Below are 144179 nucleotides of genomic sequence, written 5' to 3'. Positions count from 1 at the left end.
CCTTACCCACTCCATATCCAAAGGCATCATTCTGGCCACAAGGAGTCATCCTTTGCACATGTTGGTAGCAATACCCTGTGCACACAGCTCATGTGAATTACCAATACACCATGTCATATGTACAGACAATAGACAGTACCACACACATACCATACAGCACAGTCATCCAACAGTATAGCAATGTACTGGCAGATATGTCCAGACCACTGGTGTTTGCAGACCTGACCGTCCTGTGTTTCAGTGTGTGAGCATGCCCAGTATAACTGTTACGCATGTTGTCGACTGACATTACCGTCATACCTTCATGTGTTTGAGCATGCCAAATATGGTCAACTGGATCGCATGTGTCATATGTCCAGATAGTCAGTACTGTGGTGCCGACCCCTGCGTTGTACACTGACAGGTGGCATGCTGTGTCTGCAGGGTAGCTAACAGTCATGTGGCATTGACTGTTGCTACATTTCTGCACAGCGTGCGGGGACATCCAACTGTATCCACAGTCCTACACAGCACCGGGGGTGGCGCACATGACTCTCACATGTGTACGTTGGCAGGGGGGCACAGCTGACAGTTGTACACATTTGCCTCTACTGTACTGGTATGCCAGGTACTCCATTTCAGTGTGTGGACCTACCTAAATTGCTGGTTGGAGGCATACCAGTGTACGTCAGATCCTAGCTTTAATTACCAGCATAGTGGTGTCGGACGTCCTAGCCTTCACAACCTAGATCCAACTGCCTGGCCTGCTGTAGTCTCTGTGTGTGTCTGTGGGGGTTGGGGTCATCATTGGTCATATCCAGAGGCCATTGTATAGCATTTGTCTGTATTGTCTACACCTGTCCAGCTGTATGAGACTTGTGTGGGCTATATGGACACACATGATATTCAGCCCATAACCTGCAGTGTGTTAGGACACCCTGTGTACTACTGGCTACTATTGTGACCCCAGTATGTGCTACAGATGTCGTGGTGCCACTGTGGACGTGTACTGTCTGCTGCCCTAACAGTCGGCCACCAGATTCCCTTGTATGCTCACATCCATACCATAGCGATGGGTAAATACACATTCTAATACAACTACCAATTGGTAGGTCGATTGACTTACCTTGGGGGTGTTCCAGACCTGAGGATGGTAATGGAGGGCTGCCTATGTTGAATGCACACAGTGCACTTCCTATACATGGCTGAGCACAGGTAGTGTCATATTTGGCATCCATTGTATTGTCTATATGAGTCAGAGAGGGTGAAATCCCTGGGTACCTACTGTGTCAGTGCATATGCCATGTGTTGCCTCTTTGCCAAGGGCAGGTCATACTGTGCATGGCCTTTTCACCTACTGGGCCTAGCTCAGGTAGTTCCTCCTCCAAGTCACACTGTGCCTGCACTGGCCTTGGCATTGGTGGGGGGCTGTGTGGCCCTGCCTCATGCTTTTCCTGCTGCAACTGTTACTGCAGGATCAGATTGTGTAGCATAGCACATATAACAATTTGGGTGCATGTAGCTGGTGAATAATGCAGGGCTCCACCGGATGTGTCCAGACACCAGAACAGTGACCTGAGCATCCCAAACACATGCTCAGTTGTATGTCTTGCCTGTGAATCTGCCTCATTATGGTGTGGTTGTTCAGGTGTGTGTGCATTGTTGATGGCTGTCATCAGCCACGACTCCAGTGGTTACCCAGCATCCCCCACTAGGAGACTGTAGGGGATGTCCATATTGGCAAAGGTGTGGTACAGCTGCGTCAGATGCCATATATCAAAATCATCATAGCTTCCAGGGCAGACAGCACACACATTCAGTTTAATGCCCTGGCCATCGCATATGGCCTAGCTGTTGGAGGGTATGCCCCTGCAGTTAATGTAGGCCCTACCCCACTCACCAGGTGGTGCTTTGATGCGTACATGCATGCAGGCTATAGCACCCAGTACCCCAGGGTAGTCAGCCATGTGGTGGAAGAGACACATATTGCTGGTCAACAAATCACGTGCGTTGAGGACATGTATGTGCTCACTGGCATGTGGTGACATGGCGTCTGTGAACTGGTGCAATACACTGGATGTAGTTGCCTGTGAGATCCCCATGATATCCCCAGTTGTGCTTTGGGAGGAACCTGTGGCTAGTATACCTAGGCCAACACATACTGTGGTATCCACTGTGATGGGTTTCCCTCGGCCTGTTCGATGTGTCAGGTGTGGCTGGCACAGCTCAACAAGCTGCTGTAGGAGGGCTCTGTCCACCCCATAGTGCTCCACTATCTCCAGCTCATGTAGACCCTGGTAAGTTACCCTGGGTCTGTAAAGTCTTATGTCACCTCACTAAGGGTTGTTCAGCAGCATAAACATCCTCACCACCCTCAGTCTCCTGCACATGTTGGTCTATGTTGCCTGCTGCAGCCCTTCTCATTTGTTTGGACTGTGTTGAGAAATGTACCCGCATGTATACACCAGTGGTGTAGAGTGTGGAAGAAACCTGTGTGTATGGTGCTTGCTCACATTACCATAGTATTCTGGGGCGGGCTGGCCATGTAATCTGCTGATTGTGCTGATTATCACCTGTTTGTGCAGCCTGTTCACCTTGACTACTCCACTACTGCTGTTGTCCCTCCCAATTTCACCAGGCAGATATAGACACACCCCTAGCTTAGGCGTGCTAAGGCAGGAGCAATCCCGAGGCACAGGTCTCCAATGTACGTACAGTATGCCTGACCCCCCTCCCATGTTTTCACCTATATTCGAGCCCTGCACCCGGCTATCTACACATATGCACTCCTGTGATCTGCATCACACCCTGGGGATAAAAGGTATTCACTATTGTCAACCTCATTTGCATAGTATAGTCTTGTAATGCATAGTTATATGACCCATACTGACCCTCCAAATTAATAACCACTGCTTATTGTCGCTCAGATCCATACACAACTGGTTAAAGGTGCCTTACTATTACCATATTCGATGTCCCTTGGTCTTCCCAGCAACAAAATAACCGGTGTCTACACGACTAGAACCCAGGACCCTGCACACCACAGACGATGTGCTTTACCAGTACGCCATTGCAGATATACGTACATCCAAGGTGAGCACGTACAGATCATCCAGCACAAACATTCAATAGTGCTAATGTCCACATACATATATGTATATATCTATGTCTATTTATCTATCTATCTATCTATATATATATATATATATATATATATATATATATATATGTATATATATATATATATATATATATATATATATATATATATATATATATACAGACATCCATACTATACACACACATACGTAGATATTGCATTTATATCACAACAGCAGACCACATGACACCAAAGCATTAGACAAGAATGAAGAGGAAACCACATGTGCCACCTGCATTATGTAGTGGTGTTACTATCAAGGCAAGTGTGTTTCATTGCATCACACGGGTCAGACTGTATCAAGGGTAAGAGCAGGGCTGCTGACATTTACTCACCAGACCTATTGGCGAATGTATGTGTTGACATCACAGTGTCTTGGTCGATTATGAGATTTGTGGACACTATATAGGAAAGCAACAAAACACTCAACACATCCTGAAGCTAGCCACCCACAGATACCAACACATAGTGTATGACTGCCAAACAGACACACCTGTCATGCCTTGGAATCGAGCACCTACCTGTCTATTCTATCACACTACAGCATTATGCAGTTACAGAATATGCTATCGAGATTATTAGATCACAGCACTTCCAGAAGTATACTTCTAGGTGGGTGACATCATCAGCAAAGGCTAAGTTGCCAATAGGGATTGTATGGAGAGTGAGTTGTCTAAAAGCATTACTCTGTCCCCAGGCAGCTGGAAGCACACACACACACACACACACACACACACACACACACACACACACACACACACACACACACACACACACACACACACACACTGCAGGACTGGGAATAGAGCATAGACCTGACTACCTTTTCACATTACAGCATTACGCAGTTACAGAACATGCTACCAAGTTTACTGGATCACAGTACTCCCAGAGGCATACTTCTATGTGGGTGACATCATCAGTAAAGGCAAAGACGCCGATAGGGATTGTATGGAGTGTGATCAGTCTAAAAGCATATTACTGTCCCAAGACAGACGGAGATGAACACACGGCAGTGGTGTGAGCAGGACAGCTGGCTATCTACGGAGCACTATTACAACACTACATAGATATGAGATGCGCCGCAGAGAGTACACCTTTCTAGACAGTCAATATGACCTTCTAGGAATGCAGACATCGACATGTATGCTGGCAGTTACAGTGTACATACCTGAGAACCAGTGTGTTAAATGTAGGAATCCATCCTGAAGTGGGGTATGGCCATCTGTTGCTTGGATAACCACTATCGCTATACAGGATAACAATGGTCATGCCCATACACAGAGGCACACAACCAACACAAGGTGTCACTGGGCATGCTCACACACTTAGTAGCACACGTCAGTCTGGAATGCACTATGTGTCAATCTACACAATGGCGTACAGGGCATGCTCACACACTTAGTAGCGAAGGGCTGTCTTGTATGCACACAGATTCTAAACATGGAAGGGCACAGTGTGTCGATAGTCATCATTGTTAGCATGAACGCTGTACGACATATGTCTGACACTGGTCTTCTACACAACATCTGCTGCTGTCCATCACCTTAGCTTTACCAGTCTAAACCTGGCACACTAATACCACCCGTGGTGTTGTCCTGGCAGGAGTGGGTACTTTGCACATGTAGTACCATACATAGATGAAAAACCTGAGACCAGGTAAACACCCTGACACCTACAGGACAACTGCATTGTATGTGTATGCTAAATAGTGCTAGATGTGTAGCGTTCTTAATCATCACTGCCAATCTAGATCCAACAATGGTGAATACTGACATCTGTGCAGTGAGGAACACCCGGAATAAGGCTCAGATGTGCACAATAGCACTACCACTGTATACCTCAGATACAGACATGTGGGCCATAAGACCATTACGGACCGCTCCAGGTGTTAGTGTCCCCACGTATATGAAGGCCAATCATATGTACTGACCAGTACACTCTCAAAAGCCATCACAGATGTGTCAGGTGCAGATCACAGTGGTAAATGCTGCACTGTAGTATGTAGCCTTCACACATCACCATGTCCTTGCACCAGCAACACACATCCATACATTAGTACAACACCATGTTACTCATGACCAGTGGACTGTACCTAGCTCTACAGCAACTGTGCAGACTACCCATGTACTGACAGGGTTACATCATTTGTTATGCAGTGCACTGATATCACTATTCATAACCAGGTCGGTTGTACACATAACAGGGGCCCTGGGTCTTATACAGCTGTAACAGATAACTGTTGCTGTACACCAGGCAACACACCCATGTTTGGATGTGACATACATGTAACCGCCATGGAAATATACATGCCCCACACACACACACACAACACATATGTACATAGCATAGCTAATGCTGTCCTTCGTGCAGACACGTGGCTACAGCGATTACACGCATGCACATGGAAGGTAGGTCCGTGGCTGTTGAATGCTAACAGTACATAAGGTAGCAATGTTGACTGAGTTAACATTCCCTCTGTACTGGTTACCCATGACAACTATCATATCATACAACAGTCCATGTGTCATGTATGTCATCACACATGTTCACCAAATGCAATGCATACAAACATGGCTACATGACTGGAAAGTAGGACCTATACACATGTACATGTAGTGGTGTGCATTCAGCTACCATGCATGAGCAGTAGCTGATGTTTGCAGTTCATCTGTGTCTTACTACAACATGCAGTTGCAATGCAGCCCCATCACTGACACCTGTATATGGTGAAATACTGACAGTACGGTAAGATGTACATCAGGTATGGATGGATGTGTGTACATAAAGTGGTGGGCCACCTTTGTGGATGGATATTTGCTGAAGAGAGCTCACAGGTGTATCACAAGCCATCCTACCATAACATGCGCAAACTGTAATCTATGTTTCTGGTAATTGAAGGTGAAGATATACAACCTACACAGCAGTCAGGGTGTCACTGACTGTAAATCACTTGACACCTGCAACACTTAAGTCCTCCTGTGTGTATATAGCAGCACAATTGCCGAAGGTAGCGTTGGTACACAATGTAATGTGGGCAATACCGCTGCATGTCTGTCAGACGTATCATAAGACAGCAGGTGTTTGATTCACAGTACTGCCATGTGTGTTTGCTTGTGTGACCATATATGCCATGTATGGTGGGGAATACATCCCAATTGTTACACACCCCTGTACACTGTTGTATAGATCTGTACATACTGCAGTGTAGAAAGCAAGACATACGCAGGGGTGGTGTGTGTATCACACACATGTTAGCTATCTGTATGTGCATGACATTTGTGGACTTCAGTGTGTGTATGTGTATGTATGTATGTATGGCTGTCTGCTGCATCGAGTAAGGATGTATGCTACCATTGAGAACAGATAGGGCCCTAACCCCTCAAGGTGATGTAATCTACTACCCTGTTGATGCCGTCAGTCTTAGGCATTATTGACTACCTGTAGATGTTCATTCTCTGTGTCGCATCATGTGGGTGCACAGTACTGTAATGGTGATTACCACATAGGCAGGGGTCCTCACCTCAACACTATCAAGTGTGTGTTATAGTGTCATTGACTCTGTGAGTGTGGGCATGTTACTGTGTGTGTCTGTGTATGTCTGTGTGTGTTCACAGCCTGTAATGTGACAGTGTTTTACTGCTACACAGTGAGTCCTCATGCTATCAACTGGCCCCTACCCTTGACATCAGCTAGACCACTGTGCAAACCCCCCGCAACATGTAGCTCTACCTGTGATGTCACCCGGTATGGATGTTACATCTCTAGCCAATGTAGCCTAGTACACAGCTCACATGCTCCTGGATCAGTAGATGTGTAGAGATCTATGGAATGTCAGCCTTTCTAACAGTGAGGTTGAGGCTACGTATAGCATGCTGGTATTGCCTTCCATGCCTGTGAGTGCTCCACATTTAAACATGTGAAAATGCAAACACTGGTACTTAATGGCACATGTAATTAGACCTTAAGGAGGGAAGCAGGGCATCATTACCAACATGCTGTTACTGTTGTTACCAAGACACATACTGTGAACATAAAACAATGAATTCTAATCCTGTACTACATGGTATGTCTGCTGCTTGCCAACAGTACACAACAATTGTAATATACACCTCTCTCACTATTCTGTTCACCCTGAGCATCAGACCATATGAGCATGTCCCTCATACAGCTCCAGATTGTACAGACCAGGATGTACAGCTCACTGTGTCTGGCCACGTGACCTGTGCCTGCCAGGGGTTGCACGGGCACTACCAGACAGAGGTACAGATTGGGTACTGCCCGATGACACATGTCCACTGGAATCATGTCCCCACTGGGACCATGCAGGGCCATGTCCACGTCGCCTGCTGTGTCCTGGTGTGGACAGTGCAGCACCAGCTACACTGCTGCTGCTACCGATACTATGGGAGCGGGCATGTGAGGTAACCCATTCACGTAGACCTGCACCAGGTGGTGTAGCTGGCCTATGTCCATGTGGCCTACGCCTCACTCCTACCAGATATTCCAGCACAGACAGCTCACGTTCACGGATTGCCATGCCACGATCAAGGATTCCAACCATGTCACCCAATCGCCTGTCCAAAATGTCAGCAATCTGATTATTTGCCAATGCCTGGATGTTTTTGTTTAAAGAACGGATAGCAGCCCTATGAAGCCTCTGCCCTTCTCTCTTCTGCCATTCAGCATGTGCCTGTGCCGCCATTACAGTCTGAAACATGTGTCTGGTGACACCAGCTGCTGCGTTCTGTCATGCAGGTGCATGTCGGCCAGATGTCCTCTGACAAGCAGCACTGGCCACGTGCCTGTGTGGCACATCTGCAGTCATTTCACTGACACCATGGTGTGAAGACACACCTTCCGTAGCCACCACACATTCCTGTTCCAAGCTAACACACGGTAACTGTCCTTCCTCTATGGCCACTGGTGATGGGGTATGTATTGGCATGAGAACTGTGTGGAGGGAAGAGGAGGATATAGGTGGGATGGCAACCAAAGGCACAGATTCAGCCCCTGACAACCCTGCCTGTACCTCAAGCATATGTTCATCACTGCTAGTGTCTGTGGGGACACTAACATATGATGGACCACAGGAGGGCAACGCACCTACATTACCTGTGAAGGCAAACAAAGACTCTACATTATAATAGAGACAGACACACACACACACACGCACACACACGCACACACACGCACACACACACACACATACAGACACACACAGACAACCATGCACACACACAGACACACACAGACAACCATGCATATGATATGAGAGAAGGCACGCAGCATGCATGTGATACAGCAGACGGCATGTAGCTCAGACATTAATAGTGTTAGATTACATCCCTGGGTTGCACACAACAGCAAGCATGTGTCATAGCAGAAGCCATGCAGTTCACACAATCATGGTAGTAAGCATGCATCCCTGTGATACACCATGTGGACCAGCACAGGTTAACAGTACACATGGCTGATGTGAGGCATATGTCCTTGACATTAACATGTAGTATGACATGTAATCTGCTGATGTGTGCAGTGACATTCATACATGTTTGACACAATGGTGTCCTGACACATGTACAGTGGTGTAATGGTGTCACATTGCAGTGTAGTCTGTATGCCTTACAGATAGATTGCACTTTTAGCAGATGTGTATGACCATTGAGGGTGGTATGAGGTGTCTATATTGCTATACAGTGTGAACTACAGACACAGTACCATTGCATGGAATCATGAGGCGTCTCTATTGCTATACAGTGTGGAATACACATACAGTGCATAGCCATGACTGCGTGCATACACAATATATACATACTGTGGATTATGACCCACGTCACTGAGGTGTATACACACTAAACCATGCTGTGTCATGTGTGACAGGTCACCGGAAGACATACCAATGACACCCCTACACAACTGCTAACATTTCTTAGCTGCCTGGCAACCATGTCCACACATGGCAGACTGGTCAATACACCATGTCCCACATGACATGTATGTACTACACACATGGGGTGCATGGCTGACAGTGATGTCCAACAGCAGCAAGGAAAATGTACGGTATCTCTGGCCTGATGTGGTGTCTGTCTATGTATGTGGAAGCTGTACAGGTGACTACTTTCATACTGTGACACAGTCATGATGTGCAACACATCGTATGTGGTTGAATTAAGTGACACCTCCACAAGCTGTGCACAGGCTGTTAGGATGTCCAGTGTTCCACATCTACTATATAACCATTCAACAAAGGCTATAGTTGGACCATGTGTAGACAATGTGCAACAGGGTGTACACACATACACATCACATCTACTGTGTGTTACTACATGTCTCTGGCCATCCTCCATGGCCATGTGTGAACATGTGTTGGCCAGATGTGTGTGATGGCCGTCTATGGCACATGTCTGTGTTGTCCCATATGACATACACTCATAGATGTCAGATACTCCAGTGCTCACAGGGTTATACAGACAAAGGGTTGTATATTTGGTATGTGGGGTATGTTTTATAGGATAGTGTGACAATGTTGCAGCTGGACCACTACATGTTTGGGACATTTCAGATGGCACATCACAATGTCTGCACTCATTGCAGGGGCACATTCCACAGTGGTGAATCATGTGGGCTGTCCATATACCAGCTCACTGTGTAGTACTGTTTGCGTACCCCACATGTGCTGTTCTGATGTATAGTACATATTCCTACATTGAACAACACCTCCACCATTGTATGCACAGCTGTCCACACATCTAGCAATGACAGTTACTGTGGTTTCATGTTGGTGTTTCATTTGGTTTGTATATATTGCACATGGGTAGCCAGTGTGATTGATGAAAGCTGCAACCTGTATATCGTGACTGGACCATACATTATGTGTACATGTGTTAACTGGCCACATGGTGAATAGATCTGTGCATTCACATGCCTGATACTGATAACTGTCTCACCTGCAATGGACTGCTGTCTCTGTGGCATGCCAGAGGTACCTGTATAGGGGTGACACAGCAGTTTGATCATTATCCATGACTGTATGACAGCTACAGGGTGCACTTTGCATGTTAACACATTCGCCAGTACAATAGTATATACTATGGAGTATGCACATGTGTGCATACACATGGTTGCATACTATAGTATGCGGCATGTGTGTAAACATACCTTGCATATGATGTTACATTACATAGTGTACAGTGACACATGCGACTAAATGGGATATAATATTTATATGTGCATTAGTGACTTACCAGGCAACCAGGGTCTGTGGTTGGGAGACACCCACCTCCACGATGGCAGCTAGAGTTTGTGGATGCTGTTCTGATGGGGTCCCCAGGCTGGCCTGTAGCTCCTCGGTAGGTGTGAGTGGGGGCTGGGTTGGTGGCCCACCACCTGTTCTACCTTGTTCCCTGGCGATTGCATTGGCACGCTGTTTCGCATGTGGGATCAGGTCCGTGCAGTGTCTGCGCACCTGCTGGTAGGTGCGGTTATGGCCACCCACATCATTAACCCTCCTGCAAAGTTCCTGCCACAGGTCATCACGCTGCTGGACATGCTGTGGCACATGGCTGAACAGTACCTCATAGTTATCCTGGAGGTATGGTATGAGGGCATCATCCTCCAAGCGGCTATATGCCGGCAGTCGTGATCAAGGCATTATCTGTAAGACATAATGATGGAGACGGGTCACAGCATCTCAGAGATGCACAGAGATACAGATGCACATTCATGTGTATTACATTTAGTACTTATGAACAGTTGTCTTTGCAAATCATCATGACACTGACATGACTGACATCTTTGTTTCACACACATGTAACACCTGATAGGGATTAGATATTATCACCATATACGTGTGTCACCTCATTACATTGCTCATACTCATTGTGAATGTTGTCTTGATGTGGGCATGTCTGTTTGCCTGTACTGGAGTTCTTACCTATCAGCACATGCCTGGATGTGTGCACACTAATGCTGTTGACCTTGATGCTGTGTATATGTCACATATCATCACATACACTGCCTTCACGGACATGGGCAGTGACAATGCAGACATGCGCACAGAAACCTTTACATGCATGTGTTTTGCCATATACATCTACACGGCACTGTACAGCAGTTCAACATTCTGTCATGTATCGCCTGTGTTGCACATGTGATACACATGGCACAATGGTTAGCCGGATGGTATTCGCAGGGATGGTTATCAACTATAGCATGTACGGCCAAGATCATGTAGTAGTGTGTATGCCCTGGGCCATGTATGGGCATAGGATGTACGGTTTTCTAGCTGTATCCGACAGCCATGTTCCTGCCGGCAGGTGAATCAGTGCCACATTACTGATCCAGACAGTTACTGATACATCTACCACGTGGTCATTGCACCATGTATGACAAAGATGGCATGTGCAGCTTTGCTGGACAGGGTTGCATGGTATGGCAGGAGTATGTCACATGTATGGCACAGGGATCTGTCCAGCATGTGGTGACCCTTGTACTAGGAAGGTGGCTGTCCATGACGTATGTCTTTCAGATCAGGATATGTATGTGTAGCATGTCCAACATCACAGTGTTGCTCATGTCTTTATGCAGGGTAGGCAGCATGCTGCATAGTGGAGATGAGGATTGTGAAGGCTGATGTCGCCCATCCAAGCATGGCCAATACTCCTTAAAGGTGATATGTGATCCGATATTGGTCACTTGAGTGCTGAGTATGGCTGTCCAATGATCTCCATGCTCATGGATGGCACCCTGTCATGACTTGGGTTGCCTCTTATGACTACCTAATAGGCCTGGTGATGTCACTAGCTAAGGGAGGCAAACTGCACAGCACCATCCCTTACACACAGTATCCATAATGTTGACCGCTGCCTAGGTGGTAGTTAATGGATACAGGGTTATTAACATAGCAGTGACAATGCAATAAGCAGCTGTCAGATTGTGCACATATGTCACGCACCTCACCCACAAAGCCCATGCTGTATGTTGTCCACAACACTGAATCAGCTATTGCTCCTAGGTCATGGCCATTCACATACACACATATGCAGATGCCTCCCATTTGTCTGTGTGGTATGGGTTACAATGACGGGGGAGTACAAAACATTAACCCTGTTTTACTGTAGCTGCCACTGGTGTGATATGCACATGTCACTCAGACACCTTTTGTAGTGTTGCTTCTGTGAACAGGCCACTGGTAGAACACTCCTTTGACATACGAAGGTACATATAGTATACTGAGTGGAGATGGAACACAGTATGGGTGATGATGTCCTATGACCTGTCACAAGTATGCTATGCAATGTGAATTCATCGGTACTGTCATCTACATCTGTACTGCTAACAACATCTACGTTGATTAAGGCTCATAGACTTTCAGACCATACTCAGCAGGGTAATAGTGCTGTGCCTCCCATTATGAGTGGCGTCTCCACTTTGTGGTTTGTGATAACTGTTAGTGTGATCCATTCAGTATTTTCACAGACTGCCATGAACCTATGTTTTACATAGAAGTGTATGTGTAGAGCAAACTGTTTTGCCATATGTGTATTATATGACCAGGGATTTGTACAGGTCACATGCAGCCTGAGTGCACCTTGTACCATCATAGTTATGGTTATAGGGGCTCTGTAGTGTTCATGGATATGTGATTGTGTACCCGTTGGGGGGCAGTGAGTTTATATTATCCAACACCCTTTCTGTATTGCGTATTCATGTTCAGCACTTGTTCAGAACATGTACGCACTTCATGAGCTACTAATTACTATATCACTCAATCCTACTCATTTCCTATAGGTAAACACTGTTTATCCTTACATTTCCAGCATGCTTGCAGTACAACAGCTGTTGTACACACTTACCTCACATATCTTGTGAGAAATGGTTGAATATACAGGCATGTCCAAATGTCAATTACCAGTGTTATTGCCTGTCTATATGATGAATGTGGGCAACATGAGGCAATATAGCAATCGTCTCATGTACACAGTCAATGCTCACCTCCTAACATATGACACTACAGCCTGTGGGAGATGCACATATGTAGCCATGCTGGATGTAATGCTCTCTCACTCTTAACCTGATGATCATGTGGGGATGTTAAACATTTGCAGCACACCCCACTCATCACATAGTCTCACTAGATCTCCACCACCACAGGCCACACATAGTAAGAGTACAACATTTGCGGAGCCACTCCATACTACTCTGTGTAGGCAACAGAGGCAGCACCCATCACCAAACACAACACCAATTACTTATAGCCCACAGACTCATGTGTGCCCATCAACTACAGCCAATAGGGTGTTATAACATACCCAACACACTAGTCATAGGTGACTCTGTAGGCGGTCACACTGATGTCCCACTCAGCAGGCCACACAAGGCGATAGTCACTCTCATCTGGCTGTTGGGTAACAGGATCCACAACATAACCTATGCACTCAGGTCACTCCTCAACAGGTACCATATGACTGTCATTCTCCACATTAGTGTGAATGCCCTGAGATGCAACTTCCTGGACTACATGTACAGGGACATGCAATAGCTCTCCGATCTTGTAGCCCAGGCAGGTATCGCCCAAGCCCTGAGAAGCATTCTGCATTAGTCCAGACTGATGACACAGTACAACAACAGAATTATTCACTTCAACAGTTGTCTATGCTTCTGGTGTCATTCCAAGGGTATACAGTATCTATCTGCATTGAATGACATGATCAACAAACCACAATGCTTTGGCACAGATGGCCTGCACCTGTCAGCCCTGGGATTATAGGTTCATAGGTTCATAGGTTCATACTAGGCTATCTGCCCTAGGGCATTTATAAGCCTAGCCAGAGTGTGTTTGGCTTTCGCCACCCATTTTAAATTAATTTTGCTATGCCTTTTTTTGAGGTTAGTATACTGTGCCTCTGTCTAACAGTGACACAGAAGTGATAGCAGGGATAAACCTATGATCTCCCATCCACTCATCAAGATTCCTCTTGAAGAGAGTCAATGTGGGACTCTGCCTAACCTGGACTGGGATTTTATTCCAGAGTGAAGGGAGCCTCTGGGTTATGAATCTGCCCCTCCAGCATGTCCTATTTATTTCAGTGCTGAGGTTCAAGTCTCTTGAGCGCGTAGCTCGATGGGATTTGGATTTTCTGAGGTGCAGCATGTCCATTAATTTCGGGTTGGACATGGCTTTATACGTCAGGCACAGATTGCCTCTTAGCAGGCGGTATGCCACTGAGTAGAGCTGGAGTTTCTTTAACCGGGCAGCATATGGCATCTGTTTGAGCCCTTTGATCCTCTTGGTGAGGTACTTTTGGGGTCTTTCCAGTTGCTGCAGGTGTCTGGTAAGGTACATCCCAAAGGGCATTGTACTCAATTATGGGCCTGATGAGGGATGAGTAAAGAGGCGATGACCTCCCTGATCTAGATGTGAATCCCTTCATGATTAGGTGGGCTATATAAAATGTTTTTCTAACCACTTTGGCCACGTGGTTGTCAAATGAGAGATTGCTATCAACTTGGGTCCCCAGGTCCCTAATGGCTTCTTCTGTACCTAATGGATTACCACCTATGTGGTAATTTGTGGGCACTTTGTTTTTGCCAAAGGGATGACTATACACTTTTGGCGTTTAGCTTGAGGCCATGGCTCTGGCACCAGTTGTCTGTTTCTATGAGGCCCTTTTGGAGGATGCTTGTGTCGGCTGGAGAGTGGATTATGGCGCCCAGTTTGCAGTCATCTGCGAACTTGGTCAGCCACAGTCCTTCCGTGTTGGCCTATACTGCCGAGAAATATATACCGAACAAGAGAGGTCCCAGGACTGAGTCTTGTGGGACGCCACTTGTAACTGGTTTGGAGTCTGACATGGCTCCAGCAATTCTAACCATGTGGGTTCTGTCCTTGAGCCAGTTTGCAACCCATCTTGTGACATAGGGGTTTATATTTAAGCTGGTGAGCTTATCTATAATGCCCGAGTGGGGTATTGTATCGAAGGCTTTTGCAAGGTCCAGGTAGGCTGTGTGGACCACCTTCCCCTCGTTAATAGCCTTGGTGACTGTTTCAAAGAAATTGGCCAGGTTTAAGAGGCAGGATCTGCCCTTAACAAAGCCAAACTGGGTAGGATCCAGTGTCTGTAGGCCCCCAATATCTTTATTTATGAGGTCCATGATGATCCTTTCCATAGCTTTGCAGACCAAGCTAGTCAGGCCTATGGGGCGATAGTTTCCAGGATCCGTTGAGGCACCACCTTTGTGGAGAGGGACCACTGTTGCTGTACGCCACTCTTTGGGTACATATCCTGTAGTAAGGCTAAGATTGAACAGTAGTTTTATGTTTGGGTTTAGCTCTTCTTGGAGTTCATGTAGGACGCAGCCCGGGACACCATCCGGTCCCATTGATGCTGTGTTTTTTGCTTTGGCGAGGGCGGATCTTACCTGAGCATCTGAGATGTCAGGGGGGCAGCACTCTGTTGGGATAGATATTTGCCCTTTTGGTGGGGAGAGGGGGGAGAAGTTTGCACTGAACCTGTCAGCTAGGATGTTGGCAATGTCTGTGGGCTCGGTGTATTTTTTGTCATTTTGGACTAATTCTGAGCATATCTGGGAATTCCCACCCAGGTTCCTAACATAAATAAAGAAAGCCTTGTGATTATCCTTAGTGTCTTGTGCAATTTTTCTCTTGATGCTGGCCTTAGACGATTTTATGAGTGCCCGTAGTTTTTTGCTAATACTGATCAGAGATGCCTTCCCTTTTTGGGATTTTGCTCTATCATGTAGTAGCTTCCTCCTTCTATTGTATAGTTTGTTTATGGCTGGGGTCCACCAGACAGGACGTCTGCCTTTGGAGGATTGGGTCTTGGTTTTATTTGGGATTGCATGATCCATGCATTCCTGAAGGTGTTCATAGAATGCGTTTATAAAGGATTCTGCAGTCTGGGCCGTATTTTCCACAGGCCCGGGGGCTTTGAAGGATTTCGCCTCAGTTTTGAGGCGTGTGAAATTTGCTTTAGAGAAGTTTTCACTGTGGTTTTCTGGGCAGGGGGTGGGGTCGGGATGTGAATATCCAGTGAGATTAGTTTATGGTCTGATCTTACCAGTGAGGGATACACTTCTGGTCTGGAGCATATTGTCCCCATGTTGGTGATGATCAGGTCCAGTATGTTTTCCCCTCTTGTGGGAATGGTAACAAGTTGTTCCATAGCATTTGAGTTTATAAATTCTAGGAACCTTTGGGCTAGGGTGTTGGAGCTAGAGTAATGCTCCCAGTCTATGTTTGGGTAGTTGAAGTCGCCCAGTATGATGGTGTTTGGAGAGACCTTCATATTTTCCAGTATTCTCAGGAAGGCCAAGTGGAGTTCCTGTGTTTGGGAGGGTGGTCTGTAGCAGGCTATAAATTGGAAGGCAGATTTACCCACAGTTAGTTGCACATGGATAGTCTCTGATGCTTCGTGCTGTGCCACCAACCTGAAGGTGTGGGTATCTTTGACGAATATTGATACTCCCTTCCTTTGTGGTTCGGTCCAAGTTTTGGGGCAAAAGCATGGTATGAGGTATAACCTGGTAGTGCTGGGGTGCTCTCGAGCCTTGAACCAGGTTTCTGTTACTGCACAGATATCGATGTTCTCCATGCTAAGGAGAGTTTCGAGTGCATGCATCTTGAGGTTTAGACTTCTGGCGTTGAGTAGCATTACTCTTAGTTTCTTATCCCTTGTGATACCTATGGAGGTGGGTTTGTCTTTTGAGCCTTGCCTAAAAAGGCACTATGAGGGTAGCAAGAGCCTTTGCCAATATCCGAAAGCCCAAGGGTGACAGGTGCAAGCCGTCCCTAGCGAAGCATCGTGGCTTGTCGAGCATGTCATCCCAGGCTGACAGGCATTGGATCCCCTTTGAATGACACCAACACTTAAGCCAATTGTTGAAATTGATCATCTTGTCTTCATATTGTGGCATCATTCTTGGTGAGGGTAAGATGCTACTCAAGGTCAGGGTCATATTGGCCTGGGCTACATGCTCAGAGAGCTCCTCTATGTCTCTTTTCATGTAGTCTAGGGAGGTATGTCTCAGGTCATTCACACCAGCATGGACAATGACTGAGTCATATTTGTACTTGCCTTGGAGTGACCTGAGTGCTTGTGTTATGTGGTGGATCCTAGTGCCCGACAGGCAGCTCACGTGACCTTCTCCTTGTTCAGCCTGGTGAGCGGGATGTCAGTGTGCCTGACGATAGAGTCACCTATTACAAGTGTATCAGGTGTGTTGTTTAGCCTTAAGGGCTGTGACTGTTCGGCACACTGGCTTTGTGAGCTATGTGTTGCACGTGTTTTGTTTTGGGGTAGCGGTTGCTTGGGTGTCTGCTTTGGAGGTCTCTGCTGCTTAGGCAGATTTTTATTTAGAGCCTCCGAGTATGTTTTTGTGTGTTTATGTGTTTGGTTTGTTGTCGTGGTAGGTCTATGTGAGACTGGAATTGTAGTGAGTGTGGTTTCCTTCTCCTCCTGACTGGTTACGCCAGTACTGAGTTGAGAGAGCTTAGCCTCCAGTTTGGCTATATGGTTGCATCTCTCACATGTGTTGGAATTTGTTGGGAGGAGGAGAGGGTTGTCTGTGTACATGAGGCAGTTGTAACATTGCCTCAAGATTCCCAGATTCACCAGCTGGACCGGAGAGGAGATTGACAACTGAACGTTGGACATGCTAGAATAGTATTGGGAATTCCTTTATAAGTGAAAAAAGGGCCAATGGGGAACAAGGTACTCAAGGGGAGTTTGTGAGGGTGTAGTGCTTTTAATTTTTTAGAGCTGACTTATATAAATGCTTTAGTGAGCAAGTGCCAGGTAACTTAAATGCAATGTGTTACAGGTAACTTAAATGCAAAAATGACAAACAGTAACTTTCTTTCAAGTGAAACAAGGAAATAAGTACAGTAAGCAATGCAGATATCACTAGGGATCCACAGAAGTGCTAAAGGCAGCGTTTTAGGTGGAATTAGCGTTTCAGGGAAATAAACAAACAACAAGCATACAAATAAAGCTAGATTCAGCAGGCCTGGATCTAGTCTATGTTACAGCAAACAAGGTGTACCAATTTCAGTAAGAAACAGTTAGAATATGCAGGCACTATAAGCCTCTAACCAGAAATTCCCTGCTCTGAAGGGCAGAGTCCAGCCTCTCCTCCCACAAGAGTGCAGACCGCAATCCTTCTTAACGTAAAATAACTGGCCTGAAGCCCAAGTGCTTAAACGAGAACTAATACACTTTTAGAATAACAGACACTGAGCTCTCAATCAGCAGTTCCCAACTTAGAAGGATGTAAGCTACCTGTCCTGCCACCACAGTGCAGGCCACAAACCTTCCTAATGTAAAACAACTGATCTGAAGCCCAAGTGCTTAATCGGGATAACATCTAAGGCTGTTGCTGCTCCTATACTGCTTGTTTTAGACACATTTCAAATAACATATTCACCACCAGAACAGGTACAGGCAAGGAAAACCTGAGGGTAATGTTACTCAGTGCTTGACATCTTCATCTCAAATGCACTCAGCCGACGCACTCCTTATAATGGACCACTTTGATATCTCTGCAGTGACTGTGACCTACTTCTAGGCTCCGGAGAGCACCCCTGCACTGACAGGCTATTACGCAGACCACACCTTTCTGTCATGTAACCAGAACCGGAACATCCATGACGTAGGTGTGTCCATATTTCACAGGGATGTGCACACCTCCATGCTGGTTGCTTAGCACAATGCATCAGAGGCAATCCATGTGGAACTAACTGTGGCCAGAACTGCTATACAAATTGTAGCTTGCTACGGATTCCACACCATACCCCACGGTTAACGGCCCTCATTTCTTCGTGTACTGGAAAGTAGGGTTCAAACAGGAACTACTGATCTGAGACTGACACTACCCCACACCTAACTGTGATACCTACTCCTGTACCCACACATTAGGCCAACACTTTCGTGGATTCATAAACTCCAATCGGCTGGATCAACCTATACACACCACCACCAAGGCCAACAATATCCTAGACCTGGACATTACCAACATGTGTGACTGGTGTTCTACACCTGGGGTTATCCCCTCGTTGGTCAGTTCCGAACGTATGCTAATCACTCTTGTTATCCACATCCCAGCACTACACCCTTCATGGAAAACACAGTACAATATTTCTACAAAGCCAACTTCATGCTTCCTACGATAAAAGTAGTAAACGCCATGACACCCGTGCAGATGGACAATATAGTTACAAATGCAGAAACATTCACAACTGCACTTCATTAGCACTTACACGACTGCATAGATCATGCTATCCCAAACAGAGCCATGTCGGTACCCACCAGATAATGGACGCCACTCTGGGGGTCCACTGCCATGGACATAATGCATGACAGAAAGAGACTGTTGCAAAGTAGGGTACACTCCCATGGGTGGGGTAGCTCCCTGGTCAGCCTCAGTAGGAATCTGGCATCCCTTATCACATTCTCCAAAGCTAGCTACGTAAACATTACTGCAACACATTCCAAGGACTACCACTAAGCGTTATGGAGGTATGTCACTACTCTCGATGGCAATACCCACATCTGCTCTGACATACAACGGTTAAGCAGAAACATTACAGAACCGACTGATATTGGCAACATCCTGGCAGCTAACTTTACACCCATCTCACACCCTAAAGGGACCAAATCTATACAGGATCACTGCAGAGTGCCTGCAGTAACAACTATGCAGTTCAAACCTGCTCTCTCTAAAGCCTGGAACAAAAACTCCATGTGACTGTCCAACATCCCAGGCTGTGACTTACACAAACCTCAGAATGACATGGCTTCCCATGTGGGCACCAGATTTACTAATAGCCTTGTATCAGGCATTGTGGACCCTGAATGGCGCACAGCAACAGTTATCAAACTCCACAAAGATGGCGCCACAATGGACCAGAGGAACTATTGCCCTATACGCCTGACTAGACTGTTCTGCAACGCTATGGAGAGCATCATCATGGAAGTCATTCACAGAGACATTGTTGGCCTCCAAACCTTTGATACCACCCAGGTTGGATTTATTAGGGCCACACCATGGCTCATACACCTGGTGGAGTCCTTTGAGACAGTTACCAAGGTAGTAGATGACAGTAAGGAGGTCCACACAGCCTACCTTGTCCTCTCATTGGCTTTCAACACCGTTCACCATTCTGGTATTGTCAATATACACACCCACCTGCAGAGCGACCCATACATCTTGAGATGTTATGCAAAGTGGCTCACGGACAGGACACATGAAGTGAGGGTAGCATACCGCAGTTCCTACTGTACATCAGTTACAACTGGCATACCCCAGTCCTCGGTCATAGGGCCCCTCATGTTCGTTATATGCTTCCCTGAGGTACAGTCTAGCACAGAAAGACTTTCCCTGAATAGGTTTCCAGACGACTGCAAACTAGGGGCCATGATTGATTCACCAGCTAATACAAACACCCTCCATAAGGTTATCACTGTGACAGATACCTGGTGTTGGTAACATGGTCTCAAGCAGCATGCCACAAGGTGCATAGACATCCCCTTCGGATTACAGCAATCACCCAGTGACTATCACATAGGTGGTAGTCCCCTACATACATAATACATTATAAGGGATCTTAGTACACACGTAGATAGCACTCACTCCTTTGATAACCTTATTGCCAAGGGGGTGTGGATATCCTTCTACATGGCCACCCTGATCTGTAATGGGTTTGTAGCTGGAACAAAGGCTGCCATTGTACCTGTATACTCCTGACTTATGAAACATGTTCAAGGGTACAGCACCCCATTTGGGGTGTACCTTATGTAACAGCAACGGCTTTAAATACCACAACATTAACACACCAACAGTATTACTCACCTCCAAAGGATGACGTATGCAGCACAACTACAGAAACCCCAACTGTAGTCATTTGCATACTGCATACTCAGAGGTGACCTCTGCTGAACATACAAGGCCCATGTCCACAACAATATTGATGGATATGCTCCACATAAGCAACATAAGCAAAAGCCACTGAGAGCAACATGCTCTGGGATATGTACACAAACGCAATGATGAGTAGCATGTGCTGGAGGGATACATTCCTGAAACAGACACTCACCATGCTTTGGAACATGATTCCTATGTGCATCAGGCAGGGACCCTCACTAGCACTCTTCATGAAATACCTCGATGGGTGGATGGGGAACAGACATGTATGCCAGGGATCACTGCAGTGGCTGTACTGTATACAGGTGCAGGAAACAAATGGCTGTGCTGTTCACAGGCACAGGACACTAACCTAGGGAGGTGCTGCCAGTGAAAACACTGTATATGGGCTTACAAATGGACTTGGCCAGACAGCATAGTTCCTAACTATGAACCCACGAAGCTATTACATGTCCTTTGTGCATGGATAATTGAGTAGCTCTTCCATTTCAATTAGCTATCATGCTGTTACACTGTCTGGTGACTACAATACATATGTATCTTGTTATTGTGTCTTGTACATTCCAATAGACATACCTTATGTTTACATAATATAACAGTAATGCTATGTAAAATATTTGACATATCTACCTACAATACTGTACTTTTCACATTTTTATAGGTTCATAGGTTCATAGGTTCATACTAGGCTATCTGCCCGAGGGCATTTACAAGCCTAGCCCATCGTTTTGTGGCTTACGCCACCCCTTTAGTATGGGGAACTATACCCATTATTTTGCTGTGCCTCTGTCGAGCAGTGACACTGAGGTAATCCCTGGGGTATATCTGCGATCTCCCATCCATTGATCAAGATTTCTCTTGAACAAGGCCAGCGAGGTGCTCTGCCTCACATGTACTGGGATTCTGTTCCACAGCATAGGGAGTCTTTGGGTGATGAATCTATCCCTCCAGCACGTCCTATTAATAGCCGTGTCGAGGTTTAAGTCTCCCGCCCTTGTGGCTCTGATGGATCTAGATTTTTTGAGGTGAAGCATATTCATCATATCTGGGTTTGACATGGCCTTGTATGTTAGGCAAAGGTCACCTCTGAGCAAGCGTGCGACTGAATAGAGCTGGAGTTCTTTCAGTCGGGCAGCATAGGATAGATTTTGAGACCCTTTATCCTTTTGGTGAGGAACTTTGTGGCCTCTCCAGCTGCTGCAAGTGTCGGGTCAGATACATTCCAAATGGGGCATTGTACTCAATCATTGGTCTGATGAGTGATGAGTAAAGGGAGACTATAACCTCCCTTGATCTAGATGAGAATCCCTTCATGATAAGGTGGGCAATGTAGAAGGTCTTCCTAACTACTTTAGCTACATGGGTGTCGAATGACAGACTACTATCAACCTGGGTCCCCAGGTCCCTGATAACTTCTTCTGTGCTCAGTGGATTGCCTCCTATTTGGTAGCTAGGGGTAACCTTGTTTTTCCCGAAGGGTATGACTATGCATTTTTTGGCATTTAACTTTAGGCCGTGGCTCTGGCACCCGTTATCCGTTTCTGTGAGACCCTTCTGAAGGATATCTGTGTCAGATGTGTTTTCTACTATGGCCCAGTTTGCAGTCATCTGCAAACTTTGTCAGCCATAACCCTCCTGTGTTTGCTTGTACTTCAGAAAAGTAGATGCCAAACAAGAGTGGGCCCAGGACTGAGCCCTGTGGGACACCACTTGTGACAGGCTTTGAGTCTGACATGGCGCCAGCAACTCTGACCCTGTGGGTTCTGTCACTCAGCCAGTTTGCAACCCATCTTGTGATGTATGGGTTAACATTTAAGCTGATGAGTTTTTCAATGATACCCGAGTGGGGTATTGTATCGAAGGCCTTAGCCAGATCGAGGTAGGCTGTATGGACTGCCTTTCCCTCATCAATGGCTTTGGTGACTGTTTCGAAAAAGTCAACCAAGTTTAAAAGGCATGATCTGCCTTTGACAAAGCCAAACTGGGTTGGATCCAAAGTCTGCAAATTCCCAATGTCTTTATTTATGGAGAGCATCATCATGGAAGTCATATCCCATAATTCAAAGCATAATTGCACAGCAGGACCACCTTAGGCATGTTATTCTCGTTATACGCCCATACATATGCCTACTGTTACAGTATATCAACATATACTATCCCCTGTTATGGCACGTACTTGTTGGACAAACCCTACCACCGACGGCGGCTGGAGTGGAATTGTTATGTTTAAAGCCCTTATGTAGCATCCCTTGTGGTGTATGAGGTGTTTACCTTGTGGCCCATAGCAGTACACACAATTTCTACAAGCGTTACTATGCTCAATAAGACATCACTACATAATACCTTTTCCCACTGTATGCACTGCGTACACTTTCATTAATACAGAACAGGCACTACATACACTAACATACAGAGTGTTTTACATACCTTCTTAGTGGTCCGAGTGTTACTCCTTTCCTCTTTAAACAGTTCTATGGTATGAGCATACAGTTTGAATGTATGGCAAGCCATCGTTTTATACGTGGATACCTGTAACATGTGGTATCCTGCCACCAATTGGTGTTCCGGAGTAAATTATTATATGCACATCAGCTGTGCAGCTACTCCATTGGCCAATTACATGGCAACAGTGGGGTATAATTGAATACTCCACTTGGACCTTGTCCTTTTGCCTACCTTTGAGGGAAATGGTCTGGATGTGTTTTATTGTGATGAATTGCAACTGCTATATGGAGAGACACAGATATTTTGAATTCATGACCCCCGTGGATTGTGTGTGATGGCTAGAGTATATAGTTCTACATGTGAGTGTAGCTGTTATCTCAACTGTCTGATACGAGACTGTTGCAAACAAAACCTGTAACATCGGTGTATGTTCCATTGTACAACAGCAACAATTTCACATGGCACCATTACAAGTGTGTCTCTCACAAGGTATGTTAACACTTATGCAGATGTCATTCAGTGAGTGGATGTTTGTGATGTTATTATAGTCTGTATTGCAATTGTTTCAGGTGTGGGGGAGATGTAGGTGGGTGTACATAGCAGATAAGGGTTTGTGGGGACTGCATTTATACATATTCCATATGTGTGTGGGGGCCCCTTCCCTAATTGAAGACCTATCATTTAGTAGACTAATACTATGGTTATTGCAGGCTTATTCATTAAGCCATTGTTAATTGGTTCCTATATAGCATGCAGGTGATGTTGATCCTTCAATCCCTCCGAAATACATCAATATGTAATGAAATGTTGCTACATGAAAGCTGTCTCGTGTATTTCTGTCACAGATATTTGCACTCATTGCAGTTGTGTTGGTCACTCAACCTCTTTGGCTTGGGTTGCCACCTTTTCAAATGGCCATAGTAGGACATTTGCAGGACACACATCGGGGTTTAGAGGCCGACACATACCCACTGTCAGTACAAAGGATAGAACTTACTTTTGTCCTAAATAAAACCTTATTCTTGTAGCACTTTAGTTGCTTATTATGTTTCTTGTACAATTTACGTATTTTAGATACAGAAATAACTATTTAATGCAACTATTACATAATATATGGGACATCATTATGTCCTACAATCTCGGTACATTTGCCCTTTTTAATATTTGTTGTCAGGACACAACTGCCAAAGAAGGACTGTCCCTCTCAAAGTGGGACAGGTGGTAACCGTATGCCTAAGGCCGGCTATGACCACAACTACTGTAATAATCTACCTCTGAGTTAGCATGAACAGACACATGATGCAAGCACACACACACATTACAGTCCCATGGAAACACACACCGCACGCTCAACACGCACTTACACACACTACAGCAATTGGAACCACACTTAAACTCAGTGCCTACCTGGACCGCAGCACCAGCAGAAATAACTTAATGTCCTTTAACATTGTGATAATATTACTCGCAGTTATAGTGTTCTTCTGGTACTGTGGTCTTTCGGTCTTTAAGCCTTCTGATTATGCGTGTTGGTATGAAAAGCATTCGGTAGTTGGCAGTATCCTATTTATTTGTACCTCCATGGTTGTGTACAAGTCGTTAACCTGTCTATATATTCGCAGATATATGTATATCTGTATATATCGACATACATTTCTCTATCACCCTTTCTAGCCCTATTATATATATATATATATATATATATATATATATATATATATATATATATATATATATAGACAGGGAGAGAGAGAGAGATAGAGAGTGTACACACCTTTCGTTGGGTACATGGCGGTGTATACTGTTTGCTGAACTCTGCCCTTTTGTGTTTTAACCTGTCACAATACACACCTGCCATTGGTACATCTTGGGTAGCTTAGTGGTAGGTGATTGTGTACATGGCTGCGTGTTCTACTCCTGCCAGTGGTCGTTGTACCTCTCAGAACAGGCACTATTAGTACAAGGATGAATAATGCTGGTTTCACCTGTTCTGGACATCTCTGACTGTGATCTGTGCGGAATTCAGCAAAGCTTAGACCTGTTTTGCACATATCCATGTAGTCATGTTTAAACGATGCTTACCTTCACTTGTCGCCGCATAAACCCGCTAACATGTGCTTAAACATGCTCTAATGACCTGCATCCATCATCCATTATTCGTGCCATCGGGATTACGTAACGGACCTTGCAGGACGTGGAACCGGGTACACACACGACACAGTCAGTGGCTTTACCACTTGGTCATCTGGGATTTGTACAAGTGTTATGGTGTTTTGTATGTGGACTGGACTATGGCTGTTCCTCCATACTGCAGTCAAATGTGTAACTCAGTTAGTTTATATATGGATGGTAACAATTATTGGTATGTCCAAGTGATGTTTAGTGGATGTGCTCCAGCATTGGGAATCTATGTCACAGTGAGCCACACACTGTAATGTGCTACACTTTTACACAACTATAACTTGAGAATGCTGGGGTGGCAGATACCTGTCATGGGTACTCCCATGCTTTGGCTCCAGCATTGGGAATCTAAGTCACAGTGAGCCACACACTGTAATGTGCTACACCTTGACACAACCATAACTTGAGAATGCTGGGGTGGCAGATACCTGTCATGGGTACTCCCCATGCTTTGGCACTACATCCCTAATTACATTATATGGAGGCCCTCATTAACACACCGGGGAATCCATGCAGAGTAGGTGGGGAACAGTGGTTACACACATGGATCCCACAATTGGCTCTGCTCCACAGAGGGACAGTTCGTTAATCCATGGGGTGGCGATAGCAGACGCATTTTGCCTAGGCTGATGAATGGCCTCTGACAATCAGGCATGTACCTACCGATGTACCTAGGAACCTATACATACAGTATCAACATATGCTGTTAGCTTCATTTACTGTTCAGTTGTTGACTTTCCTTGTTCCAATAGCTGTTGTGTGTGCAATAGTTGAGGGCTGCCTATGTAGGATTCACACAGTAGGCCACCTATACATTACAATTTGCAGGTGGTCGTGTGTGTGTGCCATCCGTTTTATTGTGTGTGCAGGTGGAGAAGTGTGTCAGTCCATAGAGGCCTACACTGTCAGTGTATGTGCTATACGTTCCCTCTTTGCCAAGGCGTGGGCATATTGGGCATGCCTCCGTCTGCCTACTGGGGTTGGCACAGAGTGTTCTTGGTCTGAATCCCTCTGTGCCTGTGATGGCCTTGGCAGTTGTGGTGGGCTGTGAGGGCCTTCACCATTATGTCCCTGCTGCAGCTATTTCCGCAGGATCATATTATGTAGCATGGCACACACTATGAAGATGTGGGTACACGTGTCTGGAGAGTACTGCAAGGCTCCACCAGATATGTCCAAGCAATGGAACCGTGATTTCAGCATCCCAAACACACGCTCTATGATGATTCTGGTTTGTGCGTGTGCCTCATTATGGCGTTCTTGCATGGGTGTGTGTGCATTTCTGATGGGAGTCATCATCCACAGCTCCAGTGCATAGCCAGCATCCCCCACAAGGTGGCCATATGGGATGTCCCCCCTGACAAATACCTGATACAGCTGTGAGGCATGCCAGATGTGGGAGTCATGGTAGCTTCCAGGGCTGCTAGCACACACATCCATGATAATGCCCTGGGCATTGCACACAACCTGACAGTTGATGGAGTGGCATCCCTTGCGGTTTATGTAGCGCCTACCATGCTCACTGGGTGGTGACTTGATATGTATGTGTGTGCAGTCTATTGCACCCAGTACCTCCGGGTAGTGTGCCACATGTTGGAAGAGATGCATATTGCTGGCCAACTCCTCCCGAGTTCGGGGGAAGTATATATGCTCACTGGCATGTGGTAACATGGCATCCAGGAACTGGTGGAGTACCTTGGATGCTGATGCCTGTGAGATCCCCATGATATCTCCAGTTGGCCTTTGAAAGGTACCTGTGGCTAGTATTCTCAAGCTTACACATACCTTCGTATCCACTGGGATGGGTTCCCCTCTGTTGTTTCTGGATCTCAGGCGTGGCCACCACAGCTCAACTATTTGCTGTATGATGTCCCTGTCCACCCTGTAACGCTGTACTATCTCCAGATCATGTAGCCCCTGGTAGGTTACCCTTGGTCTGAACACTCTTCTCCTCCTCTGGGGCCTGAGGTGGTTGTCAGCATCATCCTCCACAACACCTTCAGTCTCCAACACATGCTGATGAATCACACCTATGGCAGCTCCCAACAAGTACATTGTAAAAGTTCCCTGTCTTTTTACACCGATGGTGCAGTGTTTGGGAATAAACAAGTGTGTGTGAGGTGCCTTCACACTTTATACCATTGTGCTTTGAACACTGATGATGTCATAGGGTGTGTATGTACATTCAGAGCTGCAGGGTATTTTGTGTTTTACCACAGGTACTGCTATTGTGCTGCCTTTGGTGTTGAATTACATTTAGCTGTCGTGGATTACCTCTTGCCCTTGCCTCAACTTTTCTTAACAATTCCCCTCCCATTATCTGGCATGCATCCAGCAGCCTGCTTTCTTGTTTTGTACTTTCCTGAACCAGGATTATCTTGCAAAATGTGTTCTATTGCCGATCTACTGCAGGTTTGCTTTGCTCGGCGGTTACAGTTCTCTTTTCTTTGCAATCCTACAACTCCCCTATCCTGTTCTGCAGGTTGCTGCTAGCAGCCTTGTTAGCTGCCGTCAATGACCCACTGTGAGTTAATAGGTGTTAATTGCTCAGTTGTACTCCAGTTACCCTACTGCGGCATTTCCTTATTGTCTTCCCCTAAACTTCCTTTTTGGGCTGTGGTGTGCAGCGCGTGCGTCCGCTTACCGGGTTTCGGGCACGTTTTCATCCACGTACACATGCGCTTTCGGGCACCATGTGTGCTCTCAGCTAAGCAAAGCTATACCTACATCCATGCCCCTGTCTTGCGACCTTGCTTAGCAATGGGCAGCCTGGATTTGCATTGCTCCAATGTGCTTACAGCTGCAGTGGCACACCCCACTGCTGATGTCATGTATTCCTCCAGACCACTCCTTGGTGCTGTAGTGCTGTGCCGTATGGTACATCCTTAGGCCAGCGGGGCGTTTGCGATTCAGTATTACTTGCCTCATTTGCATGGTATTGACTACTAATTCATAGTTACCACACCGAACACTGTCACAGGCCCTTAGCACAGCTTGGTTGTGGTGTAGCATGCATACCATTGACTATTATGGTGAAATCATGATTTGTGTTACATTGCTATTTTATGACATTTGTGTATATTTTCCTTGTGTTCCCATTTGCGCACACATGCCCTACGGTTGTACTTTGCGTTACTGTGGCCATGACATTAAATGTTATTTTTTATGTGTTGTGCATCTTTTCTTATGCCATTGGCTGTATATTTAGCCATTGGCATATGTTAACTTCGTAATACATGAGTCTGGTCCGCTTTCAAGGCTCCGATGTTCTGTTTGTTAAAATGTAAACCGTTTTTTTTTTTTTTTGGTTTACATTTCTATAGGCTTACGCTATGCCTACGCCACTTCATGAATCGCTATGTACCTTCATTTGCATGCTGCAGTACTGCGCATGGGGTGATTTGCATACCTACGCCGAGAGCTGCGCAGATCTGGCGTATGCTGGTAGTGCACGTGGAATTGGATTGTACCTGAATCGCTTGGCGGCCATATTTGGCATTATACCACCTATGATACACCTGCGCCTGGTGCAAGCTTCATGAATCCCAGGCTATGTGTGCAAAAGGAGAATAAAACTGATCCTTATATATTTTAAGAATTCCGAAGAATTTTCCTAGTTGGGGCTCTGACACAGTTAAAAAATCAGCTATTACATCAGAAATCTGTTTAGATTTATGTAATGCAATAATAGTTCTATCTATATGTTTAAAAGCCCAACAGACATCTGTTAGGGTAGCCATAGCATAAAACTCACTGTTATTAAGGTCATTTAATAAAATACGTTTGTATTTATCTTGTTCCATCAACACTATACCTGAGCCCTTATCAGCTCTCATGATTCCTAGCGATCTGTCTGCTGATAAGAAATTTAAGGCACTTAACTGTTCATTAGTACGGTTGAACCATTTACAAGTACAGTTATGCTTTAAAACATATTGCAAGTCTTTTTCACATAACTTAAGAAAGATATGTAAGGTATTACATAGTGGTGGGTTATATAAGCTCTTCTTGACAGGTAGCTTAGTGTAAGAATATAGTACATTTTCATCTTCATCTTCTACATCAAATACATCTTTGTGAAATAAAAGTTTTAAATTAAGTTTCCTAACATATACACGTAAATCTATTAATAAAGAAGAAATGTCAGCATGGTAGGCAGGAATAAAAGAAAAACCTAGTTTCAGTAAGCTGTTGAAATTATCAGGTAAAAGTCTACCAGATAAATTGAAAACTTCAGAATCTGGTATATATGTTTCTACAGGTAAGGAGTTGCAGTTACCATTAACTAAGTTATTATCAGAAGCACTTAGCATGTGTGAGCTGTTATCAGAAACACTCAGCGTGTGGGAGCTGTTATCAGAAACATTCAGCGTGTGTGAGCTGTTATCAGAAACATTCAGCATGTGTGAGCTGTTATCAGAAACACTCAGTGTGTGTGAGCTGTTATCAGAAACATTCAGCGTGTGGGAGCTATCAGAAACATTCAGCATGTTTGAGCTGTTATCAGAAACATTCGGCGTGTGTGAGCTGTTATCAGAAACATTCAGCGTGTGTGAGCTGTTATCAGAAACACTCAGTGTGTGTGAGCTGTTATCAGAAACATTCAGCGTGTGGAAGCTGTTATCAGAAACATTCAGCGTGTGGGAGCTGTTATCAGAAACACTCAGCATGTGGGAGCTGTTATCAGAAACACTCAGCGTGTGGGAGCTGTTATCAGAAGCATTCAGCGTGTGGGAGCTGTTATCAGAAACATTCAGCGTGTGGGAGCTGTTATCAGAAACATTCAGCGTGTGTGAGCTGTTATCAGAAACATTCAGCGTGTGTGAGCTGTTATCAGAAACACTCAGCGTGTGTGAGCTATCAGAAACACTCAGCATGTGTGAGCTTTTATCAGAAACATTCAGCGTGTGGGAGCTGTTATCAGAAACATTCAGCGTGTGGGAGCTGTTATCAGAAACACTCAGCGTGTGTGAGCTGTTATGAGAAACACTCAGCGTGTGTGAGCTGTTATCAGAAACATTCAGTGTGTGGGAGCTGTTATCAGAAACATTCAGCGTGTGGGAGCTGTTATCAGAAACATTCAGCGTGTGGGAGCTTTTCTTGGTCTTCCACATGGTTGGCCTCTTTCAAATAAATGAGTGTATCTTAGGGAATAAGAACGAGTAGTGGGAGAATTTGTAAGGAAACTTCTTTCCCCATAATTCATTTGCCTTCCTCTGCCTTTGTAGGATGAAAGGCTCCCTCTTCTTCTGGTGATCATGGGGGGGGGGGGGGGGGCATGTTCCGAGTATTTTTGGATAAAAAATTTGAGTCTCTGTCATCTAAGATATTCGTTGTAGTAGGTCCTGGTGTATTTAAGAGCCGTAAAGGATTAGCTAAAACAGATGGGGAAGTAATAGGAACATAGCCAGCAGAATTGTGTATATTAATAGGATGGGAAATGCCTACTTCAGTATTAGAGATCCGAGGGGTGTTAGGATCAGACAACACTGCAGCGGGAAAGCTTTGCATAGCGAGATCAGACTGTGGAGTTGTAGTAGTATACACAACATTTTGGCGGGAAGGCAAAGCAATAACCGTTGGATTGTTTATGTCTTGATGTGCCGCCTGCATTGTCTGATTATCCGATCTCATAGAATCAGTAGTTCTCATAAAATTGTTGGTGGCAGAACTACTGTGGTCTGCAGCATTACCAGTAAACACATTTATATATTCTCCTTCTGGTCTTTCGGAATTAATAGTAGATCTTCCAAAATTTGTAGAAGTAGGACCGCTGTGAGCCGTAGGGTAATTATTGAACAAATTCCTGTAACTATATCTGTATCCTCCATCAGTTCTTAAGGGATATACTCGATTATGCTCGTATTGGAGCATATCTCTCTGTAGTTTCCATTTTTTCCGGTGAACTATGGTAGCTACATGTTGGGTTACTCTAGGATGAATACCATTGAAGACATGTAATAAAAGATGTAAATCTTGATGTCTAATAATCACCGAATGTAGGTTATGGATTTCTTGAGAAATGTCAGACAGTCTCTGTTTATTATGCTCTATAAGAGACCTAATCACTATTAAGCCAGGAGTGTTATACAAAACTCCCAGTTCCTTATATAACTTAGAGTCCCTTGTAAGATTATTAGGAAACTTCATAATTCTAAGACCTAATGGGACTATTTCCTTGCTCAAACAAAATGACAGGTAGAAGTTATCATACTGTAAATTCTTAAAAGCAATGAAAAGTCTTTCAAGCCTAAAAAGCATCTGTTTCAAATTATTTGTTGCAGTAGACTGTCTAGAATACATGAAATCAGGAGATTCATTAATGTTATTTACCTCTGCAAATGGGTTAGGTACATTTTCCGTGCTGATGAAAGATAACAGATCTTCCGAAACATTTACATGTATATGTTGTTGGGTAAGTAACGGTTGCTGTATATTAAGTCTCTGAAATGCTAAAGGACTAGTTTGTTGTCCAGTGACAGGTAAAGTGGTGTTACCATGCATTAAGGGAATTCGTAAAGTGGGTGAATTAGACAGTCTGTTATAAGTATTATTCTGTACATTGTTCTCTAAAGTTACAGCGTTTGATTGCACATTAGATCTGCTGTCAGGAACCAGCAACTCATTATTCAGTTTATTGTTTTGTAAATGTACAGCAGTTGACTGTATATAAGTCTGACCAGTAGGAACCGGCATCTCATTCAAATGAACTGTAGTAGGAATCTGAACCGGCATTTCATTCAAATGAACTGTAGTAGGCATCTGTTGTGCCGACGATTCAGATACTGTATTTGTAGGTTCCTTATGATTAGTGATAATATTTCCATTTAGAAGAAATTGTAGTTGAACCTCTGGATTATATAAGTTTAAAGAAGTCGGAATAAGAATAGTTTCCCGACTAGTAGTAGATGTAACAGTGGTAGTCAAAATGTTGTTAAGTCCTGAAGTAGGCACTCCTTCCAAAGATCGATTGCTCCTTGCATCAGTGTACATTGAAGCAAAAAAGCCAGGTGGGATCGAAAGAGGTGGAAAGTCTGTACTTACTTGACTACTAGAGCCAAGCTGTCCTTGTAAAATATTTGGCATTATGTAGAGATAATGTATATAAACACAGAAAAAACTCTTTAAAATCCAATGAAGAACTGAAACTGTATCCAAAAACTTAGTAAAAATCAGAATTATCCAATAGCAATGTTGAAAAAAAACCACACTGAGAGCCAGTAATTAGAGCTTTCATCCAATTTAATATGTTGGACTTCTTCAGAATAATATACAATTACAATAGAATCCTGTATATATAACCAAAGTAATGGTAAAATGACAAGTCATACTGTAGACCAATTAGGAAATATAACTCATGAATAATGTAATAAGAACCCTGTTGAAGCAAGACATTCCACCAACTGAATCATGTATAATGTAATAAGACCCTGTTCAAATGTAAACAAAGTTTACCACTAGTAAAAGCGTAATTAGTTGTGCCATTTCAAAAACCATTTAATGTTTAAACTTTCATTTAGACCAGGTGGGGCATTAGCATTTAACCTTAGTTGCCATCTTAATTCTTTAACCTCCAATAAAGTATTTATATCCCCAAAAAACATATGAACATAATCAAGCACAATGAATTTAAATCCTGTAGACAAAGGACATATATGACTGTGTTTAGCTAGGGCATTACTAAAATCACATTTCCTTATAACCGCACAATGCTCCTTGATTCTTGTAAACAGCTTGTGTATTGTTTTACCAATATAAAACGCTGAACACAATGCGCAGATAGCTGCATAAACAACATTGTCTGAATTGCAGTCAAAATATTTAGCACACTGTATTTTAAAATTATTATGTTTAAAAGTATATTAGATCTATTTTCAAATAAAGAACGTAAAGATTTAAATTTTTTATGTGTAAAACCAGGACCTAACCCTAATTAATTCTGTATGTATATATATATATATATATATATATATATATATATATATATATATATATATATATATATATATATATATATATATATATGCAGGGCAGTTAAATCTCAGAATATCTCAGAACTATCCCTCTCAACCTGTTAGTGCAAGGAACCTGTACAAAGACTGTGACAGGGTTGGATGGGAAAATTGCTGGGACAAATGAAGATGTGTTACAGTAACAGTGTGTGTTTCAGCATACAATCCCTGAAGGATATGATGATGGGAACTGAAATGTCATGTCATTTATTTACTGACATAAATCCTTGGATCATCACTGTGATTTACCAGGCAAATAGAAATAACTTGTGGAACTGACCAAAAGTATGGTCCAAACATCTGTACATTCTGTGGAAAATCTGGCAGTGGAGAGGTATGCTCAGAACCCCTTAATGCAATGAATGTGGACCAAGCCTGACAAAGTGGGGGGGACAAAGGCCTGAAAATAGGGACATGTCCAAAATACATCAGTAGATAAGCTGAGAACATTCATGTAGTAGCAGAGTATGTCCTAACATATAATAACTGAAATATCAAAATTCCAGGACTCAATTGCTTCTCATTAGTTACTGAACTCAGTCCCCACATCATCCCATTGATGTGTCATGCATACATAACAGTTATAGGGACCAGGCCAAAGATAGTGGCCTCACAAATGGACATCCTATAAATATGTGGACATAACACAACATTAGGGAAACTACACTGAGCTACTGAGCAATGTCCAGACTATAATCAGACTGACATAACACTACCCAGGTCCAGCTCTGGGGCTGTACACATCCATTAGCATGTATAACAGGCAGTACAGGGATGTAATACTAGTGGAACACAGGCACTGGTGTGAAAGTGCATACCCCCAAACAAGTGCACCAGAGTCACAGCAACAAACCAGTAAGCAAACTGAACATGAGAGTATAATACTGTGTGAGCAGCCACATAGCGTTTGCCTGTCACACATTACCAATACATATACTGCCCCAATTCACAGTGTACTGGGAATCCTGAGGTGTTACATGACATGTCATAGTCAGCCCCTACAGGCATACAGACCTGATAGATCACTAACAGCTGTAGGAGCATGCAGAGTCAGACAGGTAAAGGATGTATGGCAGTCACAGCTGCTACATTCCCTACCCAGCCTAAAAACATATACACACAACACTGCTACACAATCTTGGCAGTCTGTTTACAATGGCCAGATAGACATACTGCCATATGTGCAGATTTCCACATAATTACCAGGGTGTGGACCCACAACCTTGGCCACCGCTGCATACCATGGCCAGGAGTCTGCCAGATCATAGTCATGCTAACTGGAGTGCAGTTGATAATTAATGATATACCATACCTCTGCACCTTGTAGTGCAGGATATCTGGACAATGCATGGCATACTTATGGGACAGGGCCTGGAAAGAGAGACATAATATCACACATAATGGTGTTAAAAACTGAAACAGTAGCTGCTGTTACACCTGTTGTCTTAACATCACATCCCTGAAGGAAATGATGTGTAGAACATCAGTGGATGACAACACGTACTGTCTACAATCCTGACATTATCCTACCAACCCAACAAAAACAGATATTGGTCAAGGAACAGACCAAGCGTAATAGGCAAACATTTGGACAGGCTGTGGACAATATGCTAGGTGAGAGCTATGTCAGAGGCATATCACTGTCAGATGTCAAGTCACCCAGTAAATGCATGTCCATACAAACCCTGTCAATGTAGCAACCCCCCATGTGTATAACAACACTAATAACATACAAGCTGTACCAAACTTTGGTGCTTTGTCCCTCATGTTGCTGGGCTGTCTCCACATGTCCTGTCCTGTGAGGTATGTCCACCTACTGTCTGTGAAGCTGTAGCCTCCACACCTCTGTAATGTCCCCTGCACAGGCCAGGTAAATGGGCAAGGCCCACATGATGCCCTGCATGCGGGCAAGGCCCACATGAAGGGCCTCCCATATGTTGAAACTAGCAGCTGTGTCCAGGCCCACAAAACCATACTATGTAAGCACCTACATAGCTTTATAGGCTCAGCAATACTTGACAGGACAACGTCAACCCCCTCAAGGTGTGCTGAATGCTTCTGGCAGACAGCAGCAATACAGAAACCACAAACTTGGTCCCTAGACTGACCATACAGGCTAAATCAGGAGCGCGCACCAACCTGGCATCAAGTCAGCCTTTGTCTGATCAAGCATATAATGTTATAGGTTGAGTACTGTAAGGCTAACTATGACTATGAATTGGAAACATCCACCAAGCCCAATCTCCTAAAAATGGAGAACATTGATATCTGTGCAGTAACTGAGACCAGGTTCAAGGCTCCAGAGAGCACCCCTGCAATACCAGGCTACAATTCTTACCACAGTTTTCGGCCACTGAACCAAGACCGACACACTAAAGGTGGAGGAGTATCTATATTCACCAAGGATATTCACACCACCAGGCTAGTTGTCCAATACAGTGCGTCTGAAATTCCCAGGTGCAACTAACACTAGGTAAGACTGCAATCCAAATTGTAGCTTGCTACAGATCCCCCACCTTGCCCCAAGATTCCCACTACACCTTTCTAAACTTACTGGAAAATGTTAAAATACAACCAAACACCCTAATACTGGGTGATTTCAACTACCCTGCCATTAACTGGGAAAACTACTCATGTACCAACACTTTTGCCCAGTGGTTCTTGGAATTCATAAATTCCAGTGCCCTGGATCAACTAATCCATAGTCCCACCAGGGGCTCCAATATCCTAGACCTGGTCATTACCAACATGGGAAATCGATGCTCCGCACCTATGGTCACCCCCTCATTGGTCAGGTCTGACCATAAGCTAATCACCCTTAACATCCACATCCCACCCCCACCCCCAGTAAGGAAACCTCCATAAAAAACTTCTCCAAAGCCAACTTCATGCTACTCAAGTCAGAAGTGACAAACTTCAGGACACCCATACAGATGGGAACTGAAAGTTCGTCTGCTGAAGCCTACACTAAGGCACTGTATGAGCACATCCACTCATGCATGAATCATGCCATCCAAAATAGAACCAAGATGCTCTCCTCCAAAAAAGAACCCAATCTGGTGGTCCCCTGTCATAAACAAACTTTAAAACAAAAGGAAGAAACTGTTGCAGAAAAGAGGAAAGTCCCAGCTTACCAGCCTCAATAAGAATCTGAGATTCCTCATAAAATCCTCCAAAGCTAGTTATGAAAATAAAATTGCCAAAGATTCCAAAGACAGCCACAAGGCATTCTATAACTATGTCAAGAATCTAAATGGCAATGCTCATATCTGCTCTGAGCTACAAAAGAATGGCATTAAATATACTGATCCCAAGGATATTGCCAGTATCCTGGCAGATCAATTCAGTGCTAACTTCACCCCCTTCTCACCCCCAAATGGCCCATCTCAATACCGGAAGATTGCCAAATTCCAGTAATAATGGCCACACAGGTAGAAAACGCACTCTCCAAAGCTAAGAATACAGCATCCATGGGACCAGATGACATCCTGGGCTGTGTATTACATGAACTACAAAATGAACTGGCACCTCACCTAAGTGTCATGTTTAATCATAGCCTCACCTCAGGCTTCATGCCCACTGACTGGTGCACAGCTACAGTTATCCCACTCCACAAGGGGGGATCCATCTTGGATCCCGGTAACTACCACCCCATCAGTCTGACGAGCCTGGTCTGCAAGGCCATGGAACATATTATCATGGAACTTATAAACAAAGACATTGGCAATCTTCAAACACAGGATCCCACCCAGTTTTGGTTTGTGAAGGGCCAATCCTGTCATCTGAACCTGATTGACTTCTTTGAATCAGTCTCCAGAGCTTTGGATGAGGGTAAGGCAGTCCACACAGCCTGTCTGGACCTCGCCAAGGGCTTTGACACCATCCCCCACTCTGGAATCATAGATAGACTTACTAAGCTGGGCATTAACCCCTATGTCACTCGATGGGTTGCTAACTGGCTTACTGAAAGAACCCACACTGTAAAAGTAGCCAACTCCAAATCCAGCTCCAGACAAGTGACAGTTGGAGTACCTCAGGGTTCAGTCATGGGACTGGTCTTGTTTGGCATCTACTTCTCTGAAGTACAGGCCAACACTAAGGGACTTTGGCTAACAAAGTTCACAGATGACTGCAAATTGGGAGCCATTACTGAACCCCCAAATGATGTGGATACTCTACAAAAGGGCATTACAGAAACAGATGCTTGGTGTCAGAGCCATGGGCTCAAGCGCAATGCCAAGAAATGTATAGTTATCACCTTTTGGAAAAAACATGTACCACATGGGTGGCAGTACACTAAACACTGAAAATGTGATATGAGACTTAGGGACACAGGTGGTCAGTGCTCTCACCTTTGATAACCACATCACCACAACAGTCAGGAAATCCGTCTATGTGGCACACCTCATTACTAAGGTCTTTTCATCCAGAAAAAAGGAGGTCATTGTCTCACTGTACTCATCCCTCATTAGACCCATTATAGAATGCAATGCCCCATTTGGTATGTGCCTGTCAAGACATCTGCAGCAACTGGAAAGGCTGCAGAAATACCTCACTAAAAGAATCACAGGCCTAAAGTGGATGCCCTATGCTGACCGCCTTAAAAAACTCCAGTTATACTCTGTTGCATATCATCTACTCAGACGTGACTTTTGTTTAACATACAAGGCCATGTCAAACCTAGAGCTGTTGGACATGCTGCACTTAAAGAAATCCCAATCCCTCAGAGCCACATGCTCCTAGGATCTAAACCTTGTGATCACAATTAACAAAACATGCTGGAGGGATAGGTTCCTGACCCAGAGATTCCCCAGACTCTGGAACAGACTGCCCATACATGTCAAGCAGAGTGCCTCTTTGGCCCTCTTCAAAAGGAACCTTGACAATTGGATGGGAGAAAGGAAATTCACCCTGGGGAGCACATCAGTCACCCTGCTAGACAGGGGTCCAGGGAAGTAAATAGTGTGGAAAGAAATAGCCAGGGAATTGTTATGGCTAGGCTTGTATAGGCCCTAGGGCTGATAGCCCAGTATCAACCTATGAACCTATGAACAAGGCCATCTTCACATATGTCTGCAATCTCTGAGGCCACAAACCAACCCACCCTGTAATGCTGGCCAATCAGACCACATGCACACACAACATAGCTATAGGCAACCTGATGCAGATGGGTTTAGGGCAAACATCACCCCGTGGCTCAGCAGCACTATAGCTGGATATGCACAGCACCCACACCCCTCCCCTCATTACCATTGAACAGGTACATATTGCCTAATGAAAGGCAACAAATGTAAGTATCCATGGCACCTGATAACATCCCTGTCTGCATCCTACATGAACTCAGGTATGTGCTCACAGCTCCATTACACACCATAGTCATACCAATCCTTGGCACCATCCACACCACATCTGCATGGAAGATGGCCAATGTCATCCCTCAACACAGACATGAATGAGGAGTACAGGAGTAGGAAATTAAGTAGCCCTCACTGGGGGGAATATGACACCTCAGGGCCAGCAGTGCAATGCAAACAGATACAGCACTGATACAGTACAGGGGTATGGTGTGGTTGTGAGTGGTGGCTACTGGTATTCAATGTAGATGTGCAGGCTGTGTATATACAGTTGTCAAATGTATGAGGTCCTGTGATGTGTCTCCCTTGTTATATCTTCCAGATGCAATGTTGCATCAGCAAAGGTCAACTTTCTCAGCAGCTGAGACAAATATAATCATAGAAGCCATAGTACACAACCATGCCATGTTTGTCTGGAGCTAGCAACATATGCAGGAGAGGACTGGCCTGTGGGATGACCTTGTCCACAGGGTAAATGATGTCTGCCCACACACATGTACATACCAGTGGTCCGACATTGTGAAAGTGATCTCTTACGCCATGCTCAGCAAAGGGCTGCTGCAGTGGCCAGTGACCACACAGCCACAGGTGTGGGCCTGGCCTTGCAGCCCCACTGACACCCATCGGGGAGCTCCACGGGTACCTTGGGGCACCAATCCCAGTACAACATCAGAGTACAGACCCCCCGCATACTGGAGGTGGTTGGCATCCAGACAATTGATGAGGAGTGTGCTGGTAAGGCCCCAGTGTAGATTACTAGACTAGTGTAGCAGACATACTTGTAATTGTAGAGTATCTACGTGCATGTGTCAGGTCAAATTGCAGTTGTGGATGGGGTTTTCTAATGCACAAATGTGCACATCTATGGTGAAGGCCAGAAAATTGTGCAATATTGGGGGTTGTACTGTAAATGTGCACACATGCTGCATCCATCCTGTACCAATGTCACATGTGGGTCTGCTGACCATACTCTCCTCACACAACTACCTAGGTCCCTCCGGTCTGCATGTGGGATGGCAGCCTGCAGCTGGTGAGTATGCAATTGTACTATTGTGGTTTTTCAATACCCCAGGCATGTGAAGGCCATTCAGTGCACCATGCACACAACTGTCATTCATAGCCATATTGCTTTATGTGCATGCTCTCTTGTTTTGGGGTTAACTGCATTGCATCACAGTGGTCACCACAGGTGCCTATCTGATGAGAATATATCATCTCTGTAGCATAACTCATGGCCTGTCAGTGCAAGACTTCTTGACAGAGATTAACAAAATGGGTGGACAAATGGCCTAAGGTAGGGACATGTGTGAAACATTACTGTCATATAGTGGATATAAATAGTGTACACACCCTTGTTAAGATGCCAGGAGTTTGTGAGGTATATACAAATTGAGACCACAATATGTCAGTCCTCTTTTCCAAACTGTAATGTGACCTATGATATGAACAATTCCCTGTACAAACAATCAATCTGTTAGCCACCAAATATGGAGATACAAACCTCACAACGTGCTTGATGCACATGAGTGCACACCCTTCAAATGATATGTTTTTGCAGCAGCTTGTGATTTACTGACAGCATACAGTCTGCTTGGGTACACACTAGCCATCAAGTAAAGGCACTCTGACTAACACCAAATAACAGGCTGCTGTTCAAGTGGGATAATCATGACATTTGCTCAGTTGCCTAAACAGCCATGGCTTGCAGACAGCATACAGAGCAGCTAAGGGATCTCATATTTGAAAGCTATCAGTCAAGAGTAGGGTACAACAACATTACAACAGCATCGCAAACATCATGGAACACAGTGGTGACAGTTCTCAAAAGGTGGATTGAATATGGGACAACAGTCCCTCCAAAAATGATGACAACACATGTCAAGACCTGGTCAGGCAGGTTGCCAGGGGACATACAGCAACACTGTGGGAGTTGCAGGAACCTCTTGCTAGTACTGTTGTTCTGTACTACATGTGAGAACACTCTCCCATATTCTGCATATATCTGGCTTATGGGGTAGGGTCAGAAAATGGAAGCATTTCCACGCACCAAAAACATCCAGGGGTGGTTACAAATTGAAGTAGCATATCATGTCTCCCAAAGGCAGATGTGAAAATGTGTTTTGGTGTAATGAGAATAGGGATCTACCTCATAGCCACAATACCAACAGGTATGTGTGGTGCACAAACAACACCTCTCACTACGTGAAGACCAACATACCCATGGTGAATCACACTGGTGGCAGTGGCCTGCTGTGGGGCTGCCATTCCACAGACAAAACAAGGACTTTAGTCACTGTGGTGGGAATTCTGAACATTTTCTAATAACACCCACATCTGCCCAAAATCCATCAGGCATCTGGAAGAATGCTGAGGATGATAAGGTGCATCAGCCTTCAACATAACAAAGAACTGAAGCATACATCCAAAGCTACCAACAAATGGCTCCACCTGAACACACACATGGTTATGGATTGGCCAAGCCAAAGCCTAGACCTACACCAGATAGAAAACTCCAGTGTCACCTGATGAGATCTATGCACATGAGCTGCCCTTGCAATCTGACAGAGTTGGGTGACCTTTGCATGGAAGAGTGGCCAAATAATGCCAAGTCAGTATGTGCCATGCTGATAGACACCTTCACAAGAAGAGGAAATGCTGTAAGTTGCTTACAAGGTGCTTCAACAACTTATCATTTTAAGAGTGTGCACACTTATGCAATCACCATATTGTACATATTGCAGTCAATATAGTTTACACATAATGCGTGCATTTGTTTACGATTGGATTGAACAGGTCATATGTCACATGGAAGGTGGGTGACATACTTGAATGCATTATTGCAGTCTCATCTTATATATTACAAGAACATGGAATTTTAGCAGGGTTGTGTACATGTATCATATCCACTGTAAGCTTACAAGGCTGGTGGTTTAACAGGAATTGTGTGACCATACATTCACTGTTGGTTTGGAGATCTGACAGTTACATGTATGTCATTAATCAGTGATGTCACTCCTCAGATCATCCCACTTATATAATAGAGAAACACAGGGGTTATGAGAAATAGAGCCCACATATGAGCAAGACCTCTATACATTCTATGGGGATATCTACAGTTGTGAGGTATGTGCTGTAGTACTTGCCACTGTGCTACACAGGTGAACAGCAATGATGTGTACATGGGTGCAGTCTGTGCTGAGGAACAGCCATAACATACTAATACTAATCACGTATCCCAGAGCTCTATATTGTCAGTTACATCTAGTAAAACTGGCTGCAATGCATGATGTTGAAGGCCATGTTTCATGCATTTCACCATGTGGGTAATGTGTGGTCTGTGTAATGGATCTGTGCCACCTCACCTGTAAGTGTGTGTGTGTGTGTGTGTGTGTGTGTGTGTGTGTGTGTGTGTGTGTGTGTGTGTGTGTGTGTGTGTGTGTGTGTGTGTGTGTGTGTGTGTGTGTGTGTGTGTGTGTGTGTGTGTTCCAGCCAACATCAAGGTGCAGGTATTGATGTACATATGCTGTCTTCCACTCACAGGTGGTGATGGGGTTTGGGTTCCCCCCTTTTGGAAAATGATGTTAGTATCTCTGCAGACTCTGACAATGATGATAGGAATAGTGAGGTACAGGTGGGGTTGTCAGGGTCTGAATCTGTGCCATTAGTAGGCATCCCACTCTTGTGCACACCATCGCTGCACACATTGACAATGCCCATACATATGCCATCACCAGTGGCCACAGATGGTGGACAGTTGGCAGGTGGTGACATTGAACAGGTTAGTGTGTTGACTCTAGCAGATGAGAGTGTAGACACTGGCCATAGCCAGAGTGCAGGCAAGGTCCCACACAGGCATATGGACAGGGGGGCTTGCAGGAGAAATGCTGCTTGTTGGGCCACTGTTGCAAGTGCCACAGAAAGAGCCACCAGACGCAAGTTCCAGGCTGTCAGGGATGCACAGGCACACAGTGAATGCTACAACACACAAATACTCAGGGTGGTGGATGCAACTCTCCCTGATGTACATGGAGACATACTTGACCTTGGGTCCACATGTCATAATACTGAGGTCATTCTCCAACCGTGGCATGTCTGTGCTACATCATGTGGTGGGAGATGGGCATTGGCCATGTGGATGTAGGTCATCACCAATAACAGCTGAGAGTGTATGGGGCTGTGCACATTCCCACTACCTTAGTGGCAGTGACACCAGCACTACCGATGGGGGGTTGCCATCCACATCACACTGGAGCAGACCATGGCCACATGGTCCTGTCCAGACCTGTCAGGGGCACACATCCAGTGGACAGCCATCACTATCAGGAAGGAGTACTGCTTTGGGCCTGGCAGTGCCAGTGATACCCCTGGCAGGACCAGTTCCCATGTCTGTGTCTGGAGACGGTGACCTGGACACCCTGCCATGCATGGTCCACAGCTGTCCAAAGTACCCCTGTATAGGGCTGCCACATGGCATGACTGTGTGCATACATACACACACATATCTGTATCACAGACAGGTCACCTTCAGCCACACACAGCAGCTCTGCACAGCCCACTTATTGGATACCCCTCCAAAAACACACAAATTATGTCAACTGTATGGCCCAGCTTAGGCCTCTGGCAAGCCCACACAATACCCTGTGCACATGATGATACCTCTGCCACATCCCTGTCACCCATGCCATCAATGCAGAGACATGCTAGTATGGGTCTGATGCACAGGGTGAATGTAGTACAGTGTAGTTATGTAATCCTATGAAAGGTGCTGTCTGCTTGCATTTCCTATGGGTACACATACATGTGTATGTACCTTATTAGCCAGGATGCATTATTGCTGTTAGTACCACTGACTGAATGTAGTCTGACATACTGTATTCTGTGTCCCAGTTGTCTGTGCGTCTGCAGGCTGTGGCCCTGCAGACATTCCCAAAAGGGAACATGTCAGACTGGGAATACACTGACCATGTCATAGGCAAGGTACAGCTTCATATGTACATATTCAGGTGTTTATGCATGCCACAGTGTGTGACGGACACTGTTGCCAGACAGTGTCACCTTGCATGCATACTCATGTCTCAGACAAGTAGCCCTGAGACATGTCAGCTGAGTGTTGTGTACTACCCCAGGCTCATACATACAGAACAGGTTAATGCAGTACTGTCAGCAGGTCCCTCACAAGTGTAGCCATTACATTACCTGCAACAGATTCACCTGCCAACACCTGTTGGCCCAGCCATGTTTTTAACATACACTCAACTTGGTGCAGTTGATGAGCCCATGCATGATACTGTGTATGACAGGTTTGTGGTATGTATACCTGAGTCCACCATGTGGAGCAGTAAAATGGTATATCCCTGGCATACACACAGTAAGGACTGACACATGGGATGTGCACACAGTAACATCAACACAGTTGACGATACAGAGATTAGTAAACCTACATTTCCACCATTATGTATTGTACTACTACATGCACATTACATGCCCCACATATGGGACATAACACATTACCTCTTACAACATGTAATGTTCTGAATGCCAACATAGATGATGAGATGACCCACCACACATAGGATGTGGAGTCGTATTGCTCCTACAGGCCTGGACAGGTGATAGTGTAGCAGATGTTGTATCAGCATGATGTTTCAGGCAGGCATGATGCATGATGCTGACATGTGGGTCACTACCCTCACTGTGGACAATTAGGTAACAATATCACATACGTGGGAATTGTTAAGGGACACAGACTACATATAGTTTGCCTAAATAATAGAATAAAATAAAAGGTTTACGCTTGTTTCCTGCCTTTCCTTTAACTAGTCTAGTCCACATACAGCTTTGCTGTAACCAGGTCAATTTGTAAGCCTCTGAGTGGTGCCAAAAGGTCTGCTCTTCGATTGTTCCCTTACATCTGCTAGTTCTCCTCTGCACTTTTATTAGTTTATTATTCTAGCATGTTACCAGACTTCTTGTAGGAATTATTGTTGCATACAAAAGTGCTACCAGCACTAAATGTTCTACAAGGAAACAGCTCAGTTACTCATTATTAATGCCCACCTCTCCAGGCATGTGTAAAGGTAATTTCCCTGTGCTTTCTCCTATTAACTTGGTGAACTTGGGCATCCTGAGGCAATGTAGCAACTGCCTCTTATACACTGACAACCCCCTCCTCTTACCTTCCAACACTCAGGCTTGCAAGAGATGCACACATACATATATATATATATATATATATATATATATATATATATATATATATATGTGTGTGTGTGTGTGTGTGTGTGTGTGTGTGTGTGTGTGTGTGTGTGTGCAATATATGCATATTGGAAGCCACACACTGTCCAGCCAAGACCGGAATAGCTGGTCAAGTGGAGAAGGTCAGCACATGCACCACACCGCATGGAACATATAGCCCTCCAAAACACACGCCAGCACTTCCTGCACATGACAACACACACCACACACCCACCTTCATGGAGGTTCTTATTACAAATCTACCCAAACAGCAGAGGCCTTCAAGGGAGAAACACAGTTGACCACCACAACACAATGCACATTGTGATGCACATAACTATCCTAAACAGTGTGCCACTCAACCAAAGCCCCTAAGGCAAAACTGCATGCACAACACGCTAGTCATAGCTGACTTGATAGTGAGGCACACTGATGTCCCACTCACTAGGTTGAATAAGGAGAAAGTAACAGTCAGCTGCCTGTCAGGTGCCAGGATCTGCCACATAACGCATGCACTCAAGTCCCTCAACAGCAGGTACTAATATGATGCTGTCATTATACATGTGGGTGTGAATGACCTGAGATATCCCTCCCTGGACTACATGAAGAAAGACATGGAAGTGCTCTCGGATTAAGTAGCCCAGCCGGGTATGACACTAGCCCTGAGCAGCATCTTACCATCACCCAGAATGATACCACAGTACGAGCAGAAAATGATTGATTTCAACAATTGGCTATGTTTCTGCTGTCATTCCAAGGGGGACCAGTGTCTGTCTGCCTGGGATGACATGATTGACAGACCTTGATGCTTTTCCAGAGATGGCCTGCATCTGTCACCCCTGGCCTTCTGGATACTGACCAAGGCTCTTGTCACACCCCCCTATAGTGCCTTGTTTAGGCTGTGTACCAAAACCACATTACCACCATAACAACTACAAACAGCTACAATCTGAGGGTCATGCTGTTCAATGCTAGAAGTGTAACTCTCAAAATGCACTCACTCGAAGCACTCCTTAAAATGGCAAACATCAACATTAGTGCTGTAACAGAGACCTGGTTGAAAGCAGCGGAAAGCACCCCTGCACTACCAGGCTATACCTCATTCTACACCTTTCGGCCCAAGAACTTGGACTGAAGCTCCAAAGGCAGTGGTGTTTTTATACTCATAAAGGATGCACACACCTCCACACTGGTAGCCCAACATAATGCATTAGAGATACTGCAGGTGCAGCTAACATTAAGTAATACAGCAATTCAGGCCATAACCTGCTATAGGTCCCCAATCATGTCCCAAAACTCACACTTCACGTTCCTAAGGACCCAGGAGAATATTAGAGTCCAACCTAACACTCTCATACTGGGTGACAACTGTTCCTCCATTAACTGGGAAAACTACTTATACACCAATACACTTGCCCAATGTTTCATGGAATTCATTAATTACAATGCCCTGGACCAGCTCATTCGTACCCTAGCTACAGGTGGCAACATCCTTGACCTGGTCATTACTAACATGGGCAACTGTTTCTCTACACCAATAGTCAAATCCTCCCTGTGTAGATCCAACCACAAACTAATCACCTTGGGAATCCGCATCCCCCCCCCCAACAAAGGTAACCACCATGACAAACTTCTACAAAGCTAACTTTGGACTCCTTAAAACAGAGGTGGCTAACTTACCGGCACCCATACAAACACATACACATATGCATCTATCCTGCCATACTCAATAGAACCAAGACGCTGTCCTCCAAAATAGGAAGCCAATATGGTGGTCCCCTGCCATTCACAAACTTACCAACAGAGCAAATAAACTGATGCGGAATAAGGTGAAGTCCCAAGACTGGAACAACTCCCTTATTGGCCTGAACAAAAAGTTGAGATCACTCATCAAATCCTCTAAAGCTAGCTATGAATACAGAATTGCAGCAGATAGTAAAGACAAACACAAGGCCTTCTATAGTTATGTAAATAATCTTCACGACAATACCCAGATGTGCTCTGAGCTACTGCACAATGGAACCTCCTATACCGAGCCAGCAGATATTGCCAATATACTGTCTGACAGATTCAGTGCCAATGTTAGCCCTCTCTCCCCCCAAAGGACCAATCACAATACCAGTATATTGACAGACACCCAGTATTACTGCTGCATAGGTTAAAATAGCAGTGTTCAAGGCCAGGAATACATCTTCTATGGGACCTGACAATATCCCTGGCTGTGTTCTACATGAACTACAGAGTGACCTGGCACTACACCTGTGTGCCCTGTTCAGTCACAGCCTCATGTCAGGCTTTGTCCCAAACCAAATGGCACACTGCTACAATCATCCCTCTCCTCAAAGGAGGAGTGACTACAGACCCTTGGAACTATCACCCCATTAGCCTTACAAGCCTGATATGCAAAGCTATGGAATGCATCATCATGAACCTAATAAACAAGGATATAGGGAATCTCCAAACTCTGGATCCTGGTTTTGTCATTATTCTTGCTTGGACAGAAGTGGTGAGCTCATTTCTTCATTGTTTCTGGATCTCACACAGTTTGGCTTTGTGGAGGGTAGATCATGCCTGCTCAACCTGGTCAACTTCTTTGGGTCAGTCACCAGAGCTGTGGATGATGGCAAGGTGGTCATACAGCCTACCTGCTATACAACAAACCAAACACACACACCCTAATTCTCACATACACAACTGTCACACACAGACACACACACACACACACACACACACACACACACACACACACACACACACACACACACACACACACACACACACACACACACAGTTTCCAGTATTGAGATTAGAACCCCTACCTATCTAGTTATTTGTACTATAGTGTTACGCAGCTATCACATGCACTACAGAGCTTATACGGGTGATTGGTGTCCAATAGTACTTCTAAGGTGAATGACAGCAGCAGATCTTGTTAAACAGGGCAATGTGAAGTGTACTGGGTAGGAAGAGTCTCCTAATATGTGGACCTATGGGGGCACACATAAACAGGCAGATGATGTGATATTATAAACTCAGCCTCAGTACTGTTACACAATGGGGCTCACCTTTTATGCAAGCACGTATAACTGTTTACAACTGGTATGCCACTGTCTACAGCAGGAGATCACTGTATGCCATTCATGGATACCTTGAATGGCATTCAGTGATGTCCTGCTTTGTATGCCATCGTCCACAGCAGGACATCACTGTATGCCATTCAAGGTATCCATGTGTGTGACTCACTCTGTCTGTGTCCCCCTGTGTGTCTCTCTGTATCACTGTCTGTCTCTCAGTTCCCTACATCTATGTCTGTGTACTGTGTATGCTTGACATATGTTATCTATTGCCCATATATATGTCTGTGTATGCGACACAACAGATGCATATATATCACGTATGGCCCATCAACAGCTAGCTGAGGGTAATCCTGTCTGATGTGTTTGTGTAGGGATAGTTGAGGTGTACATAGCTGTCTGTATGCACAGACAGATATACTCAATACAGTCATATATTCTGATGTGGGTTCCAACAAGCCCTGTGATTCCCTAAGTGTAGGAGCATGCCCAGTGTGACCTTCTATAGTTAGTGTGGGACTCCATTCCAGAGATAGGTGTACTCCCAGTCCAGGGTTTTGTGTGCTATAGCCATACCTCTCAGGAGTACACAGGTGTTTCGTCAGGGTACTTGTTTTGTTTAGCAGACATTTTCTGACATATCTATAGTCTGAAACTGCAATGTATTGTGTCATTACCTAGTCTCAGACATCCTCAGATCATCATAGTGCTTTACCAGAGGACTACTAGTTATTTGATGCATAGACCAATATTATGAGGGCCGCTATGTAAATTCTTGCCCAACAAGGCCATTTGTGAGGTGTGGCTACAGGGAGTGTAGTAATGGCACACAGGTGTGTAAACAGTCCAGCAACCTAGTGATATACAGCTGGGGATCTCCTGCTTGTGTGGTAGATTTCTAACCTGTGATGTCATATCCTTGTGTGTGCATACCTTTGACCTGTATATTTTCTATGTAAACATTTGTTTTTATGGCAAGTTAGTTACATATGATTGAAGTGTGATGTTACACAGTAATACAGACATTCCTGTTTAGAATACATAACCTTCAGACCATTTCCGCTACTACAAACCCGTCACCCTGCCAACTTTCTCAGTATATGAGGATGATATTTACAACACATGGCTATCATTTTGCCTTTGTTCCCCTTTTATTTCTCCCCTTGTACAGACATCTTGCTGTCAGAGGTTGGGAGTTATGGGTGTGGGTACAAAGTGCATTCAAGTGTGCAGGCATGTCCATTATTTGTAAAAGCATACATAAGAAAAAGGATTATTGAGAATGACCACTGGCAACAGTACCACAAAGCACTTACATTCACAAAAGCCCTGGCACCTCTGCTACACATCCTTCAAGATGTCACTCATATGTTTAGTATATTCCACATAGCACTGTGACTTCCAGGTATGTCAGTCGCAGAGCAGTGGGTATCACTGACATGAATAACAGCTGGCACTGCAGTTATCTGCACATGGCCCTAGCAAAGGCAGCACTGTAGAAGACGACTGCCAGGAGAAAGTGCTGGCCAGATCTAAACAGCATTAACCACACATGCACATAGCTCATTGACCCCTGCATATTGTGGACAGGCAACATGTTTTCATGTGTATTGTTACAGCCCTGCCAATGTGTGTTATGCTGCTATTTCCATGCAAACATATATGTTACTGCATTTGTGTGTGTATATGGAGGGGTGTACATCTGTCAACTGTACACATTTGTAAAGACTGTGCTGATATTTTCTTTACATTTTGGTTCTGTTTACCATACTACCCTGTCTTGGGGACTGGAGGCATATCAGTACAGTGTCCAGGTCAGATTGTACTGGCATACATTTGAGTTTCATTCTTCTTACCCTTCATAGCCTTACTGCAACTGCAGGTTCTGCTATGCTATGACTGTGTGAGTCTGTAAAGTGTTAATTCAACATTGCCGTCATTTGTGTGCCTTTACCAGATATTTCTTTGTGGTTTTCTACAGCTGACTTGCTGTGTGGGTGTGAGAGGTGGTTATGGGACCCCCACCCTGACATCCATGCCTGTGACCTATGACCCCACAGTTATTTGTCCCCTCACATATACTGCAGTGGGATTTGCCACCTTGGGTACTACTGCATAGTGTGTGGAGGCCAGTTCTGGCCTGACATTTCCTGGTGTCCCACATAGCTGTCAGTTGTGTGCTGCTATCCCAGTGGGCCACCACATTCCCTTGCATGCATGCAGCATTACCATAGATATGCTAGCAGAACATACTAGTCCATTCCTTTATTGTTAAGAAGACTGCCTTACCTTGTGCTTGCAGCAGTTGTGAGGATGGTGCTTGCGGCCACCTATGTTGGATGCACACAGTACACTGCCTATACATGGTAAGCTACAGGTAATGTGATGTGTGTGTGTCATCCATTTTACTGTGTGTGCAGGTCAGAGAGAGGTGTCAGTCCCTGGAGTCCCTACAGTGTCAGTGTGTGTGCTATGTGTCGCCAAGGCGTGAGCATACTGGGCATGCCTCTGCCTGCCTATGGGTGCAGGCTCATGGGCCTCCTACTGTGTCCCTCTGTGCCTGTGGGAACCTTGGTAATGGTGGGGGGCTGTGTGGACCTTCCCCATGCTGTTCCTGCTGCAGCTGTTTCCGCAGGATCATATTGTGTAGCATGGCCTATACTATGAACATGTGTGCACATGTGGCTGGAGAGTACTGCAGGACCCCACCATATATGTCATGGCAGCAGAACCGTGACTTGAACATCCAAAACACATGCTCTATAATGATCCTGGTTTGTGCGTGTGCCTCATTATGGTGTTCTTGTGTGGGTGTGTGTGCATTGCTGATGGGTGTCATGATCCACGGCCCGAATGCATAGCCGGCATCCCCCACCAGATGGCCATATGGGATGCCCCCACTGGCAAATGCCTGGTACAGCTGTGACGACTGCCAGATGTGGGACTTGTGATAGCTTCCAGGGCTGCCAGCACACACATTCATGATAATGCCCTGGGCATTGCACACGAACTGGCAGTTGTTGGTGGGGAATTCCTTCTGGTTTATGTAGACCTTACCCTGTTCCGGGTGGTGCTTTGAGGTGGATGTGTGTGCAGTCTCTTTCACCCAGTACCTCTGGGTATTATGCTACATGATGGAAGAGACCATATTTCTGGTCCTTGCCTCATGGGTGTTGGGGATGTACATGTGCTCACTGGCATGTATTAGCATGGCATCCAGGAACTGGTGGAGTACCCTGGATGCAGATGTCTGTGAGACCCCCATGATGTCCCCAGTAGGTGTTTGGAAAGTACCTGTACCTAGAATTGTTAAGGCTACACATACCTTGGTATCCATCAGAATGGGTTCCCCTCTGTTGGTTCTAGCTTTGAGTTGAGGCCGGCACAGCTCAGTAATTTGCTGACGTATGTCTCTGTCCACCCTGTAGCACTCTACTATCTCCAGATAATGTAGCCCCTGGCTGGTTACCCTGGGTTTGCACACTCTTCTCCTCCTCCTCCTTGGTTTGTGGCAGTTGTCAGCATTATCCTCCTCTCTGCTGTCAGCCTCTAGCACATACTGATGGATCACAGCAATGGCAGCCACTAACATTTTTCCAAGTTAAAATTCTCCTGCATGTGTACACCAGTGGTGCAGAGTGTGTGGGAAAACCAGACTATAAGGTGTTTCCATACTTTATACTGTTGTGGTGCTGATGCTGCCTGTATGATTGGCTGACTATGATACATTCCAGCTGCCAGATGTATTACTCATGGCTTTCCTTTGGCCACTGTGAGTCTTAGAGGCATCAGTTGTAATTTGTGCATGATTGCCTTTATTCTGATGTTGCCCTTTTTGTAATTAATTGTTTCTTACATCTCCTCCTATTTTCAGCTATGCAGCCACCTGTATTATTGAGTGCTTTCATTGGCTCATTGTAGGTTGCAGACTCCCATATTGCTGATTTGTAGTGTGTTTCCTTTGTTTTGCTACTTCCTTTGCCTTTTCCTTATATCCTTCCTCTTTCAGCCTGTCTGTCCGTCCCTTGCATGCGAACACATTCCTCAGTTCATGGGCTAAGAGTAAACAGCCTCAGACACAACCCCTCACTTAGCTGTGCATAGCTAAACAGGAACCAGCCAACAGAGCTCCAATGTGCTTACAGCAAACATGACACACCCCCTTTTCATGTTTCTTGCGTATCCTGCCTACATGAATGTGTTAAAGCACCTACACAGTTAGGTGCAGTCTAACACTTAGAAATCTTCCTGAGAAAGTTGTGATTCAGTATAAGTCCCCTCATTAACATACCCCACTGTCTTAAGCCCTAGTGACTGCATTATTCACGAGCCTTCCCCCTTAGCAACCACTGTTCCCTGCCTATGTTTACTTTCTGCATGCCTTTAACTATAATAGTAAAATGCAGAAAGTTGTAATACTGACATTCCCCCCCATTTCTACATATTCTCATCCTCCCACTAGCATACATCTTCCTCTGCCTTCAATGGCTGAGTTTGGCCAACGAAAATTAAAGTTTTTTGATGTTTTTTTTTTTGGACATGGTGTTGCATGGCAATTGTAATATATTTGGCCATTGGCATGCATAACCTGATTAATACATACTTTCTGGAGCGTTGACATGCCTCCATTGGTAATTTGCAGAAATGTATTCGGTTAGTAACCAAATACATTTTTGCAACTTGCACTGTTCCAGCATGGAGTTATGCCACTTTGCTGGATCGCTAATGCAGCTCATTTGCATGGTTTTTACCAGCAAATGAGCTGATTAGCATCCAGCATGGTTTCCTTGCTGGAACAGTGTAGGACTGCTGTGCATGTCAAAACGGCACATACGTGGATCGTGAAACAGACATTTCCCATGCAGGAGTGGCTATACTGTTCCTGCATGGAAATTACTGCTTCCTAAAACTTCCACTGTTATGGTGCCATCTCTGGAACATATATATATATATATATATATATATATATATATATATATATATATATACACCAGGAGTTCACTGGCATAAAAGGAGTTGAGGTTTGAACTGACAATGTCAGCCTGCTGCCTGTCACAATACTCAGCATGGTCCAACACATGAGTGCTAATATCAGTTATTGTATAAAATCTTTCTAGCTCTGTGAAGGGATAAGGACCAACCTCACAAAGTCAGAGAAGTATGTAAATGACTTCCTATTCACAGCTGTATTTACAGCTGGTTAGGTAGTGATGGCACAAATATTGTGGTGTAAAATAGCTCTGTACTACATTCCAATTGGACCTACTGAGAAGAAGAATTCCTGTATTTCTGAGAAAGACAAATAGCTAAATTAAAAAGGATAATTCTGTTGGGCTTGCAACATGAAGGTCATTTTGGCTGGAGGAACTTGTATCATGTTTTAGTCGTTTTAGTCATTGTAGACAAACCTCACAAAATTAGGTATAAACCCCATGTCACCCACTGGATAGCCAGCTGGCTCAAAGATGGGACCCAAGAAGTTAGGATAGGGGAGTCTATCTCCACAAAAAAGACAGTCAGCCAGATTTAATAAAGCCTACTTGGTCTGTTTCTACCATGTGCATGGCATGGCACAATGTGCACACAGAAGAGAGCTAAGGAGAGCTTAGCAATCAAGGTAACTGTGTCATGCAAATTACAGCTTAAGCAGCTGAACTGTATGCTAATCAACCAATCCAAGATGGAGCAGCTATTCAACAAGCTATAAAGCAACTGTGTAGACCCAGTGCTGGTTTTCCCTACAAATTCCAAAACCTGTTGGAATACAGCCACTGAAAGGAGTCTACACAGAAACAATGTTAGGTGCTGCTGTTGCGTTAATTCATGTGTATGTACAACAGGCTGAAGTCTATGCTGCTGCTGCTGCTAGTAAGCCAAGGCCAAAAAGGATAAGAGTTTTCAAACCCTGGGTAATTTATCACAATCTAAATGATGCGGAAATTGTAGGGTGCTACAGGGTGAATAGAGACATACTACAAGAATTCTGCGACCTCTGTCACCCTCAACTCAGAGACAGGGCAAACCGAGGGGAACCCATCCCATTGGAGACAGAGGTATATGTAACACTTCAAATTTTAGTTACAGGTACCTTTTAGAGATGAGCAGGGGACATGCTGGGGGTGTCACAGGCATCAGCATCCAGGATCCTCCAGTGGTGGCTAGTGACTGAAATTAAAGGGGGGCTGCAAGAGACAGCTGAATGAGTGGGGCCAATGGGAATGGGTGTGGCCAAATAGATGGAGCTATGCTCAAAACCACAACAACTGGAACTTTAATTAAAAACGCTGCCCTGGGTGCCAAACCGTCATTCCGAGAGTCCAATCAAAACAAAATGAAGTGTAGAAGAAAAAAAATATTTCAATGCATTGGCTACATGACAACTTACTTAATACCTAGATAGAAACACAAAGGTTGTGAGGCATGAAAAAATAAATTGCTTTTTAAACACATTACTGGAATCCCAGTCAAAATCAAGTATATAAAAAAACAAGCAGCACTCAGCTCAAACCACTTATCCTTGTACTGCAGTTCTAATTATAATTTATATTCAGCTTTATTAAATTACCAAGTAACATGCTGAAAGTAGCAATCTCTGTGATACCCCCACTTGTAAAAATGTTTCTTATCCAAAATAAGACCTGCTGCCTGACAACAACTATCTACTTGTTTCATGGAGAACACATGATCAAAGTAAAAAATGAACAACGAACAAGAAACAAGCTCAAGATAAATTGCTTAAAGGATTACTGCACAAGTTATGGACACAACATGATAGATTGGCATTCTATTTAGTTTACGGTTATGGGTAATGCCTGCTAAGATAACTGCAAGTCTCCAACAAATGTAATGAGCTTCAGAAAATACTGTAATCCTGTCCTTTATTACAAATACTGTCATATGCATTTCAATACCCAAGGCTTATTCGTTATCTAGTTATGTAAATATTCTCTGCATGGCAACAGTGAAAAGGCTTTCAAAGTTGGTAATTCTTTAACAGTATGCTTATTAAAGCTTGCTTGCATCTTAAAATCTCCTACAAGCTTACCTGATGGTCATTAAAGCATTGCTACTTTAATACAGAGCAACAGGGCACTGCAACAGCATGCATTTTCTCAATAATAATAAGCATAAATCAACAGTATAAAAATATGACAGAAAACTAGAACATTCTGCAAAATCAAGGACAGATGAAAAGCCATGGTCATACTTGTGGTCTACCTTGGATGGAGGAATACTCTGCACACTTACGCTGCATAGCTGCTCCTTGCCTTGCTTGGACACATCCAGAGCCACTGCAATGGGGAGTGGAGTGCAACAAGTAGGTCACAGTTTGAAATGTCTCTGGCTGACGGTGATGGCTCTGACACTCATACTTCTCAACCTCAGAGCAAGAAATCTGGACAAAGCCATAGATAGAAGTGGGACACAGGGCCAAAAATAAAGACCTTTTTAAATATTGCTCTTATAAACTTAGAAAGATAATAGAATAGTAGTAGGTCTTGCAGTAGTATGAACTTTTGAAGGGTATGAAATCTGAAACTCAAATGTCTGCCATTACTTTCTAAATTCAATCTTTAATGATTAGCTACTAATTTGCCAGAAAACCACAATTTTATGAAAAACAGACCAAATATGTTATGCAAAAATATAAAATTGCCACACAATACAGCTGTGAACCTGTCAAAGAAGGGACACCTTTTTAAAATTAGCACTGTTAACTTGAGCAGCTGACAAAATAAGAGCATCTAAATGCATTTCTGAAATAAAAGTAATCTAGAACTCTGATCATTACAGTTATTTATAATTGTAAACCTGCCACGTTTTCTTCCAAAATTGCCATTTTGCAGAGGGATTATTAAGGGGAAAGCAACATTTTGAGCCAAAATTGGAGACAGTTGAGAGGTTTGGATATTCCTAATTCTATAAAGCGATGTATTTACACGTATCTCTCAACCTCTTAATGCAGGAAATCTGGATATGGCCAAATATATTGGGGGAACATACAAACAGTACTAAAAAGTCAGTTGATAGAATAACAGGTCTTGCTTTAGCATGCATTTTTCCTGAAAGTTATGATGTCTGAATCTCAATGTCTGTCATTATTTAGTGACTTCATTCCTAAATGATTTGGCAGAAAACCACAAATTTTATGAGGAGCAAACCAAAAATAAGAAGCAAAAATCTATTCATTCTGCAAAATTCTGGACAGTTGAGAGGTATAGTTCAGCCGGGGCTGTCTGAGTTTGCTGCCCTTCTCCCCCTCACAAAATCATGGTTGAATGGAGCGTCCCCCCTGCAGCCATTCCAGTGTCCCATTCCTTGGTTATTTCACCCCATTTGCCATAAACACTGTAATGTGCATACTGCTTTACTTCTGCAATGATATGGATTTCATTTGAAAGTTTTATTTTATATTTTACAGCATAAACCCTAATAGGTATCTGCTAAACAAAGCAATGCAGTCTCGCAATGAAAATAGACTTAGCATTAAAACTTTTCTGCCCTTGAAACTCACATTCATTGAAACACACATTCAAAGAAAATACATTTTGCCAGTGGCAGATCAAGATTAATTTTGGGTTGTTTTCAAATCATAGGCCCCTTGAACACGAAACATACACATGCTCTTTGATACACCTTCCTGACTGTATTCAATTATATTCCTTGTACAATACAGTACAGTTGAACTGCCCAATTCAGAACATTTCCATCATAAAAGTCTACTCAATCTTCAACAGTCCACCAGTATTAGTAAATATGCATGATCTCTGAAGAAATAAAAGCCATCTAAATAATTCCATATTAAAGAAATCTGTTAACTAATGAAAAGGTTACTGCTAGCAAACGACTTTATATGTCATTGTTTCGCCTACAAATAAAGTGCCTGTTGCCCTTGAGGAATAAATTGCTTATGTTGCATTAAAAAAAATTATAATGCTAGTAATATCGCAATAGGGAATGGATGGCAAACTGATAACAGGTCCATAGTTACTAGGTATCTTCGACAAAGAGGACTGCAGCATCCATCCCTTTAAAACGGAGTACAGCATCAGCAATGGATCTACCTACTGTGGTAGCAGAACCCACAGCCTTCTGCATCGAAAGCAAGTGCACTACCTGTTGTGCTATTTACAATGTAAGCAGACTCAGCATAAGCAGCATTAAACCTTTGTTCCCCTGCAACTCTCAGCTCCTTGTAAAATCTACTCGACACTCAGCTGTATCTCTGAACTTTGCAGCACAAGAAATCTTGACAAAGCCAAAATGTATTTGGGGGGGGGGATAAAAGCCCAAAAACCAGGGACACATTTTAAACATTGCTTGTATAATGTTGGAAAGTTGCTAGAATAAAATGCTGTGTTACCACCATACATTTCACTGCCAAGTATAGAACCCAGGTCCCTTTGCTAAACAGCCAGAGCAACATGCCACTATGCCAAATCATCTATTTTTATGAAAGAAAAGAAGACTGAAACTTAAATGGCTACCATTTAGTGAATTCAGTTCTCACCATAGCTGTCAACATCATCTTAGCACAAAACACCTGAACAAAGCCAGTAATGGGGGAATACAGCCCCCAAACATATTCAGTGAGTTCAGTTATCACCATAGCTCTCAACCTTGGCCCCCAAAAAACTGGACAAAGCCAATAATGGGGGAATACAGTCCAAAAATAGGGACAAATATCCACTGAGGACACCAGAGCAAACTCACACAAACACAGAGAAGACATGCAGATGCTACACAGAAGGCACACCAGCCAAGAATCAAACCAGACAACCCATAGCTGTCAGGCAGCACTGCTACCACTACACCGCTGCACTACTGTCTGCTTTAAGTAAAAATAATACAGAAACCACATATTTTATGAGGAACAGAACAAATATGAGGCAAAAATCTGTAAATGTTTTAGAAATGGTGGTGGGTAGGGAATTCAGGCTCTTGTCACTTGGGTCCAAGGTACAGGGTTCAAGCCTTATTCTCTACCCACCACCATGAAGCAACTGGGGCATTACACACACACACACACACACACACACACACACACACACACACACACACACACACACACACCTACTTCTCTTCGGTCCATCCTGCAGCTTCTTGGCACACCTGTTTCCCGATCATGCACCCTACCTGTCTTGGCCATGATCCAATCCTGTACTTGGTCCATCCTGCAGCTTCTCAGCACACCTGTTTCCCGATCATACACCCTACCTGTCTCAGCCACGATCCGATCCTGTACTTGGTCCATCCTGCAGCTTCTTGGTCGTGCACCAAATCCATCCTGCAGCTCCCCAATCTCGGTCCTCCATGCTGGCATGATATGCACCTCCCAGCCTAGCCCACGCACACTCTCCGTGAGATGTGAAGAGGCTGGAGCCACTTCTATTGGTCCAGACTGCGGGCGATGCAGTCTGGTGACTGTCTGGTTTGTGCGGTCATCACTGCACAGATCTCTGGGTTGGAAGGGAGGAGTTTACTCCCTTCACTATCCGGACTGCCTAACTGAGCAGTCTGGAGCTCAGGAATGCCCGAACATGCATGCTAAGTGTTCTGGTCTGCCTAACACAGCAGCCAGGAACATAGCACGCATGCATGCAGTCTGAGATTTTTTTTTTATTATTTTCAAATTTTATTCTATTTTTATTTTTTCTGCTGGGACTGCGGGACTTTGCAGGTGGGAGGGCTGAAGTCCCGAAGTCCTATAGCACGAGCCGTCCCTGAATCCTCCATCAATTCCTGAATGTTATGCTATAACATGTTAGTGACCACATATATTTTCCCGTACTCCTGAGGACAGGGTCAGAAATATGCAGAAGTTCTACCCTGTAGCACACTACACTGAAATACTATGCGCCATGCATTGCACATGTGTAGAAATTAAGGCACCACCCAGAGAACAGGGAAGGCTGTACATTAATAGAAAGGGATTCCACTCTATTAACTGCCAAGTCATGTGTAATGCCAAGGGAATCATCTTGAATGTGTGTGCTAGCAACCCAAGCAGTTACCACAACTCACATATTTGGCACACCTCCCAACTGTATCAGATGTTCACAAGGGGGGATATCCCACAGGATCATTTACTGGGGGGATGCAGTTTATGCACTGGAACCATGGCTGAAGACACCCATCAAATATGCACACATCTGCTGAAGAACGCCATAATGGGGCACACACTCAAACCAGAAATATCATCGAGAATGCATTTGGGCTGCTGAAGTCGTGGTTCCACTGTCTAGATTCATCTACGGGAGCCCTGTAGTACAATCCACAGACATTTATTGAAATATTCACAGTATGTGCCATACTACACAACATCATCCAGTGAAACAGCTTCAGCAGGATCAACAAGGGGAAGGGGCACACATCCCACCACCAATGCCAAGGTCACCGCAGCCACATACAGGTGAGGAGTCAGAGAGGGAAGCAGCAGCTGCTGTGGGTGTGGGAAGACGTAGATGTGCTCAATATTCTCTTGCATTGGCTAAGGGACAATGCATAGCACACTCACTCACCACCTAAGGGCATACATATAGTAACATTGATGCCAGGAAACTCTCACAACCTTTACCTACCCATGTACTTGCTGTGTACTTCTTGCATCAGACAGAGTCAGCCCAGAACTAAAACTATGGCAAGTGCTGGATTTACAAGGTAAGTGATGAACCTGGAGTCTATTGTGTAATAATATGAATGAATGCCAGTTGGTAGTGTAAGCAAGTAAAAGGTGAGAAATTTGTACAGAAGTGAGATTAACATGTGACAGCAGAGACTTATCTGACTTATATGTGTGTGTCCATTATTAAGTAGTAGACCACAGGCATCAAAGATTCACACAGTCATACCTCTCAGTAGTGATGGTCACTGTATGCCCTCAGTTTAGCACCATACATTTGTACTGGAAAATCATTAAAGAGAGATGTTAGATAGTAATGACCACATTCCAGTTTTAGATTCACAACCCTCACAAGATCATAACAATAAAGATGGAAGTATTTTGATGCTAGCAACTGTTTAACCTTCTAAGACCAGTATAACACAAAGGAACAATTACCAATTCAAGATCACAAATGCAGATATACTAAGCAATAAGTCAGTTATGCACCCTGAGCATCAGACTCAAAGAGTATGTATCCCTGAATCCAGAAGAAACAAAACAGGGATGTGAGACAGTTATTACTTGCACAGGGTGTTTTGTGTTGGGGGGGGGGGGGGGCAGGAAGCCTAGGTTGACACAAAAGGTCAGTGAGTGTGTGTAAGTAACAAAGCGAAGCAGGCAGACTTTCACATAAAGCAACTAATGGCCACTGAGACAAAATGAGTTTTAAACCTCACAGCTGAACTATTTAACTGTTTTTTTTGTGTGTGTGTGTGTGTGTGTGTGTGTGTGTGTGTGTGTGTGTGTGTGTGTGTGTGTGTGTGTGTGTGTATGGGTCCTCCAGGTGAAATTGCTATGTGAGTGTCTGCATGAGCACAGCCAAGCTGTGTGCTAGCTCTACATCTTGGTATGTCAGACAGGTGTGAGCTGTGCATGGTAGAGGTGGCAGTTCGTAGTTGTCATACCCAAACACAAGAAATGCCTCTGCCAGGAGCAGCACTGGGACATCCACTTCCATGGTCAGATGCACTGCTGCTACCTGAATGTAACTGATGTCTGCTGAATGAGCTCCCCTCACAAGGATGCAGAGGACCACAACCCCATGGCATGCCACATCTGGGTGTAGACACCTTAACCTCTGACAGAGCAGTAGAAGTACTGTCACTATGGGAATGTGATTGGGCATGGCCATGTTGGCGAACAGCAGATGATGTGGCTAACCTACACCCACAAGGATGCCTTCCCCTCCTAGCAGATGTTCCATCACAGACACCGCACATTCCAATGTGTCATTCATCTGATCCATTGAATCTGCAACACTGTGGAAGCAGTCACACATGTCAGCCTGTGCCACATCTACAACCCTAAGCATTTCTCTGGAGGACCTATGGAAATGAGCCTGTGCCTCTATGATGGCCCTAAGCATATGTTGAGTGGCATGGGAAGAGACACCTGGAACAGGTGGAGGATGGACAGCAGGCCTCCTCTGAGCACCTCTAACAACCCTCCTGCGTGGCACCTCACCCACACTTTGGCTATGGCCAGAGTCAACAGGCACTGAAGCTGCAGTAACCACACTTCCCTGAATGAATGTCTTGCCCTTTACTTGTCCAATATTTGAAGGTTCACTGGAATGGGTAGGCATAAGCCTACTGGCTGAGTCCAATGGAATTTCAGGGGATGGCTATATGTCAGCCTCAGTGTCAGATTCAACCTCTGCACCCCCAACTGTCCCTCTGTTTGGCAACCATCATCATCAGAGTCTGCAAAAACACAGGAACAATTAATACCGACACTAATATAGTCCAATATATACTAACAAAGTAACAGTGGTGCCACTATTACACAGTACAGTGATGCACACAATAGTCCTGACATCAACATCACACACTAAAATATTTCCTTGAATTGTTCATCAGTACTGACATAAAAATGTTTGGTTTACCATGTGCAGATAATGTTATGCTCCATATGCCAAATGGTCCTGGAAGAAGTTAAGTTAAAGGTAAGGACAACATCATCACAATTAACAGTAACACAGGGGGTAATACGTTTTCCCCTTTATATGTCCATTAACTATACTTTCAACAAGAACTTGGATGACAAGTCCAACTTAAGCTCACATGTAATCAATCAGAATATGTTGTTAACTGCATCAATCTTCTACTCCACCCCCAAAAAATTCTTGTGAAACAGAACTAATTTATTTTTTTAAATTGTTTTACTTTGCGTCTTTCGGCTTTTCCTGGTTAGGGGTCACCACAGCGGAACTCCAGTCCGCTAATAATTGGCAGTAGATTTTTTTACGTGCCGAGTTTGCCAGCCCTGATGCACAACCTTCAACGAAGGTACGCCCATTCAAGCATGTCTCCACACAGAAGATGCTCTAGCTAAGAATCAAATGGCACAACGTCTTGCTGTGAAGTGACAACGCACCACCACTGCAGTCTAATACAACAGTATTTAACAACTGAGATACAAAAGCCTACCTGGAAGCTCCTCCTGGGACATGCTTGCTGTCCCTGAAACAGTAACACCAATGTCAAGGACATGCTGTTCTGCACTTTCCTAGGAACTGTCAGAATCCTTGACAATGGACAGGAATCCTTCATTTGCTATTAGTGGTGGCTGTGTAGCAGGCATCCCCGGTACCCATCCAAACATGGGCCACTGCAGCAGCGGCTGTTCTCTGTGCAGATAAGATCATGTCAGTGGCCCTATGGCACACCTGATCATATGTCCTCCTGTGGCCACCTACTGCATTAACATCTGTAACTATCTGCTGCCAAATTTGCATTCTGAATGGCATAGCTCCATGTCATCTTTCAAGAAGGAATGTACTATGTTGCCTAAAAGTTTCCACAATGACCTGATTCTCAGCGTCAGTGAAGGGTGGTTTTCCGGGATTGAAATGCCTGGGTGGTATAGTCCTAGGTGTCCTAAAAGACAGAAGATAATACACATAACTGTCACATAACTACAAATTAACTGTTCCCTGATAAAACAGAAAAGGTAGCATTTCAGCATTGCCCACTGGAGAAACATAAAACAGTCTACAGATCTGAAATATGAACAACAGTCTGGATGCAAAAAAAAGGAGAGTAACAATAGCAACACATCCTTCTTTGTGCCATAACAGAAATGCAACTTTGTTCCCTCACCTCCCCCCCCCCCCCGAAGAACAAGGAAATGACACATTTTGCTAACAAACCATCTTTGAAATGCTAAAAGTGCTATCAAATGAACTGTCCCCGGAATATGTCTACAGAATTAACACACAACATTCCATTTTAAGGTATTGCCAATCATGTCTACCTGTGAAATAACCTAACAAACATGCCCATGCCATCAGTACACTTCTAACTAATGCATACACCTTCAAAACAAAGTCGAGTGCAAGGCTTTTCTAAGAAAGTTAAACAACACCACCAGTTTCCATTAAGGCTGTGTAAGCGCTTTCGTTCCTTTATTTATCCATAAAAAACGGAACTTCTTCAGATGAAAATATACACATCATTTCCTCAATTTTATATCAAACAGCAGTCATGTGACATTTAAAAAAAAACACACACAATCTAAATGTCCATCTAAAAGATACCCTGGGTACCCTCTATCTGCTAATAAGCTCTTCGGGACTCTCAACTCTTCCACAAACTTATTAAACTCACAAGTTAACCTGGAAATCCTAATCATCTGTCCTTTTACCAGATTTCTCTTCTGCCAAATGGGTGCTCACTCTGAAAATGTAAAAAGCTGTTCAAAAAAGTTGGTTTCCTATATATTTTTGACTCAAGGCAACCTTCTAAAGTGTTTTTATACAAGAGTACGTCCAAATAATCAACCTCTTCCTTTCCTATTGAGTACGTAAATTTGAGAAAGTCCATTGTGAAATTTAAATATTCCATAAAGTCCACTACCACAATCTTTGTACCTTCCCAAAGCAATAGGATATCATCCAAGAACCTATAATATCTAAATAGGTACTTATTAAACCTAGAATTTAACACATACCTAGTCTCCCAGTACCAAAGCACTATATTTGCAAACACTGGTGCTACAATAGCACCCATCGCCACACCTTGAGTAAGTTTATAGTTATTTATGTACGAGACTACCAATATTAGTATTACTGGATACCAAAGGGTGATTGGTGTTAAAGGATTGTACAACTGTCAGACAAAGGGGGTTGTTTACGTGGCTTTATGCCAGACATGCAATGCTTATTATATAGGGAAATTTGAGAAAGAGTTAAAACAAAGGGTGTACCAGCATAACTATGCTATTAGGAGGCAGGATGGGACTAATGCACTCTATAGGCATAGTATTATGTGAAGAGATTTTAAAAAGTTTTGTTTTTGTGTGCTGGAAAAGGATAAAAGACAGGAGAGAGGTGGAAATTGATCCAATTTTGTGGAATATAGGGCAATGTTTTGGCAGATGTTGCTTAATGCAAGTAATCCGCTAGGCTTTAATGGCAGGATTTCATTTAGTAGTCTTCTGAATTTAAGGGCAGAAGAGATTAAATAAATTAAATAAAACAAAACAAATTTAAAGGAAACAAAACAAAATATAGATTAAAGAATATAAAATAATATTTATAGGAGGCCAAGTTTTTATAGGAAATTGGTAAAAAACATATAAATAATTCATTAGAACAACTATCTGAGAATGATATTGAATTATCAAAGTGCACGTCCAATTTTTTTGAATGTGGAAGTGTTGAACTGTTGCAATCTAGTTCAAATACTGAACTTAGTGTTAATATGTTGGATGGTGGGGGGGTGTGGTAGTTATTAGTGAATTTAAAGGATTAAAAATGTACAACTGCACTAGTGAAAAGCTGAATATACATCATTGTGAGCTACTATCAAAGTGGTTTACATTTGTTCCCAGAGGACAAAATCATGGGGTGGAAACAATTTTGGATCTGAAATTGTTTGCTAGAACTGTTAACTTAAACTTGCTACTGGAAAAGGGGAGATGAGAACGAAGCCAGTAAAACCCCGATGGTAAAGAGAAGTACCTTTAACCCCCCTTTACTTCCCCCAGTGGGGATTTTTGAGAAATTAACAGAGATGGAAATTAGGAATTTGTTGGATAATCGTACTAGATTAATAGATGACAATTTAACTAAGGAAGAGCACAATGCACTGAGCGAACTGATGAATAACCACCAAGTGAGGATTATGAAACCGGATAATGGAGGAGAGGTTGTGATAATGGGATAACATGATTATACTAGTAGGATGTTAAGTTATCTGAACAACAGTATATTCTTTAGTGGAGCTTCCCTAAATGAAATAAATATTTTCAACAGTAGGCTGGATATGATATTAGAAGAATCGTTCCAGGAGAATAGTTTTAGTGAAGAGGAAATAACGTTTTTGAAGGTAAAGTACCCTAGGGTACCCTCTTTTTTTGGGATTCCTAAAATTCATAAGTCTTTGGAAGAACGTCCCAATATGGCCAATTGTGGCGGGGAGAGGTAGTAAGACTGAACCTTTGGCTAAAATGGTAGATTTTCATCTAAAAAACTTTTTTGAAAATAAGGACCATGTGTTAAGGACTCTTGGCACCTTCTAAAAAGTTTAGCAACTAGTAAGTATAGAGAACAAGTGTTGTTTATTAGTACTGATGTGAAGGACTTATATTTGAGCATTCCACATGAGGAGAGGATGGAAATGTTTCAAAATTCTCTTAGAAAGGGTACCAGATTTTCTGGGGGCACAATATATGTGTTGACTGTGTTGATGGAGTTAATACTAAAGAATAACTTTTGTGTGGTTGAAGCGGGAGTACTATAATCAAACTCAAGGTGTGGCGATGGGTGCTATTGTAACACAAGTGTTTGCAAATAATAGTGTTTTGGTACAGGGAGACTAGGTATGTGTTAAATTCTAGGTTTAAGAAGTACCTATTTAGATATTATAGGTTCTTGGATAATATCCTTTGTTTTGGGAAAGTACGGAGATTGAGGTAGAGGACTTTATGGAATATTTAAATTCCACAATGGACTTCTTTAAATTTACGTACTCAACAGGAAAGGAAGAGGTTGATTATTTGGATGTACACTTGTATGAAAACACTTTAGAAGGTTGCCTTGAGTCAAAAATATATAGGAAACCAACTTTTTCGAATAGCTTTTTACAGTTTCAGAGTGAGCACCCATTTTAGCAGAAGATAAATCTGGTAAAAGGACAGATGATTAGGATTTCTAGGTTAACTAGTGAGTTTAATACGTTTGTGGAAGAGTTGTGAGTCCTGAAGAGCTTATTAGTAGATAGAGGGTACCCAGGGTATCTTTTAGATGGGCAGGAAGAATATGTAAAAAGTAGAAGGGATGAGTGGTATCCCCCATTGATAAAGAACACTGAGGTGCAGATGAGGAAGGAAAATGGGTCTAAAATAGACTCCTTTTGTTGTGTTATGATATATGACATTCAAAGAATAATGCAGAAGAATTGGGGTGGGGTGTTTGGAGCCTTTGGCATGATAGATAAGGTGGGACCTAACCCCAAAATTGTGTACAGGAAAGATAACAACTTAAAGTCACTATTTGAGAGGAACCAGGAGAAGGATGGAAGATGTGTTTGGGCAGGATGAGTAAATGTGATAATTGCAGGGAGTGTAGGTTTATGTATGAGACCATTAGGAGGTAGGATGCGACTAATGCACTCTATAGGCATAGTATTATGTGTAGAGATTTTAAAAAGTTTTTGCTTGTGTGTGCTGGAAAAGGTTAGAAGACAAGAGAGAGGTGGAAATTGGTCCAATTTTGTGGAATATAGGGAAATGTTTTGGCAGGTGTTGCTAAATGCAAGTAATCCACCAGTCCTTAATGATAGGATTTTAATTAGTAGTCTTCTGAATTTAAGGGCAGAAGAGATTAAATAAAACAAAACAAATTTAAAGGAAACAAAACAAAATAAAATTAAACAAAATATAGGTTAAAGAATATAAAATAATATTTATAGGAGGCCCCAAGTTTTATAGGAAATTGGTATGTATTGACATATGTAGGCACAAAAATCTATAAGGGGGTTCATATAGAAAAAATATTTATTTTATGAGAAGTATAAGATGGATTTTTATTGGGGATTATTCAGTAAATAATGTTTAATTTTATGTGTAGTAAATGTATAAGAGGGCCAGTTTACAGATGTGTAGGTTTTAGAAAAATGATGGTGTGTTTTTTTAAAAAAATATCACATGGCTGCTGTTTAATATAAAATTGAGAAAATAATGTGTATGTTTTGTATCTGAAGAAGTTCCGTTTTTATGGAGGAATAAAGGAACAAAAGTGTTTATACAGCCTTTCTGGAAACTGGTATTGCTGTTCAACTTTCTTTGCAAAAGCCTTGCACTGGACTTTGTTTGGAAGGTGACTGTCTGTTTTATACTGAAGTTTTGTGGTTTGTGTTTCTACTTTTATAAGTGGAAGGTTTGAATGGAGGAGAGGACAACAGTTTAAAGAACCTGTTTGGTGTGTGATTTAAATATCTAAAATTCCCACTGTTAAAACTTATGGTGTATATTGAATTTTGTGATATCAGAAAAATGGAGAACTCACAGACTGAAGAGTCGGTTACACTAACCCAACTGTTGGCGTTGATCAATGAAACGAATGCTAAAGTGGATGTGGTTTGTTCAAGTATGAGGGAGATGACCAGCATGAGAGAGAAAGGTTTGTCTATGGTGGCTGAGGGTGTGGCTGCTGAGGTGAACAGAGACAGCATTAGAGGAAATGTTGGTCGGACAGTTCAACAGAAGAGGCCAATGGAGGTTACTGTTTATGCAGGGGATGATCTGAGGGGTAGGAAGGGTGAACCGTTTTCGACTTCCCCACCTGCACCTCCCCCAATGAGTAATGGTCACTTTATGAGTTGGTTGAATAGAGAACCAAGTCTGGCTGTTCGTGGGAAGGAAGCACGTAATGGCGACGAATCGGTTTTGGATTTGAGGTAGAAACTTTACAAATTGGAAAAAACCCTTAAGAAGTTCAGGGGTTTGCAACTGGAGAATGACTTTTTTGAGGATTGTATAAGGGTTCGGTGAGTTCCAAAAGGGCTGAGAATATGGAACTTCCCAAATAGTTTGATGAGTGGTTCCTTGTTACATCAAGAGTTGTTGGAGTTGTTTGACTGTATGGGGCTGGAGTATATGTGATTGTTAATTCATGACAATGAAAGGCAACTGATTAAGCTGAAGGAAGAAATTATTGGTTTGCAGAAGGAAATAACCGAACATGAGGTATTTGGTACTAATGAGGGGCTGTATCATTGTATTTTTTCTCGTGTGGAACAACATGAGAATATGATCAAAAAAAGAAAAGGGAAGATGTTGAAAAGAGACAAAGATGATTATTTGGGGAAGAAGGCTTATCCGATGTTGAAATTCAATGTGAGAAAGAGGGTTTTGCTTGTGGATTCTGATGAGGCCTTGATTGAGAACAAGAGTGTAAATGGGGAGGGGGAGAAATGAGGTGTTGACAGACACTAAAGACAATGCCAACAAAGGCCACAATTTTCATCAAACCTTAAGGAGGTCAGCAATGTTAAAAAACAAAAATGGTCAGTGGACCCCAAGGAACAATGGCCAGAATCGCGGGGGGTATCGAGGTCAGCACTGGGGTTGAGGAAGGTGGGCAGGAGGCCCCCCACAATACCACCAGTGGAAAGTGTGCAGTGTTTAAATAATACCTTGTTGATTGGTAACCAAAGTAAAGAGACTTTTGAGGGTGTCGGATTATTTACTGGTGTGGGAGATAAACAAAATGATAAACAGAATGAAAATGTCTTGATTGAATTATGGGACGACGATATCATGGTGTCTGAAAAAGATGTAAATGGGGCTAAAATGGACAGTGAAATGTTTTATAATGTACTTGACACCCAGAATGTTACATGTTTGGGTAATAAATAGATTGTGTTTGAGGGGAATGAAACGTATACCAATGTTTTAAAAATGCAGAATCATAATTGCATATTTGAACCTGTTGATAACACTTTGCTGACAAATTATAACTGTAATGGATGTTGGGGGGAACTGGAAATGTGTTACAAAAAGTCAGAAGTATTTGAAGAGGTAGGAAGCTCTACAAACAGTTCAAATATGCAAAGTAAAAAATATGTGTTTAATTTTCTTAACAATGCTATCTTGTTAGAAACTAACAATTGTAATGAAAGTTTGTGGGATGGGGAAATTTGTAAAAGTACACCTGAAATCCAGAACTGAGATGATGGAGCAAATAAAAGCTTTGGTCTTGAGATGAATAAAAATGAAAGGAGTTCTGATGTCGTTAATAACTGTGAAGTTTTGGTAAACAAAGTGTTGGTAAAAAAACATATAAATAATTCATTAGAACAAATATCTGAGAATGATATTGAATTATCAAATTACTCATCCAATTTTTTTGAATGCGGAAGTGTTGAACTGTTGCAATCTAGTTCAAATACTGAACTTAGTGTTAATATGTTAGATGATGGGGGGTGGGGTAGTTATTAATGAATTTAAAGGATTAAAAATGTAAAACTACACTAGTGAAAAGCTGAATATACATCATGGTGAGCTACTGCTATAGTTGTTCAAATTTCTTTGAAAAAGCCTTGCACTGGACATTGTTTTAAATGTGACTGTCTGATTTATACTGAAGTTTTGCGGTTTGTGTTTCTACTTTTATAAGTGGAAGGCTTTAATGGAGGAGAGGACAACAGTTTATATAACCTGTTTGGTGTGTGATTTAAATATCTACAATTCCTGCTGTTAAAACATATGGTGTATATTGAATTTTGTGATATCGGAAGAATGGAAAACTCACAGGCTGACGAGTCGGTTACACTAACCCAACTGTTGGCGTTGATCAATGAAATGAATGCCAAAGTGGATGTGGTTTGCTCGAGTATGAGGGAGATGACCAGCATGAGAGAGAAAGGTTTGTCTGTGGTGGCTGAGGGTGTGGCTGCTGAGGTGAACGGAGACAGCATTAGAGAAAATGTTGGTCGGACAATTCAACAGAAGAAGCCAATGGAGGTTACTGTTTGTGCAGGGGATGATGTGAGGGGTAGGACGGATGAACAGTTTTCGACTTCCTTACCTGCACCCCCCCAATGAGTAACAGTGACGTTATGAGTTGTTTGAATAGAGAACCAAGTTTGGTTGTTCGTGGGAAGGAAGCATGTAATGGCGATGAACCGGTTTTGGATTTGAGGCAGAAAATTTACAAACTGGAAAAAACAGTTAAGAAGTTAAGGGGTTTGCAACTGGACAATGCCTTTTTTATGGATTGTATAAGGATACAGTGAGTTCCAAAAGGGCTGAGAATATGGAACTTCCCAAATAATTTGGTGAGTGGTTTTGTGTTGCATCAAGAGCTGTTGGAGTTGTTTGACTGTATGGGGATGGAGTATATGCGGTTGTTAATTCGTGACAATGAAAGGCAACTGGTTAAGCTGAAGGAAGAAATTATTGGTTTGCAGAAGGAAATAACCAAACATGAGATGTTTGGTACTAATGAGGGGCTGTATCATGGTACTTTTTCTTGTGTGGAACAACATGAGAATTTGACCAAGAAAAGAAAAGGGAAAAAGTTGAAAAGAGACGAAGACTATTATTTGGAGAAGAGGGATTATCCGGTGCCAAAATTCAATGTGAGACAGAGGATTTTGTTTGTGGATTCTGATGAGACCTTGATTGAGAATGAGAGTGTAAATTGGGGGGAGAAAATTAGGTGTTTAGAGACACTAACAACAATGCCAACAAAGGCCAGAATTTTCATCAAACCTTAAGGAGGTCAGCAAGGTTAAAAAACAAAAATGGTCAGTGGACCCCAATGAACAATGGCCAGAACTGCGGGGGGTATCAAGGTCAGCAGGGGGGTTGAGGAAGTTGGGCAGGAGGCCCCACAAGATACCACCAGTGGTAAGTATTCAGTGTTTAAATAATACCTTGTTGATTGGTAACCAAAGTAAAGAGACTTTTGAGGGTGTCGGACTACGTACTGGTGTGGGAGATAAACCAAATGATAAACAGAATGAAAATGTTGTGATTGAATTATGGGACGACAATATCATGGTGGCTGAAAAAGATGTAAATGGTGCTAAAATGGACAGTGAAATGTTTAATAATATATTTGACGCCCAGAATGTTACATGTTCGGGTAATAATAAAAAGATTGTATTTGAGGGGAGTGAAATGCATACCAATGTTTTAAAAATGCAGAATCAGAATTGTGTATTTGAACCTGTTGATAACACTTTGCTGACAAATTATAACTGTAATGGATGTTGGGGGAACTGGAAATGTGTTACAAAATGTCAGAAGTATTTGAAGAGGTAGGAACCTCTACAAACAGTTCAAACATGCAAAGTAAAAAATATGTGTTTGATTTGCTTAACAGTGCTATCTTCTTGGAAACTAACAATTGTAATGAAAGTTTGTGGGATGGGGAAATCTGTAAAAGTATGCCTGAAATCCAGAACCGAGATGATAGAACAAATAAAAGCTTTGGTCTTGAGATGAATAAAAATGTAAGGAGTTCTGATGTCTTTAATAACTGTGAAGTTTTGGTAAACAAAGTGTTGGTAAAAAACATATAAATAATTCATTAGAACAACTATCTGAGAATGATACTGAATTATCAAATTGCACGTCCAATTTTTTTGAATGTGGAAGTGTTGAACTGTTGAAACCTAGTTCAAATACTGAACTTAGTGTTAATATGTTGGATGGTGGGGGGTGGGGTAGTTATTAATGAATTTAAAGGATTAAAAATGTACAACTACACTAGTGAAAAGCTGAATATACATCATTGTGAGCTACTATCAAAGTGGTTTACATTTGTGCCCAGAGGACAAAATCATGGGGTGGAAACAATTTTGGATGTGAAATTCTTAAGCTTGCAACTGGAATAGTGGAGATGGGAACAAAGTCAGTAGAACCCCGATGGTAAAGAGAAGTACCTTTAACCCCCCCCCCCTTTACTTCCCCCAGTGGGGATTTTTGAGAAATTAACAGAGATGGAATTAGGAATTTGTTGGATAACATACTAGATTAATAGATGACAATTTAACTAAGGAAGAGCACAATGTACTGAGGGAACTGATGAATAACCACCAAGTGAGGATTATGAAACCGGATAATGGAGGAGAGGTTGTGATAATGGGATAACATGATTATACTAGTAGGATATTAAGTTATCTGAACAACAGTATATTCTTTAGTGGAGCTTCCCTAAATGAAATAAATATTTTCAACAGTAGGCTGGATATGATATTAGAAGAATTGTTCCAGGAGTATAGTTTTAGTGCAGAGGAAGTAAAGTTTTTGAAGGTAAAGTACCCCAGGGTGCCCTATTTTTTCGGGATTCCTAAAATCTACAAGACTTTGAAGACCCCCCCCACCCCCACCCCCCCAATGAGGCCAATTGTGGTGGGGAGAAGTAGTAAGACTGAACCTTTGGCTAATATGGTAGATTTTCATATAAAAAACGTTTTTGAAAATAAGGACCATGTGCTTAAGGACTCCTGGCACCTTCTAAAACGTTTAGCAATTAGTGAGTATAGAGAACAAGTGTTATTTATTAGTACTGATGTGAAGGACTTATATTTGAGCATTCCACATGAGAAGGGGATGGAAATGTTTCAAAATGCTCTTAGAAAGGGTACCAGATTTTCCGGGGAAACAATATATGTGTTGACTGTGTTGATGGAGTTAGTACTAAAGAATAACTTTGTGTGGTTCCAGGGGGAGTACTACAAACAAACTCAAGGTGTGGCAATGGGTGCTATTATAGCACCGGTGTTTGCAAATATAGTGCTTTGGTACTGGGAGACAACGTATGCGATAAATTATAGGTTTAAGAAGTACCTATTTAGATATTATAGGTTCTTGGATGATATCATATTGCTTTGAGAAGGTACGGAGATTGACGTAGTGGAGTTTGTGGAATATTTAAATTCCACAACAGACTTCTTTAAATGTATGTACTCAATAGGAAAGGAAGAGGTTGATTATTTGTATGTACACTTGTATAAAAACACTTTAGAAGGTTGCCTTGCATCAAAAATATATAGGAAACCAACTTTTTCAAGTAGCTTTTTACATTTTCAGAGTGAGTACCCATTTTTGCAGAAGAGAGAAAAATATTTATTTTATGAGAAGTATAAGATGGATTTTTAGTGGCGATTGTTCAGTAAATAATGTTTAATTTTTATGTTTGGTAAATGTATAAGAGGGCCAGTTTACAGATGTGTAGGTTTTAGAAAAGTGACGGTGTTCTTTTTTAAAAAAAAATGTCACATGACTGCTGTTTGCTATAAAATTGAGGAAATGATGTGTATGTTTTGTATCTGAAGAAGTTCCGTTTTTTATGGAGGAATAAAGGAACAAAAACGCTTATACAGCCTTTCTGAAACTGGTGTTGTTGTTCAACTTTCTTTGCAAGTGCCTTGTACTGGACTTTGTTTTGAAGGTGACTGTCTGATTTATACTGAAGTTTTGAAGTAATGCATACAGATAAACATGTAGTCTTTGCTAACTGCTCTCACTCTGTATATATATATGTATATATATATATATATATATATATATATATATATATATATATATATATATATATATATATATATGTGTGTGTGTGTGTGTGTATGTATACATAGATATATATATATATATATATATATATATATATATATATATATATATATATATATATATATATATATATATACATACATACACACTCACTTTAAATTCCTGGATCCCACTCTTGGCTGCTGTGTGTTCCTAGCCTTGCTATCCCACACTCCCACTCTTCATCCTTCTCTACCTAGTTTTGCTTTGCCTACTGGCCCAGTCCTCCTGGACATCCAAAACCATTCTCAAGATACCAAGTCTCACCTTGTTTGCCTGTCTCACTACAGGGACAGCCCTACCTTTTACCCAGAAGTGAAATTAAATGGATTAAAGAAATTATGCAACATTCTGTCATACCTACTGTAATTTGCTTGTGAAATTGCTCTACCACTTACCTGGTGTTAGTAAAGGATCTCAGCCAGAATAGCCAACAGCCATTCCCTTCTTACTATGAATCCCCTCCTACCTTCCTCATCCCTGGCTCCTTTTTTCCTATACCAGAGCCGTCTTACTCCCTATTCCTAATTGTTACAGTGGTTCCTCTCCCTACAATTACAGGATTTGTCCACTATGTGACAGTGACACTCCTTCTTACTCACTATAATATAACATATTAATAGTCATCTCTCTCTGTTTAACTGCTTATTAATAGTCCTACCCACCTCTGAGATCTGTCTTCTCCTTTCCCTTAGTACAGTGCCCCAAGCATCCCTTTAACCTCCTGCTTACCTGCTTATCTTCCTCTGTACTTACCTTCACCAGACTGATTGTTTTTCACACTGCCCTGCTGCCTTCTTTCCTTGGGTCTACACGCTCCGTTCGTCCTGCGGGCTAACTCTGCTCCCCTACCCTACCCCCAATTCCCACCCTCCCCCTGTGCTCCTATATTTATTCTAACTCTGCATCCCCTCCTGCTCCTCCCTGCCAACCAACACACACCTCCTCCCCAGCCCCTCCCCTCCAATCATCCAATATTGTCCCAAACATCAAGGCACATCACTCTCTTCTAACCCCCTCCCTCTTACACTCACATACACACTCTACATCCTACTACTTCCTCACTCCCTCACTCACTCACTCACTCACCTCACATATGCAACTCCCATTTCTTCCTTTAATCCTACACCACTCCATGTCTCGTCAAACCCTTCTCATCCCCTCCCTCTGCCTACTACGTCTAATTCCTCTATACCATGCTACCTCCTATTCCTCTCCCAGACTACCCCTTTCAGTCCTATCCCCTCCTCACCCTACAATCACCCTCAGCAACCTTCATCCCTTTACCTTAACTCACTTCCACATTATATCTCCCAACCTAATTCAACCACACCCATTTCCCTGCTTCAAACTAAAACATTCTACCTCTACGAAATATCATATTCCTAAATCATTATTATTTTCACTCTAAACTCCAAAAGTAAACTCAAATCCCTGATCTCATTCCCCTTCAACCATCTATGCTTAGCAGGTAACATACACCCCAATACAAGACCCACTAGAACCAACCTTTCAACTCCCCCTATTACCACCCATATTTCCAACCCTAAATATCTCAAACTCCTAACCATCAATGCCCAGAGTCTAAAAAACAAAATAGCCCAACCTGACATAGTAGCCAAAACCCAATATATCTGACTCAGAAGGAGGAGGAGTGGCCCTTGTTTACTCCAGCCTACTCTCCATCACTCCCTACCAAAATCCTATTCCTCAGTTCAACAATGCTGAACTAGTCATAGGAACCCTCAAACTAAATAATCATAAAAACATTTGTGTCATAGCCCTCTATATACCCCCTGGTAACAATATTAATACTCTTGAGGAAATTCTTCAATAGGCCTCAACTAATATCAAGTCTGAGACATACACCCTAGGAGATGCAAACATCGACTGGAACAAAATTACTGGCAAAATTCCCACCATATCCATCAATCTATATAACTTCTCCCAACTTACTAATGCCATAACCAGACCAAATAAAAATAACCTTCCAGGCTCCATATTGGACTGGATCCTTGTCTCCCACCCAAATAACATTTCCCTCATTGGCACCTTAGCAGACTCCATTAGTGATCACTTACCAGTCTTTATCCATAGATCAACTCCCTCCTCTCCTCACCTATGCCAATATATCCATACTCGGAGTCTCACAAACTTTAATGCCACAACTTTCTCCCATTCTCTAAAACTTATAAACTGGGACAATCTAATTACCCTTCCTCTAGATAACGCTGTAGAACTCTTCAACACAGCCTTCTTAGATACCCTAAACTCAGTGGCGGCTCATAACATCGGACTTGCAGGACTGTAGCCCTCCCAGCAAAAAGATTAAAATTTGGACATTTACATTTGAATAAAAAATAAAACATGTATTATTTAAATATTTTGTTTGTTGTGCTAATGTGCTCTAAGCAAGTCCAACTGACTCTCAAAGTCCCAGAACTCAAACTGCACATGCTTGTCGAGTTCTGTTTTTTTAATTTATTTATTTAAATTAGCAAATGTTTCTGTAAATTTAGACTGCTTTACAAGCAGTCCAGATATGAGAGATAGCATCAGTGTGATACCCAGAAGTCTGTGCGGTTTAACCGCACAGTAAAGTAGAAGGGGGTTTGGACTGACATGTCCGCAGTCACGTAAGTGACGTGGATGGCTGGAATGCTGCTGATTGGTTCTCGCTCTCTTCTCAAAAACGAGAGCGAGAAACAATCAGTAGTAATAGCCTGTAGCACACTAAGCACAGTACTTTGATTACTTGTGCTATGGACAGTACACTATCGTTGGTGGTGAAAGTTGAAGTTCCATAAACAACTTTGTTTTTTTGGCTTGCTTGCCTTTTGCCTTGCTGGCTTGCTTACGAGCAGCTGCAGTCACTAAATCAAACAGAGAGGAAGAAAGAGTTCCTTTTTTCATAAAGGAGAAGAAGACGGCGAGTCACAGTCACTTTTTTAACAAGTGAAGTTATTAAACTGAGATAGGAGCCAGACTCGGCTCTGTACAGATGTCAATGTAATTTTTTTTTTGCAGTACTCTCGAATGCAGCAGATAGGTCATGATGTCAGTCTGTAATATTGTATAGTGCCATCAGAACTGTTTATATTCTACAGAGCTTAACAGAGTATCAGTCTTTTTTGTGATTTGACTCTGCTAAGCTAATAAGTCACACCATTTATCAGCTGAAATGTAAACAGGACTTCCGTTTTTTCTTCAGGCAAAGTGGTATTGTCTTCTACATGTAGATAATATAAAAGATTAATTCTGTAGGGTACTACTATTTTTTTTTACATAGTTCAAGGCTTAATTCTTTTTCCATTTCTGCCACTGGTATGCATGTAAGCAAGTTATATAATGAAATGGTGATCTTAAAATACCACCATAAAGAGATGATTCTGCCTAGTGGAATAATCTGGTTAATATATAAAATTCATACAGTATGCAAACTGCAGTACAGTAAAACAGAATTTATGTGGTACTGAAAATTATTTTACTTTTCCTGTTTTGTTATTTTGGAAACTATAATAAAGAAAAGAGGCAAGTAGTCCGTGGGTACCAAGGGCCCAGGTATTCATGGACTACATATATAGGTTTAAAACGTATAGCAGATTATGATTCAGGTACTATAATTGCTATCAGGTGTGTCTGTGTGTCAAATGCCCCAATTAAATATACCAGTTAGCTAACTCAAACCCTGCACCTTGCAAAGGGGTAGCAACAGCTTGAATTCCCTACCCACCACTACTTGAGAAATTTGCGCCTCATATTTGTGGTTTTATGGATTTTGAATAATGACAGGCATTTTAATTTCAGACTTCATATTCTTCAGAAAGTACATTGCAACATAAAACCTTTTATTCTAGCAATGTTCTTTTTATAACATTAATATTTGAAGTTTGTCGCTATTTTTGGGGTTGTATTCCTCTATTATTGGCTTTGTCCAGGTTTTTTGTGCTGAGAGGTTGAGAGCTATTGTGAGAACTGAGTTCACTGAATATGTTTAGGGAGCCGTATTCCCCCATTATTGGCTTTGTCTAGGTGTTTAGTGCTAACTAAGATGTTGAGACTTATGGTGAGAACTGAATTCACTAAATGATAGCCATTTAAGTTTCAGTCTACCCATCTTTCAAGAAGCAGCTGATTTAGCATAGTGGTGTGCTTCTTTGATAAAAATGCATAGGGTCCAGGGTTCAAGACTTGGCAGTGTAATGCATGTTGGTATCGTAGCAGTTTATTCTAGCAACTTCCGAAGATTATACAAGCAATGTTTAAAATGTGTCCCTACTTTTTCAGCTTTTGTCCCCACCCAATAAATTTTGGCTTTTTTCCAGATTTCTTGTGCTTCAAAATTGAGAGATACATTTGAATGTCACAAGGAGCTGAGAACTTGAAGAGAAGTTTAATGCTGCTTATGCTAAGTCTGCCTGCATTTTTAATAGCACAACAGGTAGTGTACTTGCTTCTTATTCAGAAAGCTGTGGGTTCTACTCCCCCAGTATCTAGATGCATTAATGTACTGTGTTGTACTTTTAAAGGAGGTGGATGCTGCAGTCCTGAGAATGTCCTCTTTGGTGGAGATACCTAGTAAGGATGAACCTGTTATCAGTTTGCCATCCATTCCCTATTGCAATATTACTAGCTTATCATTTGTTTATTGCAACAGAGGCAATTTATTCTGCAGTGGCAACAGGCACTTTATTTGTAGATGAAACAATGAAATATAAAGTTATTTGCTAGCAGCAACCTCTTCATTAGTTACAGATCTCTTTAATGTGGAATTAGTTAGATGATTTTTACTTCTGCAGAGATTGCGCATATTTACTGATACTGGTGGATCGTAGAAGTTTGAGTAGACTTTTATGATGGACATGTTCTGAACTGGGCAGTTTTGTCATTATTAGTGCATGCATTTTGTTTTATTGTTTACTGGAAAACAGCTGTACTGTATTATACAAGGAATATAATTTAATACAATCAGGAAGGTGTATCAAAGAACACATGTATGTTTCCTGTGCAAGGGGCCTATGATTTGAAAACAGCCCAACGTTAATCTTTTTATCTGCTACTGGCTAGATGTATTTTCTTTGAATGTGGGTTTCAACGCTGTTTAAATGAATGTGAGTTTCAAGGGCAGAGAAGTTTTAATGCTATCTATTTTCATTGTGAGACTGCATTGCTTTGTTTAGTAGATTTCTATTAGTGTTTGTGTTGTAAAATGTAAAATAAAACTTTTAAATGAAATCCAAATCATCGTAGAAGTAAAGCAGTATGCACATTACAGTGTTTATGGTAAATGTGGTGAAATAGCCAAGTCATGGTACATTGGAATAGCTGCAGAGGGAGGCCCCATTCGACCATGATTTTGTGAGGAGGGGAAGGGTGGCAAACTCAGACAGCCCCGGGTGAACTATACCTCTTAACTGTCCAGATTTTTGCAGAATGACTAGATTTTTGCTTCTTATTTTTGATTTGTTTCTCATAAAGTTTGTGGTTTTCTGGCAAATCATTTAGGAATGAAGTCACTAAATAATGACAGCCATTGAGTTTCAGACTTCATACTCTTCAGAAAAATGCATGTCAAAGCAAGACCTGTTGTTCTATCAACTATGTTTATACAACTTTTAGTACTGTTCGTATGTTACCCCAATATATTTGGCCTTGTCCAAATTTCCTGTGCCAAGAGGATGAGAGGTATGCTCAAATAAATCACTTTATAGAATTAGGTATATCCAAACCTCTCAACTGTCCCTGATTTTGGATCAACATGTTGCTCTCCTCCTAATAATCCCTCCGCAAAAATGGCAAATTTGGAAGAAAACGTGGAGGATTTACAATTAATAAATAATTGTAATGATCAGTTATAGATTACTTTTAATTTCAGAAATGCATGTAGATTTTCTTATTTTGTCAGCTGCTCAAGTTAACAGTACTAGTATTAAAAGTGGCCCTTCTTTGACAGGTTCCCAGCTGTATTGTGTGGGTATTTTATATTTTTGCATCACATTTGTGGTCTGTTTTTCATAAAACTGCGTTTTTCTGACAAATTACTGGCAAATCATTAAAGACTGAAGTTAGAAAATAATGACAGACATTTGCGTTTCAGATTTCATACCCTTCAGAAAATTAAATTCTAATGCAAAACCTACTATTTGATTATCTTCCTAAGTTTATAAGAGCAATATTTAAAAATTGTCGTTATTTTTGGGCCGTTGTTCCACTTCTGTTAATGGCTTTGTCCAGATTTCTTGCTCTGAGGCTGAGAGATATGACAAATGTATCAGGGCCGTCACCATCAGCCAGAGACATTTAATTGTGACATACTTGTTGCACCCCACTCCCCCACGTAGTGACTCTGGATGTGTCCAAGCAAGGCAAGGAGCAGTTATACAGTGTAAGTGTGCAGAGTATCCCCCCATCCAAGGTAGACACAAGTACTACAGTGGCTTTTCACCTGTCCTTGATTTTGAAGAATATTCTGGTTTTCTGTCATATTCTTATACTGTTGATTTATGCTTCTTATTCAGAAAATGCATGTCATTGCAGTGCCTGTTGCTCTGTGTTTCAGTATCAATGCTTTAATGACCATCAGGTAAGCTTGTCTGAGACTGTAAAATCAAAAATGTCCACTACACCAACAGTGTAATCTGAAATGAAGACTCAGCCGTTGTACAACCAGGTTTAATTCCACAGGTGCAAGGAAACACAGTTTCCTTGCACCTGTGGAATTAAACCTGGTTGTACAACGGCTGAGTCTTCATTTCAGATTACACTGTTGGTGTAGTGGACATTTTTGGTGTTCCTCCCCACTGCCTGCCTGCTTTGTTCGAGCCCGTGGATCCTGGTTGGCGAGATTTTGTTACTGGTTGTACAGTGTTTTTTTATTCTTGAGACTGTAAAATGCAAGTATGCTTTATTAAGCATGCTGTTAAAACACTACTAACATTGAAGGCCTTTTTGTTGTTGCCATGCAGAGAATATTTACCTTACTAGATAAGAGTATAAGCCTTAAGTACTGAAATGCATATGACCGTATTTGTAATAAAGGGCAGGATTACAGTATTTTCAGAAGCTCATTACATTTGCTGGAGACTTCAAGTCATCTTTGCAGGCTTTACCTGTAAACTAAACAGAATGCCAGTCTATCATGTGTGGTCCATAACCTGTGCAGTGATCATTTAAGCAATTTATCTTGAGCTTGTTTCTTGTTTGCTGTTCATTTTTTACTTTGATCATGTTTTCACCATGAAACAAGTAGATAGTTGTTGTCAGGCAGTAGGTCTTTTTTGGATAAGAAACAATTTTACAAGGGGGGTATTGCTACTTTCAGCATGTTACTTGGTACTTTTATAAAGGTAAATATGAATAATAATTAGAACTGCAGTGCAAGGAGAAGTGGTTTGAGTCGAGTGCTGCTTGTTTTTTTATACCTGATTTTGACTGGCATTCCAGTAATGTGTTTAAAAAGTAATTTATTTTTTCATGCCTCACAACCTTTTTGTTTCCATCTAGATATTAAGCAAGCTGTCTTGTAGTCAATGCATTGAAATATTTTTTTCTTCTCCACTTCATTTTGTCTTGATTGGGCTCTCATAAAAAGAAGTTATGTACTTACCATAAAGTTCCATGAAAGTTGTTCATCTCGCCTTCATTCTTTTCTGATGGGTTCAGAGCCAATCCCTTGGATGAGATATGGCCAACTGCAAAGCTCGAGGTGTTCAAATAGCTTGAGGCCAAGTCCCTATCCCATGATGCACCTGGAATTACCTCAGATCTTGTTTGCTTCATATAATAATACCATATGTCATTCTATCACACCCAAGACAAGGTATAGAAGGACTGAGTTACCAGGATGGATCCAGCATCTCGGTCATCTATCAGCCCAGGAGGAGGTAGGAGGGTGAGATGTAAGAATGAAGGTGAGATGAACAACTCACATGGAACGTTATGGTAAGTACATAACTTCTTTATGTGAAGATGTTCAATCTCGCCATTCATTCTTTACTGATAGGTAGCATCCAAAGCACCATCAATCTTGTGTGACTCACGGGAGTATATTTTTCAGGACCGTGGATCCAAAGGAGGCCCTGTCCCTGGAGACCTTGTCAACTTTGTAATGAGTGATAAAGGTATGAGGTTTTGAGCAAGTGACTGCTGCACAAATATTAGCAATGGGAAGCCTGGCAGAAAAAGCAGATGATGTAGAAACTGCTCTAGTCGAGTGAGCTTTAATCTTGTGTTGCAAAGGCATATTGGCAGCTGAATAGGCAAAGGTGATACAATCAAATAACCATTTAGACAGAGTTGTTTTAGCCACTGGTCTACCCTTCCTTTAGTCTGAGAATGAAACAAAAAGTTGGTCTGATTTTCTGACATCTTTTGTTCTATCCAAATAAAATCTGAGCTGTCTGTGAACATCAAGCTTGTGCAACATATACTCTAAATTGTTTGAATAGTTGGGGAAGAAGACTGGCAGATCAATAATCTGGTTAATATTGCTTTCAGTGCAAACTTTGGGCAAAAAAGAGGGGTTTGTTCTAAGTGAGACTCTGTCAGAATGGAATATCAAATATGGAGGCTTGATGGATAAAGCCTGAAGCTCTGACACTCTGCAGGCAGAAGTAATAGCTACCAGAAACATGGTTTTCCATGATAAAAATTTGAGGTCACAAGAGGAAGCTGGTTCAAATGGAGGAAGAATTATCCAAGAAAGCATAAAATTTAGATTCCATGGAGAATAGAGAGATTTCACAGGTGGTCTGATATGAAAGGTCCCTTTGAGAAAGGCTTTGGATAACTTGTGAGAGATGATATTCAACCCTTCAAATCCAAAATGAAAATTATAAATAGCAGCCAATTGAACACGAACTGTTGCTGCTGTAGCTCCTTTGTTAGAAATCATAGTTAAGAACTCTAAGATGGAGGCCATAGGGGCTTTGTAAGGATCGATATTATTTTTAGAGGCCCATATAGAACATTTCTTCCATTTGCTAAGGTATAGTTTCCTAGATGAAGATTTATGAGAAGATAAAATGATCTGTTTTGTCTCATTGGAGAGGTTATGGAATCTGGCTATGATGGGAACTGGAGCAGCCAAGCTGTCAGCTTCAGGAACTGCAGAGAGGGATGAAGATCCCCTGACTAATGTGTCAGAAGGTCTGGAACTGGGTCCAGAATCCAAGGATCCTCCAAAAGATGAAGTAGAAGGAACGGGAACCAAATCTGATAAGGCTAATGAGGGGATATTAGAATGATGGTCCTTCCCAGGGTTTTTGCTTTCTGTAGAACCCTGGGTATCAAAGGGGTTGGAAGAAATGCATAGAAGAGACCCGGAGGCCAATCGTGTATGAGTGCGTCCCTAGGGGCTTCTCCCGGAGGGGGAATCAGGACAAAGTAGCTTCTGCATTTCATGTTCATGTGACTGGCAAAAAGGTCACAGCAAGGCTGACCCCCACCTGCATAATATCCTGTCCACTATTTCTTTCTTGAGGGACCACTCATAGGGCAACAAGATGGCCCTGCTGAGCTTGTCTGCTATAACATTGGATTTCCCCGGGATGTGCGTTGCCAACAGAAAGCGATGGGTGGAAACAGCCCACTGCCGTACTCTGAGGGCCTCTTGATAAAGGGGGTAAGATCTGGTTCCTCCTTGTTTGTTCAAATACCAGACCACCGACATGTTGTCTGTCTGAATTGCAATTGTAACCAGAGGAAGAGAGTCCTGAAAGTACTGCAGTGCCAGAAGTACCACTCTCATCTCCAGGACACTGATATGCAGATGTGTCTCTTGATCGGTCCATGTGCCTTGGGCTGTCTTTCCCTGAAAATGCCCCCACCCTATCAGGGAAGTGTCCGTGGTCACTGTGGCTGCTGGAGGGGGTAGCACAAATGGGCATCCTATCGTGACATGAAGTGAGGTCGACCACCACTGAAGGTCTGTTTTGCAGGAACTTGTGATCATTTTAGTGTGAGACATGGGAAACTCTTGGTAAGACCATCGAGTGAACAACAGCCATTGTAGTATCCGCATGTGCATACGAGCTAGTGATTTGGCTAAAATTGCTGCTGACATCATGCCTAATAATTTCAGAACTTCTGATGCTGGTGCTCTGTTTTTTGATATTAGGAGGCTGAAATACTGATGAAGAGAGACTCTTTCTATTGGAAGCCTTAGTGTGGTGGTGTCCAACTCTGCCCCGATAAAAACGATATGCTGTGATGGCGACAAGGCAGATTTTTCTGAGTTGATTGTAATGCCCAGATGATTGCAGAGTGAGAGAGTGGACTCTCTGGCCTGAATGAGTTGATGCCTGGTGGTGGCAGTAAGGAGACAATCGTCTAGGTACGGAAACACCTGGAATCCTAGACACCTCAGGTGAGCCCTGACCACTGCCATGGATTTGGGGAACACTCTGGGGGCTGTAGTGAGACCAAAGGGCAGGGCTCGAAACTGGTAATGATTGGCTCCCAGCCAGATGCGCAGGTGATTCCTGGATGACCTGGTCATTTTTATGTGGTAGTACGCATCCTTGAGATCTATCGAGCACGTCCAATTGTCTTTCCCTAAGAAGGGAAGTACAGACTGAAGCATGACCATCAAAAACTTCTCTTTCTTTACGTATTGGTTCAGTCTGCTTAGATCCAATATGGGTCTCCAGTCCCCTGTCTTGTTTGGAACCAAAAAGAATCTTGAGTAAGTTCTGGATCCTGTCTGGTCTGCTGGGACTGGTTGGATGACTCTTTTTCTTAGCAGCATTTGGACCTCTATTGTTGCCTGTTTCCTGTAACTGGGTGGAACGTCCGGGATTTCTCTTAAGATTTGAGCGGGTGTGGAGAATGGAATGAAGTATCCTCTGGAAATTATACTTTGTACCCACCTGTCTTTTGTTATTTTGAGCCAGGCATCTGGATACAAAGATAAGCTACCCCTGAATGCGTCCAGAGTAGGACAGTCAGGCCTCCTCTCAGGAGCGCTGGTAGGGCTTCCCAGAGAAGTGATCTCTGTTGCCCTGGTGTTGTGGACCTCCTCTGCTACGAGGGCGGTGTCTTCCATTATTGCCCCCTCCTCTGCCCCTGGAGGGGGGTTCACCACGTGTATCCTGAAAGGCTCCTTGGGCTTTTCAGAACCACATTTTTCCTCTCCTTTGACCTTTAGGGTAGGGTCAGGTAGGGGTGGAAAAATGGACCTCGACGGCAGACAGAGTCTTTCCATCCTGTTCACACCTGGTTAAGGTTTCCTTCACTTTAGGCCCAAAAAGGGACGAGCTATCAAAGGGAGTGTTCATGAAGGATGACTTGAAGGGCTCCGTGAAGGAACACAAGCACATCCAGGAATGTCTTCTAAGAGCAATTCCTGTACCCGCTGCCCTACTTGTTCCATCAGCTACATAAGAGATGAGACGCATGGATGAGTTGACAATAGAATTGAGGGTAGCAAGCTAGACGGCAACTTTGTCAGAAGCTCCTTCAGCTACTGTAACCTGAAGAGTATCTCCTAGCTTTTTAAGGAGATCTCTTTGTAACCTAGTAAAATGGGTTAAATAGTTTAGCGAATGAAGGGCAAAGGTCGCTGAACTAAACATGCACTTCCCATATCTATCCATAATCCTGGAGTCTCTGTTAGGAGGATGAATAGATGAGGAAGTCTCAGACATTTCCTTTTTGGTGGCTGCTGCCACCTCTATGGCATCAACAGGAACACCTTTTGTTAAAAAAGTTTTGCCAAGGGGGGCAGAAATTAATTTATTAGGCCTCCTCAGGACAGGCTCCATAGTATCCGGAGACTCAAATGCCCTTTGAGAGACCAGTTGCATCAGCTCATTGAAGGGTGGAGACACCCAAGAGGTGGAGGGATGAGACCCAAAAGCCATCAGGAGAACAGGCTCTTCCTCAGTAAGGCTTTTGAACTGCCAGTCACCCCTCTGCCAAAGGATCTCAAATATCTCAGCAAATGAGATATCCTCAGAAGGGGACCGTGGGGACTCTTCTGACTCATCTAAGTCAGTATCTGATATTAGAGACTCCTGTGGGGAGTCTAGATGTTTCATCTTACACAATATCTTCCTGGTTACCTCATCAGTGTGAGCTTCTGGTGAGGTCTCGGAAGAGCAGGGGCCACCCGATGAAGGCAGACCAGAGGTCACGGATGTCTTAGGAGACATGACTCTCCTCATGGCATCAAAAGCACCTCTGCTACAATGAGAGGAAGCCAATGGATCTGAAGAAACTTTAAACACCCCTGTCACTGGGACAGTGGGCTCCAAGCCTGAGGTAGGAGCCGAGCACATCCGAGCCGAGGATCCAAGAGGCAAAGTCGGAACTGACAAGTCGGTCCAACTATCCTACCCAGACCCGACCAGAGAGTGTTGGCTCCTAGAGTCCTCGATCGGCATCAAGGACATCAGAGTGTACGGAGCCAAAAACACTGGAGCAGGCGTTGGCTCCGAGGGTTCCACTAGCAGCAGATCTGCCTCCTCCAGCTCCGAAGGACCAACATAGCTCAGAGGAGGAAAAGATGGAGTCGGTGCAAGGGTCTTTGGCTCTGAAGCCATTTGGGTCGAAGCCGATAACATTTTTGCTAAGGCCGGTGCCAATAACAGCTTCTGCACCACACGATCCACATCCAGATCTGACAGGCTGATAGAGGATCAAGAGGAGCATATCGAAGGTGGCAGTTTCAACAACCCTCTATCAATCAATTTTCTCTTCCTTTCCTGTAACATCCTAGAGGAGAAGGAATGGCATATAGCACAGCTGTCTTGTAAATGCAGAGCTCCTAGGCTGTATACACAGTTAACGTGGCTGTCTGTTACAGACATCTTTTGGCCACACTTTGGGCACATTTTTAAACCCAGACTTGGGGGTGCTTGTCTTGGTCAGCCATTGAGAAAAAAATTACTATCCCGCAATACAAATTTGGTAGTAATAGACTACAAGAAGCCTTAAAAAACAGGCTAAGTCACACACACACACACGCACATACACACATACACACACATACACACACAGCAGAAATGCAAGTTCAATATATATATATATATATATATATATATATATATATATATATATATATAAAACAGTAAAAGCCTTTACTGTCACACAATTGTCTACACACAATATGAGTAGATTATGCAAAAAAGAAGATAGCTGCTAAAATAACACACTCTAAATATGCTATAAAATATCTAAGATAGACAATTATTGTTCACAGAAGAAAAACTGTAACAGTAAATATAACTTTAAGCCTTTCCTAAACAACTGAAGGCTAAGCTACTAAATAGAAAAAACTCTACACACTAAAGAATTTTTATATCAAACAATGTGACAAAAGTCACTGACTATGCACACTCTAATAACTATCAAAAAACTTTTAAGCTAGGCCTAAAACAAGAGGCCACTAAAAGGCTTTATCACACACTAAGGGAAAGGGACTAAATAGCAGAAATACACACAATAAAGCTATAAGAGCTTTGTAAAACTTTCTAAATACAACAACTATATACATTTTAGACTAAAGAATTAGAAAAAAAAAACAGTTTACTGGCCCGAGCTAAATTCAGAACCTCCAATCTATTTCCGTGGCAAACTAGATATGGGGTAATTCCAGGTGCATCATGGGATAGGGACTTGGCCTCAAGCTATTTGAAGACCACGAGCTTTGCAATTGGTCGAATTGGAACAGAGGGATCGGCTCTGAATCAATCAGTAAAGAATGAACAGCAAGACTGGACAACTTCACATTGATGGTTTGGCACCCAGGGCAGCGTATTTAATTAAAGTCCCAGTTTTTCTGGTTTTGAGAACAGCTCCACCCCTTTCTAGTTGACCACACCCCTTCCCATTGGCCCCTCCCATTCAGCTGTCTCCTGCAGCCCCCCTTTGATTTGAAGTCACTAGCCACCACTGCCACAATGACTCATTAGGTTATCTAAGCTACGACTCATTATACTGATGAGTTTGTCATCCTCTGTTTTTCTCCCTTTTCCTGAGTGTTGTGCAGCCTAGAATTTTATATTAATTACAGGGTGAGAGAACAGATCCCCAATATACAGGAGAGAAGTTTTTAGTTTTTTTAGAAAACAGCAGGAAAAGCTCATTAATACAATCTCTTCTGGCTGTGATGACCCAATGAGTCAGTAGGAAGTTGGATCATAGCATTCGTTAGCCTTGCAGTATGTGTTGTTGCCAACCATATGTCTACATCTCTGCAATAAACAAGCATAAGCAAATTTCCCTATATTGCTACAAATGTGCCTCAGAGCCATGTGTTTCTGATTACCCAATGAGTAACAGCATGGAACAACAACACAGAGCACTTGGTAATGGAATGTTCATTGCGCTGAAAATATCTTACAAGTAATACAACTAGTATTTATATATAGTTCTCATGTTCACCGATGCAGCTGAAGACCTCTCTTTTAATATATAAAATTCACAGTGGACCACACATATGCATAGTTAAAATACTTTTAAACATGCCAAAACAGACAGTTTGTCTCGGAGTGCGGCTGTGTACCACATAATTAGGTATGTTAACAATCACATTTTGCATCAAATCTTAAAATAATGTCAGTGTCATCTTAGAGGTTTATCCTTATAGGTGCAACTTGTATTTGTTAAATAATCTAAACATGTCTCTTTAAATGTTGTGGTTAAGAAATGGAACTGATCTGTTGACTTGATAGAATTTAATATGGTAATTAAAAAAAGAAGCAAGTTTAAGCACTTATGCCCTCTTGCCATCATGTAATTACATAGCTTAAATTCATCAGTGCTAACATAATTTGTCTAAAAGAACACTGTGAAAGCCATGGCTACTACTTTTATATCACAGATGTTTCACAGATGATGATGTATCCCACCACTCCTATTTTTTCTTCCTCTAATTTTACATGACGTCTGGGTGGTATATCACCCTTGCCATCTCTCTCGATCATTGCCACTCTCTTCCTTTCTTTGGCAGTACGCCAGACTTTCACAGGTCTTCTCTCATGTGGTCCATCCATCCCTTGGCTGGGTATGGCTGAGCCACCATAATCTGTTTTTCATGACCTTCTCTGCAATTGGTGCTACTGTGGCTTACACTCTAATGTCTTTATTACTTCACCTGTCACACAACATGCATTTTACTACATGTCTCAGGCATATTATCTCCATCACTACAAGTTTCTGCAGCTGCTCTGTCCTCACTGCCCAGGTTTCTGTTACTATGCAGTACTGGTCGCACCACTGTTCATAGGATCATAGGAGGTTACTAGGCTAATGGCTCTGGGGGTCTTGCAAACCTAGCCAAGAGTTTATTCCCAAAAAAGAAACCTCAATCAGCACCTGCATCCTTGTCAGTGATGGACACAGGTTTAATCCTTGGGACAAATTTGTTGTTTCCCATCCACTCATCAAGGTTGTGCTTGAAGAGGGTCAGCGATGTACTTTGTTTGATGTGTATGGGGCATCTATTCCAGAGATGGGGCAGCCTCTGGGAGACAAACCTGTCTCTCCAGCAGGTTTTGTTAATGTTGCATATTAGATTTAGGCCTTTTGATTGATTAATTTTATTTTTTATTTTATTTTATTTTATTTACATTTGTTAACCGGGAGTGTCCGACTGGACGTAGGTCCATTTTCAGTGGAGGCCTGGGGAGAAAAGCTCCACAGTTAAAATAAACAGACAGTAGTTATATTAGATTACATAGCGATTAACAATTTAACATAGCAATTACTTACAACATAGTTATAGATGAAGAACATAGTACATCAGTAGACAACTAGAATCTTTATCTGTGAAGTACATAACAGACATTAACAAATGTTACAATAAGAAGTTCCTGCTGTATAATAAGTACTAGGCTTATAAGCATCTGAGTTTGCTATAATCAAGGTAGTTAGTGGAGTGGAAAGAAAGGTACTGGTTGGATGGGGTGGGTGATATTAGCGTGGGAGTTGCAAGGGCATAGCCAGCATGTTTTTTGGTGTGCTTTTAGTAAAGTTTTGAAGTGGGTGCATGATGGTATGCAGGTAATTGTAGGTGGGAGGGAGTTCCATAATTTGTCTATGGTGCAAGAGAATAGTGCTTCACCAGCAGAGTTATTGGCTTTAGTGATCTGCAAGTGATTTTTGTTGCTGAATCTTAGTGGTCTAATGGTGCAATAGGGTTGGAGTAGATTCTGGAAGGATTGGACATTTAGTGGATGGTTTACTAGTTTGTGGGCGAGTGAGAGTTGATACCATTGAAGGAGCTGAGGGAGTTCAAGCCAGCCCATTTCAGCAAGTGAGAGACAGTGGTGACTATGGTAGGATGCCCCTGTGGTGAATTTGGCGATTTTGTTGTAGCAGGTCTCTAGCTTGTTTAGATTGCATTGCCTTAGGTTGGTATATATTGGAGAGGCATAAAGTAGGGTGGAGATAAGGTGGGAATTTGCTATTGAAATCTTTGCTGCTTTGGATTTCTGTATAACGCTCCTAGTTTTTTGTGGACTTTTTTTATGGTCATGGATATGTGCATGTCAAATTTTAGTTTATTGTCTATTTCAACTCCTAGCAATTTGGTGTGTTCAGTTGGGTATATAGTGGTGTTGTCTTTTGCTGTGATGTTAAAGTGAGAGTTATTTTGAGTATGTTTTGTGGGTTGGAAGATGAGTAGTTTAGTTTTGTTTGGGTTGAGTATTAATTGGGCATCGGATAACCAAGTTTCAACTGAGGAAAAGGCTTCCTGTGTGACTTTTTGCAGTTTGGGTAGGGACTGGGCTGAGCAGATGGATGATGTGGGAGGAGTTAGACTTACAGATATGGAGCATCTCGAGTAGGTCAGGGTCCAAGATTGCCTTGTAGCTGAGACACAGATAATCTCTGAGCAATCTGTGTGATACCGAGCATAGTGATAGTGATTTGAGCCTGTCCCTTCCAGTTGGTGCAGGTGTTTGGAGAGGTACATACCAAATGGGGCATTGTACTCAATGGTTGGCCTAATAAGAGAGGAGCACAAAGAGGTAATAACCTCCTTTTTCCTGGATGCTATCCCTTTACTTATGAGATGACCCAAGTGAAAGGATTTTTGGACCACTGCTGCTATATGATGGTCGAATATGAGATTGTTGTCACCCTGTGTATGCATGTTTTTCACCACAGATTGTGTGCTTAGGGGATTGCCATTGATGTGGTAAACAGTAGGGGCTGTGTTTTTGCTGAATGGTATGATAATACATTTTTTGCATTTAACTTAAGGCCATGACTTTGGCACCAGCCATTTGTTGCTGTGAGACCCTCTTGTAGTATGTTTACATTATTTGGGGAGTCAGTGACAGCACCCAACTTACAGTCGTCTGCAGACTTCATCAGCCACAGGCCTTTTGTCTTTGTCTGGACCTCTGAGAAGTAGATGCCAAACAGTAGAGGTCCCAGGATAGATCCCTGGGGAACACCACTAGTGACAAGTTTGTTGTCAGAGGTAGAGGCACCTATTTTGACCTTGTGGGTCCTATTGGTGAGCCAGTTGTCCACCCACCTGATATGACAGGGATTTACACCAAGTTGTGTTAGCTTTTCAATGATGCATGAGTGGGTGATTGTGTCAAAGGCTTTGGCCAAGTAAAGGTAAGCTGTATGTACTGACATTCCCTCATCCAGAGCCTTGGTGACAGTCTCAAAAAAGTCAACCAGGTTCAACAGGCAAGATCTGCCCTTGACGAATCCAAAGTAGGTGGGGTCAAGTGCTTGGAGATTTCCCATTTCCTTGTTTATGAGGTCCATAATAATATACTCCCTGGCCTTACAGATCAGACTTGTCAAGCTAATGGGGAAATAGTTTCCACTGACAGTAGTGGCACCACCTTTGTGCAAGGGGGTGACAATGGCAGTTCTCCACTCTGCTGGAATGAAGCCTGTACTTAGGCTATGGTTGAATAGGGTGCTCAATGGTGAAGCTAGTTCTTGCTGGAGATGGTGCAGAATACAGCCTGGGATACTATCAGGTCCCATGCAAGCTGTGTTCTTTGCCTTGGATAGGGCCTTTAACACTTGATCTATGGAGATGTGAGGTGGGGGACAAGTATTGGGGATGTCGAATAGGCTTTGTGGGGGGGGGGGTGACAGAGGAGTGAAGTTTGCTCTGAACAGGGGAGTGAAGTTTACACTGAACCTATCTGCTAGCTGGTTGGCTAAGTCAACAGGATCAGTGTAAGTGGTACAGTTAAGAACTAAGTCGGAACAAACCTGTGCTTTGCCATGGAGGTTCGTGATGTAATTGAAAAAGGCTTTGTGGTTACCCATTGTTTCGGAGGCTAGTTTCAGCTCATAATTGGCTTTGGAGGTTTTCACTAGTGATTCAGTTTGCTTGTTGAGGCTAAGGAGAGAGTTTTTCCAATTGGGAATGTGTGCCCTTTTACCCCAGGACAACAGGTTCTTTCTTTTGCTTTTTTTTTTTTTTTAAGCGCACAAATCTTTGTCTACACTCCTCTTTAAACTTGAATCTACCTACAACAAAGTGGCTAGATTTGCTGCAAACTTACCTTACAAATCTCACCACTGTCTTGCTCTCAGGTCACTACACTGGCTCGATTTACCAAACCATCTCAAATATATCCAACTTCTTACCATTCACTTCATTCTCAACAAACCACTTTCCTGTCCTAGTCTCTCTTCACTAGTCTCCTATTACACTCCCACTTGATCTTTAAGGAGCTCTGATCAACATCTTCTACACATTTACAAACCTAACAAAAGTGGAGGACAAAACTTATATAGCTACTCTCCAGCCATCCTCTGGAACAGGCTTCCCTTGACTCTAAGAAGCCTATCCCAGACTCCTACCTTCAAAATCTCTCTTAAACACTACCTTACCCACCTCACTACTCGCCCCTGTAACCTCCCCCCTTTAACCTAGTACTCATCCTTGTCTCTTCACACCTCTCTCACCATCCCTTTATCAGCTTACTATTTATCTCTTCATCACTCCCTATTTTCCTATCAAATCCCCTCTTCCCCTCACATCTTCCTGCCACCACTTACCTCATGACCTGCTGTGTCCTACCTGACTCTTAACAGTAAGAATTTATTTAATTCTTTTTTCTGTCTTCTGTCCTACACTTGTACAGTGTTATTTTCTGATTTAAAAATATGTATAAATAGTGTGACTCGTATTCTATAAATTGCTGTCTGTTGTTTTGTATATATCACATTTTTGTGTGGAGCTTTTCTCCCCAGGCCACCACTGAAAATGGACATGTATCCAATCGGACTATCCCGGTTAACAAATGTAAAATGATTAAATAAATACATTTTGTTGTAAACCTGTTGAAAGCGGATGTCCACCAGATAAGTTTGTGTTTCCTTGAGGACCTTCTATACCTTAATTTTCAACAACTGTGGCAATCTCCTGTCACACACTTTCCTTGACATTTTGTACAAGTTGTCTGCAGCACCTCTGATTCTAGCTCTGATCTTCTCTTCAGATTTCCCTGTTTCTTAACCACACCTCCTACATATACGAAGCTGTTATCATTATTCCACTGTTTTCTCCATCTCAGTTATCAGCTTTTCCTGTATTTGCCATTTGCTGCCAACATCTTGTTTTATCTGTACTTAGTTTCATCCTGTCTGCCTTCAGTTTGCATTCTATTTCCTTATCCTGTGCTGAAGTTCTTCCTCACATTCTGCCTGTGATGCTACTTTGTCTGCATACAGCTGTTTATTGATCTCTTCTCACTGGCCAACTTGCTGATGTAATTCATCATGAACAACAGTGGGCTTAGAGCTGAACCCTGATGCACACTCATTCCCATTGGGAAGCCTTCTGCAAGTTCAAACACTGTTCGTGTTTCTGTCATTGGGTTCTTGTATATAACCTGCTCTAATTCTACCCATGTTTCTGGGGTTTTGAACCATTACAGAACTGCCCAAATCAGATTTCTTATGGCCTTCTTCCATGCTTTTTCCACATTTAGGAATTCCCAGCTGCTTATTCACCATCTACCTCATGGCAAACATCAGGTTAGTTGTGTTGCACCCTGATCAGAATCCAACCTACTCATCTGCCATCTTACTTTCTACCTGTCTGCGTTTTCACTTGTTAATCATCCTCTCCAACATTTTCACAAAGTGTAACAGGAGTCTAATACCTCTGTACTGCCCACAGCTGTGACTATCCCCTTTGCTCTTGTGCACTAGCACTATAATGCTTATTTGCAGTCATGTTTTGATTAGAATTCTCTCTTCATACTGTGATGACTGCCCTCAGGGATACCTCTTAACTGACCAGGTTTTAGCAAATGTCCAGATTTTTCTTCTGTCCTTCATTTTCTGGCAAAGCATTGGAGATTGAAGTTATATCCTTCAGAAAATACATGCTAATGCAAAACCTGTTATTCTGACAACTTTCTAAATATCTAAAATGTGAATGTGTTACTGATTTTGAGCTTTTGACCCCCCCACTCCTTTATTCTAACTTTTCTCCAGATTTCTTGCACTTACAGTCTGACTGGTATGTCCTCAAGAGCTATTTCTCCCCAGTTCATCCAACATCTTGATTATATGTGCCATGATTTCATCGGAGCTTGGTCTTTCCTCAACTTCATTTTCCTTGGTGCATTTTGTGCTCCTTCTGGCATGGGTTCTCCTCCATCTTTTATTGTTTGTTTTCCATGTGACAGCATATCTTGGTTATCTTCTTTATTGGTGAGCTTTTTTGTTGCTGGCATGCCTTATGAAGGGCATCTCTTGTCTCTTTTTTTCTTTTCTTCTGCCATTAGCATGCAGATGGATAGATATTGGGCAGGATTCACAAAGGCTTGCACGGAGTCTAAGAGTAGTGTAAGACTCCATGCACCCATCGCGATCCAGGAAAAGCCTGAATTTCCGTGTAAGAGACCAGCTAAAATGGCTCTTACACGGACAGGGCGTGGATATGCTAATTACCTCACTTGCAGCTGAAAGGCATACAAATGAGGTAGATTAGAGATCCACGAAGCTGAAACCAGCCCGTGTAAGAGTCGTGTTAGGTGCAGAAACGTACTCAGTTGACATCTGAGTACGTCACTGCAACTAACACAATGGAGCCATGATAGCTCCAAATAAAGTGTGCATATGTAGCAGGCAGCATGCCAATGGCCAAATATGTGGCCATTGGCACGGTAACCCGATGCAAACATGAAATACATTTTTTTTTTCAGCGATCGGCGATGTTTAAACGCAGCACAGCCCCGCACAAACGGGCTGTGCTAAAATAAGAAATAAAAATAAAGGTTTGAAACCCACAAATGTGGGTTTTATGTAATGCATGGATTTGCAATGCAGGGACTAGCAGACCGAAAACAACATGGCCACCGTCTAGTGGTTGCTAAGGGGGGAAGCTGAGTGTAAGACATGTAACAAAGCATTAGTAGGCAATCCTATGTAAATGAGTGGTAGGATAGTGAATCACACTGTCACATAGCAAATGAGCACATTCCATGTAGTGTAAGAGCTAGATAAGGGGGAGTAACAGAGTAGGAGATAGGTGACATCACAGGGGGGAATGTCAGGAAGAAATCAAGCTCATTGGAGCAAAGTGGTATGTGAAAGATGTCAATCACACAGCATAAAAAGAGGAGTGTAAACAGATAAGCATGGGAAAGCCAAGAAATGGAAGGTGTACACTGTGGCTAACACCAAAGTTTCTTGCTGTGCGTGCATGCACGCGTGTGCACGCTGGGAGACGTGAGTAAGACAGAGTGCACATGTGGAAGGCAGAGTAAGCATGTAGGAGCCTGTTTAAAGATCTGTAAACCTGTTTGCGCTGGTGTGCGCGCGTTTTAACCCGAATAAGCAGATTCTAGCCCATGTAAGCATGTGTGCGAGCGTGGTAGCCTCTGTGAGCGTGTTTTCGCTGGTATGCACACTGCTCCCCCCTGAGGAAACAGAGGAAAAAGGAAGAAGAAGCAATAGTAGGAAGCTAGCAGGGAATACTGGTAGAGCTAGCAGGTGAAAACAATTAGAAGCAGGCAATTACACAGGCAGAATACTAGCCCTGCCCAGCACTTAAAACACTACAAACAGCATTGCAGTATGTTTCTCTCAAGAGACACTGCAAGACAGGTGTAAACTAGTAGAAGTGAAAACTGAAAAAGCTGCACTAAGACCAAACATGCTAGGGGATGCCATAGCTGTTATAAGGAGACACAGGAGACTTGCTGAAGGTGGTGACAATGCAAATGCTGCCAGACTACCCACAGTGAGGAGACAGAGAAGAGTGTACAGGCCCAGGGTCACCTACCAGGGGTTACATGAGCTGGAGATAGTGGAGCACTATAGAGTGGACAGAGACCTCCTGCAGCAAATTGTTGAGCTGTGCAGGCAACGCCTCACACACAGAACCAACAGAGGGGAACCCATCCTAGTGGAAACCAAGGTATGTGTTGGCCTAAGAATACTAGCAACAGGTACCTTCCAGAGACCAACTGGTGATATGATGGGGATATCACAGGCATCAGCCTCCAGGGTGATGCACCAGTTCCTGGATGCCATGTCAACACATGTCGGTGAGCATGTATATTTCTCCAATTCCCGTGAGGTATTGGCCAGCAATATGCGTCTCTTCCAGCAAATAGCGGAATACCCTGAGGTAGTGGGTGCAATAGACTGCACACACATATGCATCAAAGCACCAGCTGGTGAGCAGGGTAGGGCCTACATTAACCGCAAGGGATTACCCTCCATCAACTGCCAGGTCGTGTGTGATGCCCAGGGCATAATAATGAATGTGTGTGCTGGCTGTCCTGGGAGCTACCATGATTCCCATATCTGGCATTTGACGCAGCTGTACCAGACATTTGCCAATGGGGACATCCCATCCCACATGGTCACTTAGTGGGGGATGCTGGATATGCACTGGAGCTGTGGCTGATGACACACATCAGAAACGCACACACACCTGAACAAGAATGCCATAATGAGGCACACGCACAAACACGTAATGTAATAGAGCGTGTGTTTGGGCTGCTCAAGTCATGGTTCCGATGCCTGGACACATCTGGTGGAGCCTTGCAGTACTCACCAACTACATGTACCCAAATTGTCATGGTATGTGCTATGCTACATAATATGATTCTGTGATCACAGCTGCAGCAGGACCAGCATAGGGCCGGGACAAACAGCCCCCCACCGTTGCTAAGGCCATCACAGGCAGAGTGTGACTCAGAGGAGGAACAACCTGAGCCTGCCCCAGTAGGCAGAAGGAGGCGTGCCCAGTATGCCTTGGCCTTGGCAAAGAGACAATGCATAGCACATACACTGGCTCAGTAGGAACCATGGGAATGATACCCCTCTCTGACTCACTCATATAGTAACAGGGACGCCTAACATGACACAACCTGCTCAAAAACATGTACAGGGAGTACATCTGACAGAGTATGTGCATCTGACAGAGGCAGCCCTGCAGCACCACCTGAGGCATGATTGCCATGTGTTAAGCAATGTAACACCATCTAGTATATGCAAACATGAAGACCCTGCCTAACATCTCACCCTCACCAAGCATGATGTCACACCACGAAGACAACAAGATCAAGTACAATAATTTGCGGAAGACTTTTGCTCTTAGCAAGGGGGAACAAATGGCCGACAGCCTGGGATGACATGCTGAGCAAGACATGATGCCCCACCTGTTAGGGATGGCACGCACCCAGCACACCTGGCTGTGTAGATACTGGCATAGGCTGTTGTCACCCCCACTGTGCCTTGAATAGGTAAGGCTGGAAAAACAAACCCACCACCATAGGTAGCACAAGGGATAACAACCTGGACGTAATGCTACCCAACGCCAGAAGTCTAACCTGCAAGGTGCATGCAGACCAAACCCACCACAGCATGCAGAATGGTAATATCTGTTCTGTAACAGAAACCTGGGTCAAGGCCCAGAAGAGCACCCTAATACTACCAGGTTATGACCCATACCATGCTCTACAGCTCCAAAACATGGAACACACTACAATAGGAGTGTGGCTACCAGTAATTGTCAAGGATAACCACACCCCCAGGTTGGTACCACAGCAAGAAGCAGCATGGACTATCCACGGGCAAGTAACAGTGGCTCCAACTGCGTCCCTGTTTGCAGCATAAAACAGACCACACTCACAAACCCAAAAACCCCAGCCAGCCTTCCTGAAGACACTGCAGAGTATGAATGTCCCAACAAATACCAAACAAGGCACACACAAAGTATGACATAGGTGGCAATCCATTACGTATGGAAGAAGTAATCAGGGACCTAGGGACACAAGTGGACAGTAACCCGTCATGTGACACTCACATTGCCAAGGTGGCCAGGAAGACCAGCTATATTGCCCACCTTAATATGAAAGGATGCACATGTAGATCAAGAGAGGTCACTGTGGTCCCATACTCTTCCCTTATCAGGCCCATATGTGACAACAATGCCCCAATTCATATGTACCTAACCTTACACCTGCAGCAGTTAGAAAGACCCCAAATGTACCTCACCAACTGGATAAAGGGTCCAAACATTTGACATTGGCTGCCTGGTTGAAGAAACCACAGCCCAATTCACAAGCATACTGCCCAGTCAGAGGTGATGTATGCCTGATCTACAAGGCCATGTCCAATCCAGAATGAATGGACATGCTCCACTGCAGAAATCCCAAATCCAGCAGAGACACCACAATGAGATATCTTAACTTCCACACATAGACAAATAGGATGTGCTGCAGGGACAGATCCATAACCCAGAGGCTCCTTACACTCTGGAACAGAATCCCAGTCCATGATAGGCTGAGCTCCACACTCATACTCAGCAAGAGAAATCTGGTGAAGTGCATGGGAGATAGTAGGTGTGCACTGGGGGCCATCCCTGTGTCAGATCTAGTGAAGTAAACCCTACATGGGCATAATATGCACATTGCAAGGAGTGTTTAAACTCACACACAGTCTGTCCATGCTCAAACAAGGCCAGGGCAGATAGCCTAGTATGAACCTATGAACCTATGACGATACAAATTGTGCAGGACACAAAGGATTATCACACAGCTGTTCTACCTGATGGTAGAAACCATGGTGATACTCCACAGATATGCTCTGCAGTACTCTAATATCACAAACAATACACCAAACCCACACACATTGCCAACATCTTACCTAACAGATTCTTTGCAAACTCCCCACCAGCACCTAACTGCCAAATATCTATCCCAGAAGAGTGCTGGCCCCCTGACATTGCAGATGCTGAGGTAACAGCCAGCATCTACAAAGCACAACACACAGCATTAATGGTACCAGATGGTGTCCTGGGTTGTGTCCAACAAGTGCTGTAAGAAGAATGGAACACCAAATGGAACACCAAATAGCACTACTGTGCACTATCAGTCTTACCACAGGATATGTACCCAAAGAGCAGTGTACAGCAACAGTGGTCCCTCACCACAAAGGTGGTGCCTGAATGGATACTGCAAATTATCACCCCTCAACCCTGACTATGTAGGTTGGCAAAGTAATGGAAAGGATGATCTTGGATCCCAGGAATAATGAGATTGGGTACCTACAGACATTGGACCCTACCCAGTTTGGCTGTCATAGGGCAGATCCTGCCCCTTACACATGTCTGACTCATATGAAATGCACACCAAGGTCATTGATGTGGGGAATGTGGATCACACGGCCTATCCGGACCTTGCTAAACCCTTCCATACAATACCCTAATTGGTCAGTACAAATAAGCTCACCAGCCTAACTATACACCCCTATCCAAGTAGATGGGTTGCAAACCAGCTCAAGGACAGAACTGACCTGGTCAGACATGCTGCAGCCATGTCACACTGCAAACCAGGTACAACTGGCATCCCACAAGGCACGGTCCTGGGACCTCTCTTGTATGCTACATATGTCACATAGGTACAGGCCAACATGGAAGGATTCTGTCTGAACAGGTTCGCAGAGGACTACAAACTGCCCACCATATCGGACCCTCCAGCTGACACAAGCAACCTACAAAAGGCACACATAGAAACAGACAAGTGGTGCCACAGCCATGTCAACAAGCTAAATGCAGAATAGTGTATACTCATCCCCTGTGGAAACACAGTACATGGCCAGAAATTACCACATAGGTGTTAACCCAGTAAGTACATCAGGAGCAATAAGAGACCTGGGGACACAAGGTGATAGATATCCTGCATGTGACAATCATTTGTCTGTAGTGGTTACAGAAACATACCATATACCCACCTAATCATGAAGGTAAGCACAGCTAGGTCAGGGTAGGTCAATGTGCCTCTCCAGTCATCCATCTGCAGCCTCAGAATTGTGTACAATGGCCCATCAGGGATGTACCTTAGCAGACATCTGCATCAACTGGAAAGACCCCACAAATACCCCACCAGGAGGATTGCAGAGCTGTAACAGATGCCATGTGTCACCTGATTAAACAAACTGCAGCTCCACACAGTGCCATACTGCCTGGCTGGAGGTGAACTGTGCCTGATGTATAAAGCCATGACCAAGCTGGTATGAATGGACATTTGGCACCATGTAAAATCTGAATGCTGGTGACTTATGCAGCTGACAGGCCTGAACCCCAGCACAGACATAAATAGGACATGCTGTACCGATTGGTCCATAACCCAGAAGCTCACTCCACTCACGACTAAACTCCCAGTATAGGTTATCCAGGGAGTCCCTCAATGGCTGTCATCCAGAGGAATCATGATGACTGGATGGGAGATGGTAGGTCTACCCTGGATATCACCTGTATGTCACGAGTAGACAGAGGCACAGCACACTAACCTTGACATATGTCATGGCAAACACCAGTAAATGTGTGTTGAAGGACAAACACTCTCTGACTAGCATTACAAATGGACTAGGGCACATAGCCATTGTTTGTCACTGTCCACACAAGTTGTGGAATACATTAACAATGTCGGACAATCATTTACTATGCTGTCCATATCTGAACAAAATGCAACATGGTCATATCTGCACAACTGGCCCTCAAGCTGTCTGGTGTGCTCACTATAATTATTACAAGCAGAGATAGGACTGAGACCGATGATACTGTCCACCACAGTGAAAGTACTGCACCAGTGCACTATATGACAGTACACTGTTTGGTCAGTAGGAAAGGATGTTGACAACTGTATGCAAACTATCCCATGGCGACCCTGCAGGCACAGCATAATGCCTGTTAGGTTCAGACACAAAGCAGTTGGGCAGTAAGAACACAACCTGATGTCCAACACTCAACTGTACATGTGAAATATAGATGATGTCCACACACAAACACAAATGTGGTGGACCACAGATCCCAACATAAGGAAAGTTCACACTGGGCATGCTCGCACACTTAGATAAATGAGACGTGTCAGTCAAGAAGCCATAGAAACTGTGAACTGGGCATGCTCACACACTTAGGCCATGTAACAGTTCAGCAGTTGCACACACATATTTGGCATTTGTATGTGTTAACACAGGAACCTCCCACAATACAGAAATCTGCCCAGTGCACACAGTGAAATTACAACAGAGACATAAGTAAAGTACTGGATCCCACTCATATGCAAACATCTTCCACAGTACACAAGTTGTTCATACAGATAGGGAAAGCTATGGCAATAAAGACCCACAAACAGTATATGAGCAACAGATAATTGCATCTGACAGGTAAGCATATGGCCGTAGAGTGCAATACTTTTGTGCCTGGCACTTGCTCACTAAAGCAATTATATAAGTCAGCACTAAAAAATTAAAAAACAATAAACAAACCAAGTGGAAACACTCAAAAATCACTAATAAAATCAGAAGAAATGCTGTGATAATGGAGACTGCAGGCACGAACTGGATAACATCTACACTTTATTCAACACAAAGTAACAACCAAATGTGGTTGTTACTTTGTGTTGAATAAAGTGTAGATGTTATCCAGTTCGTGCCTGCAGTCTCCTTTATCACAGCATTTCTTCTGATTTTACTAAAAACTTAAAAGCACTACACCCTCACAAACTCCCCTTAAGTACTTTGTTCCCCATTGGCCCTTTTTTCAATTATAAAGGAATTCCCAATACTATTCTAGCATGTCCAAAGGTCAGTTGTCAATCTCCTCTCTGGTCCAGCTGGTGAATCTGGGAATCTTGAGGCAATGTTATAACTGCCTCATGTACACAGACAACCCTCTCCTCCTCCCAACAAATTCCAACACATGTGAGAGATGCAACCATATATCCATACTGGAGGCTAAGCTCTCTCAACTCAGTACTGGCATAACCAGTCAGGAGGAGGAGAAGGAAACCACACTCACTACAATTCCAGTCTCACAAAGACCTACCACGACAGCAAATCAAACACATAAACACACAAAAACATACTCAGAGGCTCTAAATAAAAATATGCCTAAGCAGCAGAGACCTCCAAAGCAGACACCCAAGCAACCGCTACCCCAAAACATAACACGTGCAACACATAGCTCACAAAGCCAGTGTGCCGAACAGTCACAGCCCTTAAGGCTAAACAACACACCTGATACACTTGTAATAGGTGACTCTATCGTCAGGCACACTGATGTCCCACTCACCAGGCTGAACAAGGAGAAGGTCATGGTGAGCTGCCTGTCGGGCGCTAGGATCCACCACATAACATAAGCACTCAGGTCACTCCAAGGTAAGTACAAATATGACTCAGTCATCGTCCATGCTGGTGTGAATGACTTGAGATGTACCTCCCTGGACTACATGAAAAGAGACATAGAGGAGCTCTCTGAGCATGTAGCCCAGGCCGGTATGACCCTGACCTTGAGTAGCATCTTACCCTCACCAAGAATGATGCCACAATATGAAGACAAGATGATCAATTTCAACAATTGGCTTAAGTATTGGTGTCATTCAAAGGAGATCCAATACCTGTCTGCCTGGGATGACATGCTCGACAAGCCACGATGCTTCGCTAGGGACGGCTTGCACCTGTCACCCCTGGGCTTTCGGATATTGGCAAAGGCTCTTGCTTCCCCCATAGTGCCTTTTTTAGGCAAGGCTCAAAAGTCAAACCCACCTTCATAGGTAGCACAAGGGATAAGAAACTAAGAGTAATGCTACTCAACGCCAGAAGTCTAAACCTCAAGATGCATGCACTTGAAACTCTCCTTAGCATGGAGAACATCGATATCAGTGCAGTAACAGAAACCTGGTTCAAGGCTCCCGAGAGCACCCCAGCACTACCAGGTTATACCTCATACCATGTTTTTTGGCCCCAAAATTTGGACCGAACCACAAAAGGAGGGGGAGTATCAATATTCGTCAAAGATACCCACACCTCCAGGTTGGTGGCACAGCACGAAGCATCAGAGACTATCCATGTGCAACTAACAGTGGGTAAAACTGCCTTCCAGTTTATAGCCTGCTACAGACCACCCTCCCAAACCCAGGAACCCCATTCGGCCTTCCTGAGAACACTGGAAAATATGAAGGTCTCTCCAAACACCATTATATTGGGTGACTTCAACTACCCAAACATAGACTGGGAGCATTATTCTAGCTCCAACACCCTAGCCCAAAGGTTCCTAGAATTTATAAACTCAAATGCTATGGAACAACTTGTTGCCACTCCCACAAGAGGGGAAAACATACTGGACCTGATCATCACCAACATGGGGACTCTATGCTCCAGACCAGAAGTGTATCCCTCACTGGTAAGATCAGACCATAAACTAATCTCACTAGATATTCACATCCCGACCCCAGCCCCTGCCCAGAAAACCACAGTGAAAAACTTCTCTAAAGCAAATTTCACACTCCTCAAAACCGAGGTGAAATACTTCAAAGCCCACGGGCCTGTGGAAAATACAGCCCAGACCACAGAATCCTTTATAAATGCATTCTATGAACACCTTCAGGAATGCATGGATCATGCAATCCCAAATAAAACCAAGACCCAATCCCCCAAGGTTAGGCGTCCTGTCTGGTGGACCCCAGCCATAAACAAACTACACAATAGAAGGAGGAACCTACTACATGATAGAGAAAAATCCCAAAAAGGGAAGGCATCTCTGATCAGTATTAGCAAAAAACTACGGGCACTCATAAAATCGTCTAAGGCCAGCTTCGAGAGAAAAATTTCACAGGACACTAAGGATAATCACAAGGCTTTCTTTAGTTATATTAGGAACCTGGGTGGGAATTCCCAGATATGCTCAGAATTAGTCCAAAATGACAAAAAATACACCAAACCCACAGACATTGCCAACATCCTAGCTGACAGGTTCAGCGCAAACTTCTCTCCCCCTTCCCCACCAAAAGGGCAAATATCTATCCCAGCAGAGTGCTGCCCCCCTGACATCTCAGATGCTCAGGTAAGAGCCGCCCTCTCCAAAGCAAAAAACACAGCATTAATGGGACCAGATGGTGTCCCAGGCTGCGTCCTACATGAACTCCAAGAAGAACTAAACCCAAACATAAAACTACGGTTCAGTCTCAGCCTTACCACCGGATATGTACCCAAAGAGTGGCATACAGCAACAGTGGCCCCTCTCCACAAAGGTGGTGCCTCAATGGATCCTGGAAACTATCACCCCATAAGCCTGACTAGCTTGTTCTGCAAAGCTATGGAAAGGATCATCATGAACCTCATAAATAAAGATATTGGGGACCTACAGACACTGGATCCTACCCAGTTCGACTTTGTTAAGGGCAGATCCTGCCTCTTAAACCTGGTCAATTTCTTTGAAACAGTCACCAAGGCCATTGACGAGGGGAAGGTGGTCCTCACAGCCTACCTGGACCTTGCAAAAATCTTCAATACAATACCCCACTCGGGAATTATAGATAAGCTCACCAGCTTAAATATAAACCCCTATGTCACTAGATGGGTTGCAAACTGGCTCAAGGACAGAACCCACATGGTTAGAATTGCTGGAGCCATGTCAGACTCCAAACCAGTTACAAGTGGCGTCCCACAAGGCTCAGTCCTGGGACCTCTCTTGTTCGGTATATATTTCTCGGAGGTACAGGTTTACATGGAAGGACTGTGGCTGACCAAGTTCGCAGATGACTGCAAACTGGGTGCCATAATCGACTCTCCAGCCAACACAAGCATCCTACAAAAGGGCCTCATAGAAACAGACAACTGGTGCCAGAGCCATGGCCTCAAGCTAAATGCCAAAAAGTGTATAGTCATCCCCTTTGGCAAAAACAAAGTGCCCACAAATTACCACATAGGTGGTAATCCATTAAGTACGGAAGAAGTAATTAGGGACCTCAGTACCCAAGTTGATAGCAATCTCTCATTTGACAACCACGTGGCCAAAGTGGTTAGAAAAACATTTTATATAGCCCACCTAATCATGAAGGGATTCACATCTAGATCAGGGGAGGTCATCGTGCCTCTTTACTCATCCCTCATCAGGCCCATAATTGAGTACAATGCCCCTTTTGGGATGTACCTTACCAGACACCTGCAGCAATTGGAAAGACCCCAAAAGTACCTCACCAAGAGGATCAAAGGGCTCAAACAGATGCCATATGCTGCCCGGTTAAAGAAACACCAGCTCTACTCAGTGGCATACAGCCTGCTCAGAGGCGATCTGTGCCGGATGTATAAAGCCATGTCCAACCTGGAATTAATGGACATGCTGCACCTCAGAAAATCCAAATCCCATCGAGCTATGCGCTCGAGAGACTTGAACTTCAGCACTGAAATAAATAGGACATGCTGAAGGGACAGATTCATAACCCAGAGGCTCCCTTCACTCTGGAATAAAATCCCAGTCCAGGTTAGGCAGAGTCCCTCATTGACTCTCTTCAAGAGGAATCTTGATGAGTGGATGGGAGATTGTAGGTTTACCCCGGGTATCACTTCTGTGTCACTGTTAGACAGAGGCAGAGTATACTAACCTCGAAAAAGGGCATATTAAAATTCATTTAAAATGGGTGGCGAAAGCCAAACACATTCTGGCTAGGCTTATAAATGCCCTAGGGCAGATAGCCTAGTATGAACTTATGAACCTATGAATACTAGGCTGTTGTCCCTATGGAATACAGTGTATGTGGCATCTGCCTCCGCAGTAAGTAGGCCGCTGTGCCTGTGCAAAGTTAATGCATAGATATGCTCTCCCCTGTACTGATGGATAGTAACAGATGTACAAACCTCTTCATATATAATGATGTCAGCACACTATACATATGTCAGGTGCACAAATGCTGCCCAGTAATTTGAATAGCGTGCTCCGCTACTGCGTCTCTCACAAGTGTCATAACATAGTTAGGTAGGGGTTTGAATCTTGCAAGTGCTCAGTGTGCGTGTGTATGGAGGAGTAGTGTGTGTACAATTGCACGTGTAAGAGAAATGTTCCTTTTGGCAACTAGTACAACACAACACATGCTGCATATTCCATTCTCTAAACACTGATGATGTCACCACCTATGAGTACAGCAGGAGAAAGCAAGCCTGCCAGTAATGCAAATAGCATGCTCTGCTACTGCGTCTCTCATAAATGTCATAACATAGTTAGGTAGGGGTTTGAATCCTGCAAGTGCTCAATGTGTGTGGAGGAGTAGTGTATGTACAATTGCATGTGTAAGAGAAATGTTCCTTTTGGCAACTAGTACAACACAACACATGCTGCATATTCTACTCTCTAAACACTGATGATGTCAGCACCCTATAAGTACAGCAGGAGAAAACAAGCCTGCCAGTAATGCAAATAGCGCGCTCTGCTACTGCGTCTCACAAGTGACATAACATAGGTAGGGGTTTGTATACTACAAACGCCATGTGTGTTTTTGTCACACAGTTTGTCCATGTGTGAGGGGTGTTGTTCCCAATATTGCTCGAAATACATTATATCAGTAATGTCAATGCACACATGATGTATGTGTGTGCCACCTACACATATGTACCTGTGAACTTCAATAGTTCCCATGTCCGAAGCCTGCCTCATGTGAATACATGGAATATGCATTAGACAACTGTATGACTGTGGTGTTCTGTGCAGGGGCTGCATGTGGTATGTGAATACACAGTGTGAGTTGTAGATGGTGTCATCCCACCAGCGAGGGATGCACGACTGGTCTGGAGCATATAGTCCACATGTTGGTGATGAACAGCTGCAGCATGTTGTCACCTCTTGTGGGAGTGGTAACAAGTTGTTCCATAGCAATGCAGGGAATGAATGCTAAGAACCCTTCAGATAGGGTCTTGGAGCTAGAGTAATGCTCACACTCTATGTTTGGGTAGTTGTAGTCCACCCATATAATGGTGTCTGTAGAGACCGTCATATTCCCAGTGTTGTCAGGAAGGCCAAGTGGGTTTCCTGGGTATGGGAGGGTGGTGTGTGTCAGGCTATGAACCTGAAGGCGGTCTAAATCACTGTTAGTTGCACATGGATAGGCTCTAATGCTTTGTGCTGTGCCCCCAACCTGGGGGTGTGTGTATCTGAGATGCCTTTGGATACATCCCCCCGTTCCTGTTTGGTGCATGTGTAGGGGACGACAAGCATGGTATGAGGTATGACCTGGCAGTGATGGTGTGCACCTGGGAGCCTTGTACCAGGAGTCTGTTACTGCACTGATATTGCTGTACCCCATGCTAAGGACAGTTTCCACTGCATGCATCTTGAGGTTTACACTGCTGCTGTTGAGTAGCATTACTATTAGTGTCCTGTCCCGTGTGATACCTGTGTAGGTGGCTATGTAATGTCAGCCTTGCATACAGAGGCACTATGTGTGTAGCAACAGCCTCTGCCAATATACAACGGCCCATGGGTGAGAGGTGCAAGCTGTCCCTAGCAAAGCAATGTGGCTTGTCCAGCATGTAATCCCACGCTGACAGGCATTGGATCCCCTTTGAATGTCACTGAAACATACGGTAATTGTGGAAACTGAACATCCTGTCTACATATTGTGGCAGCATTCATGGTGAGGGTAAGATGCTACTCAAGGTCAGGGTCATACCAGCCTGTGCCACAAGCTCAGAGAGCCCCTCTATGTCCCCTAACATGTAGTCCAGGGAGGTGCGTCACAGGTCATACACACTGGCACAGACAATGACTGAGTCATATTTGTACATGCCTTGGAGTGACCTGTATGCTTGTGTTATGTGGTGGATCATAGTGCCCGATGGGCATCTCAGTGTGACCTTCACCTTTTTCAGCCTGGTGAGCAGGACCTCAGTGTACCTGATGATAGAGGTACCTCTTACAACTGTAGCAGGTGTGTTGTCAAGCCGTATGGCCTGTGACTGTCTGACACACAGGCTTTGTTAGCTATGTGTTGCACGTGCTCTGCTCTGGCTTAACATTTGCTTGTGTGTCTGCTTTGCAGGTGTCAGTTGCTCAGGCAGGATGCTATTCTGAGAGTCCAAGAATGTACCTGTGTGTTTCTGTGTTTGGATTGCGGTCGTGGCAGGTCTATGTGAGACTGGTACTGTATTCACTGTAGTATCCCACTCCGCCTGACAGGGTATGCCAGTACTGAGTTAAGAGAACTTAGCCTCCAGTTTGGCTATGTGGTTGCATCTCTCACATGTGTTGTAAGTGTATGTGAAGGGGAGAGTGTTGTCTGTGTACATAAGGCAGCTGTAACATTGCCACATGACTCACAGATTCACCAGCTGGACCAGAGAGTAGATTTACAGGTGACCTTTGCACATGCTACCATAGCATTGTGAATCCCATACTAAGTAACGACACATAGGGCCAATGGGGAACAAGGTACCCAAGGTGAGTATGAGAGGGTGTAGTGCTCCTGATTTGATAGTGCTGGCATATATGACTGCTGTCTTGAGCAAATGCAAGGTAAGTCATATGCAATGTGTTACAGGCAACCTACATGCAAACAGGACAAACAGTGACATTCTGTCAAGTGAAATATGGACATCAGTACAGTAAGCAATACAGATGTCACTAGGGATCCACAGAGGCACTGTAAATTTGCACTGCAGGTGGAATCAGTGTTTCAGGAACATAACAAAGCAAACATGCATACAAACAAAGTTACAGTCAGCAGGCCTGTATGTAGACTATGCTACAACAAACAAGGTGTACGACTTCCAGTAGGTAACAGTGCATATATGCAGGCACTATAAGCCTGTACCCAGACATTCACAGGTCAGACGGGCTGGGTCCAGCCCCACCCCTCACAAGTGTGTAGACCATGTACCTTCGTAATGTTGAATAACTGGCCTGATACCCAAGTGCTCATACCTGTAATACTACACATTTCAAATAACAGACACTGAGCCCTCACTCAGCAGTTCCAGGCTTAGTCTGATGTATGCTACCTGTCCTGGCACCACAGTATCCTTGACATGTATGGAGACTCCCCCTCCTATCATAGTTAGTTCTGTGTTTTGGTGCTGTCATGCATGGCATGAGGTGTGACCTTGTAGTGCTAGTATGCTCTTGTGAGACTTGAATCTGTTGTGTATTACTGCACAGATATCAACATCCTCAAACATCCTCATTGCAGAGCCGAGTGTGGAGAGCATGCAACTCGCAGTTGACATGACCATCATTGAGTATCAATATGTACATTTTCGTATCCCCTGTGCTACCTATGTAGGTGGCCATCTCTTGACAGCCTCACCACCAGTATGCAAAGATGTGCAGACAGTACACTATGGTAATTACTATGGATGTACAAAACAATACAATGACAGTCATACTGTAACTGCATCAGGCATGCTGTGATATACCCACAATGATATCATTACACTGTACTGTTGTCAACATTATACTATTACAACACTTCTATGTAGTCACCCTGTGCATCAGCACCATGTTTACCTGTTCCTGCTCCGATGTTACAGATTGCAGAAGGTGGCACAGTTTTATCATATGCACAGGGTGTGTACTTAGTATGCCTAAGTCTGCCACTGATACAACCAAATGACATGTCTGTGTGTGTGTGTGTGTGTTGGTGAGGAACAGCAGTACAAGATGGGGCAATGTTGATGCAGTGTGTGCGTGTATGCGGTAACCCTAGGTTTTATCAATTTGCATGTGTGTATGCATGCAAAAAGTCCCACCTCATGGCTGCCATATACAGGTGTTTGTGGACAGCCACAGACTGTACCTGCCAGGTCATACAGATCACTGGCAGGGGTGCTACGGACTGTATCAGGTACTAAGCCAGACTGGGTACTGTCATCAGAAGCAGGTGGTTGGTGACTGGAGACAGGTCCCTGTTGGGACTGTCCGGAGCCACGTGCACGTGGTCTCCTGGGGCAGTCTGATGACAGCACAGACCCAGCATTGCTGGGGCTGCTGCTGGCACTATGTGAGCAGCCGCAGGCCTGTTGTCGTCCGTGATGGCTGCCAGCTGCTGCTGTTGCTGGTATACCGCCACGTCGAAGCCTCAACCGTCCACCATTGCCCTGGCTCATGGACATGTAGTTGTGGAACAGATCTAATGTGTCCCCCCAACATCTGTCACTGACCTCGGTGAAGTTACGGATGGCAGCCACAACATCATACATACTGTCACTCATAGCTGTGCGACATGCTCTCAGCTCCCTCAGACCCTGTCTGTTGTACCGCCCCATACATGACTGTGCCTGCATTACATAGCTGAGGTTGACAGATCTCTGTAGGCACATCTGACAGGGGCAGTACGCCCCCGGATGCTCCCACGAGAACCCCTGGACGTCTGCCTGTGTGGCACCATGTCAGGACCCTGGCCACGGCTGCTGTGTGGGGATGCATGTGCCACCGATACCACATTACCCTGGTCAATGCCCACCTAGGGACATTGGTGACAAAGGATGTATTGTCAGGATGACTGTGCGCATTGATGGGGTCGACAGCTGTGTACTGTCAATTGGCTGACCAATGATGGACTCTGGCACACCTCCCTGTGCCATTACACAGGTATCATCATTATCACTATCCACAGTAGCTGATTCAGGTTCCCTGCTGCACAACACCAGAGTAGCACCAGAACCTGTGGGAGTAAGACAGGAAACACAGTTTACAATGTGTACACAATGTCACCACTGATACACACATGCACACATGCACACATGGGCACATGCACACATGCACACATGGGCACATGCACACATGCACACATGGGCACATGGGCAAATGGGAACATGCACACATGGGCACATGCACACATGCACACATGCACACATGGGCACATGCACACATGGGCACATGCACACATGCCCACATGGGCACATGCACACATGCGCACATGCACACTCCTCAGTATATGAGATATCAACACACAGACACAAACACACCTGCAATCAAACACATAGCACTACTTCTTCAGCCTATTATTACTATTAGTATCAAGAGTATTGAAGGTAATGTTATTACACACTCACCAGCATGGATAGGCTGCCTTGCTGTTACACCAGAGGGACCTGCAGAAATGAGACATTCATTGTCAGTGGGCTCAACTGTGCCATTGATACTGTGAGTATGATACAGTTCAGTAGTGCAACAGTTAGCTTCCACAGGTCTCCTGCTGATATTGAGAATATCACTCTTGCATAATAATTACCAAGATTACAGCTACAAACCGAGGACACACCTCACACATGCATAACCTAACAGTGTACAGAACGGTCAACTATACACATGGCATGTTACCTGCACGCTCCGTGTCCTGCTGCTGGGTGGCTCCAGCCTCCATCATTACACATGTATGCTGCTGCTGTTGCTGTTGGGCTGGAGCCACAACACTTAGGAGTAGTCCCTCCAGTCTGGAGAGGGGGGGATGTCTAGCCACCCCACCACCTGTGGCAAGCTGCTGCCTGTGGATATCCGACACATGCTGACGGACATTTCTAATTAAATCACTGCAGTGATGGCGTACCTGCTCATATGTCCGGTTATGTGTGCCTATGTCATTTACCCTACGGACCAGGTCTTGCTACAGTGAAGCCCTCTCCTGCTGGTTCTGGCTGTTGCGGGAAAAGAGTATTGCAAAATCCCGCACCAGGCTCTGGTGTATCTCTTCCTCCTGCGCAGCGGAGTACACAGGGTTTCGCTGGTGAAACATAGCCCTGAAAAAGAGAAGGAAAATATGTCAGCAATATCTGTCAGCCAACTGCGGCACACCTAATACACATAATACTCAACTGTAGTGATATTACTTAACCACCATATATAGCATCTGTCTGTCTATTGGGGGATCCACATGTAAATGACCAGGTATCAGTGCTCATCTAACAACTGTGCAGCAGTACCTGGCACACTCCATATGACAGACTAGTATACTGCAGCAGTCAGCACACTGGTTCAGGTCCAATGCACAACCTCACACTGGGGGTTTGTATCAAGGTACTGTATGGGGAACATTATCAACCCATGCACTGCATGCAATGCACATTACATATTTCACTGGTAATGCACACTACTCTTACTTGCCATAACCCTACCTTCACCACAGTGACATACAGGGTAACACAGCACTACATATGGCAATGTAGTATGTGTTGATCACAATACCTCACACATCTGTCTCTGGCCTCACACCAAGGACACACACTACCATGACAGACAGACATTAATGGTGAGCAATCACACCAGTACATAACATGCACCCAGTCACTGGCACACTCATTCCACTTCACATATTTGGTTTGCAATGTGTTCATGGGTGTGCATTTTGTCTTAGGTAGGTAGTATGCTTTTGGCCCTGGGCCTACAGCAGCATACTGTTATGCTACCCTGCCCCTTGTGACACATGTGTTATGATCGTACCTGCTCCTTATAAACTGTTACACAGGGTGACTCATAAGGCATATTACCTATCTGCATAGCATTCAGCAGGGGTATGTCTGTCATCTACTCATGGGTGGCCTTGCTTCTTAATTCTGTGTGGTTTACTCCAGGGTATGTCATTTCTGTGGGTAGGGACCTGTACCTCCACCATGTGCTCTATACTGCAGTGACAAGGACGACAGACATAGGTAATTTGTGTTGTGGATGTTGGAGGTGTTACCATGGTTGTTGGACAACTGTCATGGGTGTGACCGAACTATGTATATCCAGCAGTGGTAACCTCTATGTAGGTAGTCTGTGTGCACTCTGTGGTCTTGTCAGTCACTCTGCATAGGTAATGTGTTTGAGTGCATTGACACAGTTACTTGCATATGTCTGTGTCCTTCTCCATATCTGTAGCTGTCATGGGAGGTACATACCGTGTAGGACATTGTGGGGTGTAGAGGGGTACAGTGACCTACATGTCCATAGCTGACACACCATGTCCACTGACACATTCCATGTACAGGTATTACAGGACTAGTGTGCCCCTGTGTATATCAATGGGGAGCCTATTGTACAATTGTTGCCCCTTTTCCCCCGATACATGCAGTGGTGGGCAGGCATGTACATATGTGGTGGTTACTGGTGTCAGTGTTTTGGAATGGGGTATGGTACTCCAGTATCCACACTGGTGTTCACTCCATGCCTTTGTCACCAGGCACCTGTTGCAATACATCTGCACACATGTGCCTCACTCAGTATATATATATATATATATATATATATATATATATATATATACATATATGTATATATACACATATATATATATTGATATGTATATATCTGTATATATATATATATATATATGTTTGTATATATATATATATATATATATATATATATATATATATATATATATATATATATATATATTATATATAATATGTATATATAGATATAGATATATACATATAGATGTGGGGAGAGAGGGGGAGAGAGGGAGAGACAGAGGAAGAGTGAGAGTGAGAGGGGATGGGACAGAGAGAGAGAGATAGTCATATACAGACATATCTGTTGTCAGACAGATCTGTCTGTATATGTATATGTATCTACATATATCTATATATGTATGTGTGTATTACATATATCTGTACGTACATATTCTATCAATGTCAATGTCTGTGCAGTAAGTGAAAACCGGTTCAAGGCTCCTGAGAGCACACCAGCGGTACCAGGCTATACGTCATATCATGCTTTTTGGCCCAAAAACTCGGACCAAAACAAAAAGGGAGGGGGAGTGTCCATATTCATGAAGGACACCCACACCTCCAGGTTAGTGGCAACACATGAAGCATCAGAGACCATCCAGATGCAAATAACCATAGGCAAACCTGCTATACAACTGGTAGCATGTTACAGACCACCATCCCAATCTCAGGAACCACAGTCTGCCTTCCTGAAGACATTGGAGGATATGAATGTCCCACCACACACCATCATATTGGGAGACTTCAACTACCCTAGCATACACTGGGTGCATTATTGTAGCCCAAACACCCTAGCCCAAAGATTCCCAGTATTCACTAAGTCAAATGCAATGGAACAGCTAGTCACCTCTCCCACAAGGGGAGATAATATACTAGACCTGATCATCACAAACATGAGGACAATGTGCTACACACCAGAAGTATACCCCTCAGTAGTCACATCTGACCACAAACTAATCACCCTGGGTATACATATCCCACCTCCCCCACAACACAAAAGACTACAGTGAGAAACCTCTCAGATGCCGACTATACACTTTTTAAAACTGAGTTGGTATCCTTTCAGCGCACTAGGCCAGTGGAAACCACATCCCACAACGCATACTCCTTCACAAATGCTTTATACGGACATCTCCCAGAATGCATGGATCATGCAATCCAAAATAAAACCAAGACCATCACCACCAAGGGCAGGCATCCTGTCTGGTGGACCCCAGCCATGAACAAATTATATAACAAAAGGTAGCTACTGCACGACAGAGGAAAATTCCATATAGATAAGGCATCTCTGATCAGCACTAGTAGAAAGCTACATTCTCTCATACAAACATGCAAGGCCAACATTGAGAGGAAAATCGCTGTGGACACTACAGATAACCACAAGGCCTTCTTCTGCTATGTTAGACACCTGGGTGGAAACCCTCAGATATGTTCAGAGTTAGTTCACAGTGACAAAAACTACACTGAACACACAGATATTGCCAACATTCTGGCAGACGGGTTCAGTGCAGATTTCGCCCCTCCCTCACCCCCAAATGAGGAATTACTTATCCCAGCTGACTGTAACCTCCCTGTCATCTCAGATGTCCAGCTGAGAACCACCCTCAGCAAAGCTATAAACACAGCATCAATGGGACACAACGGTATCGCAGGTTGCGTGCTACATGAACTCCAACAGGAGCTAAACCCGCACATAATATGCTATGTAACCATAGCCTTACTACAGCATATGTACCTGGACACTGGCATACAGCAACAGTAGTCCCACTCCACAAAGGAGGCACCTCTACAGACCCTGGTAACTACCGGCCCATAAGCTTAACCAGCCTGGTCTGCAATGCTATGGAAAGAATCATTATGGAACTCATACACAGAGACATTGTGGACTTACAGACACTTGATCCCACCCAGTTCAGCTTTGTGGAGGGCAGATCCTGCCTTTTGAACCTGGTTGACCTTTTCACAACAGTCACTAGACACTAGAGCCATTGACGAGGGCACAGCAGTCCATACAGCCTACCTGGACTTGGCTAAAGCTTTAGACAAAATACCCCACTCTGGCATCATAGACATGCCCAACAGCTTAAAAGTAAATCCATATGTCACAAGATGGGTTGCAAACCAGCTAACGGATAGAAAACCTAAAGTCAAAATCACTGGTGCCATGTCAGACTCAGAGCCAGTCACAAGTGGTGTCCCGCAGGGCTCTGTCCTGGGACCCCTCATGTTCGGCATTTATTTCTCAGATGTGGAAGCAAACATGGGAGGGTAGTGGCTGACAATGTTCAAAGATGACTGCATACTAGGCGCCATAGTCAATACACCAGCTGACACATACATCCTACAAAAAGGCCTCACTGAAACCGACAACTGGTGCCAGAGTCATGGCTTTGAACTGCATGCCAAATACTGTATAGTCATACCCTTTGGGAAAGACAAGGTACCCACATATTATCACATAGGCAGTAACCCACTGAGTACAGACAAAGTAATCAGAGACCTGGGGACACATATTGATACTGACCTCTCATTTGACACCCACATTGCCAAAGTGGTTGGATAGACTTCCTACCTTGCCCACCTTATCATGAAGGGATTCACATCCAGATCAGAGGAGGTCATTGTACCCCTATACTCCTCCGTGATCAGGCCCATGACTGTGTACTATGCCCCATTTGGTATGTACCTCACCTGGCACTTGCAACAGCTAGGGGGACCCTATAAGTACCTCACCAGGAGGATCAGGGGGCTCCAACAAATGTCATATGCTGCCAGACTAAAGAAACTACAGCTCTATTCCATAGCATACCACCTACTTAGAGGTGATCTGTGCCTGACGTACAAGGCCATGTCCACTCAGGGATTGGTGGACATGTTCCACCTTGTAAAATCCAAATCCATCAGAACCACAAGAGCTACAGATTTAAACCTCAGCACACATATGAATAGGACATGCTGTAGGGACAGATCCATAACTCAGAGGCTTCCCATACTGTGGAACAGGATCCCAGTTCATGTTAGGCTGAGACCCTCACTGACTCTCTTCATGTGAATTCTTGACGAGTGGATGGGAGATCATAGGTTTACACCAGGGGTCATCTCTGTGTCACTACTAGACAGAGGCACAGTAAACTAATGCTATTATGTAAGGGGGTCTTCACTGTGTCACTACTATATGGAGGCGCAATTTTCTAAATCTATTCTGTACACTGTCTGCAGATAGCCTAGTACTAAACTATGACACTGTGACACTATATATGTCTCTGTATTTCTACATCCCTCTCTATATATGTATACACATATTATATATATATATATATATATATATATATATATATATATATATATATATATATATATATATACATAAATACATATCTCAATATAAATGCGTATACACATGATATATATATATATATATATATATATATATATATATATATATACTCCTTTTTAGTTCCACATATGTATACACACAGTAACGTACTGATGAACATCCATTACTGTACAGCCTACTTGTACATTGCACTACAACCTACATTACTATGTGCACATAGCTACCTTCACATACATATGTATGTAGAGCCTTCAGTGACAGTTGCAGTATGTCCCCGGCCCTATGCACATCTTCATATACATAGATACAGACCAATAACACATCTGGAGTGTTCACATTATGCAGACTATTATACTAGTACTTTACATTACCTGTGTTTGCTGCAGCTGTTTGCGTACGCTTGCAGTTACTTGGCCTGCTGTCAACCTCTTTGTTTTGTTGTTACTGTTTTTTTTATTTTCTTATTTCTTTCTTTCTCTTTCTCTTTCTCTTTCTTTCTTCCTTTCCCTTTCCCTTTCTCTCTCTCTCTCTCTCTCTCTCTGTCTACCTCCAGAGGGTGCAATGAAAGTATTGCATGTGTGGACTGGGAGTACAGGATGCTTTTGTAGGATTCTGCACATGTCCATGTGATTGCCTCTGCACCAATTGTTAGCCAGCATTTACTAATTGCATGCAGTCTGTTGTGTCATGATTGTGGTTCTCACTGTGATTTCAGGACAGTGCTATAAAAAGGTCTGTTAGGTAGGCATAGCCTTTTCAGATTATCAGGGTGGGGACCATGCTGGTTTGCTGTGGACACTGTTCTGTGAGTGTAAGGGTTGGTATGTCTCTCATATTTCAGGCTGTGTTGTAGACACCGCAATGCATGTTGTTCTGTAAACTGAGTATTCCTTCCTCCAGTGTCCTCTTCTCCGTGTGTATGTAAACTGACACCTACAACTTGTAACACTGTGTATATGGGTGTGTGTGCTTTCTTGTGGGGATTGTGGTGTAACTGGTATATAGCAGTGGCTCTTGCAATCTGTTGCTATGGCTTCAATAATTGCCCTTTACATTCACTCCTTGTATGCCTGCTATGTGTCTTTCCTATACTTTTATATTTTTTACATTAATTCCTACTATTTTATGATATATTTCTTTCAGAACAAAAAACAGAAAAACCCTGGAAGAACACCGCTGGATGCTTCAAGTAGTAAAAATAAGAACTTTTAATAAAAGCTGGTACAAAACAGATAAGCGCTTTCGGGTTGGTAGCCCTTCATCAGATAAATAACAGACATCAAAACTCACAATTTAAACAAAACATCTTCCAATCAGCATCTAGTAAAAAATGCGCCTATTTTTCAGGGTGGGTTTCACTGGGATGACATCATTAATTCCCGGCCCCCTGTGGGCCATCAGCTGTATAATCCATCTAGACTCAATTAATTCAGTTAATTGTTTGATGTCTCCACCCCTTCTACCCAAACTAACATTAACTATAGCCCTAAAGCTGAAATTGTGTGTGGGATTATCTTGAATATGTCTAAAGAGGGCATTGTGCTGATCACTGTTCCTAATGGCAGATAAATGCTGTAGGATCCTGACCTTAAACATATTGTTGGTTTTGCCCATATAAAAACAAGGGCAAGATCCACAATTGGCCAGATAAACAATGTCCTTTGTTTTACATGTAGCCCTGGCTTTTAAAGAAAAGATTCTACCTGAGACAGGATGAAGAAAAGTAGTGTCCTTATTGATAAAGGCGCAGGCCTTACAGGTACCACAAGGTACAGTGCCTGCTTGTGACTTAAAACTCAGTTTTTTGGAATGATACTCTCCACATAACAGATCTTTTAAGCTCTTGTTCTTCCTGTATGCAATACAAGGGCTAGATCCTACTAAACCCCTAATCCTATCATCACTTACTAGAATGTTTCAGTTCTTTTTAACAATCTCACCTATATCATTAATGTTACTACTATATGTGAACATTACTTTAGGTTTAAGAATATTGGTGCCATTCTTAGAAGTTACATTATGTTCATCTATGGGATGATGCATCCAAGGTCTATACACATGTTTCCTCTTGTATTTACTACCTTCAACAACCTTGTTCACCATATCTCCCCTATAACCTCTTTCTTCAACGTAACCCCTCAATTTGCTCATTTCCCCTTCGAAACAGGAATCCTCAGTACATACTCTTGAGATCCTGCCTAGTTGTCCTTCCACAATGTTGGGGAATGTATACCGTGGATGCATGCTATCAAATGAAAGGATAGTATTCTTCCAACACTCCTTCCTATATATACCTGTGGAAAAACCTGTTTCAGTTTGTTCTATGGTGACATCCAAAAAATCTAACTGAGTATAGGAGGTATTTTTAGTAAATCTGAAAAACGTGGTGGTGGAATGTAGGAAAGATATAAACTCATCCAAGCGAGCTGGCTCCCCCTCCCACAAAATAAACACATCGTCCACAAACCTCTTATATAGCTTGATGGACAGTAGCCAGATTGTGTTGTTGAAAATATATTGATTTTCCCAAAAGGAAAGCACTAAATTAGCATATGTATTGGCACAGGGTGTGCCCATGGCGACACCCTGTGCCTGTCTGTACAGTTGTTGTAAACCCAAAAAGATGTTATTCTCTAGTACCATAGTAAGGATAGTCTTCACAAGATCAACCTGTGAATCATTAGCTCCTCTATCCTTCAATAAACTGCCAACTGCTGATACTCCATACTGGTTATTTATGACCGTAAATAGGCTCTGTACATCCAGAGTAACCATTAAATAATGAGTCCTGGGTGTACCTCTATCTATCTCCCCCAAAGCCTTTAAAAAATCTCCAGTGTCCCTTAGAACATTACTCATACTATCCACATATAGTCTTAATATTGTTTCTAGCCATATGGAAATGTTCTCGGTCACCCATTTTCGGCCCGACACTATGGGGCGTAGAGGTGGTTCTATCAGGGATTTGTGTATTTTCGGTAACCCTTTGAAAAGAGGCATTACCACCCCTTCAACCTTAAGAGACCTGTGCAATCCTTCATCTATTACCATGTCATGCAGTAAGAGCTCTAAACTATTATGGACTTTGTCAACCAAATTTTTAACCATAACAGGGTTAATAGGAACATATGTGGAACCATCTGATAACAGCTCTGCTATCTTACTCTGATAGTAACTAGTATCTAGAACCACTACTGCGCCCCCTTTATCAGCCATTTTTATAGTAATCTCATTATTATCAATTAATCCCTGTAATGCTTTTCTCTGTTCTACTGTCAAATTATAATACTTATTATTGTGTCCCTTATGAAAATACTCCAAAAGGTCCCGCTCACAAGCATTAATAAACAAGTTCATGGAGGGAGTAAAAGGGGGCATATAGCTGCTAGGTTGTCTCAACGTTAAATCATTGTATTGATTGCACCAAACAAATTACATAGGGCTATACTCCTACAATAAACCATAAGGTCCATCATGATCTCGTGATAAACACTGTCCCTACTAGGAACAAACGAAAGCCCCTTATTAAGCACATACAGCTCATCTGTAGTCAAACAATAAGTAGATAAATTAAAAACAATATTAGTGTCAACATACTAAGTCATTCCACAGTCCTTCTTTTCTTTTGTGGGTCCCTGCCTTCGCTCAATGAGCGCTTCCAGGACCCCTTCTTCTTGACAGGGACAGGCAACATGTTCAAAAAATTCCGTTCCGCTGACAAATTTTTCGGTCTAGCCCCCAAACGACTACTGTCCGCTGGTGAATCTACTCCAGGAGCAGACAGTTCGTTCATGGAAACCACAGAAACAACGTTGGACGGCTCTGCTAAACAATCAGAAACAACGTTGGATGGTTCTGCTAAACAATCAAATGTTCCAATAGGTTTTTCTATTACTTTGACCGTGGTGGTAGAAATTGTGGAGCCTAAAGTAACATGCGTTGAACCCAAACCTGGAGTGGTCTCCAATGAACGCGTGATGTCAGCAGCGTCTTGTGCGTCGACTCATAGCTCACCGGTACTTGTCACAGAACCACCAACATTGTTAGATGCTCGTTCCTTCTCACAAAACTGTGTATTGGAAGGTGAAATATAGCTGGATTTGGGTGCTAACTTAGATGAATATCTTGCTATGGTATGGCTTAGCGCCGCCGGAGCAAACCTAGATCTAGGCCAGACAAAGATGTTACCTTTGGAGAAATCTGCATGATCTCTCCTTAGTTTACTTATTTTTAATGTCTGTAACTTAGCGTCATTCTCTGAGAGAGATTTATACACCCCTTTCAAACGCTCCTTATATGTAGCACCTATGAAATCACTGCTCAATTTATCCTGTAAGTTCTCTGTCTCCTGTTTGAGCGCTATTATTTCTGGTGCAAAAAATCCATTCAACAGTTCCATGTACTGAAAACTCGTCTTAATGTTTATGAGCTGCCATTTTGCCAATAATTCTGGGTATCGTTCCCCTTGTGTCGGCATGCACAGCAGCCTCATGCCCCGGGGAACAATACCATATTGCAAACACGCTTCTAGATGATAGGTTTGCCATTAAAGGCGCTGTAGTCTCCCCATTTTATAATTAAAATCCCTCAAAAGTTCATCAAAATTCTTATCCACCAAAACAGGAGAGGAGGTACTTAAACCACGATCTTTCAAAGTCACAAACCCCAAATTTAACAAGGGTTTTTTTACATGTATAAAGTTATTATAAGTCTTGCCTTGGTTAACCTCTAACATATAGGTCCCTCCTTGATTTCCAGAATGTCTCTCATATTTCAGGCTGTGTTGTAGACACTGCAATGCATGTTGTTCTGTAAACTGAGTATTCCTTCCTCCAGTGTCCTCTTCTCCGTGTGTATGTAAACTGACACCTACAACTTGTAACACTGTGTATATGGGTGTGTGTGCTTTCTTGTGGGGATTGTGGTGTAACTGGTATATAGCAGTGGCTCTTGCAATCTGTTGCTATGGCTTCAATAATTGCCCTTTACATTCACTCCTTGTATGCCTGCTATGTGTCTTTCCTATACTTTTATATATTTTACATTAATTCCTACTATTTTATGATATATTTCTTTCAGAACAGTGTTCTTGTATAGCAGTCATGGCTTAGTGGTAAGTCATGCAGGCTAGTGTTTCCAAGGTCCTGGGTTCGAGACTGACCGAGGTATTTTATTTTGCTGCTGAGAAAAACTACAGGCCTTGTCATTCAGAGTGACTAAGGCACTTTTAAGCAGGTTAGCACTGGTTTGCGGGGAGGTCACGCATGCGCACTGCTGCTTAGCTTCGCGCACACATGCTTAGCTAAGCGCACAGAAGCGCACTCCCGCTTACTACTGCTTAAAAGTGCTTACTGTCGAACACACCTGCTCTATTTTCTTTTAAAGAAAAGAAAATGGGGAGATAGGAAAGTGGTAAAAAAGAGGGCACAAAGAGGGTAGGACTGTAGGAAAACAAGCTCGGGTTTTGCAGGAGGGATGTAGGAAAGGCCCATAGCTGCTTATTTCTTCGTCAGCAACAGCTGTGCATATGTTTGTAATTTGGTGTGAAATTTGAAACCTTCCACCCCTGAGAGAGGTGTGAGGACAACAATATTTGTTGTACAGCCAATTGTAATCGCCAGTTTACATGTCCAGCAGACGTGTGCGAAATGGGCAGCTATGTATGGGGTGTAAATTTTTTGTGGGTACAGAGTGCTTTTTTTTTTTTTCAGGTGAGAGTGGTATGTCAGGTACAGGAAATCGGTATAGCTAGGGAGGTAGGTTAGGGAGGTTGACATACAAGACAAACAAGACGCATACAGGGGTGGTGTATGACACATGTGGAGGGGTTACACAATTGACGGGGATGGAAGTTTGGATATCCCGAGCCCATGAGCCCACAGATGGCAACAGTGGAACTGAGATCCCCACCCATGGGCAGTTGCCACTGTGCCTTCACTGCCCAGGACGGGGCTGTGCTGGGGGCTGTGTAGGATGGGCAGCAGGCACGCCCGTGAGTTGTGCCACCCATGCCTCAAGCTGATGTAGGGGCTCAAGAACAGAATGCCTGATCTCCCTACGCACCACAGTCCGGACACTATGGAGGGTGAGTGGAGGGTCTCCTCTGGCCATGCTTGCAGAGGGGAGATGAGCCCCATCCCCTGCAGTGCTTCCACCCGAAGGTGGCACAGGGCCACCGGAAGAGGGTCCGGCCTGGGCACTAGTGCCAGATGCACTCGCCAGCTGAGGTGGGAGAGGTGGGTCCGCAGGAACCCACCTTCCCTGTCGTCCTATGTTTTGCAATATTTTATGACAGTTTGGGTTAGTAACACACAAAATGCCATTCACAATTAGTTGTAACAGCATGCATTAGTATTCCCATTAACCAAACACCCCTAAATTCAAGACATTGAACAGCAAGCGTAACACATGCATAATTTGAACAACAATATACAATCCAACAACATGCAGGGTTGATTGATGGCAACAGGCCATCAGGTTGGGATGTATGAACAGGGCACATGCATCAACGTACATGCAAATATGTATGAACAAACAGGACAATTGTCCAGGGGAGTTAATTGTGAATACACATACCCATTTCACGTGGAATTGATTATTTGTGGTTATAGGGTAGGGTGAAGAAATATTTAATTAACAACTTCAAATACCTATACATATGCTGTACATTTCTACTAGCTGCAGATATATACACACTACAGGTCTGACTACAGTTTCCTTTGTGTAAACTTATGCATGTTGGTGATAGGTATGTTACTGCTACATCAATATACATTTTATTTTTATTCATGCACATTCATAGCTGGCTCTGTTCAGCTACAGCATCCTGCTACATTTGCTTTATATGGCTCTAGACAACTGTGGATGTTTGGTATTTCATACAACCATACTGTCTGCATATTGCAAACTGAGAGCAACATATCCAAATTGTGGGACACACATTCCAGCTTCAGTACTTTATTCCACACATTTCGAGGTTTAGTTGTGCCTGTCACATTCATTTCATTCTGTGCTGACTGCAGTATACTTTATTCAGGAGTTATTACAACTTTATTGGTAGATTCATACCTCTATCTCACACTCTCACTTGTTTTATTTTTACAATTCAGGATGGTACTTAATTCTAGGCTTTATTGACATGTTTTACTTGGTTATAACAATCCTTTTCAACAGTCTCACTTGTGTCATGTTTCAGATTTTAAATGGGGATATATTTCACACGTGTTTTACTCAGCTTGTGTAGCTGTACTTTTCAGCCTGCTGCAGGTTATGTACTGTTATATTACAGGTGGAACATCTTTATTTCAGACTTGTTTCATTTTTATTTTTGGATTACAGGCTGCATCACACTTATGTAATCACACAGTACTAGCAGAATCTCTCTTACACTGTTTACTTGCACTTTATATTAATAGATGGCTACACTGCACTCTTTTGCAAGCTGTCATACTTATATTTTATAACAGTTACAGGGAGAGAATTACTAACCTGCCTGGTGGTGCAACCATTCAAGCCTATCGGCATAGGCTCGATGATTCGTGGAATGGACACCTGCAGCTGCAGTATAAATGAAGTAATATTGGAATACACATCTCCATAATATCAGCTAGGTTAACTTTCTACATAAATAATTACATGTAACTTGCTCAGTAGTGGGGCGTTGGGCATTTGACGGGCCTCCTGGATCCAATGGTTCAGTTGGTCCTGCTTCCGTCGCTTCAGGTCCGCATGGTGGTGACGGACCTGTTCACCAGTCCTTGGTATTCCTGTGGCACTGGTGAGATCATGTGCCAACCGGTCCCATGCCTCTGCCTTGTATGCTCCCCACAGGACCTGGCCCTGCATGAGTTGGGCCTCATGATCATGGACGAGGAGCCAAACCATGTATTTGGACCCCTCAACGCCCCACCTCTGTGCTCGGAAGCAACTACCCTCTCCTACACCTACCATTCTGACTGCAAATCGGTTCCACAATCAGTTATGCTGTGTATTCCCACCTATGGGGCTTATATATGCCGTTTTTCCCACACTTATCTGTGATTGGCCATTTTGGAAATGTATCAGCTTCATAAAACCTGCTTTGTCATGCTTCTCTTTCCATTCATTCCTATATATGTGCTATTACTGCATTTGGAAGAGCAACTGTAATGGCTTAGTGGTTTAGTACTTTGACTATGGTTCTTGGTATCCTGAGTTCGAGCCTGGCCATAGCTTTTTATATTTTATGACTGTCTACACAGGCTAGGAGGTGTGTCTGTGTAAAGGCAGTTTTGATACAGCTTGCTCAACATTGCCCGCCAGTTAGCTTGTTGGCGCGGTGCGCAGCTCCGCGCAAACGGGTCACGCTGGTTTACACGTCGTTTGGCTATCAGCATGCATATTACGCTCAGCTACGGGCACACAGTTTCAGCATGTTAGAACTCTGCTCACCCCCGGGCACTCATTTTACACCTGTTAAACCACTGCTCACCTACGAGCAGCCATACTCAGCTTGTTAGAGTGTTGCTCAGCTATGGGCACTTCTGACATATTATTTTTTTTTTCACACATTTCTTTATAATACATGGCCCATTTCATTGCAGTTTACATAAAAATAATTTTATACATGTACATATATGTCAGGGAATTGTTTCATGCTTATTTCACTAGGAATAAAAATTGATGTTCTGGGGGCTCGAACCATGAATGCCTCCTCTTCAGCCGATGTCTCTACCGCTACGCTATTGCTTCTTGCCTTACTTTGCATATTTAGATCTTATATGCTTTTCCACTGACTGCTAACTGTGGCTTAGCGATGGGCACGCCCGCGCAAACGAACGCACTCACGGGCACACATCTTTTAAACTTATAAAAAAAAATATGACATGTTCATTTTTCCATTTTATGTTTATAGTCTGTGGGGGCATGTGTTGTGTTGTGTTTATTGACATTTACGTGGACTCTGTCGTCGGGGTTTACTTTCGGGACTGTTACTCTTCTGGGGGCGTGTCCTTTTGCGGGGCTCGCCCTATGGACACGCCCCCTACTTTCTTACATGGACAGTGTTAGCCTTGGGTGTGATTCAGCATACCCTCGTGCATATGCATGGCATGCTGACGTCACACTGTTACACTGCAGCCTCCGTGTAAGCCTTGTAACTCTTACACGGAGGCTTCGTGAATCCTGCCCATTGTTTGTGCTGTCATCTGAGTTGCTTTACAGAAGCTGGTACAGTTTTTCTGACACCTTGTTCTTTGCCATTCTAGCTGCTGTGTTAGCATCTTCATTCACTAACCAGTATTCCTTCTAATTCAGGTATGTCTTCTCCCTTGTTTTTATTCCTTTGTGGTATGTCAGTTCATTAATTGTTAGAAACAATATAAATATGTTCAAATACATTTTATATCAGTTTTAGACAACAAAATACTTTTGATATTGTAATACTTATTGATATGCTATCATTCTCCTGTTAATCAATGTAAGCCCAGGTCAGACTTTAGGCATCCTGAAATCTGTATGCTGGGTAGTCAGCTGTAAGATGCAGGAATCTGCTATCTTCAAATAAGATAGGACTTGAATGTTTTTATTTAAAACCTAATGGAAGAATTGCTATAACTTAAAAGAATCAAAACAATTTGCTGGGACAAGAACAGTGTGCATTTATTCTACTGCTGGCATCCTGTGCTAAGCATAGCTGTCTTTGGCTCACATTTCTCCAAGTGTTTTTTCTTACACCAGGTAGGGGAAGAGCAGAAATGGTTTCCCCACTGCAATCCAACCGGTTTCCTAATGCAGTTCCTCCACTGATATTTGCTTTCCCCAGGTTCACTGAATGTTATTGGCTACTGGCCCACGGCACCTAGTCAGAAAACCTAGCTGCACTCATCCCTTACTTTAACATTGTGTATTTTCTTCTTGTCTCCCTTAAGCGCACTAACTTATTTTTTTCGGAGATCCTACTTGTGGGAATTCCCTGCTATGTAGCTTCACTTCATCCCCATACCCAACTCTCATGCCACATCATTATACTTAACAAAACTTTCCTATGTTCAAATCCTCCAAAGCATTCAACATCTCACACCTGATTTAACCTCCAACTACCTTGTAACCCTTCCTGAAAGGCATTATACATGCCTCACACTTACCACTTAGCATTGACATATTCTGCTTTTGCCACATTCGACTTTTCATAAGCAATTCACATCACATAAGGGTCTCCCAACCTCCAGCCTTACTCTCTCTCAAGTACTAACACTCCTAACTTACCCACCATCCACTGCCCTCACTCTCATTAACCTCCCCCCCATTTTCCAACATGATGTAAACCTGAAATGTATTCATGTGAATTGTGAATATGTATTTCTTTCAATAATTGTTGCTACATCTGTTAATTGTAGTTTTTGTTGTATGTTTGTTATTTTCCATTATGTGTTGATATGCAGAGCTTACTGCCTCCCTTTTCTCTTTTTCTTCTTTGTGAATTATTTCACCTGAGCAGTATCTGTAAACTCAGTTGTGATGAGTGTACCACCCCAGTAAAGAAATATAAAATATAAACATAAAATGAAAATGTATACCTTCATCTCCTTCAACTACTACCCTCTCTATCTTCACTCAGAATTAAAACTACATACACATTACACATATACCATAAGATTTCTGATAACAACCCTATGTGTAACTGTCAAATTATTATAAAAATAAAAAAAATACTTTTTATTTCTGCATAAATTTTGTATGTTTCCCCAAAATGTATTTCAAAACTCAAATACTCCTAACATCTCTTCTGCTACTTGTTTGCTACCATTAACCCTCTGAAACTACCACAGTACGATGAAACTCTGCTGGAACTCATGAGTAGGCACAAAATCCCTGATTAATTTATCATCAAAATCCTAAAGTAATAGCCCTAAAATAATACTATAGCAGCAACCAGCCAGTCTTGTGCCTCTAATTCCTTGAACAAAGAAAGATGTCAACCACTCCCACCTGCACACCTGCAAATCACGTGTAGGAAGATTAGCCTAATATACATACCCATCACACCTTAAAAACCTGTGTAAATCGTTCTCAGATGTGGTTATTTCCATCAAAACTTAGGTCCTACCTCAAATACCACAGCAATAGACTCAGTAATGACACCAAATTAATCACAGGCTGGCATCAACTCAAGATACCATATGGACCAAAACCAGCTGTGTAAAAACAATGATAACTCCTAAATGCATATAGCACATGCAGTCAAGCAGCAACTCCATTCTTTCATATACCGTTATAATCTTGACATCATTGGAACATAATCCTGTCTTAAAAGTCACATAAAAGGCATTGAATTCCTTAGCTGTGGACACAATACATACTCTTCAGTCTTTGTGTAAATGAAATGGAACAGAACTGCAAATTTATGTGATGCTACTCGTGTTTGTTAAGCAATCACATGACAGCTCGACAAAAGCTACAGCAAACATTTCAGTGCTAGAAATCTTGTTCCCATCTATTATTAAGTGCCCACAAATATAATTTCATTCTGTTCTGCTCAAGCCACTATAAACGCATTCCCTAACCCACAATATAAATCCCGACTTCATCAGAAGAAAGGTAACAATACATAACGTGCCTGGGTGTCAGGATTCATGGCAGGTAAATGCAGCTATGTAACTGACAATCTAAAACTTTGCTGTCTTACAGAGTCACCTATGTGCAAAAGAAAAATGTAATAGCTTTTCTAGTACTTTCAAAAATATTTTATAGCATCATCTGAACCACAGTGTTGCCATTGACTCCACATAAAACACACCATTGCCTAGCTTTAAAGCAGCTTAACTGGTTAGAATTTCCACAGCCCTTGCAATGCAATTAACTTAATGCTAGCCCATAAAATTCTGCATAACCCTGAGAAAAACCCTTTACTGCAAACCCTACTGCAACCGTACTCAATTAACAGGACTCGTACGGTCAAACAATAAATTCCTTCTTGAAGTAACTAAACCCCTCAACACAGCAAGAGAATCACTCTTCTCTAAGTGTGTATCCAAAATATGGAACTCCTTACCAACACACATCTTCTATCTTACCCTTAACACAGTTTAAAAACACATTTTAATTCTAATTGGCACTGCTCCTGTATTGGTCCAGGCTAGCTTCAGTCATCAGTTTCATTATCCTCTACTCTGTATGCAATGGTTAACAGCTCTTCTGTATTTGTAAATAGGGCTATAACCTAGGACTATTACATAACCATACTAGTCATTTTTACATTTTGTTATATTTCTGTATCTTCTTCTTCTGGCTTTTTCCCGGTTAGGGGTCACCACAATGGATCACCTTGTCTGCACATTGAATGGCAGTGGAGTTTTACGGTGTCGAGTTGCCAGCCCGGCACCCAACCTTCCACAGAAGGCACACTCACACGCACACCTAGGGCCAATTTAGAGTGTCCAATCCACCTGCAGCATGTCTTTGGGATGTGGGAGGAAACCGGAGCACCTGGAGGAAACCCACGCGACCACAGGGAGGGCATGCAGACTCTGCACAGAAGGCACCCCAGCCGAGGATCGAACCGGAGAACCTCTTGCTGTGAGGCGGCAATGCTAACCACTGCACCACCATGGCCGCCCTTGTTATATTTCTGTATGTATCTACTTAATTATGTCCTACTCTTTCTGTAAATGTCAACTTATTTTTGTACATTGTATCTGGCATAACTTTTCTGTTTATTGTGTACTATATTTGTTCTTACTGTTGTTTATTTGTGGAGCTTTTCTCTTCGGGCCTCCACTGAAAAAGGACATGTGTCCAGTGGATTTTCCCAGTTAACAAATGTAAAATAAATAAATAAACTGCAAAACTTGGAACAAACCTATCATGAATCAGCAAAATATATCTGTCGTTCTCCTGCCATGACTCCCTACTGTACTCCAACTCATCACTCATCAGCATAAAACCCCTTTTAACCATTTTCTACATGGGGTTGGGGTGTTGTGTTTAACTGTCACTTTCTTTCTCAATTCAATGCCACACTCCTTCCTTCTTCTTTGCTTTTGTCTGACTATTGCAGATTTTCTCTCACACGATCCATCCACCTCTTTGCTGGATGCCCTTGTTTCTTCTTGCCTTCTTCCTGTCTGCCCCAAATCATCTTTACCAGATTGTCTTCTGCTTTTCTGCACATGTGGCTGAACAAGCATAATCTGTTTGATCTTTTTTGCAATTGGAGCTACTTTGGCTTCTGCTCTTATGTCCTCATTTGTTCATCTGTCCCACAGTGTGCATCCTACCATCCATCTCAGGCATTTCATTTCCATCACATCTAGATTCCTCATCTGCTCTGCCTTTAATACCCAGGTCTCTGTACCATGCAGTAGTACTGGTCGCACCATGGCTTTGTACAGTTTACTTTTCAGTTTCTTTGGCATTCTTCTATCATACTCTACCCTTGAATTATGTTCAAGTTGGCTACAACCCCTCTGAGTCTAGCTTTAACTTCTTCATTCAGGCTTCCCTTCTCCTCAGTCATCCCTCCCACATACTTGAAAATGTTGACCTGTTCCACTATTTTCCCTTCTATCTCAATTCTCAGCTTTTTCTGATTTTCCCAGTTTGCTGCCATTACCACTGTCTTACCTGTATCGAGTTTCATCCCATGTGCCTTCAATTTTGCATTCCATTCCCCTATCCTTTGCTGCAGTTCTTACTCAGTGTCTGCCTGTAATGCCCCATCATCTGCATACAGCAACTTTGTGGATCTGTCCCTCCAGCTTGTTTGCTAATCTAATGTAATCCATCACTAGTATGAACAATAGTGGGCTCAGAGCTGAACCCTGATGGACACCCACTCCCACTGGAAACCCCTCTGTGAGGCTGAACACTGTTTGTGCTTGAGTCATTGGGTTCTTGTACATAGCCTGCACTAATTCTACCAATGTTTCTGGGACTTTGAACCACTGCAGTACTGCCCAAATCATCTTTCTTGGGACTTTATCATATGCTACTCCAAGACTAGGAATGTCCATTTGGACTCTCTCCTCATTTCTAGCTTCTCAACTATCTGTCTCACTACAAACATTGGGTCAGCAGTGCTGCATCCTGATCTGAATTCAAACTGCTCATCTCCCATCTTACTTTCTGCTACTTGCATAACCATTTATCAATCACACTCTCCAGAATTTTCATGCAATGTGACAGGAGTTTGATACCCCTGTACTGCCCACATTTGTGGATGTCCCCTTTGTTCTTGGACATTGGCATGCGTACGCTTATTCTCCAGTCATCTGGGATACTCCTTTCTCTCCACACTGCTATGAGTACACTGAGGAGCCATTTATCCCACATCTTGCCAAACATCTTGATCATATTTCTGTGACCTCATCTCAGCCTGCTGCTTTCCCTGAGTTTGTTTTCCTTAATGCTGTTCTTACTTCTATGAAGGGCTACTCCTCTTGTCTCATCATAGACCGTGTCTGGGGCAGTACAGCTTCTGCGGGGTTTTCTTCATTCAGAAGCTGCTGGAAGTACTCCTTCATCTGCCTTTGTCCTTTGGATTGGTGAGCAGGTTGTTTGCCTTGCAACCTGATATAGTTTCTTTGCAACACCTACTGATTCACTTTCCAGAAGCTGATAGAGTGCCTCTGCTGCCCTGTTCATTGAGATTGTGACTCCTTTCTTAGCCTCTTTGTTATCCAACCAGCATTCCTTCCTAGCCTGAACTGTCTTTTCTATCTCCACTTTTTCCTGCATGCCTTTCCTTTGATGACTTTTTGGACTTCTGCTTTCCACCACCAGCTTTCTTTATGTACCTTATTTCCATATTTAGCACATATCTGTTCTATGTAGTCCTCACACATTCTGTTTTAAGGCACTGCCATTCTCCACCTATTTCCTCCTCTTCTTGGGGTACTACAACCCTGAGTAATTCCTTAAAATTTCCCTCCAATCAACTTCCAGCTCTTCAATCTGGTCTCTGTTTACCTTAGAGCCTTGTCTAACTACTGCTTGTAGTTGATTTTAGCAATCAATTGTTTATGCTGTGGGCTGACTTTCACTGGGGATGAATTTGCAATCACTGATTCCACCCCAATGCCCTTTTCTTACTTAGAAGAAGTTCACAAGTTGCTTGTTAGTCACTCTTGTATGTGATCTTGTGACTGTCTCTCTTTCTGAACTATGTGCTGGCTACTATCAAGCCATTTGACAGACAGGAGTCTAGAATGGCCTCTCCTCCTTTATTCCTGTTGGCCCACCCATGTGGTCCCAGACAGTCCTCATATCCTGTTCTGTCTGTCTTGATATGTGCATTCAAGTCACCTATTATCAACATTAATTCATGTTGTCCTGCTTTATCTAGTAGGTCCTGCAACTGCTGTCTGAATACACTAGTCTCTTCACTAACACAACCCTGCTGTGGGGCATAGGCTGAGATTATGAATAATGTCCTGTCATCAGACTGGAGTCTAATAGCCATGAGTCTGTCAGTAATTCTCATGACATCCCTCACTGTCTTCTGAAGTCTGTCTCTCACCACAATTGCTACACCATTTCTAGCCTGTCCTCCTCCTGAGTAGTAGTCTCTGGATGCTAAGCCAAATGGCTTTGATGCACTGTCCTTACGTTTTGTCACTTGGATACATAGGATGTCCAGCCTCCTCTGTACCATCATGTCATCCACTTCCAAGTTCCCTCCCATCAGTGAACCTACATTGAGTGTAGCAATTCTTAATTTGTGTTTGAAAGGGCGATCAGTTTTACATCCAAAATTTTGCCCAACAGAGGTATACGAGGTAATCCAGGCTGGACATCTGGACACCAGCCAGCCAGTAGCTTATTGACCCAGGGCTGCTGAACTTTACTGTCAATAGGGGTACATACACTTAGCATATGTCCCTGGCATAGGTCAGAGTAGGCTGTGTCCTCAATCTATTTAGCACTGACAAATACCCATGCCAATTTGGTGACATTAGTCAGCATGACTGAATCACCTAGAGCCATATTTTACACCATGATGTGGCTAGCCCTGTACAGTCTATGATCTGTGCTCTCCTATCTTGAGGGTACTGCACACCACAGAAAATGCCTAAAACAGTCGATCTATACAGCTCTTCCCCCTATAGGGCACCATGTAAAGGCTGGGCTGCTGCCCACAGCTCCATTCATTGCTAACTCACCATTGTACCCTGCTAAAGAATCTCTCCTACCTATCTTGCATGACTCACCACTGTACTTTAGTAAAGCATTTCTCCTGCCTATGTCACATGACTCACTATTGTACTCCAGAAAAAAATCACTAATGGGCAATCTTTCAGAAATAACATTTCATACTCAATGCTAACAAATTTTCACAGCAGTTACAAATACCATGCCACTTCTTCAGAACTATCTATCCACCACAACCTACATTCATCCAATAAAATATTAAAAAAGCTATCAATGCTAATAACTGCTTTGGAGTCTGACTTTGAAATAACTGTGCTGGCAATATCTGGCCCAAACTTCCACACAACAAAACACAAATCTACTGGTACTCTTATTAAATAAAGTAGTACTCTACCATGACAACATGTTCATAAGTAAGTACCAGGCTAACTGCCTTCGAGGGCCATTTTAAGCCTAACCAGTTTCCATTTTTGTGTTCAAATTAACCAATCCCATCTGGTTAGAGATTGGCCTTACCCACCCCATGGTTGATAATTTTATATTATCCATAATGAGAACAACTGGGATCATACCCTAGATAATGTGACGGTACCATGCATGGGATAAAGCACTTAGGAGCTGCATGTGTCCATTAGTCCTAGGGTAAATTTTCTGTTTCCCATCCATAGATATAAGTTGTGCTTGAATATGGACATGGAAGAATTTTGATTTATGTGGATGATGAGTCTGTTCTACAGCAGCAGAATCCTCTGCAAGACATACCTGCCCCTCCCAACTATTCTGTTGATACTACAGAAGAGGTTTAGATCGCTAGACTGAGTATTTCTGATACCAGTTAACTTGCTGATTTGCAGTAAATACATAAGTAATGGGTCAGAGGATTCCTTCTATGCCAAACACAGGTCACCTCTTAGCAGTCTGTAGAATACAGAGTATAGTGACAAAGTTTTGAGTTGCCCCATGTAGGACATGTTGTTTTGGCCTTGTATCTTTTTAGTAAGATACCTCTGTGGGCATTCAGTTTTTGCATGTGTCTGGACAGATACATGCTAAAAGGGCATTGCATTCAATGACTGCCCTAATGAGAGCTGTGTAAAGGGGACAATGACGTCCCTAGATCTAGATACAATTCCTTCATTTAAAGCTGTGCAACAGAAAGACTTTTTTTTACAGCAATAGACATTTGTTGGTTAAAAGTTAGGCCACAATCCATATAAGTTTCTAAATCCCAAATAACTGGGTCGAGTCTTAGGTGCATATTGTCAATATTGTAGTTCTTTGGAGCTTTTTGCCGTTTAGTTCCAGGCATATTCACGCAAGAAGTGCAGAACTGACAAGAGTCCAACTGACACTGTCTCGTAATTACTCTTAAGACTTGCATATCTTCTCATCTTTCTGTAAATGTGTAACTTGTTGTTGTTTGTCTTTCGGCTTTTCCCGGTTAGGGGTCGCCACAGCGGAACTCCGGTCCACTAATTATTGGCAGTAGATTTTCACGAACACCAAGGTGCCAGCTCGACGTTCAACCTTCTACGAAGGCACGCCCATTTACGCATGTCTTTCGAATGCCCACTCAACCGCGGGGAGGACATGCAGACTCCACACAGAAGGCACTCCCCGTACTCCGTAAGTTATTAAAATGCAGGAAAAATGTAATGGTCTAAAGCTGTAAATGTATAAACATGTGCAGTGTAATATATATGACTACAGCTACTAACAATGTCTAGATGTATTAATTACATATATACCAGTTTTACAATCACTCCATTCTCTACATCTTTGAATGCAAAAACCTTTGTGAAACTATGATGAGTAATATTACCATTGTCATTTTTGTAACAAATTGTTGGTACTTTTCACCCAAGGCATCCACTGAGAATGGGCCACAACCCAGTTAGATAGCCTGGTAATAAAAACATAAATAGTTTGAATTTTTGTATGCACATTATGCATATAGTCAAATATTCAGTTTGTAGAGCAAACAGAACACTGTCCTATGACTGGAAAAGCCAGTCTTTGTGGGAGATAGTGGTACAGCAGAAAAAGGGGGGTTGCACTTTTCCTGCTGTCGTGTGATCTCTGTGCTGGTGCATATATGAGTAGGAGGTATGGGGGCCTGACCCCCTGCAGAAAACACTTCCTGGGAGGTTTTAAGTTTGTTATTTTCAGTGATTACTATTGCACAGCTTCATAGGTAAGTACTAAACTATCTGCTCTTGTGGGCCATTTTAAGCCCAGACATTTTCCATTTTGGTGCTTGAATTAGCTTCTCCTGTTTGGTGTTAGATTCACCTTAATCATCACATGGTTGATAATTACCCTTAATGAGAATAACTGGGATCATACCTTAGATAATTTGAGAGGGATAGCATAATGGTTAAGTTGTTTACCTTATAAATGCAAAGTGCATGGCTTGATCCTCATATAGAACAATTATTTTTGTTTACCTGGAAGATGTTCGACTGGGCAAGGCTGCCCATTTTCAGCGGATGCCCAGGGAGAAAAGCTCCATACAGTAATTATATACAATAATAAAAACAGTATAACTACAGCATGAAATACAGTGATAAAAATAGGCAGTAAGTAGAGGTAGCATATACACTAGTACAGAGTTATGATGACCTGAGTAATACAAACAACATGAGTTTGCAACAACTGCATCACTTGCACAACATTTGTAGTTATGTGGATTTATACAAATAGTTAAGATTATACATTTAGTAAAAATAGTGTTGAGACTCTCGAGTAGTTTATACTTTTGGTAAATATAAGTAAATCTCTGTGTTCAGTGGTGAATCTATGTGTGTGTATATATATATATATATATATATATATATATATATATATATATATATATATATAATGGTTACATCAGTAGGAACACAATGATGCACAGTAAACTGTATGAATATGCAGCACTAGTAATGCTAATGTGCATTCTTTCTGCTTTTAGGGTCTAGAAGTACTGAAAGAGATAGTTTAGATGAGAGAGAGAGGAGGTGTGTGTAACAGGTTGGTAGTTTTTACTCAGGGCTAGTACAGGAGCAAGTCCATCCCTGGGATTCAATAAAGTGAAATCTCCGTGCAGGAACAGTGTAGCCATTTCTGCATGGAATATGGCCACCGAGCCATCCAGTAAACTACTGTTCTGACATGCACCAGCCTGCCTACATTATTCCTGCATGAACACCACTGCATAATGCTAATTACCTTATTTGCTGATGAAAAACATGCAAATGAGGTGAATTAGTGATTCAGCAAGCAGGCAGGCATCCGTGCAAGAATAGTGTTAGTTGCAGAAATGTATTTGACTACTAGCCGAATACATTTCTCAAAACATAAACGGAGGCATGACAGCTCAAATAAAGGCATGCATTATAATCTTTAGACATGCCAATGGCCAAATATATGGCCATTAGCATGGAAACTTGTTTAATTTTTCTAAAAATAAAACCCTTTTCTGGGTCGATCTCAGGCATTTAAGCATAAAGCAGCGGCGTGCATATGGGATCCCGAAAATAAAAAAAAAAATGTGAAAACACAATTTTAAGGGAAATCTGCATTTTGCCATTATAGTTTATGGCATGCAGAATCAAAACAATACCAGGGAACAGTGATTGCAAAGGAGAAAGGCTCTGGTATAGTGCAGTAACTAGGGATTAAGGCAGTGGGGTATGCAAATGAGTGGAAATTTACTGAATCACAAAAATATTGCAAGTGCCAAACTGCACCTAACCGTGTAGGTGCTATAACACGATTGTGTAAGCAGGAGGAGCAGCAGACATGAAAAAGGGGTGTGTCATGCATGGTGTAAGCACATTGGAGCCCCATGGCCCCCAGATAAGCTTAGTTAAGCACAGCTATGCAAGGGGGGGGGGGTGTCTGAGGCTGTATTGACTTATTCCATGAATTGAAGAGTGCGTACATGTCCAGGAAGGGCTATTTCTCAGTGTTTATATTAGCTAAATGGGTTTGCATGGTGCACAATGAGTCTAAAACAAAACAAAACAAAAAAAAAAAACAGAAATAGCAGGGCTATTTGTATTTGGGCATCGGGTTTGCTCGGCGTACCTCGAGGCATAAAAGGGGAGGAAATGGGAATGGAAAAAAGGTAGAAAAAAGATAAATAGCAGAATAAAAGCAATCAAGTACAAATTACATAGCTAGCAGGTAGTAGCAGGTAGAATATGTCATAGTCAGCCAGTCATACAGGCAGCATCTGCAGCACAACAGTATAAACTATGGAAACACCTTACAGTCTATTTTTTCCTACAAACTCTGCGTCATTGGTGTACACATGCGGGGGGATTTTAACCAGAAAATGTTAGAGGCTGCCATTGCTTTGATCCATCAGTATGAGCTAGAGGCTGAGGGCGGTGAGGAGGATAATGCTGACAACCCCCACAGACCAAGGAGGAGGAGGAGAAGAGTGTTCAGACCCAGGTTAACTTACCAGGGGCTACATGATCTGGAGATAGTAGAGCACTACAAGGTGGACAGAGACATACTGTAGCAAATCATCGAGCTGTGCTGGCCTCAACTCAGACCCAGAGCCAACAGAGGGCAACCCATCTCAGTGGATACTAAGGTATGTGTAGCCTTAAGAATACTAGCTACAGGTACTTTCCAAAGACCTACTGGGGACATCATGGGAGTCTCACATGCATCTGCATCCAGGGAACTCCACCAGTTCCTGGATGCCATGCTACCACATGCCGGTGAGCACATTTACTTCCCCAAGACCTGTGAGGAGAGGACAAGCAATATGCATCTCTTCCACCATGTAGCAGAATACCCGGTGGTACTGGGTGTAATAGACTGCATGCACATCCACATCAAAGCACCACCCATTGAACAGGGTAGGGTCTACATAAACCGCAAGGGTTCCCCCTCCATCAACTGCCAGTTTGGGTGCAATGTCCAGGGCATTATCATGAATGTCTGTGCTGGCAGCCCTGGAAGCTGTCACAACTTCCACATCTGGCATTTGTCACAGCTGTACCAGGCATTTGCCAGTGAGGACATCCCATATAGCCATCTGGTGGGGGATGTTGGCTATGTACTGGAGCCGTGGATAATGACACCCATCAAAAAAGCACACACACCCACACAAAAATGCAATAATGAGGCACATGCACAAACCAGGATCATTATAGAGTGTGCATTTGGGATGCTCAAGTCATGGTTCGACTGCCTTGACATATCTGGTGGAGCCTTGCAGTACTCTCCAGCCACATGTGCACACATTTTAATAGTATGTGCTATGCTACACAATATGATCCTGTGGAAATAGCTGCAGCAGGAACAGCACAGGGAAGGTCCCCACAGGCACAGAGGGACTCAGAGGAGGAGGCCCCTGAGCCTGCTCCTGTAGGCAGACGGAGGCATGCCCAGTATGCTCAGGCCTTGGCAAAGAGCCAACACATAGCACACACACTGACACTGTAGGGACCCAAAGGAATGACACCTCTCTCTGACTCACACACACAGTAAAATGGATGACACACACATCACATTACCTGTAACTTACTGTGTATAGGCAGTGTACTGTATGCATCCAACATAGTGGCACTCAAGCACCATCCTCACAACTGCTGCAGGCACAATGTAAGTCAGTTTTCTTAACAATAAATGAATGGATTAGTATGTTTTGATAGCATATCTATGGTAATTCTACATGCATGGAAGGGAATGGGGTGGCCTACTGGGATAGCAGCAGACAACTGACAGCTATGTGGGACACCAGGAAACTTCTTCCCAATACTGACCTCTCCACACTATGCAGTAGTACCCAAGGTGGCAAATCCCACTGCAGTATATGTGTGGGGCCAACTAACTGGGGGGTCATAGTTAACAGGCATGGATGTCAGTGTGGGGGTCTCATACCCACCCCTCAGACCCATACAGCTAGTGAGCTGTAAAAAAACAGAGAGAAATGTCTGGCATAGGCCCAAAAATGGCTGCAATGTTGAATTACCCTCCTAAAGACTCACACAGTGATAGCACAGCAGGTCTCACAGTTGCAATAAGGCTATGTATGGTAAGAAGTCTGAAACCCAAGTGTGTGCCATTACAATCTGACTTGTGGTCTTTACTGATATGCCTCTAGTCCCCAAGACAGGGCACAATAGTATAGTAAATGGAACCAAAATGTAAAGCAAATATCAGCACAGTCTGTGCAGATGTGACAGTTGACAGGTGTGCCACCCTATATACCCACAGAAATGCAGTAACATGTATGTTTGCAGGGAAACTGCAGCATAACACACGTTGGCAGGGCTGTCCCAATACACATGAAAGCATGCTGCATGTCCACAATATTCAGGGGTCAATGAGCTATGTATATGTGTGGTTAATACTGTCAGGATCTGGCCAGCACGTTCTCCTGGCAGTCGTCTTGTAGTGCACTAAATACAGTGCTGTCTTTGACAGGGCCATGTGCAGATAACTGCAGTGCCAACTATTATGCATGTTGCTGACACCCACTGCTCTGCCACTGACATACCTGGAAGTCACAGTGCCATGTGGAATATACTATACATATAATGGACTTCTTGAAGGCTGTGTAGCTGAGGTGCTAAGGCTTTTGTGAATATAGTGCTTTTTGGTACTGTTCCAGTGGTTATTTTCAATAATTATTTTTTTATGTTTGCTTTTACATATAATGGACATGCTTGCACATTAGACTGCCATTTGTACCCACACCGATAACTCCCAACCTCTGACAGCAAGACATCTGGACAAGGGCAGAAATAAAAGTGGAACAAAGGTATGATAGGCATGTGTTGTAAATATTGCCCTTACATCCTGAGAAAGTTGGTAGGGTGAGGGTTTTGCAGTAGCGGGAATTGTCTGAAGGTTATGTAGGCTGAAACAGTAATGTCTGTCATTATTTTGTAACATCATAGTTATATGTAACTAACTTGCCATGAAAACACAAGTTTCTGTAGACTGGATGAAACCTCTAGCCAAACACCTCTGAACAAACTGCCAATAAATGTACAGGTGAGAGGTATGGCCACACAATGATATGACATCTTAGGTTAGAAAGATGCCACACAAGCAGCAGATCCCCAGCCAGTATATCACCAGGCTTCCAGACTGTTTACACAGCACATCATCACTCAATTGGCTGTAGCCACACCTCACAAATGGCCTTATTGAGCAAGAATGTACATAGCTGCCCTTATAGTATTGGTCTATGCATCATACAACTAGTATTCCTCTGCTAAAGCACTGTGATGATCTGAGGATGTCTGGCACTAGGTAACGACACAATACATTGCAGTGTCAGACTACAGATATGTCAGAAAATGTCTGCTAAACAAACCCAGTACCCTGAGAAAAGTCCTGTGTACTCCTGAGAGGTATGGCTGTAGCACACAAAACCCCAGACCAGAGTACACTTATCTCTGGAATGGAGTCCCACTCTAACTATAGAAGGTCACAATGGGCATGCTCCTACACTTAAAAAATCACAGTATATGTTGGAACCCACATCGGACTATATGACTGCATTGTGTATATATGTCTGTGCATACAGACAGCTATGTACACCTTAACTGCCCCTACACGCACACATCAGACAGGATTACCCTCAGCTAGCTTTAGGTGGCCTATATGTGATATATCTGCAATATATTGCATGTGATATGCAGACATATATATGGGCAACAGATAACATATGTCAAGCATACACACACATAGATGTGGGGAAGTGAGAGACAGACAGTGATAGAGAGAGAGAGACAGGGGGACACAGACAGAGTGAGTCACACACATGGATACCCTGAATGGCATGCAGTGATGTCCTGCTGTGGACAGTGGCATACCAGTTGTAAACAGCTGCATGTGCCAGCATAAAAGGTAAGCCCCACTGTGTAATAGTACTGAGGTTGGGGTTATAATATCACAACACCTCCCTGTCTTTGTGTGTGTCCATAGGTCTAAGTATTAGGAGACACCTATCACCCCTATAAGCTCTGTAGTGCATGCGATAATTGCGTAACAGTATAGTATAAATAACTAGATATGTAGGGGTTCTAATCTCAATACTGACAAATGTGAGTGTGACAGTTGAGTGTGTGACAGTGCGGGAGTGTGTCTTTGTTTGTTTGTTTGTTTGTTTGTTTGTTTGTTTGTTTGTTTGTAGGTGAAACAATTTTAGGCCTTTCCCACCCACAACACTTCCCAGTGCCCCACTTTATCAGCCCTGCTTATGTCATTCCCCTTATCAGCACCTTTGGCCAAGTGTCAGCCCAGTAATCTCTGTAGCACATGCAATAACCATGTAACACTTTAGTACAAATAACTAGGTAGGCAGGAGTTCTACTCTTGAATCTGGCAAATGTGAGTGTGGGTGTATAAGTGTATGTGTAAGTGTATATATTTGTAGGAAGAAGTATTTTGATAAGTTTCCCACCCAGTGCTCTACTTTATCAGTCCTGCTGATGTCATTCCCTTTAGCAGCACCTTTGGCCAGTTGTCAGCCCAGTAAGCTCTGTAGTGTGTGTGATAACTGCATAACACTGTGGTGCAAATAACTAGACAGGCAACGGTTCTACTCTCAGATCTGGCAAATGTGTATGTGGGTGCATAAGTTTGTGTGTAAGTGTGTGTGTTTGTGACCAGTTGTCAGCCCAGTAAGCTCTGTAGCACATGCAATAACCATGTAAAACTATAGTACAAATAACTAGATAGGCAGGGATTCTAATCTCAATACTGGCAAGTAAGTGTGTGTTTGGGTGAAAATCATATCATGTGTGGGTTATACCATTTTGAGTTGTGTACCACCCTGTACAATTCCCATCACCCTACTTTACAAGGCCTGCTGATGTCATTCACCTTAGAAGTATCTTGGGACAAGGTGAAATCATGTAAGCTCTGTGATGCATCTGGTAACGGTGTAACTCTATAGTAGAAATAACTAGGTAGGTACAGGTTTTAATCCCAATACTGGCAACAGTGTGCATGTTTGGGTGAGAATCATATCCCATGTGGGTTATACCATTTTGATGTGTGTACCATCCACTCCTGTTTACCACCTCCCAGTGGCATTATTTTATATAGCATGTTAATGGCATCTGTCTCACATGCAGCATGTTAAACCATTGTACAGGCCATACCAGTCATCTGTTCAGATGTCTATGAAATATCCAGATGTTTGCAACCTATATGTGATCTGTGTCCCCTAACAATGGCCATGAATGTGATACTGTTGCCAGATAGGTCACAGTTAGTGTAGTGAGACACATGCCATCATCAGATATCATACCTGACTGAAACATCATGCTGATACAACGTCTGTTGTGCTATCATTTGTCCAGGCTTGTAGGAGCAATAGATGATTCCACATGCTAATTCTGGTGGGTTATCTCACCATCCATGAAGTCATTCACAACTGTTGTAAGAGGTAGTGGGTTATGTCCCATGTACATAATCTATGTGAGGCATGTCATGTGTATGTAGCACTATAGTACATTAAAGTGGATATGTAGGTTTACTAATCTGTGTATTGTCATGTGTGTTTATGTTACTGTATGCACATCCTCTGTCAGTCTTTACTGTGTGTATGTGAAGGATATACAATTTTGTTTCCCTGTTCCACCATGTGAACTCAGGAATACATACCACAAACCTGTCATGCACAGTAGCATGCAAGCCTTCACCAACTGCGTCAGGGTTGAGTGAATGGGAAAGAAATGTCAGGGGCAACAACTGTTGACAGGTGAATCTGTTGCAGTCAATCTAATGGCTAAGTTTGTGAGGGACCTACTGACAGTACTCCAGTAACCTGTTCTGTATGTATGAGCCTGTGGTACTACACAACACTGAGGTGACATGTCTGAAGGTTACCTGTCTGTGACAAGGGGTATGTATGCAAGGTCACATTGTCTGACAACAGTGCCCCTCACACACTGTTGCATGCATACACACATGGTAAACGTACATATAAAGCTGTATGCTGGCTGTGAAATGGTCATTGTATTTCCACTCTGCCATATTCCATGTTGGTAATGTCTGCAGGGCCACAGCCTGCAGACACACAGACATCTGGAACACAAACAGAATACAGCATGTCAGACTACATTCAGTCAGTGGTACTAACAGCAATAATGCATCATGGCTAATAAGGTACATACCCCTTTATGTGTACCCATAACAAATGCAGGCAGATAACACCTTACACAGTATTACATAGCTACACTGTACTATATTCAACCTGTGCATCAGACCCATAATAACATGTCCCTGCATCAATGGTATGGATGACAGGGATGTGGCACAGGTATCATCATATGCACAGGGTGTGGTGTGGGTTTGCCAAAGGCCTAGGCTGGACCATGCGGTTGAAATAATGTGTGTGTGTGTGTTTGGAGGGGTATCCTATAGATGGGCTGTGCAGAGGTGGTGTGTGTGTCTGGAGGTGACCTGCCTGTGATACAGGTGTGTGTATGTATGCACACAGTCACACCATGTGGCTGCCCTACAAAGGGGTATGTTGGACAGCTGTGGACCATACAATGCAGGGTGTCAAGTTCACTGTCTCCAGCCATGGACACATGAACTGGTCCTACCAGGGGTCTCACTAGCACCACTAGGTCCAAGGCCTGATGTAGTACTGCTTCTTGATGGGGACTGCTGTCTGCTGGATCCATGTCCCCTGACAGGACAGGACAGAGCCATGTGCCCATGGCCTGCTCCATGGTGATGTGGACAGTAACCCACCTTTGGTAGTGCTGGTGTCACTGCCACTATGGGAGTGTGAAGGTGCACAGCTCCGTAGACTCTCAGCTGATGTTGGTGCTGACCTATGTCCACGTGGCCAATGTCCATCTTCCACCACACACTCTAGCACAGACATGCCACGGTCAAGGATTGCCAAGTTTTCACTCCACTGTCTATTCATGACCTCAGTATTTGGGTGTGTGGCCTCAACAAGGTCATGTATGTTGCCACGTAAATCTGGAAGAGTTGCATCCAACACCCTCAGTATTTGTCTGGTGTTGCATTCACTATGTGCCTGTGCATTCATGACAACCCGAAACATGTGTCTGGTGACACCTGCTGTGGCACTTGCAACAGTGCCTTGATGAACAGCAGTCCTCATGTGAGCACCCCTGTCTATCCGCCTATGTGGGACCTTGCCTGCACTCTGGCTATGCCCAGTGTCTACTATCACACCTGCCATAGTCACCACACAAGCCTGTTCCATGCCACCACCTGCCAACTGTCCATCATCTGTGGCTGCTGGGAACGGGACATGTGTGGGCATTGTGACTGTGTGTGAGGACAATGTGGATGACTGTGGGATGCCAACTGATGACACAGATTCAGCCCCTGACAACAACACCTGTGCCTGACTATGACCATCATCATTGTTAAGGTCTGCAGAGACACTGACATCAGATTCTGAGCTTGAGGGACCATGACCATCATTTCCACCTGTAGGAGGAAGACAACATATGTAAATTAACATTTGCACTATAACATTTGCTGCTACATACACATGTGCATGCACATGCGCGTGCACACACACACACACACACACACACACACACACACACACACACACACACATACATACAGATGTGGTGGCAGACAGGCATTACACAGATCTCACAATAGCCAACTGGTGACATTCACAACACAGGCTG

Source organism: Protopterus annectens, chromosome 7.part0 (assembly GCF_019279795.1).
Source record: "Protopterus annectens isolate FY-2018-M chromosome 7.part0, PAN1.0, whole genome shotgun sequence".
Classification (NCBI taxonomy): Eukaryota; Metazoa; Chordata; order Ceratodontiformes; family Protopteridae; genus Protopterus; species Protopterus annectens.
Note: the sequence above shows the minus strand (reverse complement) of the source record.